Consider the following 137649-nt stretch of genomic DNA (forward strand, 5'->3'; position numbering starts at 1 on the left):
CAAGATACTCTGATCTAGAACCAGCATTACAACCTTCTTATGGTCTTAAAAATATTAATATTTCGAAAGTAGAGAATAAATTCTATTTCCACAATAAAATCATAAACAAAAATATCCAATCCAATGAAAGAAATCCTTATGTAATTATTGACATTTTATAAAAGTTTTTCATGACAAAAAATAAAATATGACAAATTTCACATCTTTAGTTCTTCTTCCTATTTCAATCATCAATTTCATTTTTTATTTCTCTATCACTGCGAGTCTCTTCATTTCCTTTTAGTTTAATACATAATCTACTGTCTCTCTATTAATTTTGTAATTTCAATTTGCTAATATCCACAAAACTGAAGATAATAAAAAAAAAGGGTATAGCAGTATATTAACTATAAAAGAAAGGAGCGAAAGTAGACAAGATACAAAAAAATAATTTTTTTGGGTTTTGTAAATCTATTGCCTTAAATTTAGAATTGTCTACCAAGTGGAGGGTATTATAGGTATTTTATTATGCCAAGTGAGGTAAGTGTAATTTCTTAAACTTGAGGGGAGCCGAGTGAAATTGTAAGAAACCTCAAGGGAGGTTTTTAAAAGTATCCCTTAGTGTTATGTAAAATCATAAAAGGGAAAAAAATTTTATGACAAGGAAAAAAACAAGAAAAAAAAAGAGTACGTTAAACAAACAAAATTTACATCTAGCTATTTTATTTTTATATTTGAGGTGCCATGGCATAAATCATAATTGGTTTTTTAAAAGATGAATTATATCACATATTTTAACAGAGATTTGGGCTGTTTAACATTGTCATTTAATTTTTAATACATGAAAAAGAGAAAAAATTTCTCATTTAATTTTCTAGCACGGTGATATTTTCGTAATCTCTTTACTAGGAGTGTTTTTCATTCAATTTGTTTCATTAGGTATCTAGTTTTTTTTATATTTTAATTATCCCTTTTCTTCAACAGCAAATGATGAAAGTTTTTCAATACGTCTTTATGTTAGATGGGCAAAAAAAATGTATATAAAAGCTCTTTTTGCGCGTAATTCTTGCATAATTGGGCCAGCAATACTCATATATTCATGTGTTGCAAATTCTGACGACTATTACAAATAGGATTATTAAGTAATCACTATCCTAACTCATTTGCTAGGCCATGATTAGTCATGTTACGCCAATCTATCGGAAAGGTACTTGAAAAGGAGAAGCTTATAGCAAAGAAGATAGACGGATGGACTAAAGTTTATATTGCAATGAAGTCCAAAATTTGTTCAAATTAATATATGGAGATTTCAAGCATTATTTTTACCATCATATTCAATTTTGACAAGAAAACCAAGAAAAGATAAGTTTTTGGCTTATATTTGTGTATCTTCGTGGTCTTGAATCTTATTCCTGCCCTCAGTATCTATCAAATCATGAAGATGGAAGGGTAAAGCAATACATTGGAGAAACGGGAGACATAGTTATTTTTGTTTCTTTTTTCTTTTATGGTTATGTTTCTATCACTAGTTCTAATATCTTTTTTCTGTTAATTGTTTTCTAGCAAAAGACAGGTGAAATTTAAGAAATGCGGAGGAAACAGAGGAGCTAGGATTCAAAACTTCTAATTTTTGGAGTTTCAATATTAGCCACTAGACCAAAGCTTCTTCGGCGCTAGTTCTAATATCCTGACACTTGAATTAAGCGACACAAAGACAAGGACAATAATTAATTTCCTTTTATTTGTTGCCTTCACAAATGTTTTTGGCATTTGTGATAGACATTCTTTCTAACTTTTTTCAGTTGCCCTTCATGTATTATCATTAATTCTGCAATAAATTTCTTTTGTTAAGTTATCTTGTATGTATTACCAATACGACTTTACTAGATATTCATAGTTACAGGAAAAAAGATTAATCCTATAATTTGCTCAGACAATCTTCTTTTTTTTGTGGGGGTAAATCAAACTAGTCAACAACTAACCATTTGACTAAACAAATTTCTACCTTAGTACAGGATGCCATGTTCTATCGATCTGTTGCATACGAATTTTTTTTACTGTGATGAAAGCTTAAGCTTAATCTATTCAATGGAATAGGAAAAAATTTCTAATCCATTGAAACTAAACCATGGTCTAAAATTTGGAAATATTTTGCTCTTTAATCGATGTAATCACTGAAGAAAGGACAAAATGGTTAGATTCAATTCCTGATTAATGTTGTAGTTATACATCGTAATATAGCATAATATTATTTCTCTTCCATCGGGGCATGGATCGAAGAAAAGATGCTAAACTATGACTACACGTGCTCAGGTTATTAAACTCTTTCCTTCAAGTTCAATTTTACGAAAACCTTCACCGGCCAATCTATTTCTTCTAGGCAACCTTGCTTGCCAGTTTATTATGGAATCAATCACAAAAGATGATGGTATATTCCAATTTTTGTTTTTTGTGACAGTCCTATAACTATTAGGTGTTTAAAATAGAACACAAAATATTATAGGAAGTAATAAATCCTGAGACAGGCATACATTGGCTTCTTTTTTTTTTTTTTTTTTTTTTTGGCTATAGCACAATAATCTAGGTAGGGAAATAAGCTTCTAACCTCATACTCAGTATCCTACTTAGTTAAATCTATCCACACTTTATTAACTCATGTATCTTAGATTTTTTTTTCTTGATGTTAATTATATATGGGACTAATTATCACCCTATAGAGACCAAAACATGGCACATTGTTCAAGAATGATGAAACTAATTATAGCTGTTAATTATAAGATTCCCCAACGGATTAGAACATAATTAATTATACCTAGGAACAAAAATTCCAACTTATTAAATTACGCTCAGTAAAACGACACAAACAGTTGAAATGGTCCCCCAGAGAAAGTATCTATGTATAATTTTATTTTCTAAGTGACGTGCGCGAAATATACATATAGAATTTGCTCATCCATAATCGAATTTTACATTTATAGATCTTAAATACCCCACACGCAATTTATCGTAAGTATCCGAATCGTGAGCGAGTATAGGATATTAAGGATCGATCCCACAAGAAAGAGTGACAATTATTGGTGGTTTTCAAACTCCTTATTATCTAGACTACCATAAACATAAAAGTAATGAAAATTAGAACTAGAAAGCTCCTAGAGATATGGAATTCCTTGCTACTCTTGCAAATAAGATTACCGGTTAAGTGAATGCTGTTATCTTAGCTAGTTATGGCGTAATTTTCTAATGTATGTGAAACTTACTCTCGTAGTGAATTAACTATACTTGTAATTAAACCATACATACTCTCATGGTTATGAAATTAACTACAAGCTCATTTTTTCTATGAAATTACATGAAACAAGTCACTAAAGCTACAAAGGTGCTCCTCTACTCTCCTGAGTGAACTCCCTAGGTTTATCACTTCCTTGAACTAGTGTTAAATTTCAATTCTTATTGCAATCTTAACATCTTAAGATTATTACAATTAATGGCCGGTTAATTATGATTAGAAAAGCAAAAGTGATAAATAACTTGCTCAAAATAATATCATCAAATAATCAAGTAAACATCACAAACAAGATATAGAAAGTTCATCCATACTCTAGGGATAAACTTTAACAAAACATGAAAATAAGATCTAAACTTGTATTATAGTTAAACATGAATTCAAATACAAAAGAGAAAGTGATATGAGAGATGTCACCCTTGTCACATGAGCTCTAACTCTCTATCTTTGCTCTTCAAATTTTCATTCAAATCTAACTACAAATTAATACAAGAAGGAAAAACTACACTAACTATACTAATCTACCTTAACTAATGAACTAAGGAAATTCTAGTGAAAGCTATATTTTTTGTGAGTTTTTCTAGTCTTCCAAAGTTCTGAAAATGTCCTCCAAAGGCTGCTATTTATAGAGGAATTCAAGGTCAAGAAAAGTTGTTAAAGTTGTCATTTTTTGACACTTGAACTCCTATGAGTTGTCTCTCCAACTTTCCACCCTTTTCTTGGTCAGATACAGCCGGAATTGCTAGCTGGAATTGAGTTGAAAAAGTTGTGTGCAAGTAAGGCAAGTTGATGAGCAAGTTGCAAAAATCAGGTGAGAATACGCGACTTCTTCTCGCGTATTGAATAGTCGCGTATTGAGTTCTGCACACTTCAACTGCCATTTTTTCAATGATGGAGGTCGAAATAGCTTTTGTGCAAAACATGAAAGTTGTAGCCCTTTGGGTTAGCTTTCCAATGCCTCAAGAATCATCCAATTTGGATCTCGGGAGAGACGATCAGAATACCATGAACTGGTCAGAGCTCTATTTCAGCTTTTGACAACAGAGTTGCACTTCCATATTTTGACTTTTTAACAATGAAAAAAGCTGAACTGGACTTCGATGTCTTTATACCAAATGTAGATCCAACTCTTAGTTTCAACATGGTTTAAGAATCACTTCAATCCAATGCCTGTAACTCAAGATATAGCCGAAATATCACAAGGTGTCAAAGCAGGAAAACTTTTCTTCTTTTGTTCTTGATTGCATTTCCTCTCTTGCGCTTCATATTCTCTTTTTATCACTTCAAACCATCATCAATCATCCAATTATCGTCTCAATTCACTCCATTTGATGATTGAATCATTAAACCTACAAAAACATGAAGTTTTCACCATAAAAATCCATAGAAATGCAATTTTCACACTTTAAACCACAAAATGCATTTTTTCACTAAAATCCTAGTTCATTAGCTAAAAATATGACTAAAACACACTAAAACTAAATAATAAAACACACTTAAAACACGTAAAATATATACTTATCACTAGGAATAGGAATTTCAAAAGTTAATCACTTGAAATTAAGTAATTAACCAAATTCAAGTCAGGTATCAGGTGTAAAAAGTTCATTTTGGTCGGTGTCACCTGCTTAGTTTGGTAGTTGAAATGCTCAATTATTAACCATGTACAAGGGTGGTCACAATTTAGGATTGAACCGGAACTAGATCGGTAGTTTGTTGGATAGGAATTCGAATCGAATTTTAAAAATCAAAACCAAAATCATAATTGTGACAAAAGAATCAGGTTTATGTTCACCAAAAATTTGAATCAGAATTGGAACGGAACCGAAACCATCGGTATAGGACTGATTCAAACCGTCTAAAAAAATACTTACTATCTAAATCTATTTAGTCAGTTTAGAATTCAATACCAGTAGTCAGCACTCAACACCAGCAACTCCAATCCTAACCAACAACCCGTTGTCTCATTCTATTAGTGAACCTAGACCCCATAACTAATCTAAGTTCAAGACCAATCTAATGTAATCAACAATGAAGAATTTTTTTTTATAAAATTTGCATCATTTTCCTTGCACATGATAATACAATAGAGTTCTTATTTTCTTCTACATTTATTGTCATATTTTTTTAAAATCAATTTTATAACTAAAAGAACCAAAACTGTAACTGGAAGAAACTGAAACTATAATCAGAATAAAACTGAAATCGGAGATTCAACAACCGTAACCACAACCGTCTTTATAAAGGTCGATTCAATTTTCACCTTTTAGAAGAATCGGAACCGTAGATATTAAATAGGAAATGATAGTTTTGAAACCGTGGCCATGTACAAATGATAATGGTGTCCATACCCAAACTAGATTGTAATAGTGATACATTTACAAAGGAATGTTTATTTGAATTTACTAAATTTGTTTGCGTTCAGACCGCATTTATTTGGATATGGGATACCACAATTTACTCGTATAGTAAAGATGTACAAACAAGTTAATTTGGATTTTGAAGTTTTATGAGCTCTATTTGTTTCAGTTGCACGTACGCTATCAATTAATGTGACACATTTGGACTGGCATATTTTGTAGGAGTGAGTCACAAATTGCTAATTTCAATTGTAGAAAATAAGTTTTTGAAAATATTAGTAAAAAAGAAAGTTCTTTCATATGTTTATCTTTATCTTTGTATTTTTAATCTAAAATAGTTTGGGAGATGGGGAAAGTTACCAATTTCGATATCAAGATAGGTCATCAAAACATGTTTTCAACCGTTTATAGTGATTCTTATAAGTCACTTTTCAATAAGAGATTAATCGAAGTGAAACTTAAACCAAAATCTTCTTTATATATGGTGAACTGATTTTACCAACCATACCAACTAGACATATGTCATACGTTAATAGTTTATGATTATATCACCCCACAGCACCAAGCATATGCAAAGAAGATTATTGAGTATCTTTCTTGGAGTCTCAAAAGGACTAATTAATTATCATTGTAAGAGAAACAGCCAGCCCGTTGGATTTTGATGGAAGAAAATGAAGAGAAAAAAAATGGTTCCTCGTGACTTCGAGTTCAGTCCTCGCTGTCTATTGGATCAAAATCATGTGCTCCGAAAGGCACGCTGAGCATTCCTTTTTTTTTTTTTCCTGTCATCTATATTCTGCATAAATTGGATTAAAAAAAAGCTACGATTTTTCATTTATATTAGTCTTTTTTGTCGACACACACAGCCATGTAAGAAGACCAGATGAGAAGATGTTCATGACACATTAAAAATTCAACCTGCAACTTTAGGAAATCGGTTAATTTATAGGAGTAGGTTGATTGTAGTAATATTCCTGAACATGTTTCTGAGGTAAATGATGTTTCAAACTAGCACGGCATATTCATATAGGCATTGGGTCAGGGTAAAAAAAGAGCTTTACTTTTCTGGTTATTTGTTTTTTGAAATTTAGCTAGGAAACTAAAGTTAGGGGTGGAAGAAGCCGGAAAGTGCAATTAGAGGCATTTATCAATTGAACTTTAGTTCCAAGAAGAAAGACAGATTTTAGACCATAAACTTTATTATCATATGCAGAAACAATATTTTTTTTTTCCTCATATTCGTTTTTGGAGAAAAGTATTTTGCATTTTGGATAAATATAATTTAATTTAAATTTAAATTTGGATGAATATAATTTGCATTTTGACCAGAGGCGAAAATTCAGGTGTATAGTAATGGTTCTATAAATAAGAGCAACTATGCGAAATTCACTCATAGTACAATTTGAACTAGCATTTATTTTGCACATTAGAGCAAGTAGAAATAGGGAACAGTAACAATTGAACACCATAGATTCAGGATGAGATATGGACTTTTGATTCTTTTTTTTTCCGTAAAAAAAAAAAAGGGTTGAGAAGGAGGGGAAAGTTTGATCATTTTAAGGTAAGCCAATAGTGTTTTACGACAGTTTTTATAAATCATTTACTAATTAGAAACTGCTGACAAAGAGACTCGAATTTGAGTTTTTCTTTGGCAAGATAAACTAGTCTTACCAGCTAAACCAATCCATAGCATCATCTGACTATATTCGCTAAACTATTCCACTTACGAGCATAAAATCATTAAAACCTTTTAGGTTTTAATTCTGCATAAGAATTACTTATTATAATTTTTAAATGAAATTTCATGTTGAAGGCATCTCAAGCCTTTCGATCATTGGATGCCTCACAAGCACGTGTTCATGAGAAATCATGTCTTTCCAATCATCATGGCAGTTGTACATAGCAAGTATGAATCTGAAAAGTATCAGAGAAGTTGGGAGTCATGAAGAGCTTGAGAATATATATATATATATATATATATATATATATATATATATACACACACACCATGTTAATTTGCCAACTTAGACTTGATCAGTCTTTGTACGAGTCAGAATTAAAATAGAATGGAAACATTGTTGCATTCGTTAGATTACCAGGTGATGAGCAAGTCATAGGATTCCCTTTGTCTTGGTACTTATATTCTGAACTTAAATTAACAAGAGTTTGATAAACAGCTAGATGAAGCCCATGTATCTTGAATAAGCAACCTTTTTGCGTTTTTGGTTGGTTTTTTTTTTTTTTTTTTGGTTTGAAGAAAGGGGGTGGGGTGATAAAATACTCAGCATGCTTGGTAAAATTTTTCCTTTCTTTCTTATTTCTTTAAGAAAATAAGGATGGCTATCAAATTAAATTTTAAATCTTAGAAATAAAACTGATAGAATTGCCATTGTTTTGTAAATGCAGCGAGTGGCATTTCAATTTCTATTTGACATGATTTGTTGAAATTAACATCATCATATTTTACAAAGACCAAATAAGAAAAAAGAGTTATCATGCAAACCATGGTCAACGTCATCTAATAATTCTAATAATCAAGCCAAGGGAAAGGGGAAAAAATTAATAATCAATTTTTTGACCATTAAATCATAATTTCTTGTTTTAAACCACAAAAGAGAAAGATTGGCAAATGATCAAATCCACTTGCTGATCTTGTCGTATGGGAATTTAGAAGTAGCAATCCTATAATCTCCTTCAATTTTATCTCGTTGTACTTTTTTTAGTAATTTTTTTTAACCCTTTCCACCGCTCCCCAAACTCTTTGTATCTCCAACTGATTGGCATAAAATTCAAATCTTGAACTTGACAACGGAAAAGACATATTTGGCTGTACTCTTAAGTGAATTAGGCGAAAACTTTCATGTATATTTTTTGTTTGCTTTAAAAAGTAATTATTTATTGACTAAAGAATCCTTCATTAACCAACTTAATTTCTTTTCCGTGAAACAAACTCTCACAACTTTAATTTCTAATAATAATTACTAAAACTGATCTATCCTCGAAAATTTTATTTAAATGGCCAAGTAACCACTGGAGTTAATGCAACACAGTAGTGGACAAAATCAGCATTTAAAGTTAAAAAAATCTGTCAAAGAAGATGACCTATAGCTGTGTGGCTACAATCTACGACTGATGAAGATAAGGTATCGATATTGATATCTATAAGAATTTTCTGTTCCACCATAACCGCTGGAGAGTGACCTCAAATCCAGCAATAAAAAAACTATTCCTTTATGGTGAAAAAGGGGAAAAGATCTTCATGAGTTGCTCAAAAAGAGGCAGGCATTGTAACTCTTTGTCCTATGAGTTATGACTTGTGAGTTGTGGCCTTTACGTGTCAGTTCTATGTGCCTTTCCAATTTCTATTTGAGGAAACAACCAGGTTGTGGAAATTAATCATATGGAGATTAATTTGACTAGTCAACTTTCTTGAGATTCTTGATCATGATTTCATCTGATTCAGGGCTGAAAACAACTGGGGATTTGATATTTTTGAAGGGTTGATGGTGATTTTAATCTTAGTTAATGGTGTAATCAAAGGGTTCTGTTTTATAATGTAGAAAATGGAGATTGTTGTAATAAAATAGCATGATATTCCGTGTATAGTTCTGACATGCACAGCTTTACTTGCTGGCTTAACAACAAGAAGCTACTAGCTCTCCTTTGTTTGTCTGTGGTATGTGTGTGTGAGAGAATGTTTGTGGTGTGTGAGAGTGTGTGCGTGACCGTTCATTTTGACACCGTCCAAACCCTAGTGGTGAGAACACAGAGAAGGACAAAAATTTAAGCATGCCCCTCAAGAAACTTGAATATTTTTCTCCAACTCCCCTATAGGGAAAGGAAAAAAGTTCTTGATAACAAACCAATTAATCTAACGGATATTTCAATAGTAGTGTTTGGATTGTAAGTTATTACACTTTATGTACACACACTGATTTGCTTGTATCATCAACATATTTTTCAATCACCTTTTTATCTCACATACATCATATCAAAAAATTTCTACAGTACTTTTTTCACAAAATTAACTCAAATAATTTACAATCCAAACATTTGGTATAGGTTTGTGCGTTATTGTTGAATCAAATGTGTGCAAAGTTTTAGTGTGAATTGACTAAATTTAGGTCGACAGTAATTAATATATTTGATTGATTACATGTAAAAATATCAAGCTACTCTGCATTTAAGGTGGCTCGACTTGAAAACTACTTGAAAATTACACAAGTGAAGCTTGAATTGGTTCGGAACCTATATCAAACTCATATAGTACACTAAACAAGTGAAACTACTTGAATTCGTTGAGAATCCAAATCAAGCTTGAACATTTTACTATTTGACACTACTCGAATTTTTTTACACATTTAACCACCGTCTTCCTCAGGAAAACGGCCCTATTTAAAGACAAGTTCAGCCCACAGTTTTCTTCCATTCACCATCACTCTACTTAGCTCTAGCTGTGTGTTCTTGTAAAGCACTAGCACACTCCCTCTCCATCCCTCCCTCTTGTACTTGTATATTGGAATACTCCACCTTTGAGCTTATCCTTAACACTATAATTCTGTCTTTTTCAATCCAGATTGCTACAATACTATATAGCATCCCAAATTCTTCGAGCATCATTACCATAAAAGATGTCAAGCCGAAGGTCGAGGTCAAGGCATTCAGCAGCTTCAAGGATCACTGATGATCAAATCATTGATCTTGTATCTAAGTTGCAGCAGCTTCTTCCTGAGCTTCGCAATAGATGCCCAGATAAGGTAACTGTTCTTGCCCCATTTCTTTTCTGAGCCTATCTCCATAATTTTCCATTTTTGTTTGGCTTGGATGCTAGTAACGCAAAAGATAACAAATTGATGAAGAATAATATTTCTTTAAAGCACACTTGAGCTTAGTATAGACAAGCTTATGATGTTATTCGAAAGATTTCTTCCCGAATTAAGAAATGATTCCATATGGAACATGATTATGGTGTCCATCCAATATTTCAAGGCTTTCTTTCTTTCTTTTTTTTTTTGATTATAAAAGTGAGGTCATATTTACTCTTTCTGGATCTCATGTTTGTAAAATGAGGTATCCGGCTAAAGAAACCGACCGATTCTTGCAGGTTTCAGCAGCCAGGGTCTTGCAGGAGACATGCAACTACATCAGAAGCTTGCACAGAGAAGTTGATGACTTGAGTGAGAGGCTGTCTGAATTGCTTGCAAATTCAGACACCAGCCAAGCAGCCCTAATTAGAAGCTTACTTAGTCAGCAGTCTTAATCAATCCAACTGCTGCTTCCTTAATTATGTTGTACTTTCAGCTTCTTTCCAGGTTTTTGTCACTAGCATTTGACTAGCTAGATGAGTTCATCTGGAATGATCAAACAACTCCTATGGAGAGCTAGTTTAGATGTATGTAATAAAGGAGTTTTAGCATTTAGAAATGCTCCCAATTTCCTTATGTATCAAGTTAAGCATTCAGTCGCACATCCTTTAAGTTGGTGATATATTGCTTCTGGGACTGAATTTTACTTTCTTATGCTTGAAATTATTAGCTTTAAAGTTGGACCTAATTCTTAGAAAATTGTAGTTGTATTGCAAAATCTGCACTAGGTTATTTCGTGCAAGAACACTGAAAGAAATTTTTTAGTGCTGGCATTCAGTCAAGCTGAAGCCAAATAATATTACGAATTTGATCAAGCCGAACAACTTATGAATAACTATAAAATGTAAGCTTAACTTATGTACAGAAACTTCAATGAAATCATTTACATTAGTTTTCCAGAATGATCCAGAAGGCTATTAAAAAAAATGTTGAAGGAATTAAGTTCTAACCAGACCAACAATGAAAAAAAAAAAAAGATATAAAGCCAGAGTAAGAGATTAAAGCTAGTAATTGTGGATATTCCTCATAAATTGACAAAATGCTTTAGGCCTATTTTTCATGCCTATTTTTGAGGCGTCATCCTTTTGCCAATCCATGCACTGATAGTTCTTTAGAACCCAAATGGTAAAATTCATATTTACTCGATATGTTCAAGAATCTCAGCTGAGTAGCTGTTACACAAACTACTGAGACTATATATTTTAAACACATGGAAGTAAAAAGGATAGCCAGCAGTATGAGTTGTGACATTGTAACCTTGACTTAGTAATTTCTTGAACGGATTATTTTTTTTTAATATACTTAGATATAAATATAATTTTCTGAATTGACATCTGTCAAAGCCTGACATATTCACATAGTTTTTTTTAAAGGACATATTCACATAGTTTACCTACCTAATCTTTTAGATTTTATTACCTGATTAAGTTATGAAAAGATGTGAGAAAATTAAGTCAAAACCGGCAGCATAAATCGGCACATGGAAGTAAAAAAGGATAGCCAGCAGTGTGAGTTGTGGTGTAGTCCCCCGACAATGTAACCTTGACTTATTATTTTTTTATATACTTCGATATAAATATTTTTTTTCTGAATTAACGTCTGTCAATGGATGATATATTCACATAGTTTACCTACCTAAACTTTTAGATTTTTTTTACCTGATTAAGTCATGAAAAGACGTGAGAAAATTAAGTCAACACAGGCAACATAAATCAGCTCAATTGACAAAAATGGGTGATTTCCTTATCTCTGAGCCATGATGGTGATCAGAGTTGAACCTATTCAGTTTTTTTTTTACCAAAAAAAAAGAAGTCAAGACCAAGAATAAAAGCAAGCGCCAACTTCCACTCCGGAGGAACCTACTATGTCGTCGATATTCTGGATTTTTATATGCTATGTCTCTAGAACGCTGTACAAATCAACTACTAAAATTTTTAATATGTAAATGATGAAAATCAAGGTCAATTATTATTTTGCACTAACATTATCTTTCCATGTAATGATGTGCACATAAAATTATGCATTTTATACACTGGTGCTAGCTTCATATGTGCGTAATTTTGGGGAAAATAACAATCATGAGCATCAACATCTGCTTTTCCCAAGAGAAATATACGGGGAACAATAATTACAAAACTACAAAGTAGAAAAAATAGCAAGAAGAAATCAACATGTCCCTCATTTTTTCGACCTACAACTGCATCATCTTCTTGTTGACTTGAAAATTTTATGCTTCATTTCATTATGTATACTTCATCCTTTGCAGGGTTTCTGGGTCTACTTGTCTAGGCCATGCAGCCACATTAATTATCATGTTTTTCTTGATTTGTTTTTCTAAAGTTCACTAAATACGAGATTGATGTGGCTACCGAACTGTTAGATTTGTGACGACCCTTTCTTACGCAGGTCTTATATTTTCGATAGTTAAGGCTCGATTCTATAACCTTCCACTAGCCGCAGTTGGTGATTGAATCATGTTCTGGAGCAACAGGTGAATTTACAAGTAAAAATAGTGGGAAAAACCCTTTATAAGAAAGAGTTATGTTGAACAGTTACCACATTTCTGCTTGATATTGTTATGGCCAATCGCAGTTATGTGCCCATTAGGTAATTTTTGGATGTCCCAATGAGTTCTTGAAGTATCATGAGTTAGGAGTAAAAAAGGCTTTGAATGATGGTTTCAAATTTGTAGGCAGTATATAACATACGGCTAAAAATACTATGTAAACCTAATTATATAGACTACGTGCTTCAAGTAATTGTGCGTTTTCCATTATTGTTGTATCTTCTTAAAAAGCACAAAAATTTAAAGCACGTTGGTCTACAAAGCTGTCTATTCATGTATTTTTGTAACAATTGTTGTGCATTGCCGCCCAGTATAATATTATTGGTCGTACCAAGTTTTTTTTCCTGTGTTTGAGTTTCACTCGACTTGAATGGTTGCACCAAATTATGCGTGCAATATATTGTTATTGGCTACTATAATTAAATAATAATAATAATAATAAGTAAGTGATTGATGAATGTGGGGAGAAATCATAAGAAATTGACCAGAGGAACCATTTTTTTTTTTTTCAACAAACGATACCAATTTTATATATATTAACACTTGAAATTACAAGAGTTAATTACAAAACGGGGTAACTATCCCCATATCTTTCCTAGCTAGTTCTGATAACCAAGATGGGAATGATCCCTCCCATTCAATTATCCTAACTGACTTAACTGCAAATTGAGCCAAAGCATGGCTACAAGTATTAGCAGTCCTGGGAATAAACAAAAACACAAAACAGTCAAAGTTCTTCTTCAAGTCTTCAATGTCATCCAGGATCGTTTGCAGCTTACAATCCTGTCTATTGCTTGAGTTGATTAGGCTTACCACACATTTGCAATCAGATTGGACCTCTATTGTAGTCCATCCTGCATTTGTGGCCATTTCCAACGCACTCCTTATTGTCATTGCTTCCTCGATTTCTGGTACTCCTCTCCTCCGTGTCACGATGCCTTTAGCTTTCACTATCCTTCCACGCCAATTCTGCGCAATGATCCCCAGGCCTGTCCGGACCATCTTAGCTGAGAGTGCCGCATCCGTGTTTATCCTTATCACCCCTTCTTTAGGTGGTTCCCATTTCTGTTGTGATTGCCCATTCTCCTCTGCTGGTGTAGCTGGTCTTCCATTGGTTTCATTGCAAGCTTCATACTCAAGCCATTCACTGTGAGCTTTGTCAACAATCAGTTTTGCATTCCCCCTCTCAGCTTGGAAAGTCATTTTGTTTCTAGCCTTCCACACTTGCCATAAAATGCTAACCGTAAGCTGGATTCTGTCCAGGCCAAGCGGCTCCTTTGCTGATTGCATCACAGCAACCCACCAGTTCCAAAAGTTGCCTTGTAGTTCAGCTATCCTGTCCCATTTCACTGGAGCAAGTTTCCATACCACTTTCGTTTGATCAATTACTCTCTACGATATATGATTCTAAAATGTGTCCAAGCTATTTAGGAGAGTGATTTCTAATATGAAACATAAATTTAAGCGCCAATCAGGATAAGTTGAAGAGGAATGAAATCAATTCTTACAAGCAAAAGTTTAGGATCGGAAGCAACGAAAAGTCTAATATCTTTCATTTTTTTGAGGTTTCAAAAGTCAATACTTTTAATAATTGAACAATAAGAATATAAAAATGTGAACTAAGTACTATGAAATTTACGTCCCTTACAAATTCACATTAGTCAAATTTGGTCTCTATCTAGGTTTCCGACTAGTTTTTTGTCGGAATCCACCACGTGCCTTGCACATGATCATTTTTTAAGGGCAAAATTATTAAATCAAAATTTACATAATCCGATCCATAGTCCCTCACATTTCACAAAATGAATTTTTTTGTCCCTCACATTTCACCAAAATAAATTGTTTCGTTCTTCACATTTCACAAAATAATTTTTTTGCATCTCTCATATTTTATAAAATAAATTTTTTCATCCCTCATTGATCATGTGTATGAATAACTTTTTTTAAACTCATGTATATATCTATTTGATCTTATCTAAACAATACGAATAGTATGTAATATATCTCTATTTGATTTTGCTTGAACGTACTATTCAAGTGAAATTAAAATAGATATATACAGTGATTTAAAAAAAATTTTAGTTTTTCACTCATGTTCATTTCCTTTTACTTGAAAATTGAAAACAAAAAGACATTTAATCCTAAAAATTATCAAGTATTTATATCGAATTAAATTTGGACAGAAAAAAGAAACAAAAGAAAAGTATGACAAAAAGAAATAAGTGATTGACACACATTCAAATTTTAAGATAATCACAAGACAAAAAATTCAACTGTTGGTCTTAAAGGTGGTGAGTAAAAATTTCAGATTTAAATTGCAATTTGTTAGCATGACTATAGAATTCGACTTAGAACCGATTAATTAGATGGCCTTTTTACCCAACTTAATAAATGAATTATTATCACAATAGAAAAGACTACAAATATTGAATAGATTCATATGGTGAAATCAAATATATATATATATATGAATTTAAAATAAAATTGTTAAATTTAAACCCATGTATTTATCTATTAAATAGCATATGTACAACTACAATTAGTCTATTTAGGTAAAATCAAATAGAAATATATTACATGTTATTCGTACTATTCAGGTGAGATCAAAAAGATATATACATGAATTTTAAAAAAAATATTTGTACACATGGTCAATGATGGAGGAAAAAATTCATTTTGTGAAATGTGAGGCATGAAAAATTTATTTTGTGAAATGTAAAGGATGAAACAAATCATTTTATGAAATGTAACGGATTATAGATGGATTATGTAAATTTTGATTTGACAATTTTGCCCCTAAAAATGATCACATGCAAGGCATGTGATGAATTCCGATAAAAAACTAGTCGAAAACATAGGTAAGAACCAACTTTGACGAATATGAATTTGTAAGGGACGTTTTGAACGATTTTCCCTTTTGTAAACTCATTTAAATTCATTTTTGCAAACCAAGTTATCAATTTATACCGCTCTTTGTACCCCTTATTAGTTTTAAATATTTATTTATAATACTCAATAAGCCTAATTACCAATTTTTTTCCATTTATACTCTATGTCGCAAAATTACATATTATTTAATAATTGAATAATAAGAATATCAAATTTTGAACTATGTACAATAAAAGTTAATATAAAAACTTAATCCAAAAATTTTGAACCCCTAACATTTTTTTCATATATGAATTTTAAATTTCATTTTAGAAAGATAAGAAAAGAGGCTAAAACTTATCATAAATTGGTAATGCTAAAAATTGAGTAAGTTAACAAACTAAGAGAAAATAAAATAGTAAGATAAAACCAACAAATAATAATAATAATAATAAAACAAAAGTAGTTAATATCATGACAAAATGAAAAATCTGAAAAGAGAATTCTAAATGGATTGGGTATTATTGGGTAACCCATTTATACCTATATACAAAAATTTAAGATATCCATACCCATCCATTCATAAGTGGGTATAGGTAAATTTAGTTAAGTGGGTTGGTTTGCCACTTATAGCTTAAGTGTATCAAAGTTATACTTTCAAGAAGATGCAATGCAGTTACTATGATGTACTGGTAGAGTAACAAGTCTAAACTCTAAACATATTTCCAAAATAGTAAAATGTGGAAAGAAAAGCAACCGTTTTCCGTTAGCGACATATACAGCTACATCTTTGACTAGGTTGTAAACCCTTTTTCCTTAATTCGATTTCTGCCAAGGAAATATTCTCATCCTATGTAAACACAAAGTGGGAAAACTTGATTTATCTATGCCGCAATGTTCGTTCAAGGTAGCTTCAATTCGTTGACTAGATTCAAGTATGCCTTTCTGGCAAAGCGATAATTTACTTGTCGAAGCAATTTTTATCCAAATACCAATATTACCGTCAATCGGCAATGTTTTTAAACTCGGACCGGTCAGTGAACCGGAGAGGTGGCCGGTTTGCGATTCGACCGGTCCGACCAGTCCAACCGGCCGGTTCAAAGGTTCACTGGTTTTTTTTTTTTTTTTTTTTTTAGTGTTAAGTACTAAGCAGGTTTCATTCTACACTTGAACTTTACCAACATAACTTAATTTAAGTTATGATAATAATAAATTTTCTAAAAGTTATACACAAAACATGGAATGATAAATATAATTAAAATATCATAATTCACCACAAGTTTTCATAAATTCATTATAAACATAAATAGATACAATCCAAATGTGCACCAATTATCACAAATAAAAACACAAAAAATAAATAAATTAAATATTGAAATTCTTTTACAACCCTTAAAAAAATCCATAAAAGAGTTCAAGTTAAGACAAACTATTTGAATAGCAAACTTTTATCAGTGGCATGATAAGCAACCACACCACCTTCACAATTTCATCAACTTAAGCTGAAAAAGTTAAAATTTTATTATAAAATATAAATCTAATTGCTCAAACTAAAAAAAACTAAAAATTTTTGAAAAACAAATATACAGTTAAACACATAAAAAATTAATTGCTACTAAACATTACTAATTAACATGTTATATTAAATTCAATGATCCTATACCATTAATTATTTTAAATTCAATTATCAATAGCTTCGATTATGTGCCAACTACCATATTTTTGACCAACCCAATGTTATTATTTGTAATTCCTACCCAATTCCTACACGGATGTGCACTACTTTTGCAAAAATTTCATCCTTAATTAATCGAATAAAAATAAAACAAAAATGAGGGAAACATATGAAAATTGAGGGGAAAAAGAAGAAAATGCAAAAAATCAACTAAAGATAATAATATAGAAAAAAACCTTGAAAAGAAAAAAATTAAACTTACTAAAATGTTGGAAAACAAGAAAAGTTGAAATTTTCAACTTGTTTACAATCTGCTAAAGATAATAACCAGATAATAATGGTGAAGACTTGAGAAAATCTTGTTGTGGATATTTGGGTTAAAAATGGTTAAGAAGAAAAAATTGAAAAAAAAAATAAGAGAAGAACTTGATGTTTTAATATATTTTTTAGTCAAGTAGAATTCTCAACAAACTTAAGTACAGTCTAGCGGTAAGATTGTCATATTTAAACTTGGAGACCCAGGTTCGAATCTTAGCTACACCATTCTTGATATTTTGTTCTTGATATTTTGTTCACGGTTCTTAACGGTTCGTCCGGTTCGTCCGGGTTTCAACGGTTCTCCATGAACTTCCGGCTTTAGCATTAGACCGGACCGGTGACATGGCCGGTTCGCGGTCCAACCGGTCGAACCGGCCGGTCCGGTCCGGTTCTAAAAACATTGTCAATTGGTCAATCTCATATATTCCAATTAATTTTGCTGGAACTTATTATCCACTAATTACCTTTTATCTTCCTCTATCTCATTAAACCAATGATATTTTTAGCTCTCTCTCTCTTACCCCTCCTAATACTCCTTCCCATCTCTTTGCATCTTTTTTATTTTACAATTTCTTATCATTTTTTCGAGAACTTTGCAGTATGTGATTCAATTTTTTTTTTTTTTGCAACCAGTACATTATTATAGATTTTCATCAATTTGTTTCCATCTCCTTCCAGGTTCTAAGTGCTTTTTATTCTAAGTGCTTTACCTGTTCTTGGGCGTTTTCATCATATTTAGTTGAACCTTAAACCTTCATGGTGCAATGGCTACTTTAGTGAACAAAATCATATTTGTTGGCAAGAGAAAAGGGGGTTATTAAGCCATATCAAATCCTCCATACCAAGATATATTTTTTTTTTTGCATATTATAAAATTAGAACCTCGATGTCTAATTTTTTTTAATTCTTATGTTTTATTAAAAACTCTGGGAAAACTGTGTGATTAATATTGTGATGTCATTGGAACTCAATCCTATGGTATACCTCACAGGGTTTATTTCTTTGAATTTTCTTGTTCATTGTGCCCATGTACAGTTAATCTCCTTACGCACTTTACAATCTTTTCCCCTTTTTACTGTATTATATAAATCTTGACTTCAACATATGTCCATATTTTCTAATAACTAGATTAAAGTAATTTAAATTTGCATTACTTTCTATATCCGAAGGAAAAGTGTGTCTACAATTTTTTGATTATTTTCACTTTAGATTGTTAGTTATTTGTGTTAAATCATGTTGTATTTGTGAAAAATAACTTTTAAGTACAACTTTGAAAAGAAAAAATAAGAGCACTTTAAAGAAAAAAAATTACAATATAAGAAAAAATTATGGTAAAAAACTCAAAACCAAATTAGTGAGTTATGGAAATAATAAGTAAACAAATTAAAGAAGAAGAAGAAGAAGGCAAACCAGTCAATTAATTAGAAAGAGAAGAAGAATCAATTAGTTAGAGAGAAGAATATCGTCAAATAGTGGTGAGGTCGAGCAGTGCTTCACACTTTCTAAGGGGAGTATACAATTCAAGCATTGTTACCGACAAGCCAATAAGGTGGCAGATATTCTGGCCAATGTCGGGTGTACCCTATCTGAGTCAATCTGTCTCTATGAACATCTAAGTAGCCTGCCAGGGATAGCCAGGGGCGAATATGGTTTGGATAAATTGGCTTACCCATCTATTCGAAGACGTCACATTAAGTAAGTTTCTTATATTGGGCTTGTATGGATGAGGTCAGGTTTATGCCCCCCTCAGGAACTGATTTAAAGTAATAAAATTGGGACTGGCATCCCAACCCCAGCTCTGGGGGTTGCAAAAAAAAAAAAAAAGAGAGAAGAAAGAGAATACTTAGTGGATAATGAGCCCCAACGAAATTAATGAGAATATATGAAGTTGACCAATTAAGGGTAATATTTTGATATTTGGATAAAAATTACTCTGATAAGAAGATTATTGCTTTGGCAGTATGGCCAGCTATGCCTTTCTAATAAAGAGGTTCCTTGCACACATAAAAATTGTTGAAATCTATATGTAAGGTTCTTCAAGCAATGCATTTAAAAGGAATTGATACCAAATATATTGTGAAATTCATTTCCAAATATAGGACATTCAATTAATCTGAATTTGTCAATGTGAGAAACGGATCCTTATCGCTAGTTACTTCCATTTGGAATCGTTGGTCAAACAAAGTGTAATAATTGTTAATATGTATATATATATATATATATATATAGTAGATTAAGTGAAATTTAATCCAAACGTGTTAATGGATATTCATTTGAAAGTCCCTTCTACTAAAACCGAGTGTCTTGCGCCCATAACAGTTGTTGAAATCTTTATATAAGATTCTTCAAGCAATGCATTTAAGAGGAATTGATTTCAAATATATATTTGTGAAATTCATTTCCAAGTATAGGATATTCAATTAATGTGGATTTGTTAATGTGAACCCATTTGGTATCATTGGTCAAACGTTTTATCCCTACTTATTTGTAGGGTGTTCAGTTGAACTCCTTTCTTGAATTCATCTTAATCAGGAGATGCCAAACCTTACTTGATACTTCACTTTACTCCAAGAATTACTTTGAACCTTGATTAAGTCTTTCGATGTAATTAACATTCCGAGGAACAAACTTGGAATAGCAAAGGAAACTGCTATCAATAATCAATTTTTTTTTTCACATAGGAAAGTAGGAAAAAAGAAAGTGACTTTTTAAGAGGGAGCTAACAACACGAAGTCAACATATCTTTAGCAAAGCCATGAATAGCAACCTATAAAAGTACGATGTGTCTGACGGGTGCCCGTAAGACACTCATTGAAATATATTTTAAGCGTTATATTTTTGAAAATATAAGATTAATTAGAGAAAGTAAATAAATATAAGAGAGGGTGTGCAAGATTAAATAGAAAAAATATATAAATGAAAAAGATGATAATAATTGCTTGTTTATATATATATATATATATGGTAAGTTAAGTAATTATTAGGCTAGAACACCGGTTAGAAAAACCCAGAAAATTATACCGCAAAAAAAATGTGGACTTGGAACAAATGTTTTAGATATTGAAATGAAGATTATTTTTAAGATAACGTTGATATATTTTAAGCTTGTATAATTAGAATACCTGGTGATGTCTTAGAATCACGTTTAACGGCATTGTATGAAATTAATTTTTTGAAGTGATGTAAAATTATATTAAAAAAATTTCACAGGGTTGTCTTACATAGATAATATTTTACCATAATTAAAAATAAACTTCTATAAATGGATTTGTAGTGCTATATTTAAATAAAACTCATAAAAATGTGGCACCAAATTAATTACATTTCTTTAGGATACCACATCACAATATGATGATACCGACGCGTCTTTAGTTGGACCAGTGGTAAAAAGTTCGACTAATCTGTATTATGAGGTAAACTGGTCAATTACTCTTGCGTCCTTTTGATATAAAAAAAAAATATTTTTCAAAAATTGTAGATAATTCAGTTGCAAAAAAAAAAAAAAAGTACTCAGCCCATTTTTGAAATTGATTTTCTCTATGTGAATTACATTAAAAATTTGCACATTAACAATATTGATGAAGATGTACATTACTTTCCTCCAAAAAAAAAAAAAAATTTCGTAGAATATGGAGCAAAGTCTTGGAGCTTAAATATACTCGAGCCCACATAGCAAAAAGAGTGGAACCAAACCAATGATTATGTGCCTATTAGCTAATTATAATGAGAATTAGCCAATTATTAGTACAAGGAAAATACGAAGATGATAAACACCGAACTCTCGACTACTAATTTTTTAAATTTATAATTATTCTATAATAATTATCCCATATTCTATAATAATTATCCCATCTTTTTATCGCTATCTATTTTTTCAGTATTTCCACCTCTGAAGATACATTTCCTGATTTTTAAAAATTTCAAAGGATATAAATAACGTTGAAAGGAGTTTTGTATACAGCTCTAAATTCAACAACAAATTCAGCTATAATCTAAAAATGTCTTTGGACAAATATACCCTCCAATTCGCAAGCTCCATGGCTCACATCTCCCCTTCGGAAAAAGGGTATAACAGTCCAAGAATTCCAAAAGATACCCAAAATTCGCCAAGTATTTCCAGCATACATCCACCTCATGGAGGGGCAAAATGGTAATCACAACCTGACGGCATCGACAGAACACGTCTCACGACAGTTATGGCTATGTTGTTATATTCTTCTTAACGTAGCCTATAAATTCTCTGCCACCATTTCTCAGATTTTTCCTAGTCTCTTCTTCATCATCTTCTTCATCTTCTATATTCTTATCCTATAATTTTACACTGAAAAGATGAAGAAAAGCAGCAATGGCCAAAATCAAGAAATTGATGCATTTTTATCTGTATCAATTTTGTAAGAGTATTTGACAACATGGGCAACTGCTTTGTTAGGCCAAAACTTAAGAAAGTTGAACATGTTATGAATCCTTACGCTTCTAATTCCAAACTTATGCAACCTCCTAACAACGTTGTCCTTCCCCCTAGAGGATTCTCTGCCCCAGGTAACTTATTTTATTTGAATTCATTTTTTGTTTCTAAATTTTTCCTAATGATTGCATGCATGCAATTACTGGCGTTATTTTGTATCAATTCCTTCCTGAGAATTTGGGTTCTTAATTATGGATTGAAAGTTGAAAATAGGTGTATTTTCATCGATCAACCCTTAAAATTTTCATTGTATGGCTAGTGTTTACATCGTTTTCCCCGTATGGAAATTCATCTGAATTCTAAAGTTGGAGCTGTTCATTGGGAGAAAGTGGTAAATGAAGCAATTTCTTGGGTTTTTGGTAGTATTTCTTTGGTTGGGCCATGTTGAAGAAGGCTTTACTCAGTATGCTTTTGCACGCCACAAACAATGTAGCATTGGTTTTTATGTCTCTGTGTACCATGATTGATGATCAAGTTGTTAAAGCTTACTTTTGGAATTTTCTTGCTATTGATCTATATTCGTAAATTGATTCCTTTCTTTCAAGCTTTTTTTTTTTTTTTTTGTGTGAGATGTTTATTTCAAGGAATCAATTCAACTTCTATTGAATGACTTTAAATAGGACTGTTTTTTCAAAACACTTCTAAGCAAGAGTTGTTTAGAATTCTCAATGCAGAGTGAAGGAGTTTGATTTCTTCTATAAAGAGTATGATTAGGCAATTATATGCCTCGAATAGTACACATAAGATTGATACATTCTGGTAAAAATGGAGTTTTCTGCAGTTGTTTGAGATGACTTCTTGTTAGATTGTGATATAAATTTGGAGTATGTTTCAAAATTAACGCAAACGTCCTTAATTAGCAGCATTAATTTGAAAGGATTACCAGGAAGACCACCTCTTTGGTGTGCCAATATGGTTTTGCTAGGACGATCTAAGGTTTATGAAGAGGTTAAGGCATCATCATAAAACACCTTTAGGGACCAGTATCATGATGAAAAACTTTGAGATTTTTGCAATTTACCCTTCTTAAAGACACCATCGGTTTGAACCTTGATGAACGCTGTCTTCATTTTCTTCGTTTCATAGTCAAGGAGTACAAGTGAATTCCTAGCAGTTATCAACTCTTCAATGAAATTGGTAAACTTAAACTATCAGATTCTAATTAGTCAAACAAGATCTTGAGGCAAAGAGTTACTAAATAGATTCAAAGTGAATTCTAAAAGATACTTTCATCTCGATGCCAGTTTAGCTGAGCGGCTTGGATGAAAATTGTTGTCTTATAAGTGCCATTTCATAGATTTCAGTTCTTACTTATGTAGCCACAAGCAAGGAGAAATAAACCATAACAGAAAACTAGGTAAATAACTTTAGCTAGCTAGTACACCTCCCACCAATGTACGAAGAAGTGGTGGAAAGATTGGTATTGGGGGAAAAATAGTTTATTCATGGAACTACTACATTGCCCTTGACGACAACTAAAGTTATGCATTTCTTCCTTTTCCTCTTTTTCCTCAAAAACTTGTTGTAATGTGTATGCAATTGTATTTTGCGAAGTTCAAGAAGAATTATGAGTAAATGTTTCACACTTTGAGTAGCATTTTATGGACTGAATCTTCAAATTGCTTATGCTTCCTTCCCTCTTTTGGCATATGCTACAGCTTAATTTTTAAGAACTTTGTCCTGATACGGATCTTATAGATCGTATACCATATAATAATGAAGAATCAAGCCAAAGAATTGCTCAGTTAGAAATTTTGGGATCAACCATTGGACCATGGAGTCGATCTTTACCATGTTTACATAGTAATCTTATCTCTTCTGCTTAATTATCATCTTTACCCTTTTTTTTTGTCTTTTCTTGCTTCAGGTATTGCATTTCCTGACCAACGTAGTCATCCTTTACCTATGCCAACTCCAGCAGCGCAAACTTCAACAGATAAGAAGAGAAGTGGAGTTTTACCAAATCCGCCAACTCTAGCACCTCAAACTTCAACAGAGAAGAAGAGAAGTGTAGTTTTACCAAATCTGCCAACTGAGAGTCAAATTTTGGCATCTCCCGGTCTAAAATCATTTTTGTATACTGAACTTTGTAAGGCCACTCAAGACTTCTGTCCCGAAAATCTCGTGGGTGAAGGTGGCTTCGGTTGTGTTTACAAAGGATGGCTCGCAGAAGATACCCTTAATGCTGCAACACCTGGTTTAGGCATGGCTGTTGCAGTAAAGAAGCTTACACCCCAGGGGTTTCAAGGCCACAAGGAGTGGTTGGTACGTATCTTGTACAAATTTCTCCTTTTGAGTTTTTGACTGATAACACATAGTTCCCTCCTTCGGCTATGAAGTTTCTTTTCTGTTTCTGTTTCTCACGCTGATGTCTGGTTGAGCAGTCTGAAGTAAATCATCTTGGCCGACTTCATCACGCTAATCTAGTCAAGCTTATTGGGTTCTGCTTGAAAGGCGAAAACAGGCTACTAGTGTATGAGTACATGCCCAAACATAGCCTGGAAAATCATTTATTCAAAAGTAAGGAATTTTAGTTTCAAGAAAATTTGCTTGGCTACTATCATATTGTATGCAACACTAAGCACATGTAGAACTATATTTATCTTTCCAGGGTTTGCTATGGTACATTCATTTCAGTCCAGCTAAAAAATCATCTTGATTTGCAGGGTGCAGACAACCTCTCTCGTGGGAAACAAGGGTGAAGATTGCTGTAGGTGCTGCTCGGGGCCTCTATTTTTTGCATAATTCTGAACCGCCAATCATATATCGTGATTTCAAAGCTTCTAATATTCTATTAGATTCGGTATGCTAGGTTTTACTTTCCTTCTTTTGGGTGCATATATGTTTCATTTCAGGAAATCAGCCAGAGATTTTGATTAAACATGAGCTGTATTTACTAGAGCAAAGTCTTTTCAGTATTTTTTACAATTTCCTGTTGCATCTGTCCACTTACCTGGATAACAATGTCTTACCCCTCAATAATAACGCTAAAAGAACAGGCTGGTCAAAATATGCCTAAGATGAGATAGACAGAAACAGGACTATCTGGATGACCTCAAATGGTTGGGACTGATATAGTTCAGACTTAAATCAAGACCCTCTAACAGCTTTACATTTGTAGGACCTTAAATCTTCGATCATGTATATTTTTTATTCACCGGCAGTTAAGCTGATAGTGTTTGACAAACTAGTCACAGCTCCTATCCATCTATACAGGAATTTAATGCAAAGCTTTCAGATTTTGGCTTGGCGAAACATGGTCCAACAGGAGATCAGACGCATGTTACTACGAGAGTCATGGGAACTGAAGGTTATGCTGCTCCAGAATATCTTAGAACAGGTTAATCTTCTACCCTTCTGATTATATATATATTTTTTGTGTCCTGCTTCACAAGGAACGCCTGTAAATTTACCCAAGATGTGACAAAAGAATTTTGAGCTTGAAACTCGAAAAGTTGCTGTCTTTGTGCTCAGCTGATTGATTTTTGTGTATCAAGCGAGCAGGCCTCTAAGCGAACATTAACTTCTTGTGATATTGAATTTTTGGTTTCACCACTTTGATGATGTATCATTTTCATAGAGCTATAATACTTTTGGTCCATTTTTTGTGACTGTTGCCTTATCTCAAGTTTGGCTTTGCTGATACATGTTGCCCATAAAAATCATACTGCGCAGGATTATTTTATGTTTCTTTTGATTTGATTATATCACTTGGACCGTTTGGCCCCAATGAACTTCTACTTTCCAGTTTTAAATGTATTGACAGAGTTTGCTAAAATTCTGTGCACATATGGGTTTAGGATATAACAGAAGCAAGTAATACACTATGGTCGTTTATTGCATCAGATTGCTCCATCCTGTCAATTGAATTCCACTTTATAGTACCAGTTACTCCTGTCTAGATGCAACTTTTGCTGAGAAAATAAGGTTCTGATCCTTCAGTTGGTTCACCTTGTTAGGAATTCTCATGTTGTTACTTTCTTTTTGTTACCTTAACAGGCCGATTGAATGTCAAATGCGATGTTTACAGCTTTGGAGTGGTACTTTTTGAGCTGCTGACGGGTCGAATTGCTGTTGATTATAGAAGAGCTAAAGAGGAGCAGAATTTGGTTAAATGGGTAAGGCCTCACCTGCGTGACAAACGTACAATAGCCAGGATCATGGACAGCAGGTTAGAGGGTCAGTATCCCAGGAAAGGAGCTTATGTTGCTGCTACTATTGCATTATATTGTGTGAATCCGGAGCACAAATATCGGCCGCCTATGGCAGAAGTCTTAGAGTATTTGGAACACCTCCAATCACCAAAGTTTCAGAAGTTACCCACTTCGTCAGATTCAATGCAACAAATGCAGTCAAGTTCAATATCCAGAACTCCGCCGCCTGCACTTCACCTTTCACCTCCAAATTGGTCACCTGTTAATCGATCACCACGTGGATCTTGTAGACCACTTCCTCTAAAATCCCCACACCACTCTCGATTTTCAACTTACCTGGAATCATGACGAACAATTGAATGGAAGCAAATTTTGCTTATGATGTTAATTGTGATCCAAAGTCCAACTGTGAATAAAGCTCCATGTGGGAAAAATATTTGTTTCATCTTTACAATTTTGATACAGGTAATAGCCTTCTTTGGAAATACAAAGCATAGAAAAGCAAAAAAGATGGAGTTAGAACCTTTTTCCTTAGTTCCTTTGTTTCTTTTCTATAGTTATTAAAATCAGTATCAGCATCATTTTCCATCCCGTCTCATAGTCTGCAATGGACACAATCTCCTCAATCTTTACCTAGAAATGCATGTCGTCAAGCTTTAAGTGCGTGGACTGGACTGTTTGATTCTATCCACTTGTGGAGATGGTTTTGTACAGTGGTTTAGGCGGAATTTGGCTCTTGTTTCTCTTTAGACATGGTACTGATCACCAGCATATTCGAAGTCATTATTTTGTATGCTACCTTGTATTCAGGGAAAGTAGGAAATGCTAATGATCTCTACTTCTATACATCTTTAGTGCTGGGAGAGGATTACGAGGACCAGGTCTTCACAGTTTGCAGGTGAATATGTTGATGTAATTGAGGTGACAAACACTTCGCGTTATGAAACAGCCTATCGATCATTGCAGGGTAAACAACTTCTCGATGATTGCTGAAGTAATGTTCACGACCTGGATTTGACTTATATTTGACCTGGATCTCAGTATGATTGGGAATTGTGCTCTTACCTTGGAAGGGAAGACAAATAAGTTGAACGAAGGAAAAAGTTGAGTTATTTGCCCGTGTATTGTCTGCTTGATTGCTCTTTGCAGCAGCAAGCTAGATCAAAGCACTGCTATGGTGCTGTGTAAAGTTCAGACCATTGAGAGCCCTTCTCTGTATCCATGAGGAGATGTAACATGCTTTCCCACAGTTTTGTAATGGCTATACGAGGAAGTTACATCTCAATGTTTTGAAAATCGAACAGGATTGGCCAGTTCAACCAGTTAGACCGTGAACTGACCATGCCTCCAACCCGATTCAATAAAAAATCAAAAAATTAATTGAACGGATCAATCTCGGTCAAGAACTAGTTGAATCAGTAAAAGATGATAAAACCTAGGTGGTTCAACCTGTTTTTATTAAGTTTTTATTTTTTAAAATAAATATTTTAATTTTATTCAAAATTTTTAATACTAAAATAAATAAAAAATTATTAAACCTTTTGAACCAGTCGAATCGATCAAACTGCAAATCAAAAAAATTTTCGGTTCACTCTCCGGTCCGAATTTAAAAACATTGAGTTAGAAATGGTAAAAATTGTAGATATGTAAAGTAGCTTCTCAAAGAAAGGAAGATTGAGATATTACTCAATCATTCATTAGACCATGGAGATAGGGAACCACATAAGCTTCAGCGGAACTTCCATCTGTCAACAACTTCGTAAGTTAACATTTATTCCACTAGCAACAAGTGGAGCTTAAAAGAAAAATAAACTTTTGATTTGACAATATTCAGCTGATGTGACAAATGACTATTGAAAGTAGACTAAAGCACAGCAGTAAGGATTAGGGGCGGGAACGGTCATCAGATGGACCGTCCTCGAGTGGTCTCCTCACAAGTGGCAACGAAATGTGAGAAATGATCCACGTTAGGAAGCCTTCAACAGGGACAAAAAATGATGCTGTTTGATTTAGTGAAAAGGTAAACAAAAAAATAGAAGAAGTGCTGACCGTAACAGACTCGTTACGAAACGTCAGCATCGGGAATTAGCAAAATCCTGCTCAAAATGAATCGTTGAAAATGAAAAGACCCAATTACACTCCCTCGAAAACGAAGCAGTTGCCGAAATCCACATCTGCCAAAAAATAGGGCAAGATACAAGAGGAGAAAATAACAGAGAAAAATAGAAGATTGGCAACATACGTGCGACATTGCGAAAAGATGTGAAACTGCGGCATTATTGAAGAAAAATCACAGCAAGGGTAAGCAAGAAGTGGTGGCAGAAGAACAAATTTTTTGTGATTAAGGTTTATTTAAAGAAGAAGAAAGGTGAACCCAAATTACAAAGTGGAAGATCGTGGGATCCGGAGTAGTGATCGAGCACAAAGCAGTCAGGTAAAATATGAGAAAGTCTTAGGTGATATAGTAATGTGCATAGTTTGACAAAAAAGTGGAAGGACTTTACTTGTGGATGTTTTTTGTGTACACTATGATGATTGCATAGAGGGATGCTACGTGAACACGATTTTGTGTATAGTAATTGATAAGTGCAGCGTCAAAGGAGTATTATGTGTTAGTCTTTGAGCGTCGAAATAGGAGAGTGGAAAATCTTGCGGCATAACTGCTTGAGAAAATGTGTGCATGGTAGGTGGAAAAAATGGGTGTAGGTTGTAATTACTATGTGCTAAGTAGATCGTACGACGTGTTGAGGGTATCATACATTGCGAAACCAAATAGTCAGAAGATCATTCAGTGAAGGACGGCTCACACAGCACGTTGGATGAGTATTATCTTATGTGAATAAAAAGTGACATGGAAAAAAAATGTTACAGTGTGTTAAGGTGTAAAACATTAACATAACAAAGTCAAAACATGGTATATGTAATACATAGTATAAGAAAAAAGACTAGAAAATAACAAAAGTTAGGGGCGAAGGACATATTATATTGTATTGTGAAAGTGCTACCTCCTGTATGTGACCTGAGTCCCATTTGAAAAATAGGACCATAAAAGATGAAATGGATTGCATGGAATTTGAAGATAGGAGAGTTGGCAATAATATAAATACGTTAGGCAGAATAACAGACTGTTGTGCGTGTCATTCTCAGCGTGCAAAAAATGTTACAAGTTTCGTTAGTTTATGGGCAACAAAACAATGTTGGATAGGTCTTACATGTAGTGGATGACTAGGTACATAACAGAAATAGAATAGAAATGTTAGTGTGAAATTGGTATGTTGTATTTGGAATTTCATTGGTGTATGTGTGTTGTATTAGTTCATGTGCATGAACACAATGTTGGATAAGTCTTACATGTTGTGGATTAACAGGTAGAGAGAAGAAACAGAGTAGAAATGTTAGTGTGAAATTGGTGTGTCGTATTTGAGACTTCATTGATGTATGTTTATTATATTAGTTCGTGCACATGAATATAATGTTGGATAAGTATTACATGTTGTGGATTAATACGTACAGAGAAGAAACAGAATAGCAATATTAGTGTGAAATTGGTATGTCGTATTTGGGATTTCGTTGGTGTATGTTTATTGTATTCGTTCGTATGCATAAACACAATGTTGGATAACTCTTACATACTATGGATTAACAGGTACATGACAGAAACAGAATAGAAATGTAAGTTTAAAATTGGTATGTCGTATTTGGGATTTCATTGGTGTATGTTTATTGTATTAGTTCGTGTGCATGAACATAGTTTTGGATAAGTCTTACATGTTGTGGATTAACATGTACAGAGAAGAAATAGAGTAGAAATGTTATTGTACTCAAATTAGTAGGTCATATTTACTACTACATTAGCGTATGTTTATTGTATTAGTTGCATAAAGATGTCGTTTATTTTATCAAAACTAAGAGGTAGGAGAGCAGAATGCAATTGAAAAATGTTAGTTAGAATAAAAAGTTGTCCATCTGCTTGTTGAAAGATAGAACGAAATATCAGTCCCTTCTCTTAGTTAGTCGTTGTATAGAATGTGTTACTTAGATTTAGAAGTAGTATATCATGCGTAACTGTACTTTGTACTGTATTATGGAGGTAAAATCTTAAAAATTGGGAAGCAGAAAATTTGTAATAAATTTTTGTAACTAATGATTGTAGATGGCACAAAAGAGATCAAGAAAATCACCTAAGAAAATGAGCAGAGAAGAAGAAGGGGGAATACGCTGTGAAAGGGAAAGCTAGACACCATCAAAGGCATTGAACAAGTAAGTGGGTAGTATCTTTGCCTAAGCATGGCCAATAGGAAGTGACATACATAAATTTGATTACAATGTTAATGAGCAGACGCAGGATGGCACGGATAAGAATCGGAAGACGGAACAAGAGTTTAGGTGAAAATGAAGAAATAGAGGTAGCGGGAACTAATGAAATCAGACAACCAGTTCCACCGTTGAATCCGTGGATGAAGTTCAGATAATGTTGATGTTAATTAAAAATAATAATCATGACTAAAACGCACAGTTAATGGGTTTATGTTTAACATGTGTAGAAAGGAGTATCAAAGCACTGTTCTAGTGAAAGGCATTAAGATAACAGAGGTATGCATGAAAAGCTAAATAAAGCATTAATCAACAAAATTGTAACCTGATAAAAATAAAAAACACAATTAGAAAATGTTGAGTTGCATATAACATGATTCACGATTATATGCATTCAATACAGTATAATAAAATGACCAAAGTAGCATATGATAAGCTAAGCGAGAAAGATGTACAGAAACGAAAAGAGAACTATCGGAAAGAGAAAGAGGAGTACAAGAGAGAAATGGCGCGGTTTGAAAAGGTTATATTGCCAAAAAAGCGGATGAAGGTAAACACGAAACATGGCTGGTGAAATGAGTTGTTTTGTGATATTCTGTGTATGGCTAACTAGTTTTTTTTGTTGAACTTGATTATAGAATCAGAAGTACACCATTCATTGTTCACCAAATCAGATGTTTTAGTTAACATCAAACATCAATGAAACAAAAAAACAGCAAATTAGAGATATAGGTTTTGAAGGGCTGCTGGAAATAAAGTGTCGCTCTATTCTGAATGGCATAGAAACCTGGCTGGTTGACAATTTTAATCCGACACTAAGTAGCTTTCAGTTACATAGAGATGGTGTGCTACCCTTAATAGCAAAAGACATCAGTTTAATCCTTGAAATCCTGAATGACGGCCTCTTACCAGTTGAAGATGCTCATAGCAATGAGGGTAGAGATTCTGGGTCAAGTCGCCGAACATACAAATGGAAAGAGCTGCCAAAGGAGTTAGTATCCATGAGCGGTGGGATACTAACTCCGTTGGCAGCTCTTTCCATTTGTATGTTCAGTGACTTAGTTCAGAATCTCCACCTTTACTACTATCAGCATCTTCAACTGATAAAGGCTATCATTCCGGATTCCAAGAATTAAACTGATGTCTTTCGCTGTTAAAGGTAGCACACCATCTCTATGTAGCTGAAAGCTATTTAGTGTCGAATCAAAATTGTCGACTAGCTAGGTTCCTATGCCATTCGGAATGGAGCGACACTTTATTTTCAGCAGCCCTCCAAACCTCATATTTCTGATCTGCTGTTTTTTTGTTTCATCGATGTTCGATGCTAACCAAAACATCTAATTTGGTGAACATCGAATGGTGTACTTCTGATTTTATAATCAAATTCAAAAAAAAAAGAAAACTAGTTAACCATACACAGAATATCACAAAACAACCCATTTCAACAGTCATGCTTTGTGTTTACCTTCATCCACTTTTTTGGCAGTATAGCCTTTCCAAATCGTGTCATTTCTCTCTTGTACTCCTCTTTCTCTTTTCGATAGTTCTCTTTTCGCTTCTGTTTATCTTTCTCGCTTAACTTATCATATGCTGCTTTGGCCATTTTATTATACTGTATTGGATGCATATAATCGTGATTCACGTTATATGCAACTAAGCATTTTCTAATTATGTTTTTATTTTTATCGGGCCACAACTTTGTTGATTAATACTTTATTTAGCTTTTCATGCATATCTCTGTTATCTTAACGCCTTTTGGTGGAACGGTGCTTTGATACTCCTTCCTACACATGTTAAACATAAACCCATTAACTGTGCGTTTTAGTCATGATTATTATTTTTAATTAACATCAACATTACCTGAACTTCATCCACGGATTCAACGGTGGAACTGGTTGTCTGATTTCATTTGTTCCCGCTGCCTCTTTTTCTTCATTTTCACCTAAACTCTTGTTCCGTCTTCCGATTCTTATCCGTGCTATCCTGCCTCTGCTCATTGACATTGTAATCAAATTTATGTATGTCACCTCCTACTGGCCATATTTAGACAAAGATACTGCCCACTTACTTGTTCAATATCTTTGATGGTGTCTAGCCTTCCCTTTCACAGCGTATTCCCCCTTCTTCTCTGCTCGTTTTTTTAAGTAATTTTCTTGATCTCTTTCGTGCCATCTACAATCATTAGTTACAAAAATTTATTACAAATTTTCTGCTTCTCAATTTCTAAAATTTTACCTCTATAATACAGTATAAAGTACAGCTACGCATGATATACTACTTCCAAATCTAAGTAACACATTCTCTACAACGACTAAATAAGAAAAAGTACCGATATTTTGTTCTATTTTTCAACAAGCAAATGGACAACTTTTTATTCTAATTAACATGTTTCAATTGCATTCTGCTCTCCTACCTCTTACCTTTGATATAATAAACGACATCTTTATGCAGCTAATACAATAAACATACACTACTGTAGTTGTAAATATGACCTATCAATCTGGGTACAATAACATTTCTACTCTGTTTCTTCTCTGTACCTGTTAATCCACAATATGTAAGACTTATCCAACATTGTGTTCATGCGCACGAACTAATACAATAAACATATACCAATAAAGTCTCAAATACGACATACCAATTTCAACCTAACATTTCTATTCTGTTTCTGTCCTGCATATGTTAATCTACAATATGTAAGAGTTATCCAACATTATGTTTATGTACACGAACGAATACAATAAACATACACCAACGAAATCTCAAATACGACATACCAATTTCACACTAACATTTCTATTCTGTTTCTTCTCTGTACGTATTAATCGACAACATGTAATACTTATCCAATATTATGTTCATGAGCACGAACTAATACAATAAACATACACCAATGAAGTCCCAAATACGACACACCAATTTCACACTAACATTTCTATTCTGTTTCTTCTCTGTACCTGTTAATCCACAACATGTAAGACTTATCCAATATTGTGTTCATGCACATGAACTAATACAACACACATATATCAATGAAGTTCCAAATACAACATACCAATTTCACACTAACATTTCTATTCTATTTTTGTAATGTACCTATTCATCCACTACATGTAAGACCTATCCAACATTGTTTTGTTGCCCATAAACTAATGAAACTTGTAACATTTTTTGCACGCTGAGTATGACACATACAACAGTCTGTTATTCTGCCTAACATATTTATATTACTGCCAACTCTCCTATCATCAAATTTCATGCAATCCATTTCATCTTTTATGGTCCTATTTTTCAAATGGGACTCAGGTCACATACAGGAGGTAGCACTTTCACAATACAATATAATATGTCCTTCGCCCCTAGCTTTTGTTATTTTCTAGTCTTTTTTCTTATACTATGTATTACATATACCATGTTTTGACTTTGTTATGTTAATGTTTTACACCTTAACACAATGTAACATTTTTTCTCCATGTCACTTTTTATTCACATAAGATAATACTCATCCAACGTGCTGTGTGTGCCGTCCTTCGTTGAATGATCTTCTGATTATTTGGTTTCGTAGTGTATGATACCCTCAACATGTCGTACGATCTATTTAGCACATAGTAATTACAATCTACACCCATTTTTTTCACCTACGAACTTTCAAACCCATGCACACATTTTCTCAAGCAGTTGTGTCGCAAGATTTCCCACTCCAGTTTCGACGCTCAAAGACTAGCACGTAATACTCCTTTGACGCTGCACTTATCAATTACTATACACAAAATCATATTCACGTAACATCCCTCTATGCAATCATCATAGTGTACACCAAAAACATCCACAAGTAAAGTCCTTCTACTTTTTTGTCAAACTACGCATATTACTATATCACTCTAGGCTTACTCATGTTTTACCTGACTGCTTTGTGCTCGATCATTACTCCGGATCCCACGATCTTCCACTTTGTAACTTGGGTTCACCTTTCTTCTTCTTTTAGTAAACCCTAATCACAAAAAATTTTTCTTCTGCCACCACTTCTTGCTTCTCCTTGCTGTGATTTTCCTTCAACAATACCACAGTTCCACAGCTTTTCGCAATGTCACACGTATGTTGCCAATCTCCTATTTTTCTTTGTTATTTTCTCCTCTCGTATCTTGCGCTATTTTTTGGCAGATGTGGATTTCAGCAACTGCTTCATTTTGGAGGGAGTGTAATTGGGTCTTTTCATTTTCAACTATTCATTTTGTGCGGGACTTTGCTAATTCTCGGTGCTGACGTTCCGTAATGGGTCCATTACGATCAGCACTTCTTCTATTTTTTTTACCTTCTCACTAAATCAAATGGCGTCGTTTTTTGCCCCTGCTGAAGGCTTCCTGACGTAGATCATTTCTCACCTTTCGTTGCCGCTTGTGAGGAGACAGCTTGAGAACGGTCCATCTGATAACCGTTCCCGCTCCTAATCCCAGCACTAAGGAACCTACAACTTTAAACGTCCAATTCAATGAAAAAATATATAAAATTGAAACTGCGCACTTTCAATTTGAATAAGGATAAGGGTAAATGTGCATCACATTTTCAAGATCTTCATTTGCTTCTACAAGGTAAACTTATAAAATTTGAGTTTTTTGGTGAGTATCATGCTAACAAAAATGCTTTTAGTTGCTTTTATGAAGTTTTGCTTAGGGTTAAATGCCGAAAACCTCCATGAATTATAGTATGAGTTGCACTTTGTACCCTGAACTATTTTAATGAGCGCTTTACACCATTGGTCAACTAAACAATGATGAAAAAAATAAGTCTAGCCAAGTAATTGATTAAGTGACCAATTTATCCTCCATTAAAAGTTTAAGTGACAAAAATACTCTTTTAGCAAGAAAAATTTTCACTTTAGAAAGACTAATTTTAGCTTCATATTAAAAGTTTAATTGAAAATATTTACATAAAGGGGACAAAATATGAAAAAAATTTGAAGAACTACTGTTACAATTTCTAAAATCTCATCATCTTGGTTAGCACATCATAATGCCATATCTTCACGTAACAGCAAAAATTACTTGAAATCTTACAAGAATTTAAATGAAGTATACCCAAAAAAGATTATATGAATTTAGCACAATTATATCAGCAAAGGTTCAATACTACACCTAGATTAGAACTGGGAAACAAAATAATGCACCTAGAAATTAAAAAAATTAAATTAGTTTTATGCATATGAAAAGAAATTAAAGGTACAGTTCAAAGTTAGAGAAATAATTGTCATTCAAAATGACCTCCTCCCCTTCTCCCTCGATATATTGATTTTTATATGTTTCGGTAGTCGAATGTTGAGAAATTAAGAATTGAAAAGTTTCCCTTCTTTTGCTTGTATCATAAATACATTTTCCAATTTACCCTTTTATATTTCCAACCATCTTTTTATCTCACATATATCACATCACAAAAAGTGTTAAAGTAATTATTCCAAATAATTACTTAGAATAATGCTCTATCCAAACAAAGCCTTTGTTTTCCTTCATTTCTTTCTTGAGCCGGTCCGTTTGTTTGTTTATAAATATTCAGCTGTCAAACTATTTATCCTGTGAGTCATTTTCCTAAATTGCCAGTTAAACTTTTAATGGAGGATAAGTTGGTTATTTCACTAATTAAATAAATGGAGTTAATCAATTTTTCTGTCAATTTTTAGATGACTAATAGGGTAAAATGACTATTAAAATAGATTATGGTGTGAAGCGCAATTCTTATAATAGTTAGTAGGGATTTTTTTGCATTTAACCCTTAATAAAATGTCAATTTCAATGTAAAACAACCAAATTGCCAACACCTCATTATTGCATTTTATCAATGTAATGAAGAACCGCAAATAATGAAAAATTTTGAATATATCTTTAATAATAGGTCTGAAATAGGAATTGGAGTACAACATGACATGTCATCTTTCTTATTTTTTATTTTTAAGAAATCATATTTCATATTTTTGGTAAATTAATACTTCAATTTCTATATTTTTTTTGATAAATATCTACTACTTTTTTTGGACATACTACTCCTTATTTCTTTTTGTTTTCTTCGATAAAAATATCTACTATGTTTCTTAAACCTATATGAACTATATTGAGGACATTTATTTTCTACACATACAAAAAGTTATTTTGTCATTAGAACATTTTATCAAGTCAAGTGACACCAAAACCTTACGAGAATTCCTAATTGTAGTATATGGTAATTTACTTTAGGCCCAACCCAAACCGTTATTATTCAAGTTCACTTTTTTTTTTCCTTTTCTTTTCTTTTTCCTCTGAAGAAAATTTAAATAATATATAAAAGATTAAATGCAGAAAATTTCTGTGAACTATTACGCTAGTTGTACCATACACCCTAAATTATTTTATTAGGCACTTTACACTCTTGGTCAACTAAAAAATAATAAGAAAATTAACTGCATCCAAATAAATTGATGAAATGACCAATTTATCCTCTATTAAAAGCTTACAAATATCAAAAATACCTTTTTTGGTGGAAAAATATTGCCACTTTAAATGCATTAATTTTCATTTTATAATAAAATTCTAATTGAAAATATATAACAATAAAATATATGATCACTTTGAATGAAAGTTAAAACAAAAGAAGTAGGAAAAGGGAAGAAAGGGAATAAATTGAATTCAAAAGTCTCAACAACCCTATTTTACTACATATTTCAAGTTAACCTATGTAAGAAAAGATTGCTATCAAGGAAAAGGCACCGTGAAGTCCTGTTTATTCCTCTAATTTTGTGCAATACTTTCATTTTATTTCTATATGCATGTAACAAATTAAATAATTTAGGTGTTTTATTGAAACATCTGAGTCCAATATTTTGTTTACTAAAGTATGGGTTTTATTTTACGTTTGGTATTTTAAATTTTTGTTATAATTATCGTGCTAAATTCATATGAAAATTTTCCGGTTTTACTTCAATTTTATTCTTGTGAAGATTTCAAGTGAAATTTTACTAATTATATGAAGCTCTGGTATTATGATGTGCTGAAGAAAATTATAATTTTAAAAATTATGATTTTTCCATATTTTCCTTTCATTTGACCACAATAGTCTTAATTCTTATTCAAAGCGAAGCAATAATACACACACACATACTTTTTGTTATAAAGTGAAAAGTTAGTCTAATTAAAGTAGTAATCTTTTCCACCAAAATCGTATTTTTGCCATTTATGTTTTTATTGGATAATAAATTACTTGAATGAAATTAATTTCGTGTTAAGTGCCTATTAAAATATTTTAGGGTGTAAAGTGCAAGTAGTACAACAATTTGTGGATTTTTTTTTTTTTTTTTTGCATTTAACCCAATAAATAAGCACGCTAATCGAGCAAATGCAGAAAATGCCAGGAGTCAACATTCAACAATAAAACTCAAGAAACATTGCAGAGGTTTCATCTCAATGGGCTCTCCTGTCTATTTCTCCACATAAACCTCAGGTTTCTTTAAATTTTATAACCCTTTTTTTCTTTTTCTTTCTAATTTTTTTAATCTTTTGGGTATAAACAGCATAAAGCTTTAAATTTTCATTCTGTCAAGTTAATAGTTTTTGTGAATTGTTGATTGAATTATGGTTCTATGGAATTTTTCAGATAGTGGGTTGTAATTAAAATTGGAGAAATTTGATTTAAATTACTTGGAAAGATTGAAAAAGATAAGAACAATAAAAGGAAGAGGGAGGAGGGATGGTGCTGGTTTTAGCATTGGGTGATCTTCACATCCCCCACAGGGCACCTGATCTGCCTACAAAGTTCAAGTCTATGCTAGTACCTGGAAAGATCCAGCATATAATCTGTACTGGCAATTTATGTATTAAAGTAAGTATCTTTTCTTTGCCCCTTTTACTCATTCATTTATTTGTTAATTGGTTCTTGAAAAGTTTCCAGAGGTAAGCTAGGCAAGGGTGAGAGACCAATGGAGTTTTTAGGACGGAGTTTTAGTTTGATTTTCAGTTTTTAGTTCCAATTTTGCAGACTGGTTTTTTTAAGTAAATTGTTGTTCGGGAGTGAATTTATCTTAGTTCCTTTGTTTTGTGGTTTAGTTAGGAAATGAAAATTTAACTTCCAAGAAAAAGCAGGAGCTCGTTTTTGGTTTTGAAGGAATATAATAAGCGAACTGTACTGTACTCGGTCAACAATAAAAGCTTCTCGTACTGGTGGAGTATTCATGAGAGGTGATGCAGAAAATATGTGACTTGGAAAAGTAATACTCAGTGAGGATTTAGTTCTGCTGACATGTAGTCTAGAGAGTTAAGATGTTGCCATAGAGCTAAGATATTGTGCATAATGTCATATTTCCACCAAAAAAGTTTTCTTTTGGCATCAATTGTATTTGAAAGTTAGAGATGAATACTTAATTTTTTACATGATTTGCCTTTCGGTTATCTTATATTTTTTGGTTAGTTTTTGTTTTATGTGATTTAACAATTTCTCAAATTTTTTGTCCGCATTGTAGTTCTTCTCAGGTACTACCATTTAATCGACTACTGATAGCAATGTCCTCAAATGCAAACTTCTGTAAATACTGTGGAACAATTCACTTGCATTAGTAGTACCCTAATTGTATAAATGCATTGCTGTCTAGATGCAGTTTAAAACCTATGTGTATTTATTCACTTTATGAACTTTGAATGCCAACTTTTTCTGTCAAACACTTCAACTTGAAATGCTGTTGGAGAGTCAAGGGAAGAGTAAATCCAAAAAAATTTTGAGATTTGTTTAAGCTGTTGTTTGAGCTTCTGGAAAAGTTTAAAGCAGTTTTAACTCTTCAATAGACTACTCAGCGTTCAGGTTCATTGTCTTTATGGTTATTGATTAGTGTAATTTTTGTAAATTCAAAAATTCATCCTGTCAAATACTTCTTACCAATTAAGGAACAGGTTAAGGAGTCTAGGAAAATTTAGATTTTGTATATTAGGCAATAAGCATGGTGTCTAATTGGGAGTCCTCACCACAGAAGGATAAGCATTAGCTTATGGAAATTTTTGGGATAAGTAATCATGCATCTTTTATTATCTGCATCTTGAAATACCATAATTGTGCTTTTGATAAAGTGTTGTTCATGAGCTTCCCTTGGTTATAAAGTCAATATTACCTCTGAAGGTCGTTTCAAAAACTATATGTAGGTTCCTAGAAGTTCTTCTTCTTCTTTTTCTCTTAATGAACTGTTTGTTGCTTCAAGATGGTCCTGAAATATGTTGATTTGGTTGTTTGATTTGCTGGAGCATTTCCAAAACTTGTTAAACACCACTTACATTTCCATGCAATAATGTTGGGGGGGGGGGGGGGGGGGGTTATGCAAGAGTGCATTGCTGCCACGTAAATCATGTGTATCTAGATCTGATTCATATAGGAAGATCTCAAATTTTTTGGTCAGAAATCTAACAAGTGAAGGCTTAATAAACATCAGTGGCATGGTATTATTATTCGTTTTTTGATGAGTATGGGCCTGAATTATTTTTGCAAGTCGAAGAAGGGAAATTAGAAGAACCATAGAGTTTAGTTTCATTAGAAAAAGAAAGCTTTTTTATCTCTGATACTCAAACAGCGTAATCAGATATGGTCAAATTGTGCAGAAATAAGTAATCAAGTAAAAAGTGTGGTGGGGAGGAACTGTCAAAAATCTCAAAAATTGGGAATTGGCCATAGAAAGGGTTCTGGGCATAAGATTTTTCAATACAGAGTGATTTTATCTTGTCATCAAAATCTTAGCCTAGAGAAATAATGAAAATTTAGTAAAGATCTGGTCTTATTAACATAGCTGAAAGGGTGAAATATTCAAATTTCTCAATCTTAATTTGGTACTTTAATGATATTGTCTAGTTATTTGAAGCTGGTTTCTTATAATGTAAGCAAATCTTGGATAAGATTTGATTTATAACATTGAATAGTTTGGTTTCCAATTGTTTACTTACTAAGTGCTTGAGCAGTGCTTAAGCGAGCTTAGCTATATTGGAAACAATTAAAAAGCTCAAAAGTGGCTGGATTTAGTTTATCAATCAAAATTTAAATACAGTTTTCCCCAGATGCAAGCTAAATTTCAAGTAGCTTTGAAATTGTAATCAGCAGTGTAGTAGTTATAAATCTATCGAAATGAAGTTCTTGTGGTTGATAGTTGGCATGTTGGATGAACCAAAGCAATACCAATGTCAATTTAGCTGCTACTTATAGCTCTGTGAGGAGGAAGGCAAGATATCCATAAAAACTTGTTAGGTCAGTACTGATATAATATTTTTGAGAATCAAACAGCTATATTGACAACTGAATGAAGAGTATGAAATGCAAGAGTAACATTTTGCTTTAGAGCCATTGGAGGTTCTTCTCGTACCTTAGAAGTCCCCTACTGCTAAGCCTTACTGTCAAAGGACAGGTGCACTTTAGCAGCGGAAGAACATATGGCTGCTACAGTCAATTGATAGAGATACAGGATGTTAAGCTCAAAGAGACAACCTTTTGGGTGTCTTTCAGTCTGAAAGAAGGTTCGTATTGATAGAGACTTGGAAAGGAGAGAAAGGAATATGAGTAGATAATGTGCAGGAGCTTTTCAAAGTTAGATCTCTATTTCGTATCCGCTATGATAAGTGTGACATGAAAGATTTCTTTGTAGTGGGGATGCATTTGTTTAGACTTCATATGATGCTCTGTTAATTTGCCTACTTTTGAAACTAAGGGTCTTAGTGGTAAGCAATTCTTTTCTTGAGTCTTCTTGTTGTCCATTTAGTTGGTTTTGCTTTATTTTGATGTACTGGAGTTAAAATTTCCCTGTAACTGTATACATGAGGAGTTGAAGGACATGAGGATCGCTTGCTTATGATTTGGGTGAGTAGGATGTAATTTTCAGCAAGCTGTTGCCTAGAGGATCATCCATGCATACTTATCTAATTCTGTACATGTTAGAAACTAAACCTTCTTTTTATTTCCTTTTTGTAGCATTTGGTAATTATTCAGCTGTGAACCCTGCTTGTTTAAAGAACATGCCAAATCAGAGGGGAGAAAGATTTAAAGGAAAGAAAATTAAATTATATATAGATGGAAAATAACTCAATTGTAGGTGTCTATCAGATTATTCAAGAGATTAACTCCTGACATGCTTTTACTTGGGCTTTGTCACAAAAATCTTCAGCAATTTGGTGGCATAGGCTTCATGGTTGCAAGGCATTTTTTTTTTCTGTCGAACTGATGAAGTTAAATCTTCAGTTCTCGAAAGCACTTGAGTAGAGATGTTTTACAAACTCTCCTTAGTTTTTTCCCCCCAATAACATGTGGATCATTGATCCCCTTCTAGTTATATCCCTAATGCTATGATTTTCGGAGTCATTCGTAGTGGTTCATTTGGAAAGTTCATTCAAATGTGTGATTTCCAATAGCAGGTTCCTTCCTGGTAGCTGGCTTTCTGACTTTTGTAGCATGTTTATTACTATTTGGACAATATCCAATGTAATCTTAGGACTTGGTATAATCTTTGTGTAAACATTTTTCTACACTTTCCCTGTGAAGTTTCGAAATACAAATGTATTTTGCCCTTTTTTCTTATTTTATTTTTATGTACTATCGGTATATGGCTTCTAGCAGAACTATCGTAATGTTTGGTATGCTGTTTACAGGAGGTTCATGACTACTTGAAGACCATCTGTCCTGACCTGCACATCACTAGAGGTGAATATGACGAGGAAACACGCTACCCAGAGACCAAAACTCTAACCATTGGTCAATTTAAACTTGGAATATGCCATGGCCACCAGGTCTGATTTCCTTTTCTTTCTTGTGATTCTTCTGCTTTAGTTGAACTTAACTTGGGGTCGTGCATTGACCTCCTGGGGTCAGGCTGACCTCTAATTGGTAGTAGATAGAACTTCATCTAACTAATTTAATATTGCAATAGCAGCTTTTGTGCGTCCTCTTCAGCATTTGCTATAGTGGTAGACTTGATAGCATCAAAACTGTCTCCTCCCTTGAGCCTAAGAACCACTGCCCCGCCCCCCCTTTCTCCATACCTCAGCACGCCATATGATATGCCAATGTATAGGTTTCTGGCTGCAAATAAAATGCTGGTTTTAATCTGATCTTATCATAATCTTTCTGGAATTTTGCCTTTCTGAAGGTTATTCCATGGGGGGACCTGGACTCACTGGCCATGCTTCAGAGACAGCTGGATGTTGATATTCTTGTGACTGGTCATACACATCAGTTCACAGCATATAAACATGAGGCTGGGGTGGTAATAAACCCAGGATCTGCCACTGGTGCCTACAGTAGCATCACCTATGATGTCAATCCTAGCTTTGTGCTGATGGACATCGATGGCCTTCGTGTTGTTGTCTATGTTTATGAACTAATTGATGGAGAGGTAAAAGTTGATAAGATCGATTTCAAGAAAACAACAGCATCTGCAAACTCGGCTCACTGATGACATGATGCTGCTGTTTTGGACTACATAAATTTGTTCAAGCTTAGCGGTCCATTTGCTTGTGTGTATGTTTGAGCTTTAGCTTTACTTCAATGTGGATTTTCGTGCGTGCCCTCTTCCTTTTTCTTACTTTTCATTATACCTTAGTTCGTCCGATGATATTTTGAGAGGCTGTAATTAGATGATAAAAGGAATGAGGCTTTATTGGATGGTTTATTCATTCATTTATGATCCTTTATGACGCTAACTCCCCATTCTATCTTCAAGCTTTCTTTACTTTGTACCAAGTATATCTCAGTGTAACCAGCTACTGCTGCTTCCCTCACCGTCTTAGCCTTGCGCCGCAAAATGCCATCATCCTCCTATGTTTCCAGGGATCCTTTTTAACTCAGGCACTGTATGACAATCTCCTGCATTTGCTAATGCTGCTCGAATGAAAGGTCGTAATATAAAAGGATATGGCACTTCTTTCTCTGGTTCTTTGGAGGGGCCAAAGGTCCTGATCTACGATTATATCCCGGGAAAGCTACCCTGATGTCTGCTCCCTGCAGTTATCTAGCTTCGTTAGGTGAATCTCTCAGAATCATTGCCCCACAAGGATCATTGTACAGGCTGGTTTTTACCAGGACATCTTTACAACTGTTCCCTTCCCCCCCCACCCCCCCCCCCCCAGCAGTTTTCTAACTCCGTTAGGTGATTCTCTCAGAATCATCACCCCAGGATCATTGTCAAGGCTAGTTATCAGCAGGACATCTGCACAACTGTTGCCTTCCCTCCAAATGAGCTCCAAATATGGCGCTCATTTGCCACCACAGAATCAGTTTCCTGTTTCCGGTATCACCTTCCTAACTCTCAAATTCCATGCCAGCCACAGCCCGTACGTTATAGCCCATAACTGAGTAGCTATATTACTAACAAGTAGCAATTCTAAAGATTATGGCAATTCGCAGAAGTCAATTGCCTAGGCTGTGAATTTGTTCATATTTGCATGGTGCAAGCTTAGCAAATAAACTTATCACTGCTTTCTTCGTTAAAATTATGTGGCTAGATATTAACGTTTAAGTCATGTGCTACTATGGATTAAACACTAGGCACAAAATTATCTAGGGAAAATTATTTAAAATGTCGCTCACAGTTCGCCAACTAAATTTTTTCAACCTTCGCTTTTCAAAAATTAATTTTACGTCCCTTGTAAATTCAAGTTAGCAAAATTTAATCCTAACCTAAGTTTCTAACTGTTTTTTAGCCTGAAATTACCGTATGACTTACATGCAATCATTTTTTATAGTATACAGAAAGATCACTTTTTATTTTTTTATTTTTTTAGTGGCAAAAATGAATATGGGTTGGTCAGATCCCACTTTTTTAGAGAAAAAAAATTATTAGAGTTCGTGTTAGATCCTACTTTTTAAAGGACAAAAATAAATATGGATGGAGTCATTTGTTTAGCTACAAATGCAATCTAACCTTTTTGTCCCTTAAAGAAAAAAAAACTATATATGGGTCATATGATGAATTTAGAATAAAACATCAAATTTTACCGACTTGATATTATAAGAGACATAAAGTTACCATTATTTCTCCTGCTTGGAGACAGATGTCGTTCCCATGATTACAAGCTATTTTCTTCTAAACGATACTTTTAATCCTGAGCTCTAGATATTTTGAAATCAACCAGCAGAAATAGAGACCATGAATCATCTTTTAATTATCATATCATTGCTTAGATATAAACAAGCCATGCAAGGGCATGATTATGCAAAAATAAAATATGCACGGAGAAAAATTTGTTAATTATGAGTATATACACACCAACTAATAAAAAACGATTTGTCTAACGGTACCCATAGGACACTCGTCAAGATACATTTCAGGTGTTATATTTTTGAAAATATAAAATTAATTAGAAAAAGTAAATAAATACAAGGGAGGGTAAGCAAGATTAAATAGGAAAAGTGTATAAATACAAGAGCGAATAATAATTATTAGTATATATATACATATATATATACTAGTAATAGTTCACGTGCTTTGCACGTGATTGTAATATCTTAAAATATATTATTTTTCAGATACGTAGTACTAAAAATTTTTTATGAAAATTTGATCATCAACATCATAGTATAGTTTTTTTAAGCTAGTTACTTTTAAAATTTTATTAAATGAAAAGAGACAGAAAACATTCCAATGTAGTTGACATATCCCTTAGAATTGAATTTGAAATCACGAACGAAACACTTTTTGATTTATAGCTTGAACTCTAACATATCAAATATTGATAATATCATGTTTTACCAAAATTATTGTATATTCATGACTCTATTGCATATAAACCACAATCATCACAATTTTTTATAAGCGAAGAATATAATTAAGTTACAAAAATAAATATAAATGTAATTTGAATTCTTTGTATTATATTAATTCTATTTTTATCAATAATGGAGTATAAATGATCCATCACGTAAAGTTGTTTTGGCTTGTATATTCTAACAATTGAAATTTTATAGATAGAGATAGTTGAGTTTTTCTATTTTCCTTTTCTTTTATTCATGTTTTTAGCACAATCCAATGCGAAGCAAGAGCAACAAGTCTATTTTTTCATATGAGGACAATATTTTTGGCTTTAATATTAGTTTTTTTAATGATCATGAAATTGGAATGAGAATTGTGGCTAATTAATAATTTCAATATAAATTTTTTGTCTATTGCAGTGTTTTAGTGTTTAATTGCCAACTTTTAATCCATAACTGCTATCATTATTATCGATTATTGGAATGCATTAAATCTGTCTAATTACAATTGTCACCATAAATGAAATTTTACTTAATTTTAAAGCTTTTCATTTCATAATCGCTTCCATTATTCACTAATATTGCAATGCAATAAATGTATGTAATCATTAGAAAAATAAGGGTATTTTGGATATCACCAAAAATAATTTGGATATCATTTTCATTTTATATTTACTCTTATTATAATCCTTATTTTATCATTAGAGATGGTTTCTGACTTGATGGATGGAATTGGTTTGTTCAAATCAATACAAATGAAGCATTACTATATTATTGTCAATAACAATGTTTGTTTTCCCCTGGATATTAGTGATTTGGATATTGTCTTTGGTATTATTTGAATTGTATTCTAACTTTTTAATTCATTCGCTATTTACTTTATGTCATTTTATAAATAGTTTTCAATTTTATTTCGATTTTTCTTGTTTTGATCAGTTGCTATTAATGATAATAGTGGTTTGTATGGTGCTATTTTAGATTCCTTTTTTCTAGTTTAATACTGCTATTTCAGTTATAAAGGTGTCATCACTTTTTGTATATTGAAATTTCATTGGATGCAACATGAAAAATTCTTCATATTGGTAAAAGTGCATAATTGTAAAATTTATTTGTGATATTTGTGTGAAGATATACATATGAATAAGGATTTCCTTGTCATTGTATGTTTCTCCATTTCTAGAGAGTATCTATTTTTTGAAATTGATTTTTTTTAATAATCTCAACTAATGACTAATGAGAAATTTTTCATGCTTCAATTAAGAAATTTTGATACGTATAATAATAGGAGATGGAGTTCAAGGGTAGGTAAATAGTTTTTAATGAGGAATTTTTAATTATAATTACCAATACCATTAAAATGTAATCAATTGGAGTGTTTTATTTCTTTGAATTAGTGCCACATTAAAAGGTAATAATTCTAATTAAAAGACATGAGGGTAATTTAGGAATAACAAAAACTAAGATAAAAAAGTGCTTACACTTGCACTACCCAATACCAACATTCATACTTTTTATATAGTAATGATAATGATATATATAGTAGGTTAGGTGAATACTATGTATGTTAATGAGTGCCCTAAGGGCATCCGTTAGAAAAATCCGATAAAAAATAATAATAATAAAAATTTGTTATTAATAAGACCAGGGACAAAACTATCTACGAGGAAATGAACCTAGTGCAAAAATAAGCTTTGCATGGAGAAAAATTGGTTAATTATGAGTACATATAGAGCAACTAGTAATAAAAATTTGTTACCTTACTAGAGGTTCTTCATCAAATAAAAATCCATTGGTCTCCTATGACATGATTAATTTTTTTTCTGTAAGAAGAATCTAATTTTCCAAAATAACCCTTTTCCAAAAGGCAAACAAACACAAATATGAGATGCATGCATTTTCGATGCCCTTTACCGGGAATAAGTCAAGATTAAAATTCTGTGAATATATCTCCAAATATTTCTAGGCAAATACAAGGTGGTACAAACACCATGTGCTTAAGAAGAAAACCTTGATCATTTGATGGTAACAAATCTCTGTATGTATATTTTCTTGATGTTCCCACAAAATTTTATAGAGAGTAATTCTTAATTGCAGCATTGTTTAGTTGGCAAGCTCATCAATGAGACATATATGTACCCAAATAGTTCCAGCTGATAATAAGTATCTGAGGTCGGTTTTAGTTGCCACATTGCTCATTTCTTTTCAAAATTCTCACAATCCCAACTTTCCTAAAAACTGCCATTTAATTACTCAATTAATACACAAAATCTTGATAATAATTAATCAAATCTCTGGACTTGCCTAGGATGTTTATATATATGAAGAACTGAATTGGGCATTCTTCAGAAACCATTCTCGAAATTCTTGTGTACCAAAAAAAAAAAAAAAAGGTCATTATTTTCTTGGATTTTTTTCTTTCAAACTTTAGAGAATGGAGCATGAAGCTGATACACCATCTGATGATTTTTGTGATGCCTGGCAGGCTGATCATCTTGAAATACCCAAAACTGATCAACCTGCACCATCCGATGATGGTGATGATGATACTCAACAATTCTTCATCAAATTTAAGGTGGAGCTCATCTATCCACCAGACATCACATTAGAAGATGATGAAGATTATGTGCTAGTTGAATTTGGTTTGGAAAGCAGCACCTCAATTCACCAATTTTGGGCTCCTTGCAAAAGATCAGGCAGTGAAAACTTGTCATGGGATGAAATCTCTACCATGCTAACAAGAATCAATGTTCCATTGCATAAGCAGCCATCCATTTTACACCGAATTTCAACCTGTGCTAATCATATAGCCAATGCAGATCATAACAGGTCTAAAAAAGTATTGCCTATGATGGTTTCGATAAGTATTCTTGTCGATTACTCCTGCTACAAGCAAGAAGATGCTAGCACTTATGTGCTGAGGAACAACGCAGATGTTGCCAAATTGATGCCTGTTCCTGCTAGTAATGAATCAGTTGAAGGACTGAAGAAGGAGATTCTTGAAGATCAGGGCAATGTTTCCGTTAAACAATGCATGATTTGCCTGGAAAACCTTCAAGCTGGATCCGAAATCATGGGCATGCCTTGCTCTCATCTCTATCATCAAATATGCATTTTGCATTGGCTTAAGATTAGCAACTTTTGTCCCATTTGTCGCTTCCAGTTGTCTGCTTGAGTTTCTTGGAATTTCATGATGTTTAGGGAGTTGGGATCAGGTTCTACTAAGGCCCTTTTCTGGCCTTTAGCCTCTATTTTCTATAGTTAATAATCTGATGGAAGTTGGGTCCTTTAAAAATGGTGAAGTTTATTTGCTTTGTGACATCAGTTTATTTAATTCCTTGGGGGCAAGGATAGAATTAATTGTTGAATACAAGTACAACTAGACACATGAATATGAATATTACTAAATAAAAATACTTTTTTTAATTTAATTTTTTTTTAGCCGGGGATCCTTCCTCATTTTTTCAATCCCACTCCTCTCTCCTGTCAAAAAATAAAAAATAAAGTACTTTAATTCTCCTCATTACGCTATTTTTTTTCCTCAATCTTGAACCCTCACCCTAGATAAAAACTTGCACGAGTAACGCATCAAAAGATATATCAATTGTACCCTTTGGTTATACTTCTTGCATTCGAACTGCAATTCAAGAACATTATGGCTTAGAAACCCTAACGATGAATAACAAAATTATATTCAAATTCCGAAGTTATTGTTCTTGGTGTGAACGATATGGATCCATGCAGCATAGAGTAAGTGAGACATAGATTTATTTCAAAGCCATATACATAAGAGGGAAGAAAAGCAAAAGAAGAAAGGAGAATGTGTTAATGACCGATTATGATTTTATACATGAAATGCTAAAATAAGTTGATTGACGATTAACTCTTAAATCATTCATATAAAATCTAAAGTGTGGAAGGAACTAATTAAAAAGGTAGGAAGAAAGCCAGAGCTAAAGATTGTTGTTTTTAAGAACCTTAGTAGAATCTTCAATTTCGGTATTAAAGGGGAAATTGACACAGCTAGTATATATGGTGCAAAAAAGTAGAGACAACTTTTCAAAAAGATTTTATGACACAATATAATAGTTTTTTAGAATGGTTCAAAAATAAGAAACTGTTTTCTCAGAGGGTTCTGTGTCACAATATAGGTTTTTTCTCCCCTCTATCCTACAGAAAACCTATATTCTATGTATATAGGATAGGTTTGAGCGTCTGTATTCAGATTTCAAAGATTTTATTTTGAGCGTCTGTATTCACAAGCCAATCTTGCTCAATTTGAAAATGTATTAAAAAAATTTTATGGTGAAAAATTAGTGCTCTTTGTGTTTAACCTAAAGTACTAGAAAATAGGAACACCTAAAAAATATAAAATCTAGTACATGAATAACTCCAAGATAGCTCTTCACATATAGAATACTGCATTTATGAGTCACTAATAATAACAGTTAACAAAGCAAACATCAAATTAAGGAGGACAAAGGCTAAGTGCTTGTATAAATAGGCACTCTTGTGTCTAGCAATGCAAAGGAAAGAAAAATACAACCCCTAATGATGAGCTGTGAACCTATAAACCATAACATGGAGGTAATTTTCTCCAGGGTTAACAATCTGAGAAGGGAAATTTGGATGATTAACTGAATCAGGAAAACCTTGCGTCTCCAAGGCAAGTCCCCCATATCTATGGTAGGTAGCACCATCTTTCCCTAGTGTATCATTCAACATATTACTTGTGTAAAACTGTACACCTGGTTTATTGCTCCACAGCTCCATCTTCCTACCTGATATAGGTTCTTGCACAACTGCAACTTTGTGTACGTGCCCATTGGGTACATAATCGACCACATAGTTTATATCATATCCAGAAGGAAGCTCATTGAACTTGCCACCAATACTTCTGGATTGAAGGAAATCATAGGGGGTTCCTTGTACAGGAACGATTTGCCCGGTTGGGATCAGCTTGTCATCAACTGGGGTGATCTTCGACGCGAAAAGCTGTATGTCATGTGAAAAAATATCACCACTGCCATGGCCAGCAAGATTCCAGTAGCTGTGGGATGCCAGATTAATCGGTGTGGCTTTGTCAAGTGGGGTGGCTTCCATCTTCAGGCCTAGCCTGTTTCCTCCAATAATCATGTACGTGACATACACATCGACTGCACCAGGGAATCCTGCCATCATGCTAAAAATTGTCATTCTCTAGCAATAACATGCCGGAACAAAAAAAAAAGCGAAACAGGGAATGGGACAGAATATCTGTTGAATGCCGGTAAATACTGAAGGGTTTTTATAAGAAACAACGACTCAATATATAAGTTACAAATGCGATGCAATAATAGGAAACAATTATGATTTATACCTTGTTCACCATCATAGCTGTGATAGTGGAGGGAGACATGGGAGTTCTTTTCGTAGCCTGTCACCTCCCATATAACATCACTAAATCCTCTGGTACCACCTGAAGTGGAAGTAGTCATGTCAAGAATGACTAGAATTCCAGGGTAGACTTAACATGTGTTTTGATAAGAATGCAGAATTGAGAATACCATGAAGTGTGTTTCCATGATCATTTGCAGGTAAAGTATACCCTACACCATTCAGAGTAAATTTTGCCCCTCCAATTCTGTTTGCTACGCGGCCAATAAGACCACCAAAATAGGTTGAATCATTCTGCAAGATGGGAACAATAAGTGCTTATAAGTACAGCTAACCCCATTCCTAGAATACGAAATTCAGTCGCCCAAAATTTCAAGAACACATGAAGAAGAATGGAAAAAGACTTGATCTTCTTATCCAACCATTGGATGGGATTAATTCCATTCTCTGGTAACTAAAAAAAATCAACTGCAAAAAGAGTGAGGCCTGGAAAACCAAAAGAGAATAAAAAAATCTATATAATGTAATTGAAGTCTAGTTCAAGTTCTTTGTCCCTTATATATTGAGAATTGATTACTTCCACTCTCTTAATTCTTTTACAAAATTGATTCGTTATCTTTTTTGAGTAGTAAGGCATTTATTTAAACCCCAGCATAAAATTCATCTGTCTAGCCCAAAACATAAATTCAAGGGGTGTCATTATGGTAAATTGCAGATGGCAAGACCATTATACCATTAGTTTGCCTTTAGTCATCTCTGCTTATAATGTCAGAAATGCTTCTTCCCTCTTATTCACGTAGTTAAAAACCATTAATCAGGTTACACTCGTCTATTGTATTAAAAAGTGTTAATTGAACTACACTTCATATATAGTAGTGGGTGAGAATACCAATTTGGAAAAAAATTGAAAAACCCCTATCATGAAATTATATCATAAAGTGAATTTGTCAACAAAAAAGATGAGAAGGGAGGCAAAATTATATCATAAAAGACCAAAATGAACATTTTTATCGTCCAAGAAAGTTAGGCATGAAACTCATTCAACTGATATTGATACAACAAAAAGACAGACTTGTTTACTGTGGTGTTGATGCTAACCTTGTATCCATCAATGGTTGGATAGCCAAGAACAACATCGTCCAATTTTCCTGAATCAGAAAAACCCACAAAAAAAAAATCAATAGTTAGAATAAGAAACAACATAAATAAGTATCAAATCAGCAAATTCTCACCATGAATTACACGAAAAGAAAAAATGAAGAAGAGGAAGGCTATAGTGAACAAACCATTTCTATCAGGAACGATGACAGAAAGGAGGGTAGCACCATAGTTAGTGACCTTGATAGAGATCTTTCCATTTGTCAACTCATACACATTGATGTAATTATCGTAATCAGTTGCATAAACGTTGTTGCTAAACAACAAAGTTAAACCAATCAGAACAAAGAAATACACCATAGATGGTGCCTTGGACGCCATACTAGACTAGAATAGAACGCAGAGAATATACTAGACGACAGCAACAAATGTTTTTTTGTCTGCTTGCCTAGCATAGATTACTATTATGTTATATACTTGGTAGCAATCGAAAGGATATTGATGGATGAGGGGTGGAGAGAAGAAACGGGATTTGTCTCAATCCAGATAATAACCCATCTGTAAAATCCATAACAGCAGTATATTGGATAAGGATGATTGATGATTGATGATTGAGCAGGTGTGAACGTTGGAGGGAAATCAGGGAAGAGATTATATTGTCTTTCCATCTAGAGTTGGCTGGCGAAATCATTGACTCTTCCCAAAAATGCATGCACAAAATTCGCGCTAAACGTCGTTTTCCATACCTGGAATGTGTTCCTGATCATTGTCATATTAAATATTGAATGCTTTTATGCCTTAAAGATATCTGAATTTGAATGCCACTCGTCAGAAAAATCCATACTAGTACATAGTCAAATCTCTATTAAGATGTTGCTCAGATATTTAATGTCTGAATAAGTAAAATTAATTAAAAGAAGTGTATAATACATGGAACATAAAACTTCGATGTGAAAATAGTTCAATGAACTCTATTTCTTGAAAATCTTGTTTTCTTAAATGATTATATATATTATGAGAGAATATTAATTTGTATATCATTAAAAGATAACTGATTAATTGATGTGACAAGGATTGAATATTCTTACGCAATGGTCCATCCATCCGCTAAGCTGTCGAATTCAAACAATTAACTATCTATTAGAGTCGTACTATTACTTAAGCAGTGGGAAAGAAGAATATTCCTCAAAGAAAATATGAGAAAGAAGGGAAAATGGGAACAATTAGTTTGAAAAATTTGTCTGATTGCTTTGTCTTTTCTATTGCCCGCCCTGGCAAACTTCTTGAAATGGATATTTTTGGATGCAAGTGACGACTCAAGACTAAAGAGAAACCCCTCATCAAATTTTGTCCACCCAGAAAAATCAAGCCACGACTTCAGTATGATTTAGACCCCGTATGAGTTGCGGTGTTTTTAATAAAAATGCACTTTAAATGTTAAAAGTACTTTTAAAATATCTAGTGAACATCATCTTATAAAATTAGGAATAGAGTTTTTGATATAAAAATTACTTTTAGCAAAAGTTGAAATTTGATGCTTTTACGGTAGCTTTTATCAAGTTAACTTTTTTTTTTTTAATGTTCTTGCATTTGGCAGCATACCGATTACCTGCGTGATGACGATGTTTTTTTCATTTTGGGAGTAAGTTGAAAATCTAGACTGCAATTTATACTAGAATTTTGGTGAAATCAAAAATAAAGAATTTATTACTTTCAGTTTCAACAGCTATTGTCAGCTTAGCTACTATGTCTACAAATCTGGAGCAGTCATAACAGATTTCTGATGCTATGAACAACAATCAATCATACAGGATGCTGATCGCCAAAATGAAGTGTGATCGGTTAATGAATAAATGTAGCAGATATCAGAAATGATTTCATGAGAGAACGTTGAATGCTTGAGCTCCACGAGCAACCTTGATAAACACATCTTCCAAAGTGGTATCTGCAAGACCCCAAGCGTGAACTGTGAATCTGCTTTTGGCATTCTCAACTGCTTGGAAAACATCAGAAATCTTGATTTCATGCTTTGGCAACTCAAACTTTTGAGTGCCGGATAAATGGTATGTCCTGTTGGCATTTGGGGACAGATGTCTCACCAAGTTCTCCACTTCAACCTCATGAACAGCCGATGTTGTCATCGTAAACACGTAAAAGCCCCCATATCTAGCCTTCAACTGAAACGCAATATATCCAAATGAGACCGATAATGCTCCTCTTTCAGATTTCAGATTTCACATTTAAGCCGGTCAATAAAAAGCTCGATTCTTAAAAAAGAAATGCAGCTTGTGAATCCCGTTGCGCGGTCCATTTAGAGGTGGCAGGGAACTTAATTAGGAGAAGTCTAAAAGCAACACAGTTATCAATCAATCTTATAGCACAGACACTGATAATGCATTTTCCCAGTGAAAAAAGGTTCCAAAGTCATTACCTCTTTGGGGTTACCTATACACTGCAAACTCCCATCAACAAAAATTCCCAATCTATCACACAAATGCTCTGCCTCTTCCATCGAATGTGCTGAAATAATTCCACAAGACAAGCGAGTATAAGTCACTCAAATATGTCACCAATAACAAGATTCAAGCCACTGTAACCAACAGAATGATTTTAGGTGATAAATGTCTGAGAATTTGTTAGGTTTGTGCCCTCAGGAGGCTGCTTGCACTTATGGGAGAAAGAGTGCGGTCTTAGGAGCAGATTTCATTGTGTATTTGATTTTCCCAGTCTAAAACTAGCAGAGATCCCCACTGATTATGCTTCAAATGTCCTATACTCGGTAAACATAAGCAAAGGGTTTCAGCCACCAGTATAGGTATGGAGTCTGAATTATAACAACAGGTAAGCACAATTGTCTCATTTTGGTACAGACCACTGCAAGGAAAACAATATTGCAATATAGGAAACAAGGTTCTTTTCTAATTTTCATGAGAGAGAGAGAGAGACAGAAAGAGAGATGGAGAGAGAGAGACAGAAAGAGAGATGGAGAGAGAGAGGTAGATATTACTAGTGAGTATTATTGCTCTGTCTTGCTTTGCCCTCTTCACAACATTCCATAAGTTATTTCTCGAAGCTGGATCCAGTCCTGTACTGGGCTCATCCATATACACAACCTAACAAATTATCCTAAGAAGCTATGTTAAAAGGTGAGCTGCTTTAATTATCTTAGTAATAAATGGAAGAGGATGTAGGCCTACTTTGGGATCTCCAATCAGTGAAATTGCAACGCTAAGCCTCCTCTTCATACCTCCACTATATTTCCCAGCTTGCTTGTCAGCAATGCCTCCATGAAATAGGTTTACACTCTTAAGAGATTCTTCCACTGCCTGCAACGGCTCATTACCAAATTCAGAAATCGTCCAACGTGACAAAAATCCCAAGACAATTTTCATTTCATACATGTGTTACTCTCCCACTCTCTGTAGCATCTTTAATGTCATTTGAATCAGTATGCAGCAAGCCATGACAAAGAAAGTACGAGTAAAATGCAGAATAAACACTTGCTATCCATCTAGATAGTGTTCTCCTTTGTTTGGACTCTAATGTCGTTGCTAACCATTATGAAGCTGCAAATTCTTGATATAACAACTGTGATTAGATTCTGCTGATTTAAAGTCTATGACTTCATGCAATAGTTTTAAGATTTACTAATACAACTCTCCCAGCACTCTTCTCACGAATTAGGGCAAAAATGATTGCCACAGGATATCAACTTAGTCATTTAAACATCCACCAATTACTGTCATCAGATTTAACAGCAAAATATTCCCACAGTCATTCCTTTTAGAAGCACCAATCCCAAATTGCTAAGGTACATTATGTTGCCAGATCAAAAACAACATTGCTTACCTGTGTTAAAGCAGCACCTTTTAGGTTCTTAAGTCTTCCATAAAAGAGCAGGTGCTCTCTCCCAGTTAGTGTTTCCCACAGAAGACTGTATACATTTAACATAGTAAATGGAAGACATGTAGGGGATAAACTGATAAACAGAAATAGACGAAATTGTTTATAGTAAATTAAAATAATAAATAACATCAATGCATACTCATGTTGTGGGCAGACACCCATGCTGGTATAAATGCTATCCATCTGGCTCCAAATATCAAGCCCTTGAACATATGCAGTACCAGAGCTTGGTTTTATAAGTCCGATCATCTGTTAACAAAAATACAAGGATAGAAACAAATCTTTCAGTGTCTGGCCAAGATAGGAAACTAAACCCAGAAGCTGATCTCAATAAAAGTTCATGGAGAATATTGAAAGTTATATTCAAATACGTTAAACAAGAAACATATGCAAAAGCCAACAAAATAAAATGTTTGCTTTTTGTTACAGCTTGGATGGTTACTACTTCAGTAATATATAAATGAAGCAAGAACATTGAACTGACCATATTTATAAAGGAAGTTTTGCCTGCACCATTAGGCCCAAGCATACCAAAGCATTCCCCACGGGGCAAAGCCAGTGACAGTCCTCTCACTGCAAATTTCTCTGGGTTTCCATCCCTTCCTGGATACACCTTTTTAAGATTGTCACAGATGATGGCATGACCTGTGCTGGGCTCGAGCATCAGTTGTTCAACCTTCTCTCTCTGAGGATGAAAGATGGAATAACAATTAAAAATGCAGACATACAGAGGAGTTAATCATGCAGTAGCCTATCTTTTCACAGCAATATTGATTACATAACTGATGGGGTCATTCCGAATAAAAGAAAAAGATGCTTGTTAAACAAACTAAAATTTTATATGCAACAGTCCCATTTGTGAGGCAAAGGTGAATTTTAGTGCATATTCAAAAAGTGAAGATAACTATAGTTACTTAACAAATACAGTTCATAATCACGGAACTTCAAGTGCTGAAACACTGGTCAGCACTCTCAATTCAAATGCAGGGCAACATTTTTTCTTTTTTAAAATTTTTTTTTCCTGACCCCGAGCTTATGATCAACTAAAAAGGAATTAATGAAATTACCTCTTGGAGAACATCAGGTTTCTCCATGCCAACAAAAACTTTAGATCCCTGCCTTTGCAAACTAGGCTTTCGGAAGGATGATAAGGGCTTCTTTCGGAAGTTTTGCAAGAAAAAAGTAGGACTTTTTCCTGATGATTTAACTTGATCAACATAAAACGCAATGAGAAGAAGCACCCACCATTCAATAAACATAATGACTAAGACTTCTTTCATCCCATTCTTGCTATCATTTAGATCTTTCCATCGCATCCCATCTGTCCCCATATAGTTTCCCGCAAATGCATATTGTGCAAACTCATACAAGCCCCGATAAAGGGAAAATCCTGGATATAATTCCATGACTATGATCCAGCCTCCTGAACAATTTTCAGATCATTCTTAGTATGATGAAACAAGACAACAATGAACACCAAAAAAATTGTAGAAACAAAACCATACAAATTGAAAATAGGCAGATAAGAAGGTCATGAATTGCAAAACGCAAAGGAAGTTAAAAAAAATGATCTGGAGTCCATGTTTTAAAGTTAACAGTATTTGAAATCCATTCAAACAATCCTGATAATAACATCAATGAATTTCATATGAGAAACTGTCTAATGTTGTGAGTTGACCTCCAACCTCGAACTACAGAGAACCAACATGACAGCGGAATGATTATTGATGTTCTATCATCTTTGGGGTTACAATTATGCTTGGAAATCACTTTTGCAGATGTCATTTTCCCTAAGTAAGGTACATGTTACATTACTTAATTTCTATAAAGTGTAGACAATATCCCAGCTTTTGTTTTATCCTTTCCAATGCAGGCGGGATTCCAACAATGACCACATGCTAAAAATGGGATTTGTCACCATGAAACAAATGATCTCAAAGTGTCTTCAAATTTATATTACTATCAACAACAAATTGAACATAGTTCAGGACACACACAATTCTTGACTCGCACTGACACAATCAAAAGCTTATACTATGCTACTTGGGGCCTATGGATAATAGAACTCCAACAGACAATAGTGTTGGTTGCTATTTTATCCATGAGCCTTCTGAAAAGACTTCTCCTTTAGTGTAACGGAATAATAATCTGGCATATAACACGAGACAATGGCACAGTTAAGGCTTTTCACTTACTCGGGAATGACGAATCTTCAAGAAAGAACTGGAAAAGAAAGCCACCCAAGAGACCACTTCCAAAGACCATTATGTACCCTAGAACTGTGACAATTATATAAAAACATGAATTTGTGAGCATTATAGTACGTTTGCCCTGTTAAAGAAATGATATCTACTAGCTGAAACTACACCTGTAGCAGTCTTGACATTTGAGAATAATGCAGCAACAAGAAAAGCCAATGATACTTGCAAGTTTATGTAGAAAAAGTAAAATATCAGCTGGATAGTGTAATCATTAAGTGTGAAGAACTTCAATCCTGCAAGAACAAAAATACTATATAATTTTAGTTAATCAAATAAAAGATCAAAATAAAAGAAGTGATCTGTTGCTTGTGGTGTTACCTATCACTGATCCAAAAATGACAAAAACTAGCATGTATACAGAAGACAATACAACAAAATAAGCGTAGGAAATCATCCAATAGGGACCATCGCCAACCCCATGCATTTTCATCATGATTCTTAGCCTTTGTTGCTTCTCATAAACCAGAGAGCCTAGTACAACCTATCCAAAGAGGAGAATTGATCAAAGAGCAGAATAATTAACTTAATGCATGTATCATGAGGCAGGACAATAATAAATTCAAGCATTATAACGAGCATAACAACATTCTTGAACAATTTCAACCATGACATTGCTTATACTAAGGCTACACAATGTAAGCTTTTTTTTTTTTTTTTGAAGATGCAACTTATGTTAAACAAATCAATAACTAGAGAAACTTAATGATGGAATCTGAGAAAATTAGCACAAACTTCTCTCATGTTTCAGTTTTCCAAGCTAAGATGAGACTTGTGTTGGAAAAAATTTTACCAAAGTGATGTTTCATCTACCCAATTCTAAATCTTACTAGTGTTGGAAGCAAAGTAGTTAAATAACTAATTGCATTCAACTACTTAAATACAAAACACTTGAAAGCTCCACTGAGCTACTATATCTGATCAATATCTTTCAACAGTCACTAAAATTAGGAGAGAAGATCATGATTTCATCAAGAAGAAAAACATCTTAACTGGATATACTCAGATTATGTTTTCCATTTACAGCTACAATATATCAAGATGGAAGCTTGAGTAGTAGAGTGAAACAATTCCATATGAGATGATACACTTAATTTACTCACAGGGAATAGTTTTATAATAACCCACGTAAAGAATAGTGGTCCAAGCAGAGAAGAGAAATCCAGCCTGAGCTTTGTTTCTGGCTTTGGCATTTCTTTGACAAATTCAAACAGCATTTTAGTACCAGGTCCAAGTAAAAACTGGAGATAAGCATTTGATGCCTGCAAATGTAGCGGCCAAATGTTAACCCAACATATATGACCTCTTTGGGTTTATGTAATACAGATTTCAGTTTGACAAAGTCAGATGTGCATTCAAGCACATTTCAGTAGCTACAACTGTGAACAATGACAAAGCCTCACTAATCAATAATGATGAGATGCCAGTGATTGAGACATATTAAGGAATGTTGATAATAAAAACAAAGTTTCAGCGGCTACTCAAAGAGTTCTTAAGATAGACACTACAAATTCTGCAAATATTGGTATGCTTAGCATGAGAACAAACTCCTAGATGGTCCTACCAAAGATTTATTAGGACAGGCAACAAATGGAGCAAAAATTAAGGAACACATAGAAGAACCTCTGACACCTTACAGCAGTTAATTGTCCATGAAAGGTTACCTGGTTACATCAACATCAAATATGCTTCAGAGGCATATTAGATAACTCCAATCACACATTGAAAGGTCCTATAAATCTATGTATCATCCAAAAAATACATTTTTTATTAAACAAGAATGTAACTCTTCAGAGGACAAACTGAAGATGGTGCCCTGACTTTTGCAATATCTTTGCAGAGAATGAACAATTATTTCACCTTCTTTATTGTCAAATAAACAGAAGTACAACTCTTAGCGGAGGAAACTCAGGTGAATTGACCTTCCCATTAACATTTAAAAAATCACAGTCCATTATCAAAAAAGAAAGCCTTGATATTTGACTCAAACTTTTTCTTGCAAGGAATTGTATAGAGAAAAGCAGAATTGAATGAGGAAGCAACTAAAAAGCTTTAACAGAAACAAAGGACCAAAAATCACATAATCATGCTTGAAAAGTAAATTTCCACAGGTTGTTTTCGTCGCCAGCAATGTTATTTGTGACAATGGTAAAAAGAAAAGGCTCTGATAAGCTGCATGAGCTCAATCATGAAAGGGGTCATATTTTTTGGCATTTTCTTCGTTACAGGGTCAACCTATAGAAAAATTACGAAAAGAGTTCTATTTCCTAATTATAGAAAAAGGATGCTGTGACTTAATTGAGAACGTTGGAACAATTATAATGTAATTCAGTTTACCTTTCATGTTTGGAAAATTAAGTTGATAATGAGATGGAAAAAATTTGCTGCTCTTTGACTCAGGAATCTCAGTTCTCACGTTGAAATTTACGGCATTGTTGGGGATGGAAACAACTATAATCTATTGCTTTAATTAGCTTGAATCGTATCCCAAAATCTAGTTTTGCTTCCCACTTATAATTCAGAAGACATATGCATGGATGTAACAGTTGTAAGTTATTAATCCACAGAAAATGAGGTAAACAGATGGTGCTAACTATAACGCAATCTGAAGCCAAATGTGCGCAACTTATAAATCAAAGTAATTATCAGGATAGCATGCAATTGCTCATACAACTACAGATATATCTTCATTTCTTCACCTCATCATTCCAGTGGCTGGAGAGATACTATTATTTGAAGCAGCACAACAGATAGAAGATAGAAGTACCTAACAAAGATTTGTTGCATCTGTGCAATTTACCTCATTTTCTTACTTTTTTGCAATCTTTTTACCAGTACATAACTAAAGTATGAATTTCCAAAAGCACATTAAACTAATAAAGAAAAGAAAAAGAAAAAAATGAAGATGAAACCTCCATAATTTGATTGCCACAAATTTGTATAAACACTAATAAGGTGAGGCAGTCCTATTCAACTTTGTTGTGTATTTTAATTTTAATGATTCTCACAAAAGCATAAACACCTATTCTCAGGCAGAGTATCATATTTAAAGTAAAGTTCATTATTGAAGTTTGCAAACAGGTTTCAGGTTCATTCTCTTTGCATAGCCTTGTCCTTTCATGTAACGTAAAATACGCAATGGATGCCTTGTGTTCTCAATCAAATACATGAAATTGCAAATGTCAAAAATGTCAAACAGGTATTAAACATAACCTAGTTCAGAAAATGTTGGCCTAAATAGTACAGATAAAAAACAACCAGATAGCGCATACCAAGTTGATTGAACGAGGCACCCGTGTTAATGCAAGAGGACTGTTGCCTGAGTCATTCTTATAGGTAGAGTTGTACCATATACTCACATTAAAATTTGTCAGGTCTGTATTTAAGAAATCATAGCCTGTGAAAGAGAATGAAACCAGAAGTTAAATAAACAAAGTAATATAAATTACTGCAGGTTAGAGATTCATGAAACATGGCTAACAAACCTGCTGTTATCTCATTTATCTTCCTTTGTTGATTGCCCTTCCTGTAACCTTTATACAGCTCATCATTGATCTCAGAAGAACTGTTTCGCCACAAATGGAAACCTTGAACACAACTTATCTCTGCATTTGAAACAGAACATATTGATAGTCCAGAAAATGGATTTCTGTCTAGTAAATGTGAGAGAGTATTCATACCAATGAAGGAATAACTAAGAGACATGCAGAATTCCTTCTTTTGAATGCATAGAACAGATTCGCCTTCCTCTAAAGGACAAAAGTAAATAGAAAGCCATCTCTGTTTAAGTTTCTATAATGGTTGACATAAGAATAGTACCTTGTTTACTTGAGGCAGAACCTACTGGGAAGGAAACTGAAAACGTGACGTTTGAACTACATTGAGGTTGGAGATAATAGACAGGCAGATTAGAAAAGAAAGCTGGCTCGAGGAAGTTGGACAATTGAGGCTTTGATGCAGAACCCTGAATTCCAGAATATTGCACAAGCAACAACATAACACCAGAAGCATTAAGCAGTAACAACAGTACAAAGTAACTACTCTTGAATTAACTACCAATAGGAAATGGCAAAACTTAAACAAAATAAACAAAGACTCACCAAGACATCATTAGCTAAGCTGTATAACACCTCTGAAGCATTTAAAGTTAATGAACTTGGGAACATGCTTGCACCCAGACCTACAGAGTTGTAGATGAAGCACAAATGCATCAATTTAGATAATCCCATGTTCAGCAGGGCAAAAAATCAATTACAAAGAAGTATATCATGACCAAGAACAAGAGCTGCATACTCTGTCCAAGGGTACGATTACTTCCAGTCAGAAGTATAGCCACGGGACAAGAACCAGTCCTCTTGCATGACTCATTCGGCAAGTCAGCATGTGAAATAAAATCTGTTAGCACTGCACGATACTCAGGGGCTGGTATTTGTAACAATGGAGGCCACTCTGGTGGGCTAGGAATTGCACAAGTTGCCACTTGATCCAGTGTAGAATATTCAATTCCACACACTCTCTCGCATTTTCCATCCCCATTTGTGTCAACACAAGTGCAGCCACATTTATTTTTGGGTTTATCCAATTCTGAGTTGACTAAAATTTGGATAAGAACCAGCAACAAGCACAAAAAAAATGGGAATATGACAAGCCGAACATTTGATCTGATATTCCTTTTCTGAAAAACCAAAAAAGGGGCAAAAGAAAAGAAACAACCATCAACCATTTACCTTGAAATACAAAATCCGCAAACAAAATGTTTAACTTTATCAGTTTAGATGCATGAAACAAAACCAAGAAATCTGAGGATCGAAATAGTAAGGATTAATGTTTGTAAACTGACAGTGCATACATACACTAGTAGTTCTAGATTGCTTAATGTCACAAATAAGGTGGAGTTAAGATTAATGAAAGATAAGTCTTGACAATGAGAAGGAGTCAGCTGTTTTGAGACAAGAAGGAAGCAATTAGACACTTGTCCTTTTATAAATGCTAAACCAAGTCAAGTTTTGTTACCAGTTATGCAGCACAAAACTTTTATACCTGGAGAAAAGCTTGAGGATCTATTTTATGGTAAAATAAAAAGTTCTAGAATACTATAATCTTAGTAGAAAATACTTCTTATACCTTGGAATAATTATCTCTGCAAATTCAGTTCTTTACCGACACCACATGACTAATAGCATGCCCAACTTTTGTAAATGGCAATGTTCAATTAACAAGGTTCCAAATGTGAATGAAAATTACTGTACAAAACCCAAAAAAAAAAAAAGAAATTCATGTCAAGCTCAACAATTTGAAAACAATTTGAAGGCTGCAACCAATCTTACCTCTTTTTTTTATTTCGTTTTTAATCCCTTTCCAGTAAAATCCATCAAGAAGCCATCAGTAAAGTAACATACCTTAGAAAGCAAAGAATTCTAAATCTTTTATCAACAATATATAACTTTCTTCACCTAAAGTACACTAATATCCTGCCTTATCATTTCCAGCATAGAACATAGGGATCATGAAGATAACTTATTATTGATCAAGAAAACAATTAGTCCACCAACAAACAGCTAAACACACCTAAAAGCAAAAACCCAAGATATACAGCATTAACATAACAAGATTAAAAAAAAGGGTCAGAAAATCCATGACCAATAAGCTAAAAGGATACACAGAACAGAGACAAATTCGATAAACTGTGACAACTGATAACCTGAAAAGTCAAATTCTTCCTAAGCAAAGCATTGGCCTGAGTCCAGAAACTTGCAGGGCCATGTGAAGAAGAAGAAGGAGTTGTATCTGGCATTTTCTGTTGTCTGAACTAGTTTCTGACCGTTAAAATTGAAGTTTGCGCCCAGGAGGTGGTGTTTGAGATCCTCCGTCCCTTGCTTCCTGTTCCAGTTCTTAAATTGGGAAGTTATTTATACATGTTTCTTTAATTTCTTTTTACGAAATTGCCCTTTTTACTTCCCTCGAGCTGCTAGACAGAATTATTTTGAAATGACCACAGTGACCCTCTTACGTATATAGAATTATATTTGTAGATATATTTTCCTATTTGTTGGTTGGACCACAAAGAAAAAACTAACAATGACGCTGTATCTATCTACGCGCGATAGACAAGACTCCCTCGATCCCTCTCATTTCGTGTATGCTACTTTTTTGTTTTTCAGTTCATATCAATGTATATAAAATTAGTTTTTTTTTATAAGTAAAATTGTTCGAATTTAAAATTTTCTACTTATAACCCTTCTCAACTTATCACCTAATCCTTCCGTTTCATGTATGCTACTTACAAATTATATGACTATATGAGAACATATATTCAATGGTATGACCATATATACAAATTATATGACCAATGAAGAAGATTGACTGATATTTGTAACATTTATTGGATGTGAAACGGTGTCAAAATCTTTTTGTTTTCACTTTACCAAACAAATTCGTATTAATCTAGGCTATATACTAGTTAGGCTATGATCTCACTAGGTAGTTCTGGTTTTTGTTAAAGGTGACTAAAGAAATTAATGTTAAAACGTTCAAAGAATTGAAGTCCTAATTTCTAGTCTAAATTTTTTTTTTAAAAAAAAAAGAAAAAGTAATTCTTAGAATGATAGCTTGAATATATTCCAAAAACACAAAAGCTTTTTCCACCTCAAAATAAGTAATTAACAGAGATAAAAAAAAAAAGTTAAAATCACGCCTTGCAGATAAAATAGGAGATTAATTTTTCAACTCATTTGCATGTTTTGGGAGAGGGTTGGGTTGGATGATACGAAAGTAGGGAGTGTAAATAAGAGATTTTAAATTCTTCTAAAATCTCGCGCTTACACTGAAAAAAAAAGTTATGAAACAAGGAAAGAATAAAGAAGTGTACGCGACATCTTAAGAAACAAAAACCAAGAATTTGAGGGACATCCAGTGAAGTATTAATTAAGATCCATTAGGTCATGCTAAGGTGTTTAAAAAACTCAAGATTGACTAATCAGTTTATCTCCTAGAGTTTCTATCTGCCCTTTGTTTACTTCTTCTTGGTCGTATGCATAAAAGCTTTCCTCAATTTTATCACAAGTTCGCAAACACGGATTCTTAGTAGAGAAGAAGGATTTATAAAATAATATCTCTAAACTTTAACTACTCGTTTATGAATAGTACAGTTTTGACCATCTTCCCTCCCGTCATCAATACGCGAAGTTTCATATTATATTTTTTAATGTCTAGATATGAAGATTTTCGTAGATTACACTCATTTTATGCAGTAATTGGCTAAATAGACATTAGATAAGTATGTATACTTACTCCTAGCAATTTTTGTTTATAGTCGTGGCCGTATGACGTGAAATTTTTGTACAAAAATGTACAGTACCAATTTAATGTATATAAGATAAAAATATAATTAAAAAATATATTTATAAAAAATATAAAAAATTTTCTGTAAAAAATCAGAATTCAAACAAGGTAATGGCTCAGTCTAGTTGACAAAACTAGACGGGTTCATTTCAAATTACCAAGAAAATTCTAGGTGGAACCTTAAAGTGTCATGAATCATGACGAATACCTAGAAAAAAAAAATAAAGAAAATAGGTTAGTTGATGGGGTTGGTAATTTGCTCAATGGGGGGATTTGTGCTCAGAAAAAAATTAATCAAAAAAGGCAAAAAAAAAAAAACTAATTAAGAAGACTCTCAATTTAAGTAAGTTGTAAAGTTTTATTGGCAATGAGTCGCTTTGTTTAATTCTTCTTGGTCGTACAAATAACTGCTTGACTCAAATTTCAGCACAAACTTCGCAATCATGGATTCTTAGCAGAGAAGAAAGATTATGAAACAAAACATCTTCAAACTTCAAATAATTTTAACTCTCTTCACAATCTATGTGTACGTTGTTGGTTATGAACAATTTGACAGACAACAATTATCTTATGCATATATAAATTGGTCAATGCTCACAAGATAAGGTTGCATTTGACTCGTCCCAATTTGCCTTTCAGCTTTCTGAAAAAGTCTAGGGATGACATGATAATCCCCTAGTTAAATCTCTTTCTCAGTTTCTAATTACAAAGAGCATCTCTGGATTAAAGCCTTTAAAATCATGACGAATAAGTTAGTCAATTGGCCTTATGTAAACCCTTGGCTATTCCGCTGATAACTACACTGTCAGTGCATAAAAAAAATAATCTTATACATATATATCAAAAGAAAAAAAATCAGCAAAAAGAGGGGCAAAAAGTATAATGAATGTATAGTCTCATTGTCAGTAAGTGTTGAATTTTGTTTGGTGGTGAATATTCTTTATTAAGGTGATTAGTTAGAGCCTAGAGGTGTTCAAAAAAGTTGACTAGCCTGACATTTAATTGTCTCTACATTGGATGTTTAGCCTATATCATACAAATTAACATCATAGTCTTATTAGCAGTGATAAGGACTTGTATGTTTTATATTGCCTGATCTCATTCTAAAAATAAAAAATAAAATAAAATTTGGGTGTGCTCAATGAGTTAGCAAACTGGATTAGGTCAAGGTAACATGTAAAATAACCAAAATCACACAAGTAATAAATGAAAAAATTATTTTCATTGGCACAATTTGGATTTTGGAATTGTGGATGATGGTATCAGATGCTACCCTTACACATAAACAATTGTTTTTTTGAGGGTAAAAACCTAGCTCCTAAATAATTATTTCAACAAAAAAAAAGGGCGCTGTTTAGGAAATTTTTGGGACCTGTTGAGGAGCTACAACTTACTGTGTGCTGTTGGATAGTACTCTTAATGTATAATATGTGGTTTTTGAGCTGTCTTTTGCTTAATTATATTAGGGCATTTTGGTCATTTCGTCCATTTCCGTTAAATTTAACGGATTCCGTCATCTTTACAATTTAGTTCAAAGCATGAGGCGTCGTATTGTATATTTTGAAACCATAGGGGAGGCATTTCTGTGTATTAGCCTTGTCACAGGAAACTTTTTTGTTTTTTACCCTTGTTATAAAAACAAGCGAAGATGCGTACACAGCTCCACAGATAAACAAAGGGAATTAATATCTGCAATCCCTAATTAGCCTCTAGTACTTGTTGGATAATATATTTTTGGTGAATGAATTGAAATGCAAAGAAACTAAAAAAGGGGTTTTCTATAAAAAAAAAAAAAAAAAATCTCTACGTTTTCCGTGAACATATTTCCCAATCACCTTCCTACCTCACATATATCAAATCGTTACAGTACGTTTTATAAAAAAAAAATTCCAAAAAATTGCAATTCAAATGCAACCTAAACGAGGAGTACTGCAAATATCAATTCCCTCAGCAAAATACGAAGATTTTGTGGGACATCTGGGGAAGTACTACTAAATATCCATTCTTAATTTATTCCCTTATTAGTGTAGAAACAGTCAACAGACTCCAGATTTACTCATTTCTTTTATAGAGAAATGTTGACCATAAAGGTGTTCATAGATGAGTTTCTTTAATTCCCTAGACCTTGTAGAGAAATTTCTCCACAAGTTCGCGCCGCGGTCATGGTTTCTTTCTTAGTAGGGAAGGTACATCAAAAACGCGGCTAGCCAAGTTGCTTAGGTGAACTGAATTAATTAAGACTATGAAAAACAAATGTTTAAACATAATTATTTACTTGCTCATGAAATAGTACTATAATTAATGATGATTCTAGCTAGGAAATTACTGAACTCAGCTTCTAAACTGTCGGCAGTAAATATTATTGATTTAAGTAAAAAAAAATGCAGCCTTCTAGCATTTATTGACTTCTTGGATTTGAAAAGCTATTGTTGTATACAAAAAATTAGTATGGTAAATTAACTTCATTTAGAATTACTAATAAAAAAGTAGGAAGAAAGGCAGAAATTGCTTTGAATCGATGTGAGATTTGGTCCGAATTGCTACGCGTTTATTACAGAGTTTTGATTAATCTTTTTTATTATTTACGTAAACTTTTGACATTTGAAGTCTATACAGAATAATGAAAAGACTATTATTTGCATTTTCTTTTACCATCTTAATATAAATACATATCTTCCGGAAATTTACTATTCAAAGAGCCCAATTTCTCCTTCCTAAAAATTGATTAATTTCATCATTCAAGAACAACAACTCACACTCAACCAAAATTGATATAGTTAACTTAGCACGTGTAAACTCGATTAAGTTAGTTATTACTAAGGTCAATCATGTCATGATAAGGTGTGTGTTAAAAAAATTATTTAGATAATTATGCAACGCGTTATTATGACATTTCAAGGGGATGAGCGTTAAATAATTCAGGAAAATGGCCGCAATTCCAAAATTTACGGTCCAAAGGGTCAGTCAATTGCTTGCTAATATTTATAATCCCTATTCAAATAAAAAAAATGCCCAAAGAAATCGATGTAGGTGGATTTATATACATCACACAAGATTTGACCTTAAAACCATGATTTGATGTGTTTGGATTGCAAGCTACGTTTTCCGTGGATACATTTTTCAATTACCTTTTTATCTCATATATATCAAATCGTTACAATAATTTTTCTACAAAAAGGCCAGAAAAATGCAATCCAATCAAAGCCGAAGTAATTTTCGTTTATGAAATGCCTCCTAGAAATATTGTTAACGGGTGTGAAGACAGACGTTTGGATCGATGATGGTTTAGTTCTCTTCGAGTTATCTTTGGATCTGTTCATATTCTCATCTCCCCTTAGTATAGAATAGTGTAGGTCTATTATATTGGAGAAAAAAAATGCTATATATAGTTTGATTCTTTTGTTCTTGATTTTGGTTTTTGATTCTCAAAGGCCGCAGGAGTTTCGTTCTCAGATTGTTATGATAAATATTTCCAAAGTTATCAAATTTTTATTCTATTTTGGCAACAGAGCAATTAGTGAAGAGCACCAATTATATAGTCAAGACTTCAGAACCCAATAAACCTAATGAAGGGAACAAAAAACAGACTGGGAAGCATCCAAAATTTTCTGAACTCATAACTATTATTTGAGTGCATATCACATTAAGTACTTAATACATGAATAGTTTATCACTTATTTCTAGAAGTAAAATCTATTTAGTGAATTCAGTACCACTTAATTAATTTAAAATTTATACTATTTTTTTGTTATTAAATATATCTGAACATATTAAATTTGAATTCATTAACTTTTAACTGATGAATTGAATTATTAAATAGGGCATTAGTCGTATATAAATTCCTTACGTCTCAATGAATATGTGAAACAAAAAAAAAAATTGTTGAGCTATACGGCCAACGCGTTATTGTGACATTAGAAGGCGACTGAGCGCTATTATGACTTAGGAAAATGGTCACCACCTTCGTTCCAAAATCTACGGTCCAAGGGGGTCATGGTGCTGGAGCTACTCAAAAGATTTACTTGTAGTATTTGCTTTTCTTTGAAATTTCCACATGTAGGAACTTTCCTACCATCTTATTATTGTTGACCTTACCATTATAGAAAACGAATCAAGTGTAAGGAATTCAGGTCTCAGATTGGTGATTAATATTTCGAAAGTCTTCAAATTTTTTTATTCTATTTGGTCAGCAGAAAAAATGATTGTTTGGATAGCACTATTTTATCTCAAATAATATTTCGTTTGCATCATAAACACATTTTCCAACCCACCTTTTTATATTTCCAACCATCTTTTTATCTCACATATATCACATCACAAAAAGTGCTACAGTAATTATTCTAAATAATATTTTAAATAATACCCTATTCTAAACCAAGGCTTTCTCGAAGGACTAAATATAGATAAAAATGTCCATTATACACAGATCAAAGAAAGATAAATTGATGAGGAGAGAAGACGAGTAATTCAGGCAACCTAATTGGGTAAAGAAAGACTGAGAAGCATAAAAGGTTTCAGAAGTAAAATCCTTTTCAAACAAATGTAAGCCACGCCTTGTGTATTTACTTGAATGTGTAAATAAACAACTTATTTCTTGAGCCAGCCAAAGTTCAGTGGCTACCAAAAAGGGATAAAATCTCTTTTTGAACTATAGATCAAGGGTTCAAATCTCACCTGTTTTGAAAAAAATTCAAAAAAAGTGCTAAAGCACCCCTTCAGACCTGCTCGTCCCTTAGACATTATACAGTCTCTTTAGGCTCTTATTTTTCTGTAAAATATAATATATTAGATTATAGAAATTTTATTATTGCAGCAAAATTTTTAAAAAAGTGTAGATAAACAACTTAATGTCTAACTCATATATTTTCTAAACTATTTACTTGATTGTCTAAGCAACCTCGTTTGATTATTTTTCTTGGGGGGGGGGGGTGGGGCGGTGGGATACACTACTATTTTTCAAAACCTGCAAGCTTATCTTACTTGAGAACAAGTCCTATCTTACTTGACACACTTTCCTCGTACATGCTGGCCATTTGCGCTTACATGCACATACATCCATTGGCCATAAGCATTAACCTGCCAGGCTTTGAAAAAAAAAAAATTGATAGACAAGTATAAAAACCTCCTACTCAACCAAAGAAGAATGCTAAAAACCTAAGCCAAGATAAAAAATGGTCAAAGGTGAAAGAAACCCTATTTAGACTTTTAGTAACCGAAAAAGTCCGTAAAGGACCCTATTTATTTGTGGCCATAAATAATCCAAGAATTGCTGGAATTTCTTATCTAACGTCCAAAGCGGCTCACATTGTTTGGATTGTGTTTTTGGTGGAAATTTTTTTGAGTTTTCCGTGAGAATATTTCTAAACATATTTTTCAACTAACTTTTTTACCGTAAACCGACCATATTTTAAACAAGTGCTGTACAGTATATCTTAAACAAACGCTTTTATACAATAACAATCCAAAATGGGTTAACATATTTGTGTGTGTATGCCGCACCCTCGCATACATGACAAGCAAAGCGTTGGTGTTCTATATATATTGCTATGTATTTTTTTCCTATACATATATATATATATGTATATTTCTTTCTCATCTCTTCTCACATCATTCTCATCCCTAACTATCAGACACGAAATCAGAACCTCAAAAATATCAAGGAAGACTCTTAGGGAATAGTCTTCCCTAACCACTAGGCGCTCATAGACAAATTGAGGTGCATTATCATAAAAACAAAAGAAGAGATTGAAGTGGGCATGTGCTTATTGCACCACCTCACTCCCGAATCCGGTAAATTGGTGGTTGACTTTTTTAGTATCATTTTTTTTTTCCTTTTTCAATTGAATGGCTAGGGACTTCATATACTTTCCTCTTTCCAATCTGGACCAAACTACCAATGTTGTGTTGTAGCATTAAACAAAACAAGGACCACCATCATCATTTTCCTACAAGTTTCCTCGAAATTCCTCAAGTTGGAAAGTAGAACCATTTTCATTTCTAAAGGAGTTTATTCACACCAGGGTCCACGTTAATTTCGGTCCAAATTGCATCTCACAAATTTGAATTCAAAAGATTTCTTGACTTACTAAAAAGATTTCTTTTTTCAAAGAGTTTATATTTTTCTTTTCTTTTTTTTTATTGATATGATAGATTATCCTATCTTAGAGGGAGGGGAGGACCTGAAAAGATCCAAGGGTAATTCGAAGGGGATTGAACCATCATCGGATCAAACGAATATACTATGCACCCGCCTGAATTTTTTAAGTAGAGCCACTTAATATGACAAATCGGTGAGAGGCAAGGATTCAAGTTTTAATGCATTGGTGGTGGTCATTAGTCCAATGGCTCATGTGTATTATATTTTTTTTTTTTTGCAGTGGGTGTGAAAAAATTGCAGGGGGCATATCCGGTAATTCAAACCAAAACCAGGGGCATTTCTACTCTATCAAATGTCAACTTCCTATCCCAAGCTCAACCCGCGCTTATTCTTTAGTTTACGTTATCCCACATTCCTTTCTTCCTTCATGAATTTCAACGCTTGCTTCTTCTTCATCATCATCATCTTCTTCTTCTTCTTCTTCTCATATATAAATACCTCCGCTTTTGAACTCCAAAAAACACAGAAAAAAACACAGAGTAAATAAACACCCAGAACACACTACTGATTTCACTGAAAAGAAATGGAACTTCAAAGTGGTTTTCCATTACAGATTCAACAGTTCAAAGCCCGCTTCAAGAAAAACTTCCTACTTTCTTGGAGGAGCAAGAGGTCCACATTTGTTTCCTTATTTTCATCCCTCTTCTTCATTTTCCTTCTCTTCTGCATCCAAAAGGCCATTGATGCTCGGTATTCGGGCAACACGAGTTTCAAGAACGTTTTCGATCCCAAGCCTTTAGCAGGGCTTGCAATTCCACCCTGTGAGGACAAGTTTTATGCCAAACTACACTGTTATGATTTTCTCTGGAGTGGAAATGATAGTCAAAGGATCGCTGGCATTGTTCAGAAGATTATGGATAACAATCCTGGACGACCAATCCCTTCAACCAAGGTATGCATTTGTTTGAAATTTACTTTGCCTTGATTTGTATCTTCTTCTTCTTCTTCTTCTTCTTTTTTGGTGGAAAAATTCACTGATTTAGTCATTCAACTGTTTACTAAAGCAGGTTTAGTCCCTAAACTTATATTTAGTTCGTAAACTTTTGATTTTCTAAGCTAGTTAGTCGTTTTTTGACCATAGTCCAGCATCATGGAAAAATTTTTTATTTTTATTACGGACAGTAGCAAAGGGGCAATTTCGTAAAAAAGCCTTGGCTATGTCAAACCATTATGGCCATTCATTCAACAATTGGATCATTTCCAATGACTAACTAATACAAAGGGATTAAGGATACACCAGTAATTATTGGTCTAATCTCTAAAGACTTCACTTCTTAAATTAAAGCTAGTATATCCTAGTATATCAATGCTGGAGAAAAACTGCATATGCAAACAAAAATAAAATAAATAAATAAAAATGTATAGCTTTTTCTTTGAGCTTGTGCACTTTAAATGAGCACGTACGCACATAAAAACACTCGATTTTGACATTTGATGTTTGTGTGGTTGGGACACTTGTTGATTAGATATTAAAGTTGCCAAATTATATACTGTTAACGCACAATCCCCAGATTAATTAAGTGAGCTTTTAGAATCTGGATGATAGGATGATTAGCTCTAGGATTTGATTCATGAAAGCATGCATGGGAGTTCAAGAAAGTCTAGTGCGACTGCTGAATAATATTATATGTCCACAGGTAGAATTAATGCAGATTACATGAAGGGATTTTAACAGACAAAGTTCCTGCATCCCAAACGAACACTACAATCTTGCATGTTTAAATGCCAGAAATATTCTCTCTAATGCTCACCTTCTCATACTAGACATGTTAAAATTTGATCTAATCCACTGAAAACTAGAGGCCATTCGTTTGTAATGCTTCTGATAGATGACAAAGGGAAAGTAACTGCAACATCTCATGCACATACGCCTTTTTGTTTCTGTGATCATTTACTGCATCAAGTGCAATTATCAAAAGTTGGCATCCGGGGGAACAATCTTGCTCTCAGCTTTTTGTAACTTTGTGAAGGTTCAATCATTTAAGACAAGAAGTGAAGTTGATGAATGGCTACTCAATCACCCCATGCATTGTTCTGGAGCTCTGCATTTTATGGAAATAAATTCTAGCGTTATCAGTTATGGCATACAAACAAACTCCACTCCATTAGCTATGCGAGGAAATTACGAGGATCCTACTTTCAAGTTCCAAATTCCATTTCAAATTGCTGTGGAGCGTGAAATAGCTCGTTCTCTAGTTGGAGGTATAGCACTTCAAATAGCAGTTCTTCTTGAAATTTCAATCCTGTCTTGTTACAGATGATGAATTTTTTTTACTTATTTCTTATCTCGCCTAAATGCATCTTCTAATTACATCCTTTGAATGTGTTCAGATAAAAAATTCAGTTGGCAGGTCAGTTTGAAGGAATATGCACACCCTGCAATTACAATTTTCTCCGCATTAGGTACAGCAGGGCCAACTTTTTTCTTTGCTATTGCCATGTTTGGCTTTGTGTTTCAAGTCAATGCATTGGTGACAGAGAAAGAACTCAAGCTTCGCCAGGTGTGAGCTTGTTTGAGCTTTAATATTAAAAAGAGTATCTGCCATTTCACGATATTGTTCTCATTTGTTACCTTGTCACATTTGAATGGCAGGCCATGACAATGATGGGACTCTATGACACTGCCTACTGGTTGTCTTGGGTTGCTTGGGAGGGTATTATCACTCTGCTTTCATCACTACTGACAGTTCTTTTTGGAATGATGTTTCAATTTGACTTTTTCCTCAACAACAGCTTTGGGGTTGTGTTCCTTCTCTTTTTCCTCTTCCAATTCAATATGGTAAGATCTTCCTCTTATTCCTGGCCAAGAATTTTGCCATTTTCTGTGATTATATAAACGTCTTGTAATAAAGAACCAAGTGAGTTTATTTATTTATCTCAAACTGAGATGTGTTTGGTATCTTGTATTGCCAGATTGGTTTTGCCTTTCTATTGTCTGCGTTCATTAGCAAGACATCTTCATCCACAAGTTCCGGATACTATATTTTCGTTGTTGGTACAATAACTCAGGCAGGTTTTCTATCTTCAAAAGTTAGTGAATGGAGCAGCAAATGAATTAAACATAACTCATATCTGTTCATTGTTTCAGGTAGTTACAGTGTTTGGATTTCCATACAGTCATAACTTCCAGAATTTTTTTCGAATCATTTGGTCTTTCTTTCCACCAAATCTTCTATCTGAGGGCCTTCAACTGCTCTCTGATGCTACTGCAACTCCACAAGACCCTGGAATTAGCTGGAGTGGAAGGTCAAAATGTGCACCAAATGACACAGAATGCGTGATATCAATTGTAAGTTAAAAATTTGCTGCCTGAGACCGAGTATTTGACCATTAGTGATGCAGAGAGTGTATGCTGTTGTTGTAAGTTTCGAATGCTTTAAGGTTGCACAAAGCGGTTAGTTGATTTGCTTATACCTTTTCTTCTGACAGAATGATATTTACATATGGCTTATAGCAACATTCTTCCTGTGGCTCATAGCTGCAATCTACTTTGACAACATTATGCCCAATGCAAATGGGGTGAGAAAAGCATCGTTTTACTTCTTGAGTCCTCGGTACTGGACGGGAAAAGGTGGAAACAGAGTGGAAGGTACTGATATTTAAAACTAAATCTGTCTCCTTTTATTGGACCTTGGTTTCTTGTGTTGATGACTCATAATTTTAGCCAAAATTGCACCCATGATATAGAGGGTGGCGTTTGTAGCTGCACGAGGTCAAATCTTCCCGCAGAGAATATAATACCAGATGACCAAGATGTCCTGGAAGAGGAAAACCTTGTTAAACAGCAGGCAGCAGAAGGTTTGCTTGATTCAAATGTTGCAGTTCAGCTACGTGGTCTCGCGAAGACATTTCCTGGTGTGAGAAGAAACATCTGTTGTTGTAATTGCAAGAGCTCTTCAGCTTTCCATGCTCTCAAGGTAAGAATACCACTTGGTCATACATAACAAACCATCTTCTTTGGTTGTCAAGGAGATTTTTACAGTCAAACGAGTTTCTTAGCTTTTATAAAGACACAAATATGGTGTTCTTACATCAGAAGTACTCGGCCACATTACAATCTTAGCTATGGCGATGTGTGTACTACACAGATCATGTAAGGCATTGTTATGGTAAAACATATATAACCACATGGTTCTTCTCCATTTTATGAAGCAGAAGGAACTATACTTTAACAAAACACTGACACACTATAACAATCAGAGTGAATTTTTGTGCCTTAGCAGTCTCATTTGCTATGATCAATCACTTCTTTGCATATGTGCTTGCAACTTTCTTCCTCTTTTTTGCCAAGTCTCCAAAATACATGCGGTACCTAAAAGGTGAAGCTTTTTGTCAGGGTTTGTGGCTGAACTTTCCAAAAGATCAGTTATTTTGTCTACTTGGACCGAATGGAGCAGGAAAAACTACTGCTATCAATTGCTTGACTGGTATTACCCCAGTTACCAGTGGAGATGGTAATGTTTCTTACACTTTCCTTGCCTAGTGTTGGAATGTACATGACAAAAGCAATCGCTTCAAGTAGATAAAAAACCTCTTTTTCAGCATTGGTGTACGAAAATTCCATCCGAAGTTCCACAGGCATGTCAAACATTCGAAAGATGATAGGAGTTTGTCCTCAGGTGACTCTTCCTTGAAACTTTTTTTTTTCTAAATTATTGGCTAATGTTTGACTTTAGCTCAATTTGAAATTTAAAGTTTCTGTTACCCAGTTAGAGAGATGAGATTCATTCACTTACCTCTCTGCAGTTTGACATTCTTTGGGATGCATTGTCCGGCAAAGAGCATCTCCACCTTTTTGCAACTATCAAAGGCCTGACCCCTGCCTCAATCAAATCTGTGAGTGCTAAACAAACTTAACTCAAGTTCTCGCTTCCAGTTCTTTTTCTTTTACCTGTAGAAGTGCTATGTTGTTTTATGCAAAGTTCAATTTAGACGAGATGAAGTCACAGGGTTCATTGTTTTTAGCCTGAATGTTGATTCTAAAAACAGGTTGTGGAAAGATCATTAGCAGAAGTTAAACTTACTGAGGCAGCCAGAATGAGAGCTAGCAGCTATAGTGGCGGAATGAAACGGCGTCTTAGCGTTGCCATAGCCCTGATTGGTGAACCAAAATTGGTTGTATTAGATGAACCGGTTAGTAGATCAGAAACATTTACTCTTACCTAATTGTCTCCTTGATATGAAACATAATAGATGTGCATGTTGTTTCACTTCTAGACAACTGGTATGGATCCTGTAACTCGAAGATATGTCTGGGACATAATTGAAGATGCAAAAAGAGGTCGTGCAATCATTCTGACTACTCATTCAATGGAAGAAGCTGATATCTTGAGCGATCGAATAGGAATTATGGCAAAAGGAAGGCTTCGCTGCATCGGGACTTCAATAAGGTTAAAATCAAAGTTTGGAACTGGCTTTGTTGCTAGCATAAGTTTTTCAGGGGCCACTTATGGAACTCCAAACAACAGAGAAGATAATGTTACTGCGACACAAGTTGAAGCAGTGAAACAGTTCTTTAAAGACGTAAGTCTGACAACCTTCTTGTTTTAGTCTTGAAGAAATTAGGGTACTGCATATCTGACAGAACCTTGTTCACTTTTCCATCAGCATTTAGATGTGGTACCTAAAGAGGAGAGCAGGTCTTTCCTGACCTTTGTAATTCAGCATGACAAGGAAAAGCTCCTGAAGGTAATCACTCTTACTTCATATGTTTTGTTTGATGAGATATGATTTGGGGTTTCAAGAAAGGTTTTTTCTGAGGTGAAAAGATAGACTCAGGAAATAAGCACATTTGCATATGGACCATAGTTACTCAGGATATAATCTCATTCAATCTGGTCCTTCTGAGATGTTGGTTTTTGAAGCTTCTGTAACATGCAGAGGTTCTTGTTCTTTAAAGTTCCTAAATTCGTTATTCTTCGGAGGAAACATTCCACTCTTTACCATTTAGTGCATTTGCAAGCATATACGCCTTTGTTCTCATACACTTTCTCTTGAGTTCTAAGATGTTGAGATTTACATATATCCACATAGGATCAGATTCGAACCTAGTCTCTTTTAGCTCCTTAAAATTGCGAAACATTTTTCAGAATTTCTTTGCTGAGCTCCAAGAAAGAGAGAGAGAATTTGGTATAGCAGACATCCAACTTGGTCTTACAACTCTTGAAGAAGTATTTCTGAACATCGCCAAGCAAGCAGAGCTGGAAACTGCTATAGCTGAAGAAAGATACGAAACTCTGACTTTAAACTCCGGCACATCTATCCAAGTATGTGTTTCCCTTGTATTCTTTTCTGATCATAGAAAACTAGATCAATTCTCAATTTACTAATGTCCACATTTCTTTCTGTCTTTGTCAACGTTATAGGTACCTGTAGGAGCTAGATTTGTTGGAATTCCTGGAACAGAAACTGCAGAAAATCCTAGAGGTACCATGGTTGAAGTATATTGGGACCAAGATGACACCGGAGGCCTCTGCATTTCTGGTCACTCTGCAGAAAGTCCAATACCACCTCATGTTGAAGCAAGACCATCAGCAGTCACATCTCGTAGAAGAATTTTAGGCCGATCAGGACAAGTTTATGGATTTCTAATTGATCCTGATCAAATCAATCATGTAAACTCTTAGTAATTCTTTGTCAAATGCAAAACATTATACATGCTACATGCTTGTATGTGTCTTGATGTGTTTCATTTGAGTTAGGATTTTGTTTCAATAACTTATTACAGCTTATAAGATTCTTTCGCAGAAATCTTGTTTGCTGCCCTTCTCAGGAATGGATACAAAACACTTTTAGAAGAATGAGATAATCTTAATACAATTCAATTCAAATCTTAATCGATAATCTGTTTTTAGAAGAATGAGAAAGAGGCACAAATTAATCACCAAATTCCCAAATATTAAACGTGTGTCAGTATCATGTGCTACTCTAATAATTCGTTGAACTTGAAATAGAATTTTGGATACTCTGCAGTGACTAATTTGCCCTTCAAAATTTTTTGTTCAAATTACCTAGCTCGCTGCCCTTCACAAATTTTTTGGTTCGGTTTGGTTCGAAAAATATTAGCCTCAAACTCAAAATCGATTCAGTTCTATCATGATATTTCATCCACTCGAGCAATTGTTGTCTATATCTTTACCATCTACACTATGTAATGATAAAATACATTTGTCATCTTTACACTTTCTTTACCAACTCCCTCTAGAGGAGTTGGCCACCACATTAATTGTGGGGTGGGAGGTTAAGGGTTCAAACCTTGCCTTCCATCAATGTGCCTCTATATGAGAATTGCTTTAAATTCATATTGGTGCGTAGTGCACCCGTTTGATTTAATAGTGGTTTAGTCTCCGTTAGGTTCTCTTGACTTAGTAGGAGTAGGCTCCCCTCCAGTAGAAATAAACTAGACTAGGTTAGATGTGTCGTTAAAACTAAAAAAAAAAAAAAAAACTTTCTTTTATACTCTTACTATTACACAGTCCCAGCATATTTAAAAAATAAAAAAAATAAAAAAAAACCACCCTCACTTACCAAAAACCCCATCCAAGCATACACCAAACATACTACAACTTTTCAACCCCATCCAAAAACCCCCCAAAACAAAAGTCCAAATATTTGTTAAGGATTCAACTGATTTACAGCCTACCCCACACCCAAAAAAATAAAATCTCTAATGACAGCTTGCATAACTTGTACATGCATATCAATGGTTGTACATTTTTCCCCATTATAACCCCACAGCCCCCGCGCCCTTTCTTCTTTTTAACGACCCAACCGTTTTCACATTTCACTAACCAGAAAACCAGAGACGAAAGCCATGGAGTTGCAGAGCGGAATGGCTCTGCTATCTCAGCAGTTCAAAGCTTTATTCCTCAAAAACCTCTTGGTTTCATGGCGGAGCAAGGGAGCCACCTTTGTACAGCTCTTCTCTTCACTCTTCTTCATGTTCCTGATTTTCGTCATCCAGAAGGCAATTGAATCTCGCTATTCTTCCTCCACCAGTTTCACCGACGTTTTCGACCCCACGCCTCTGGTTTTCCCCCCGATTCCGCCCTGTGAGGAGAAGTATTTCGTGAAGCTCCCGTGCTTCGATTTTGTCTGGAGCGGAAATGATAGCAGGAGAATTGGGGAGATCGTTGATCGAATTTTGGTTAATAATCCTGGTAGACCCATCCCTTCAACCAAGGTAATTACTGTTAATATGTCGATTTTTCTTTAATTTTGTTGGAATTATGTTTAAATTTCGATGTTCAAATTTTGAATTACTTAAATAGACTCGTTCTACCAGCATCGTTGGTATCATTGTTGAATTTAGCAACGGTTGGTAAAAGGTAAACCAGGTCTACCTAAATATCGTTGTCGAATTTGCGGGAGAAGGAAGATAAAAAAAAAAAGAAGAAAAATTCAATACTGGAGCTAAAATTATTGAGTTTTGAATGTTATTTTACATGGAATGGCAATGCTGGCTGTAGTGATTGCAACTGTTACGCTGCAAGACATGTCAATATAATGATTTTGCTATGGATAACGAGTGCTGGTCTGCCTTCTTTTTTGTCTTATGTTTTGAGTTTTTTGCTTAATATTTAACTTTTCTTTTTTGAACCAATCTTACATAGTATGCTTGTTTTACATGAATAGTAATAGATAAAAAAGGGCTGGAAAGATGTCTGATTTCCATCCTATATTTATGATCCTAAGCCAACAGTTTGTGTTATCTAATCTATGCTTATGTAGTAAACACCTAAATCACTCACGTAAAGAATTTTTCAATTTGAAAGTGCAAAACTATTGGTCAATCATATTACTAACAGAAATCTCGCTGGCCCAATTTTAGATCTCAGTGACTTGTCAAATATCTGATTACTTGTTTTTCTTTTTTCTTTTTTTTTTGGGGTGAATATTTGTTCCCTTGATTTCAACTGAGCCCAATTTAAGTAGCAAGTATTCAAGAAGGCATTTTAGAGTCTAAGGGACTATCTGTTATGCTAACACTCTAATTTTTCTTTGGTACACTGTGTTCATCTTTGCAAAATAGCACTAATAGTTAATGTAGTATATTAGATAGCATTTCCATAGTGGCTTTTTCCTCTGCAATCTAATGTATATACGTCCTTTGAACCCTCAGTCCAAAAGTACCTACAAAAGTTTAGCACCTAATTTCATTTTCTGCATGCTCAGATTACAAGCAAATCTAATTGTAGTATTATCTAGTATTTTGCTAGTTACAGAATGAGTACCAAACTTTCTAGAACAATATTTTAGTCCCTAAAGTTCCATTGGCACCCAGAAATCAGGCCAATTTTGGTTAATGGTTATGCATGTCTCATGCAACATGGCTGTCATATTAATGAGTGTTCTGGCCATTCATTTAGCCATGCATAGCTAAATATGTTTAGCTGTTCTCTTTCTTAGTGGCACACCATCATTTCTCACATAAAATTGTTCTTTCTTTGAACTTTGGTTTCTACTTTTAATTGCATTTCTGTTGCCTATGTGTTGTTATTGTTTAGTGTATACATTTATGTGATGGTAAATGTCAAACTTTATGTGAATTTTCAATTTTACATTTTAACTTCATCTGATGCAATTATTTGAAATTGATCTTGCAATTTGTTTCTTTCCAAAACCATTTGTTGAAATTTAGTTCTACTTTTGTTTTTGCTTTATTACAGATCCAATCTTTTAGAACACAAAGTGAAGTGGACAATTGGCTCTTGAACAATCCCATGCAGTGCTCTGGAGCTCTGCATTTTTGGGAAAGAAATTCTTCCATGATTAGTTATGGTATACAGACTAATTCTACTTTCATTGCTAAGCGAGGAAGTTTTGAAGACCCTACATTTAAGTTCCAGATTCCACTTCAACTTGCTGCAGAACGGGAAATTGGTAGATCTTTAATTAGAGGTAAACAAACAAAGCATGTCCTATTAATTGTGGATATCCTTTGTATTGATAAAACTGCTACTTATCAATCTCCACAGTTCACTATGGGCTTTCATTAATAACACCTCTCACTATTGCATATGCCTTAAATGATAAAATTTTTACTTCTTGATTGTTGATCCATCATCTGTTTCTGTTGCTACACATAAAATTTCAGATCCAAAGTTCAGTTGGACTGTCAGTCTTAAGGAATTCGCACACCCAGGAAATAAAATTTTCAGCGCTGTTAGTACTGCTGGACCAATCTTCTTCCTTGCAATTTCCATGTTTGGTTTTGTCTTTCAAATAAGTGCTCTAATTGCAGAAAAAGAACTAAAACTCCGCCAGGTATAAACTAGATTGCATCTGATTTTGTGAGAGAATTAAATCCTTCCACTTTTTCAAACCATATTCTCATTTCTCATGTCATGTTTTATTGACAGGCCATGACCATGATGGGTCTTTATGATAGTGCCTATTGGTTATCCTGGTTCACGTGGGAGGGAATTCTCACACTTCTTTCAGCACTCTTCACAGTTCTTTTTGGAATGATGTTTCAGTTTGACTTTTTCTTACTCAACAGCTTTGCAGTGTTGTTTGTTCTTTTCTACCTTTTTCAACTTAACATGGTAGGGTTCCCCTTTTTGAAGTTCAACTATGAACCATTGTTAGTGATATAGTTTCTACACTTCTCACTATCCGTTTTTTCATCAAGCACTCGTTTAGATGAATTCCTGTTGTTTTTATCAACTTTCAGATTGGTTTTGCCTTCATGCTCTCTGCCTTCATTAGCAAGGCATCTTCATCCACAACTGTTGGTTTCTCTGTCTTTACCATTGGTTTTCTGACTCAGGCAAGCAATTCTTTTTTAATCCTTCACATTTCATTTTCATAGTCATTTCATGGATATCTTTCACTTTTCCTCAGATTGTTACGGTATTTGGATTTCCTTACACTAAGAAGTTCTCTAATACCTTCCGAATCATCTGGTCCATTTTCCCACCAAATGTATTTGCTCAAGGTCTTCAGTTGCTTTCTGATGCAACTTCAACACCACAGGATCATGGTGTCAGCTGGAATAGGAGAGCTAAATGCACACCAAATGATACGGAGTGCTTGATAACAATTGTATGTCTACCGCTCCTGCTGTTTATCCCTCCTTTCCTCTTGGCATCTATGTTTTTTGGATCTTGGTGCATAGTGGAGTTGGTCTGAACCATTGATATTAGATTCCAGTCAGGTACAAAGGCACCAAGGATAAAAGAAAAAGAAAAAAAAAAAAAAAGAAGAGAGGATGTGAAACTTGCAAATTGCAAACATTGCTTCTGTGAGTTTGTGTCCCTGTGTCTGTTTGGAGATATATTTCTGTGTAGCTATGCTTTTCTCAAACCCTAGCATTCTTCTATATTGATTGTTGCACTTGCTGACAATAGAAGGATGTATTTATCTGCTTAATCAAGCAATGTAGTTGCACTTGTGCTTCTGATATGCTTATATATTATCTTTTCTCTGTCTGACAGAACGACATATATGTATGGCTTGTATCCACATTCTTTGTTTGGCTCATACTTGCAATCTACTTTGACAACATTCTTCCAAATGTATCTGGTGTTAGAAAATCAGTGTTGTATTTTCTGATGCCTGGATATTGGATGGGAAGAGGTGGAAACAAAGCTGAAGGTAATTGTCACTGGTATGTAGTAATATCTCTTTCTTACTTGTTTCTTTTGTTCGGCCGGTAGAATAAATTTTTCTTTGGCCTTTGTGAATATTGTGTTCAGAGGGAGGCATTTGTAGCTGCAGAGGTTCAATTCCACCCTTGGAAAGTTTCACTTTAGACGATGAGGATGTCCTTGAGGAGGAAAACATTGTGAAACAGAAAATGGACGAAAGTGTGCTTGATGCAAGTGTCGTGGTTCAAATAAGAGGTCTGGTCAAGATATTTCCTGGAAGAACAAAGATCAGCTGCTGTAAGTGCGAGAGGTCATCACCTTACCATGCTCTCAAGGTAAACATTCTAGCTTATATGCCTATGAGAATTAGGTCACGTTGGTGGACCAAAATAGTTTAGGTATCGAAAACAACAATTGGATTCACTAGGTACCATCTCAGGATTGTCTTTCTGTTTTCAGGAAATGCATATGTCAATGTCACGTGACAGGCATGTTTGCACGTGCTTAGGTGTATATAAACAAAAACAAATAAAAACATTTCTGTTACCCTTAGTTTGGTGTATAAATTAAAGCTAAGAATATTTTGGTGGCACTACTATGTAGCTACTTAAGAAAAAACCAGAACAAAACTTCTAATAGAAGCTCCATTCACCATTAAAGCTCCATTCACCATTAATTTGATGGGGACTAAGAGGCTGAGGGAGAAGGAGTTCAACTTGGATTAAAATTTTCTCTGTCTGGGGTTATTACAAATCTCCAAACTTTCTTTGTTCTTCTGGCACTTGTTATGATCATACAAACTCATTCACTTGATCACAAAATATTTGATCATTCTAGCAGGGTATGTGGGTGAACATTGCAAAAGATCAGTTATTTTGTCTTCTTGGACCAAATGGAGCTGGGAAAACTACTGCTATTAATTGCTTGACTGGAATTACCCCAGTGACCAGTGGTGATGGTAATGTCCTTCTCTACAATTTTATGAAGTTTAGGGGATTTGAAAGGATCATTTATGTCTTTCTAGCTATGTCCTAGAATTCCTAAATCTTGTGGAATTTGAACGCATTAAGGATCAATCTGAGTACAATAATTGTCTTTTATCAGCACTAATCTATGGATTCTCCATCCGGAGCTCAACTGGCATGTCAAACATCCGGAGGATGATAGGAGTTTGTCCCCAGGTATCTATTCTTCCTATATTTATTGTATATTTATTTTCTTGTTAGAAATACTTCATTCTGGAAGCATAGCTGAAGACCCTTTTTTCTTTCTTGGTTATAGTTTGATATTCTCTGGGATGCATTGTCTGGCCAAGAGCACCTTCATCTTTTTGCCAGTATTAAGGGTCTACCCCCTGCTTCAATCAAATTGGTGCGCACCGTGTAAGCTTAAGTTATGTCTTTAAGTGTTTTTTTTTTTGGTCAAGTTGTAGCTATTTCCTTGTGTTATTGTGTAAGTTACTAAAGATGCTGTAATTAAATGACTGGTCGTTTAAATGAGTTCAAATTTCTGCTATTTTCTGAGATGTATCAATTCACAGGTTACACAAAAGTCATTAGCAGAAGTTAAACTTACAGAGGCGGCAAGAATCAGGGCAAGTAGCTACAGTGGTGGCATGAAACGGCGTCTTAGTGTTGCTATTGCCCTAATTGGTGAACCTAAATTGGTTATTTTGGATGAACCGGTCTGTAGTATGTGCAGTTTTATCCTTTTTGTTTTATTGCTTCTGCTGATCCAGATGTTCATTCTCATTATTCATTTTGACTTGTAGACTACTGGCATGGATCCAATAAGTAGAAGACACGTTTGGCACATAATTGAAAATGCTAAAAGAGGGCGTGCCATTGTTTTAACTACACATTCAATGGAAGAAGCTGATATATTAAGCGACCGCATAGGGATCATGGCAAAGGGTAGGCTTCGCTGCATTGGAACTTCTATAAGGTTGAAGTCAAAGTTTGGAACTGGTTTTATTGCGACTATAAGCTTGCTTGGGAGTACTGATGAGACTTCTGCAGCCAAAGATAATTCTACAATAGCTCAATATGAAGTAGTGAAACAGTTCTTCAAACATGTAGGTGGATTTAAAGTTGGTTAATAGTTTTTTACACAAGCTGCAAGGTTCTTGCCTTCACTTGAAAGCTATTTTGACAGCACTTGGATGTGCTACCCAAAGATGAGAATAAGTCCTTCCTGACGTTTGTTATTCCTCATGACAAGGAGAGGCTATTGATGGTAAAGCACCTTACTCTATTATCTAGTGTAATTCTTCTAATTTTAGACCAGGTTAAGGTTTTCTAGTTGCTCAAGTTGAAAATGACTTTCATACATAAAAAAATGTGCACAGCTGATACTCAGCTCATATGGAGTGCCTAAATGTCTGAAAAAACTGAATTATGAAGATGAATCCTTTTCTTTCCTTTTTCTTTTTCCTTCTGCTTTCTGCAACATAAACACCTCGGCAGGTTTTTGGGAGTAGGTTTTTGGGAGTGGGGAAAGGGTTGAGATGTAGAGAAAGTAATGATGTAATTGACATTGGCTACTTGATCTGACATTCTTCTAGAACATCTAGTCATTAATAGGATATCTTGGTAATATAAAGTTAATCCGTTATACATCCTTCACATTGTTAGGTCCTTGCATTAGAAGGAAAAGTTTATTGGATTAATATTACAGAAACGAAAAACTTATGATGTAGTAAAAGATTTGGGTGGGGGTTGTTGGGGGGGGGGGGGGGGGGCCGCAGGGAAGAAGCACATATCTATGTAAAACTCTATAGCTGGATGATAATTATGTCTTGTTTGGAAAATGTCTATTTAACGGAGATCAATGTTCCAAAAATGTTGCGTCCCAAAGTTAACGCTTCTTCTGCAATTCTATATTTTCTGGTTTGGTATGAACATTAACTTATGTTCTCTAATTACGTACTTCTACTGAAGTTTCATCTATAAGGAGCTGGAACCCATTTTGTTTCGTTATATGTTTTACTTTTTGCTTCTTTAGATTGATTGATGTTCATGTTCTTGTGAATTAGTCTTCCCTAGAATAATATACTTTAAGTCCAAGCATCATGACCACTATTAGACAAGTCTAACTACTAAATGGAGGAATATGCTTGTGTATTTAACGAATAAACAGTTGCTGGCAAACTTTGTTTCATTTTTTGTGACTGTATTTGGTCTTCACCAGAATTTCTTTGCGGGACTTGAAGACAGAAAAGAAGAATTTGGAATTGCAGACATTCAGCTTGGACTTGCTACCCTTGAAGAAGTTTTTCTCAACATTGCGAAAAAGGCAGAGCTAGAAAGTGCTGCTGCTGAGGGAAGCTTTCAAACCGTGACCTTAAATTCGGGACTGTCTGTTCAAGTAAGTCTAAATGTCAAATACTTCTCAACTTTTCCAAACATTTCTCTTGTATAAACCTAGGTAGAAAACACTCAAATTCCGCTAAGAAAATATTAAATGTAATCTTAATTCTGCAGATACCTATGGGAGCAAGATTCATTGGCATTCCAGGAACAGAATCCACAGAATATCCAAATGGCATAATGGTAGAAATATTCTGGGAACAAGATGATTGTGGTGCACTCTGTATTTCTCATCATTCACAAGAGATGCCTATACCATCTCATGTTCAGCTAAGAGCTTCTTCAACAGCTCTTCGTAGAAACTTTTCTGGTCGACGAAAACAGGTAGATGGATTCGTAATAGATCCCATCCAAATATTTGACACAGATACATAGAAAGATCAGTTAGTTAAGCTATAAGGGGGAAGGTAAGTCCTCTAAAGCTCCAAAAGTATTGTAGATTTATATAGTTGTTTATTGCTCTAGCTTTTTCCCAAGCAAGTCAATGTATATAATTTAGGAACATAGTTTTATATTTTGACAGGCTTTTGAAGGCAGCTTTGAAATTATACATTCCGATTGCATTTCATTCTTGAACCCTTTTTTTTTTTTGGTGGTAATGGCAACTAACCAAATGAAGGAGCAAGTATCATGTGAATAGATATACTATCTGTGCTATTACTGCATATTACTCTGGGAACTCGGAGGACAGCCAACACCATGTCATATTGAACCAAGAGCTTCTTCAAAATCTCCTATTCCTAAGAGCTTGGAATTACTGCATGTCCAATTCTGCTATTGAAGATCAATGTATGACTTGAGGATTAATTGATTGATGTTAATTATTGTATTTTAAACATGTCTATTTTGAAATGGTTAGAACATTTTGAACTAATTTATTTCTTTGCTTTTTAAGTGTTTTTCCTCGTAAGAGACGGAGATTTGAATACAGGATATCTATTTCTTGGGATCTCAATCTAATTAACTATTAGACCCAAGGATATGAACAAAAAGTTGCAAATATTGTTTGACACATAAATGTCGATGGAAGATGCTTAATTTGAATTCGAAGTTAAACCTGGTAAATATGAACTCCATGGTAGATAAAGGCTGAAGAAACATTCATCTAAGTGACAAAAACATGTTGCAACTTATCCAGCTGCAAATGCCAAAGACTCTAGCAATGGACTTGACAGAAGGAAGACAACTACCTACCTTCAACTTTCATGGTTCAGGTCCACCATTTGAAACTTTCAACAAAATATTCTTATGGAATTCTAATTTTTTTCTCTCTTTTTTAAGGAAGTCAAGTTAAAGTAAATCAGTAGAACTGGCGCACAGTTATGCAAAGCCTGGGGAATTATCCCTCCAAAACTGTTCTAACATCAATATTGCAAATTGAGCAAGCATCAAGTACTGATTTGAGAAAGTCAGTCAAGGTAAAGTTGGACAAAAGTGTAGTATAACTTCACTATTCATTGTCGAATTAGGGTTGTTTCATAAATAGCTTTAGGATGTACAGCATCAATATGATATCATATACTACCATAAACTATAGTGAAGATGCTATGACATTTGCAAAGGAGAAGCCATAAAGTTAATCCACATTTCATGCAGATTTTCATTTTCATTAATAGCTGCTAATTATGCAGTAACTGGAACACTCCCCTCCAAACACCCCTCTACCAACATAAAACTGTTCTAATACAATGAACAAGAGAATCAAGTTCTTGAGTGATCCTCCTGTCTTAGTAGTATCAGCAATCACCCACCAGGCCTTGACTCCAAACCTATCCTATGCACATTTTACTGCCAAAAAGCACATCAGAGAACCTAACATCTTGCTTTGGAAACTCGAACTTTTGGGTTCCAGAGATATGGAATGTTTGCTTGGCATTTGGAGAGAGACTGTGTATACTTATAATGGCTTTTGAGTTGGGAACTTCAGAAGTCAGAATGAGAAAGGAAGACTAGCAGCCTAGGTGCTTGAGTTAGCAGGGACATTATTTTCCTTCTAGATGTAAAACTAAGGGATTGAGAATATCATTATGCACTCATAATTGAAACTATTGCAGCAAGACTTCCAATAATATCACAAGCAACAAAAACAATAACAACAGTCAAGAAGAGAGGTTCTATACTACAACTATAGGAAGCTGTATGTTATGATCAGTGGATGATATGCTGGAGCTAGTTTTAGTCACTTCATCACTGCACAAGACATGACAATTAATTAACTGATGAGGTACATGAATTTAAGCACACCTCTTCTAATTCTTCTGGTATCTATTAGTAATTCATTTGCTATATGCATGATAATTCTGTCAAAACGCTATATCAGAACAATATCTACAATATCTCAAAGCACAACTTTTCTATGCGGATACTAACATGGTAACCACTTTGCAAGGGGACAGACAACATAAGTACTACCTCATCAGGGCTCCCTAAGCACTGAAAACTTCCATCGAACAAAATTCCTATGGGGTCGCAAAGGTGCTCTGCTTCCTCCATGGAATGAGCTGAAATGAATGCAAAAACGTACGTTGTCACATGCTTATGAGAAACGCATAATTGATAACTAATAATGTTCAGTTATTAGAGGTAACTGGGTAAAGATGAAATGAGGAGCCATGAAGTAATGAGATCTCAAGAAAACTTTAATCTCAACCCGATTCTGTTGTTTGCTCAAAAGTGAGGGGAAAAAGGAAAAAAAAAAAAAAAAAGATATGGGCAGTGTAAAACAACAAACAGACTTACAGAGAGACAAAAGTAGTATTCTACTTTTGCACCGGAAAGATCGAAATAGTCTGTTTTTATTTGGACCAAAATTTGTACTAATGATGATAAAAGAAGTTAATATAGGATCGGTCCATAAATGGTCAAATACTTCCATATGTAAAGTTAGATGGTTATAATCTTTGGCAAAAGTATTACATCAACTTACTTGTGATAAGTTAGCACCTCTGAGGTTTTTAAGTCTCTCATAAAAATTGAGGTGTTTTTCCCGTCCTGTTAATGTATCCAAAGGAGGCTGTGATCCATCCACAAATAAGAAAATGAAACAAAAAAGTTTGTAACATAAATGTTTCTGTTTCTGTTTCTAAGATCAGACCAAAAAACAGTAATAGAAACCTTTTTTTGCTTCAAGACGATGGTTATTCAACTTACTCATCTTGTGGGCACACACCCATGGTAGAATGGATTGCATTCACTTGTGTCCTCAAATCGAGACCCCAATACATGCTGTGCCAGAGCTTGGCTTTGTTAGTCCTGTCATCTGACAATCGAGACAAATCTTATGAAGTTTATTAATAAGGAAAAGAGCAAAAGATCACATGCTAAAAGCCACTGATTCCTTTCACATCTACATTGGTAATAATACATATATAGGAAACATTATTAGCATATATTACGTTGCTACTATGCTAATGAAGGAAGTTTTACCAGCACCATTTGGTAGCAAACCAAAACACTTCCCTCCTGCTACCGCAAGAGACAACCCTTTGACGGCATGCTACTTAGGGTTCCCATCCTGTGCTGGATATGTCTTTTGGAGTTTACAAGAAATCGGATAGCTTGTATCAGGTTTATTGAGCAGGTGAGAACTTTGCCATCAGGGGCCAAACTACAGGTGAGAACTTTTAGTTTGAACTTTGCACTTCTAATGACCCTGAGAGGATCAAAATATGGTAGAAGTGATAGAAGAGTATTATTTAAATCATCTTGCAGGTGCCTCTAGGAGCCGAGTATGCTAAGATTCCAGGAACAAAATCCCCTCAGAATCGGAATCCCGGGGGCCTTATGGTGGAAGTATTCTGGGCGCAGGATGATACAGGCAATCTCTGCATTTCTGGCCACTCAGCTGAAAATCCAGTGCCACAAGATAACCAACCAGCTGCTGCTTCAGCATGGAATGCCTGACGTTAAAGAGAAATAAAAATACTCTAAAACATAAAAAAAATACCTTAAAACAGAAAGAAGAGAAGAAGAAATACAACGAGTAGTGGTGACATTACTACATTTTGGATGGATTTTTGGTTATCGGTCACTATGATATCTAATTGCAACTGGAAGTAGAAAGTTCTTAATTAAATTTTTATTTGTTGTCATTAGATTATTTTATAGGAACAACAGTAAACTTATGAGGGCATGAAACATAATAGCTAGGCAGCTTTGGTTCTAATTGACTTCCATATATAGTCTTCTCTCAATTTTATCCATGATCCTATTTCATCCTTCAGCTTTCAAAAGGGTCTAGCAGCCTCAACTTAAATTTTGGTTCAAAATGAAAATGATCCCTCCAAGCTAAATCAAAGTAAATATTTCTCACTTTGCCCCTTGAGGTTTGATTTGATATTTACTGTTCTCCACTAAGTTTGAAAATAAGGCAGGTTAGCCCCATTTTATAGTTTTGGTTAACTATTTAGTAGTTGACTAATTTGACTAACAAAAAATGACAATGCTATTTTTTTATCAATTTATATAAAAAATGTAAAACTACTAATTAAAGAGGATCAAGCATAATATTACCTCTTGTTTACAAAATTTTGCTAAATTTATTTTTCATTAATACTGTCATTATTTGAATTAAAGTCTAAAAAATGAAAAATAGTGTATAGAAAAATAAACCATAATCCAACACGAGTAAGACGAAATAGTAAGGAAAAAAAAAAGAGACTAAAAAGATGTAGTTTAAGTGGTAAACCTTGGCAATAAAAAGATGATTGTAAGACAAAAATAAAGAGGTATTCCCATATTTTGTAATGTAAAAAGACAAAAAAAACAATAAATGGGAATGCATTTTCTATATATTTTTCATCTTTCTATTAGTGAAATCATCTTCTTTATAGTATTGACTGTCCAAGTATATCTAATTGGTAAAGTAAAAAAATCTCTTTTCAGTTTGTTAGACTTTAAATCAGTTAATAATAATGAGATGTCAATAATTTCAATAAATAAAGTTAATAAAATTATGTAATAGAAGGTAATATTAAGCCTGTTATTGGTTGAAGAGTAATTTATCATTTTTGTTTAGTTTATGTAAAATTTTAGGAGGATGGTGTTGTCAATATTTGTTAGTCAAATTAGTTAACTATTAAATACTAACCCAAAACTATCAAAAGGGACTAATTAATGTGCCTTGTTTTTTAAACTTAGAGGTGGAAAATGGATATTAAATCAAACCTTAAAGGTAAAGTGAAAATTATTATACTTAGTTTTGACTTGGAGGGACCACTTAGAATCAATTATATAAGTTGAAGAACTAAATAGCTCCCTTAATAATAATTGAGAAAGTTTTGGAGTCATTTACTCTAGTACCTACAAAATAGAAATCTTTACGTTGATCTAAGATGGATGAAGTATACTAGTTTTGATTATCATCCTTAAATTGAAGAATCAGTGTATTATATCATGGGAGATCAGCAAAACTACTTAAGGTACAAGACAACATAAGTATGTAAAATTAAGATATAAAATAACATAGTAACTATTTGATCATTCAGTCTTGTACAAAATGAAGATACAAACTATAAACATAGCAACTATCTAAAGTACATAAACTATTTGGCATATACTTACATAACCTATTAGTACAAGACAACATGAGTCTTTGGTCCAATCATTTCACTTCTGACAATATTTAGCATATACTTACATAAACTATTGTGCTTTCTATATAAAGTGTTTAAGATTTTCAAACAGGTTGATGGGATATTTGTGCTAGATCCCACCCAAATATTTGACACAGGTACACAGAAAGATCAGTCACTGATCAAGCCATTAAGGAGAAAGACAAGTCCTTTAAGTTCCACAAGTGCTGAAGATTTATATGGTTGTTTATTACTCTGGTTTTTCTTCCCAAGTAATTCAATGTTTACAGTTCACGAACAAAGTTTTATTTTTTGACTGACTATTAAAAGCAACTTTGAAAGTGTACATTTCGAATTCATTTCATTCTTAATCCCTTTTGTTTTTAAATTTTTTTTTTCCTTTTTTGGGAAGCAATGAGAGGCTAATCAAATGAAGGAGCACATATCATCTGAACAGGCATACTATCTGTGATATTACTATGTCACTGTGGGAGCTTGAACCAAGAGCTTCTTCAAAACTATAATACCATATTTGCATACATATGTCCAACTTCATTAAGAGCATTGAGTAAAACATTTCAAATCTTTTTGGTCCTCCCCCAACCTAATAACTGTTCTAATGTAAAGAACGAGATAATCAACATCTTAAGTGATTCTGCAGTCTAAGATGCAGATGCCTCAGATTCTGTTGCCACCTTCACGAAGACATCCTCCAGAGTAGTATCAGCAATGTCCCAAGCTTCAACTCCAAATCTCTCCTTTGCAAATTTTACTGCCAAAAACACATCAGACAGACTAACATCTCTCTTTGGAACCTCGAACTTTTGGGTTCCAGAGATGTAGTATGTCTTCTGGGCATTTGGAGAGAGACGCTTAACCAAATCCTCCACTTCCTTCTCATTCTCAGGTGCAGTTGCCATGGTGAATACATAAGTCCCACCATACCTGTCCTTCAGCTGTTAAACATGCAACAAAAACCTTTGCATGTTAGGTCATCCAATGAGCAAGAGTACATGGAGCTAACCATTATATGGGGCAAAAAGCTACCTAGCTTGCTCTCATTGTTAGTTTCTGTTTCCTAATGTTTTTCTTCTAAGCCCAATTGTTACCAATCAACATTTCATGTTTATTAAGTCTTCTTTTTGTATTTTCTTTGATTTCTAAAAGCATTTCCTCCAAAAGTTCTAAAATCTCTTCCAAACAGTTGCCTTCCAATTCAAGATTTTGTTCTTCAAGATGATTAAGAAGAGTACAACTCAATGTTGGAATTACATAAATATCATCAACAATCATATCAATGTATTTAAGTTTGGAGGTATAACATGTTAATGTATGATGGTACAGTATAGATGGAAAGATATAAATTTCCCTCCTTCCTACAAAAACCGTGTAGGCTCAATGCTTTTCTTCGGTGCTATAGTAATTTCTTCTAATCCTTCCAGTATGTAACTAGGTAAAGATTACAATAAGATATATCAGTGAACTAATATGTCTGTTATGTTTTTAATAATCACTTATAATTGGCTATTGGTCCATAGCCTAATTAGTAATTCACTTGCTATAGCCTATATGCATGATAATTCTGTCAAAACACTAGGTCAAGAAGAACATCTATGGAATTGCAAAGCACAGCTGTTCTACGCAGATGCTGATATGATAACCCACTTTGCAAAGTTTAGAATGTAGGGGACAAACAACATAAGGACTACCTCATCAGGGCTCCCTAAGCACTGAAAAGTTCCATCCACAAAAATTCCTATACGGTCACAAAGGTGCTCTGCCTCCTCCATAGAATGAGCTGAATCGAATGCAAAAAAGTAGTTGTCATGTTCTTATTATAAATCAATAATTCATAGTTAATGACGTTCAGTTATTAGAGGTAACAGGACAAAGATGGATCACTCAGCATGAGGAGCCAAGCAATGATCTGATTTCAAGAAAACTGCAACTTCAACCAAACCCTGTCGTCTCTAGTTATCATTTAATTCTCTCAATTTTCAGCTTTTCTGTCTTAAGTAAAAAATAGATACAGGCAATGTAAAACAAAATACAGGCTTATCGACATACACAAGGACAAGCTATCACCAAAAGAAGAGGGCATGAGAATAGGGAGGGAGGGGGATGAACGTACTTGTCAAAATAATTGCTTTATCTTCTTTTGCTTTGTTCACAGCATCCCACAGCATCTTCCGTGAAGCAGGGTCGAGCCCTGTGCTAGGTTCGTCCAGGTAGACCACCTGAAAACGTTCAAAAGGGCACCTAGGATAAAATAAAGAATCTCAGAAGGTTAAAGAAGCAAGATATAGTAGATGGACTGGGATATACTTTTGGGTCCCCTATCAAGGAAATTGCGATGCTTAATCTTCTTTTCATTCCACCGCTATAGCATCCCACACGTTTATCAGCATCTCCTCCTTGAAGCAGGTTCACATTTCTGAGAGCATCGTCAACTGCCTGTTGCATTTATGACAAAGAAAAATTGAAAATTCTACTCCTTTTTCTTCTTTTGTTCTTTTTAGTTTCCTTTATTTTCTCCTCTGCCAGTATTCCATATTCTTACTCATCTAAAAAAGCAACAGGAATGCAATTTTTATGACATCCATCTCAAATTTCTCTTCCCTGGTGGCTTGACTTTAGATTGAGGTTGTAAATGTACTCTACAGGAGTGGTTAGGTGGGCAGTTTGGAAATGTCACTGGAGCAAATGGTGACGCCTTAATTCATGCGATTTTTGTTTTTGCTATTTTAGCATAACAGGGTAATTCAACTTCATGTGCATAGTTCCTAATGACTGGAACAAAGAAAGTCAGGCAGTTATTGAAAAGATTCAAACTAATAGGAAGTATGTGCACCCTGTGAATTGAAGTCTCCCAATACAGTTTGAGCTTGTCAATGTTCAGAAGGCATATCAATTATCAACCACAATGCCTCAGAATGTCATTGCAGCCAATACTAGAAGAATACGTTTGTCTGCAGTTCCTCTTCAAGAGTGCAACGCTACTTTTGTGAAGTATTATTCCAGATATGTCTACTTTTGCATCAGAAAGATCAAAATGCTCCGTGTTTTTTTGGACCAATTATCGAATAAAGGATTGATGTAGGATCAGTAGACAGGCAGAAAAATGATCAAGTACTTGATGCATAGAGTTAGATTGTTATGATATCAGGGAAAGGATCACATCAACTTACTCGTGATAGATTAGCACCTTTGAGGTTTTTAAGTCTGCCATAAAAATTCAGGTGTTCCCTTCCAGTTAATGTATCCCAAAGGAGGCTGTATGATTAATCACAAAGTATAAAAGTTGTTAGAATAAACATTTCATGATTCTAAGATCAGAAAAAAAAGGTCATATAAACCCTTTTTTATTCAACATGATGGTTATTCAACTTACTTCTCTTGTGGGCACACACCCATGCTGGAATGGATTTCACTCATTTGTGTTTTCAAATTGAGACCTCCAACATATGCTGTGCCAGAGCTTGGCTTTGTAAGTCCAGTCATCTACCAATCATGACAAATCATAGTTAAGTTATTAATAAGGAAGAGAGCACAAGGATCACACACTAATCACCACTGGTTCCTTCCATGTCTACAAGAATATAGATACATAGGAAATATTATTAGCATAATACGTACTTACCATACTAATGAAGGAAGTTTTCCCAGCACCATTAGGGCCTAGCAGGCCAAAACACTCCCCTCGAGCTACTGCAAGAGACAACCCTTTGACAGCTTGCTTCTCAGGGTTCCCATCTCTTGCTGGATATGTCTTTTGAAGTTTATGGGAGATAATCGGGTAGCTTGTACCAGGTTCATTGAGCAGGTGTTCAACTTTTAAAATCTAACAAAGACACCAAACAACAACAGTTAAAATTTGCATCATAATGATTTAGTGATATTCAAGCAAGATATTATCCAAATAGCAAGTAGGTGCTAGTGTGCAACTATTAACATTCTGTCAGTTTTGCTTTGTACAGTTTCCTGTATAATGAGGGAGAAACCAAACAAGAAAGCACATAGAAATGCTTAAGCTGTAAATATTACACGATCAGATTGCTTTACCCAGCTACATTAATACTTTTGATGCTTTAGATACTCCAACCAGGTATACCTTCTATTGGACAGAATGCAGAAACACAAATTCCTATTTGGAAATTCTGAAATAGTGGATATGTTTTTCAAGTTTTATACTCACCCACAGCCATTGGTACACATTTATGAATATAATGTACCTCTTGATTAATATCCTGATTATCAACTTGAACAAGAACCCCAGACTCTTGAACTTGCAGTCTAGGACTCTGGAAAGATGGAGGCCTCTCTTGAGAGCTTCGGAAGATAGATAGAGGACTTCTACAAAAGCAACCTCCTAATGTGCAATATGACATGAAAAGAAACACCAACCATTCAATTGACATGATTACTAGAACTTCCCTCATTCCACTATTTTCATCCCTCAGGCTTTGCCACCGCATTCCGTATGCCCCCATCTCAAATGCAGCCTCTGAAAAGTTGAAGAGTTCATCTAATCCACGATAGAGTGATAATGCAGGAAAGAGCTCCAAGACAATGAGCCACACTCCTAAAGACAAGCATTATGTGATTATGAGCTAGTTAGAGCTTGCATGAATATATGAAGGTTACAGAAATGGATGGCAAGGCCCAAAAGTTAAACCATAATTTACATCATAGGTGTCAATGGTACTAGAGATCCTTGTAGGAACCAAAATAGCGGGCCAAAGAAGGCCATAAATCATACTCAGAGGCAAAATTTATATACTACAGTTGACTTTGAGTGTTCCATTAGTGTATGCTAATATGCGTCAACCTTATGAACTTAAAACCTTGTGATTTTTATTTCACTACAGAGTACCAAGAAGTCTCAGTGCTCTAGGAAGAGTAGAACTTAAACCATAGAACTGCATCTCTGATTGTATACAGTTTTAGGATTAATGAAATATAGACATATAAATAAGAGCAAAACAAACTTTAGATCGCATTCTAGAACCTCAAAGATCTAGTAGTACCATTAACGTTGCATGTTCATATTTCTTAACAAGGACATCAGATGGTCCTTCAATGAAACACAAAATTTTGCACATCCACTCTCATCACAAACTCACAATGAACACAATTTGTACAAGTTGACCATAATCAGAGGTTAATGGCAAGTTCTTAGTGGACTTGCTTACTGAAAAAATAATTGATTATCGATAAAGTGTTAGTCATTTTGTAGAAAGGAGAATGAACAGATAAATTAATGCTCTTTTTCCCCACTGAAACTAGCACCTTCCTTGGGTAGCAACTGATATGTAATCCCAAAATCCGAATATGAAAAGGTGGATAGGTATGCAACATGAGTCATAGCAAAAGGTGCCACCTGGAGTTCAAGCAAGATCGTAAAAGTTGATACCCTAATAAAAGTGGAATGTAAAACTTCAAAACGAGTAGCTTTAGACTTTGCTAATTTACATATCCAACAGTCTATGAAGGAAATAAAACTGGTAAAATATCTGAATGTCAATGTTTGGGTTGGAAAACAATAAAATCTAAAACATTTTCTGGAAACATAACAGGTAATGGATAGAGCAATGATTTCAACATACTTGGAAATGAAACATCTGCAATCAAGCGCTTAAAGAAAAATCCCCCCACTAACCAACTGCCAAAGACCAGCACGAATCCAAAAACTGCAATACCCAGGACGTTAGACATGTTAATCAGAAAAATACATTTAATTCAAACCGAGTTATGCTGTACTTTCCTGAAGCACTCTTTGCACTTGAAAAGACCGTTGAGAGCAGAAAGGCTGCAGAAATTAGTAAGTTTATGTGGATGAAATAAAACACACTTTGGATGCTATACGAGTTCAACGTGAAGATGGTTAACCCTGCACAATAACCAGATATGTGAAGCAATGTGAACAGATTGTTTAGTAACTTGAAAGCCTTAAGTTCATGTTTTACCTGCCAGTGTGCCAAATACTACAAAACAAACCATGTAGAGTGAAAAGATGACGAGAAAATAGAGGTATGTAATCAACCAATAAGGTGCATTGCCAAGACCATGCATTTTCATCATCGTTGCTAGCTTCTGCTGCTTCTCATAAACCAGGGATGTTAAAATGACCTAATTCAGAATCAGAAAATGAAAATTGAAACGGTCAGAAAATTGATAATGTTTCACAAGGAAAAATAGTAATGTTAATTTACTCTGATCCTTTATGTAAAATGAAGCTTCCCCACGAAACATGTAAAGAACCTGTGAAATGTCAAATAAATGAGCTTAAGTTCAGTTAGCTGGTGTTTTCTTCATAGAAATCATTTGTGTAGTTCCAGGATCCTACCATCCACGTAATTCAAAAAAATTGCCATGATGACCAAATATATATGGATGAGCACATTATGAGCTGAATAGTCCAGGTTCAATATCATTAGTCCAACTGAGATGATTATGTCAAAAAATAATAGAGACTGGAAAGTCCTTCAGTTGTTAAAGTAATTGCGGCAAAAAGACATTAGACAAATTAATTGGATTACGGAAGGTGAAACCAAATGCATGGATTTTGGTATCGTCATCCACTTGTCAGTTACTTTCATTCAGCGAGACACACATTCATGCACTTACCAGGAATAATTGCAGTATTACCCATGTAAAAAACACAAGCCCAATTGAAGATGCAAAATCATATGTGACATTAGTACTTGCTCTGGGCATCTCTCCAATAAACTCAAAGATCATTCTTACAGAAGGCCCAAGCAAAGATTGGAGATAGGCATTCCAAACCTGTGTACATATGAAAATAGGGATATATATAAAAAAATTGTGGCGAATGTATACTGGTGGTCATCAAGAAATGCCTTAAAGTAACACCAATATGGAGGAGAAGCTTAAGGATTGCAAAGATATTTCACTTAGGAATCATCAACTTAAACTTTATGCAACCAAAATTGTCCTCCTAATTAACAATAAATGAGGCTTAATGAACATCATTTTCAATCTTGGAAATGCATAATTAGAATCTTAAACAAGAAGCAGAAAATTTTGAAAAAGTTAAGGGATGGTACCATGTTCAAAGTACTTCCAACAGGCACCTCATTTGGTGGTTTCTCTGAGCTTGTAGGGGTAGTATTATACCACAGATGTACATCAAAATGCTTCATGTCTGAATCTCGAAAGTCATATGCTGTTAAAATAAAAAAACAGTGCTTACTAACACAGAAGAAACAACAGGAGTGCACATAGTTCCAGCAAACAGAAGCATGGATAGGGGAAAAAAGTAATGACCGACCAGCCAGTATTTCATTTATCTCCCCGTTCTTGTACTGGCCATCATACAGTTCATCATTAATTTCCATGTAGTTCTTGCGCCACGCAAGTAAGCCTTGAAGACATTCAGTCACTGAATAGAATCAGAGGAAGAGAATTTGAGTATTTGATCACCAGAATAAACAAGCACTGCAAGTATGAATATGTGCATGACTATAGACACGCATACACACACACACGCACACATATATATGTATGTATGTATGTATATATTAGAGGAGGCCAAAGTTGACGGTTATTAAGATAAAAGATGAATTAGTTGAGTGTTCAAAATTCGAATGACAAAGTTGCCCTGTCTATCACGTCACAGGTGAAAAACATAGACAATTTCATCATCGATTCATTTCACTTGATAGGTCTGTAGTAGTAAGTCATACCTTCTGTTCCATCCTGAGTACGGACTGGAATTGTGAAATTTGCTTTGCATTGAGATTGAAGATGGTAATATTTCTTCTCAGAAGTCTTATCAGTCTTCCCCTGAAATGCACAAAAAAAATTCACACTGCTGATACAAAATAAGATGAATGCAAAGAATAGATTGTGATACTTTGGGCTCATAGTTGGGGAAAAGTCTGATACAGGTAAGAACAAGTAACCAAAAGAGCAAAAAAGAGAAAATATTACAAAAACACAATCTGCTGTATTATTGAGACCGCAGGAGGAATTTGAGAACATATTTCCAGCCACGCCTGTCAATAGTCACCAATGAAGGTGAGGCGAAGTTTCAAAATTTTAGAGACTGTATTTCATCATATGTAAACTAAGCCACACACCCTTTACCAACAAACCCCTCCCACCACCAACACCCCCCCCGCCCCCCCCAAAAAAAAAGTATTAAGTAGAAAAATCCTTAGAAAAGGTGTAATACTTTCTCCAAATTCTCTGTTGTTCCCAGTTATTAGTATAGTTGCGGGACAAGAGCCGTTTATTCTGCAAGACTTGTCTGGCAAATCATTTGACTGCGGAATTTGGTTAGTTTTCGCTGCTCGGAACTCAGCAGCTGGGATTAGAAGCAAAGGAGTCCCTTCTGTTGCCATTTTTGCGTTGTAATGCTCCCCAAACACATTCTTCTTCGCCAGATAGCGTCGGAGCCAACCAACCGACAGAAAAAGGATAACAGGGAACAGAATCAACCTTAAATTCGACCTCAGATGCCGTCTCTGAAATATTAAAAACATGAAACATAGTAGTTGTAAACTTTTAATCAAAAATTAAAATAGACAGAATTTTATGCTGATTTCTTGTTTACAGCTTCCTGATAGTACTAGGTGTTTAACGAGATGACAACTATACAAAACCAAATGCATGCATGAATTACATGAATATATTCACAAAGCTACAACTTCTCAATACATAACTACAAGAACAAAATTGACAGTGTTCATAGAAGCAGAAATTTTCAGATGATCGATCCAAGAGAAATGAAATGAATTAAACGAAGTGGGTTCTACAACATACATGGTATATGAGGTTCTTTCTAGTCAAAGCGACTGTTTGATTCCAGAATCCTGCCATTGTTAGATTGGATGCTTCTTTTGCTGTGCTCTCTAGCAAGAAGAAACTTGTCTCAGACAACTGATCAGGCCTAAAACATCAAATGATGATTCAACCCCCTCCCTCTCTTTTTCTGTTGGGATTCACCTAATAATCTCTCATTATTCACCTTCTTAATTGGAAGTTTCCCTATTTCTCAAGGAGGACTCAAGTTCCAGTGCCTCCCAACTGTTCAAACAAACTTCCTCTTCGGTAGTAGTATCACTTCCTTCTTGAAAATTGAACTCGACAAAAAGCCAAGATAGAAGAGGAAACAGTCACACAAAAATCTTACGTTTCAAATTCAAATTACGATTGACGAGGACAATGCTTATCTGGACTAGTGACAAAGGTTTAAGATACATCGGCTTCATTAATGCAACTAATTCCTAGATTTAAGCTTTTAAAAAAAATTATTTATTTTTTCATTGGAATTGAAGTTTTTTAACACGACAAGAGGCATCATGCTTTATAATTTATATACGGGTTTTTCCAGCATTGAATATTAGTTAACACATCCAAAATTCACATAATCTACCATATATATATATACACGCATATTACAATTATTACTCCTCCTCTACATTTGCATATTTTTGCATATTATACACTCTCTTATATTTATTTGCTTTTCTTAATTAATTTTATATTTTTAAAAAAAAATATCTTTTAACTGAGTGTCTAATAACCATCCCGTAACAAACTTGAAAGTATACATCTATGACACATTCAATGAACCTTTCAAGAAGGTACAAACACTTTCAAGAGGCTCAAATTCAATGCTTCAAGGATATATTATCCATTACTCTCTTCACATTAATACTGTTACTAGCAGTTTTTCCTTTTTAACTACTGTGAAACAAGAAATCTTCTTGAGTTGGTGATCTTCTGCTTGGGCAATTTGAAGAAAATCGGAACAAATTTGCCGGGATGAATTAAAGTCTCACGATTCCCAAGGGCACCGCAAACCAGAAAGAGTCTTGTCAGCATTTTAACCTTAAACTTCACAAAATGACAGAGATATAGGGAAGACTGAAGAGTTCCAGAGAAAGGGATCAAAAGGAAAACTTTGAAGGCAAAGAAGCATTTGAGACTACTGAATCAATGGAATTGCTAAGTGGGTTTTCACTCTTGCTGCAGCAAATCAATGCTTTGCTTAGGAAGAACTTCATTCTTGCATGGAGAAACAGAAGATCAACATTTCTTCAACTCTTCTCTTCATTCTTCTTCATTGCTTTTATGTTTGCATTAAGGAAGACCAATAACTACACAGAAAGCAGACCTAATTTCTCTGCAAAAGTTCGTGATCCCAAGCCCATCACTAATCCTCCAATTCCTGCATGTGAGGACAAGTTGATCATCAATGTTCCATGTTTTGACTTTGTTTGGAGTGGCAGTGGAAACCAAAGACTTGAGTCCATTGTCAATGGCATCATGACTAACAACCCTGGTCGCACAATTCCTCAGAGTAAGGTAAATTTTCTTGTCTCCCCCTTTGCTTTCCCCCATTTTGGAATTCGGTAAAGATTCTACTGATTGATGAATTCCTCTTTGTCTCCCTCTATAATCATTTGCATGCATGGATATGGAATAAGTTTTTTTTTCTTTTTCACTTCGTTTAGTGAAATCTGTTAGGACCGGCCAGGAAATAGACAAACTCAAGTTTAGCACAAAGTAGGCGGTATAACCGACCATATAATAGATAGCCGTAGATACCAGCCATATAATAATTAGGCGGTAAAACCGACCATATAAAGACGGATAACAAAGCAAATAAAAGACACAGAAGATTTACGTGGTTCGGTCAAATTGACCTACGTCCACGGGCGAGGGAGGAGCAATATTTCTACTATGAAGAAGAAATACAAAAGACCGTAGGAAAGTGGTTCCTAGGCCAATAGGCACTTACAAAAGAGTTTAGAAAATATTCCTAAACTCAAATCAAGAGAGCCTAAAATATTTGACTGAATGGGCTAGATGACTCAAGAAGCTAATAGCCCATATAACTCTCTTGAGTGGTGCAAGTTAAATCCTTCAATGGACCCTTCTATTTATAGGCCTCGAGTAGCCGGCTTCTCTTCAGCAGGCTCCGATGTGGGATGAGAAGGAAATGAAAAATTATGCCACAAGTCAAAGCTTGCGGCTCTGACAAAACAACAAATCTCCACCTTGGCATAATTTTGGATTCCACCCAAAAACTGCTCCACCTTCTTCACATAAGCCCCAATGGGCTTAAATCACCAATAATGAACACCAACCAAATCCAAGCACTGCTTGAACTTGTAAACTGGAAGAGGTTTCGTAAACATATCGGCTGGATTGTCCTTAGTATTGATTTTCTGAATAAGGACTTTTCCCTCAGCAATGATATCCCGAATGAAGTGATACTTCACATCAATATGTTTCGTCCTCTCATGATACATCTGATCTTTAGTCAAGTGTATGGCACTTTGACTATCACAGTGAATATCAGTAACACCTTGATATAGACTTAGTTCGCTAAATAAACTCTTCAACCACAAGGCTTCTTTGATTGCCTCGGTCACAGCCATATATTCTACTTCAGTAGTAGACAAAGCTACGACAGGTTGTAGAGTAGCTTTCCAACTAACAGCACAACCGCCAATGCAAAATACATAGCCTGAAAGTGATCTTCTCCTGTCAAGATCCCCAGCGTAGTCTGAGTCTACAAAACCAACCAAAGTGTTATTATTTCTTCCAAACTCCAAACATGCATTTGAAGTACCTCGCAAGTATCTGAGAATCCACTTCACAGCTTGCCAATGTGTTTTACCAGGGCAAGACATATATCTGCTAACAACACTGACTGCTTGTGAGATATCTGGACGAGTACAAACCATTGCATACATAATACTGCCGACTGCACTGGAATAAGGAACCCGTGCCATATAATCTTCCTCTTCATCTGATTTTGGTGATTGAGCAGCAGATAGCCGAAAATGGCTAGCAAGAGGAGTAGATACTGGTTTAGCATCTTTCATGCCAAAACGCTCCAAAACTTTCTCAAGGTAATTTTTCTGGGTCAAGAATAACTTCCCTACTCCTCGATCTCTCTTGATATCCATGCCAAGAATTTTCTTAGCTGCTCCCAAATCTTTCATTTCAAATTCACTATTTAACTGCAGTTTCAAAGTGTGAATTTCTGACAAATTCTTGGCAGCAATGAGCATGTCATCAACATAAAGCAGCAAATAAATGAAAGAACCATCATTTAACTTCCGGAAGTAAACACAACTATCATACATGCTCCTCAAATAACCATGACCCAACATAAAGGAATCAAACCTTTTATACCATTGTCTTGGAGACTGCTTCAATCCATATAAGGATTTCTTCAATAAGCAAACATGGTCTTCCTTACCTTCAATTTCAAAACCCTGGGGTTGCTTCATATAAATTTGTTCTTCAAGTTCGCCATGTAAGAAAGCTGTCTTAACATCAAGCTGCTCTAACTCCAAATCATACATAGCAACTAAAGCAAGCAAAACACGAATAGAGCTATGTTTAACAACAGGTGAAAACACATCATTAAAATCAACACCTTGTACCTGACTATAGCCCTTTGCAACTAATCGTGCTTTATACCTTGCATCTTCAACCCCTGGAATACCTTCCTTCTTCTTGAAGACCCACTTGCAACCGACAATTTTCTTAGCTGACGGCGGCTTTACAAGAACCCAAGTTTCATTACGATGAAAAGATTCAATTTCTTCATTCATCGCAATCAACCACTTTGCAGAATCATCACAAGAAACTGCTTCTGAATAGGTGGAAGGCTCACCAACTGCATCAGTTTCTTCTGCAACAGACAAAGCATATGCAACTAAATTTGCATATCTTTGTGGTGGTCGAATGTCTCTCCTTTGTCTATCTCTGGCTATGGAATATTCCTCTTCTTCTGAACTATCTTCCACAGTAGACTCAGGTGCATCTACTGGCATTTGTTGAATAGAAGATTTGGTCTGAGAAGGACCAGAACTGCCAATATCAAGCTCCACCTGCTTCTGTGTACTATCAGTAGTACAAGGACTGAAAGACTCCTTCTTGGAAGATAACATAGACAATTCATCAAAAGTAACATCTCTACTGATCACAAATTTTGGAGATTTGGGATCAGGACACCATAATTTGTATCCTTTCACCCCAGAAGCATACCCAAGAAAAATGCACTTTTTAGCCCTAGGCTCCAATTTTCCATCATTCACGTGCATGTATGCTGGACACCCAAAAACTTTTAAATTGGAGTAATCAGCAGGAGTACCTGACCAAACTTCCTCAGGAGTTTTGAAATCAAGAGATGCAGAAGGAGAACGGTTGACAATATAACAGGCCATATTGATCGCCTCTGCCCAAAAGTCGTTTGTCAACCCTGCATTAGAGATCATACACCTTGCTCTCTCCAAAAGAGTTCTGTTCATACGTTCGGCCACACCATTTTGTTGAGGCGTCATCCTGACGGTGTGATGCCGAACAATTCCTTCATTCTTGCAGAATTCATTAAATTCACCTCCACAAAATTCCATGCCATTATCTGTTCTCAACCGCTTAATGTGTTTTCCTGTTTGCTTCTCAATCAAAACTTTCCATTGCTTGAAAGTTAGGAAAACATCATTTTTATGCTTAAGAAAATATACCCAAACTTTCCTTGAATAATCATCAATGAAAGTCAACATGTACCTGGCACCACCTTTAGAAGGAGCACGAGAAGGACCCCATAGATCTGAATGAATGTAATCAAGAGTACCTTTTGTCTTGTGAATTGCTGGTGAACTGAAACTGACTCTTTTCTGCTTCCCAAAAATACAATGTTCACAGAATTCCAATGGCCCGGTACTTTGACCACAAAGAAGTCCCTTTTTGCTTAGTATGCCTAAGCCTTTTTCGCTCATGTGCCCCAAACGCATATGCCATAATTTGGTGATGTCTATATCTGACAAAGATGATGTTGAAACAGCAGCAGCACCTGTAACAGTAGATCCCTGCAAAATATATAAAGTACCAGATCTGTGTGCCTTCATAACAACAAGAGCTCCTCGAGTAATTTTGAGAACTCCGTCTCCACCTGAATACCTGCACCCGATAGACTCAAGAGTGCCCAAAGAGATGAGATTTTTCTTCAAATCTGGAACATGTCTAACATCTGTGAGCGTCCTCACAATACCATCGTACATTTTAATCCGAATTGTGCCTTTGCCAACAACTTTACAAACAGCGTTGTTGCCCATTAAGACAACTCCACCTTCAGCTGATTCATATGTTGAAAACCAGTCCCTGTTGGGACACATATGATACGAACAACCCGAATCTAAAATCCACTCATTGTTAGACCTAAAATTATTTTCCGTTGCACAGAAAATGGTTCCATCATTCTCATCAGCTGCTATACTAGCTTCAGCGGATTCAGTATTTTTCTCAACAAATTTCCCCTTTTGCTTTTCTTTATTTTTCAATTTAAAGCAATCAGAAATAACATGACCCTTCTTTTTACAATAATTGCACACCACATTTTTATGTCTGGACTTGGATCTACTTCTATTTTCTGTGTTTCTCTTTTCAGATCTACCCCGAACAAACAAGCCATCGGCTTGACTCCCACTAGTTTCCCCAGTAATGTCCCTATCTATCTGCTCTTTAGATTTTAATGCAGATTTAATTTCCCGATACGAAATTGTTTCCTTTCCATAAATCATAGTATCGCGGAAATGCTTAAAAGACTGGGGAAGGGAACACAAAAGTAATAGGGCTTGATCTTCATCATCAATTTTCGAATCTATATTCCCCAAATCCATAATAATGGAATCAAATTTATCAAGATGGGATAGTATAGATGTACCTTCAGACATCCGAAGCATGTACAAACTCTGCTTCAAATATAGCCGATTCTCGACTGTCTTCTTCATATACAAGGCTTTCAATTTATCCCACATAGCCTTGGCCGAAGTCTCCGTTGCTACCTCACGCAATACCTCATCGGAGAGATTTAAGATTATGCTGGATCTGGCCTTCTTATCCATATCGGCGAAATCCGCATCCTTTACATCTTCTGGTTTGTTCTCGATTCCGTGAATCGCTAGATCAACTCCGTCTTGAACAAGAATGGCCTCCATCTTGAGCTGCCACATTCCGAAGTTGACATTCCTGTCGAATTTCTCGACAACCGTCTTTGTTATCGTCATTGTTGCCACAAAATCTGTAACGTGAAGTTTGTCTCAAAAAACTGGCCAAACAAATATGCAAGTCTCGTGAGCGGGCCCCACAGGGTGAGCGGACCCCACGAGATAAGCGGGCCCCACGGGATGAACGGACCCCACAAGGTGAGCGGACCCCACGGATGAACGGACCCCACAGGATGAGTGGGCCCCACAGGATGGACGGACCCCACCAGATGAACGGGCCCCACCAGATGAACCTGTCTTGCAAAATATAACAACCAGCTCTGATACCAGTTTGTTAGGACCGGGCCAGGAAATAGACAAACTCAAGTTAGCACAAAGTAGGCGGTATAACCGACCATATAATAGATAGGCGGTAGATACCAGCCATATAATAATTAGGCGGTAAAACCGACCATATAAAGACGGATAACAAAGCAAATAAAAGACACAGAAGATTTACGTGGTTCGGTCAAATTGACCTACGTCCACGGGCGAGGGAGGAGCAATATTTCTACTATGAAGAAGAAATACAAAAGACCGTAGGAAAGTGGTTCCTAGGCCAATAGGCACTTACAAAAGAGTTTAGAAAATATTCCTAAACTCAAATCAAGAGAGCCTAAAATATTTGACTGAATGGGCTAGATGACTCAAGAAGCTAATAGCCCATATAACTCTCTTGAGTGGTGCAAGTTAAATCCTTCAATGGACCCTTCTATTTATAGGCCTCGAGTAGCCGGCTTCTCTTCAGCAGGCTCCGATGTGGGATGAGAAGGAAATGAAAAATTATGCCACAAGTCAAAGCTTGCGGCTCTGACAAAACAACAAAATCCTTTAGATTTTCCATGGTGTGTGAAGTTTTGCTAGTTTTTTTGCCATGTTGATTAGAGCCCTCCTTGGTATACAATAAAGCTATCAATCAAACCACTGTATTCTTCTTCTTTTTTTTTTTTTCCTTTTTTGGCGGATATGATACATATATGATGTTTCACGACTATATGTAGCAGTTGAATAAGAAACAGTTTAATTGAGTTAATGGAACCAAGAACGGAGAATTCTGAGTTTCTTTATTTACTGACATTAAATGGTTATGCGTTTAAGGTTTGCTGGCACGATTAGGGGATTTATGTTTCTGTGCAGGTCAAATCATTTAGAACAAAAGATGAATTGGATAAATGGCTTTTGGATAATCCAATGCGTTGCCCTGGAGCTCTACACCTTTTTGAAAGAAATGCCGAGGAAATAAGATATGGTATAGAAATCAATTCATCTTCTTCTTTTGAATTTGGAAGGCAAATTGAGGATCCTGTTTTCAAGTTTCAAGTGCCCCTTCAGTATGCTGTATCGCGTGAAATTTCTAGATCCTTAATCGGAGGTAGTTATTGTAATTTGCTTTGCAACAAATAGCTCAAGTTCTCTGATTTATTAGATTTTTGTTGATTACCTGAATGAACTGGTGGTTTGATACCTAATTCTCAGATCCCAATTTCAGCTTTAATGTTGGTCTAAAAGAATTTGCGCACCCTCCCAGAAGAATTGACTCTTCAGACAGCTACGATGGTAATCCATTTGCAGAAAGTTTTCCGGCACTATTCTCTTTTGCAGTTTCTCTGTTTGTTTTCATAGCTCAGATTCATTACATGTTTTTTCACATTTCCGAAAACTTTAAGTTCTCTGCTTTTTTAGGTTCTTGAACTTTTTAAGTTCTCTGATTTTTTAAAATTTTCATCAAGCACCTGAATAAACTGGTGATGTGATATTCCAGCATCAGATCTCAGTTTCAGCATTGATGCTGGTTCTGCAGACCCTCACAGAAACATTGACTCTGCGGATAGCGATGCGAATAATTTATTTGCAGCCAGCTTTCCAGCAATTTTCTATCTTTTAGTTGCTATGTTTGGTTTCACATTTCGAATTCATTCTCTGGTTCTGGAGAAAGAGCTGAAACTTCGACAGGTAGTTGACCATGTACTTTGATTTTAGATCAGCAACATCAAGTTGGTACTTTTTTTCCCCTCATACTACAATTTGTGTTGCAGACAATGAGTATAATGGGCCTCTACGACAGTGCCTACTGGACTTCATGGTTCATATGGGAAGGGTTCATGGCTTTTCTGATGTCTTTGCTTATTGTTGCTTTTGGGACAATGTTTCGAGATGATGTTTTCATGAAAAACAATATTTTCCTAGTATTCCTTCTATTTTTCCTTTTCATGATTAGCATGGTGAGCTTCATCACTGGATTTGTGCCTTTCCCTGATTGCTTTTGCAATCAATGTCAGCATCGCTGTTGGAATTATGGCTAAATCTTCTGCCTCAAAATCTTAGGTTAGCTTTGCATTCATGATTTCAACCCTACTCAGCAAGTCGTCTTCAGCCACAACTGTGGGCTTCTTCATCCTTGCTTTTGGACTTGTGACAGTGGCAAGTGTCTCTTCTCCAGAACAATCATTCATTGTAATAATTCTATGATTATTGACCCTTTTTGCTTTTGGTTATTAGATTTTTTCTTCGCTATTCTACGACGGAACAGTGAAAAATAGTTATTATCGCATCTTGTGGTCATTTTTTCCACCTAATCCTTTTGCTGGAGGTTTTACCGTGCTTGAAGAGGCAGCAGGGGAAGGTGGCATTAGGTGGAGTCAACGAGCGGAGTGCAAATTACTGGGAAATCCTTGTGTTTCAATGGTACGAAAGCTTCAAATCCTCTTCGTTTACAAGTATGCTCCATCAATACTTGTTTTGACGAGCATCCTTGGTTCAGAGTTCTCTTCCACTATTTATTGTTCCTTATTTTGATCTCACGTATTCATGCTTTCAGTGACCAAATCACTTTATTCATTATTCAAGTTGAACAGCTGATATCTATTATCGACACTTTAACAAATCAATTTTTATCATTGGCAGGTCTACTTTTATTTATGGCTTGTCTCTTTGTTCTTTTTCTGGTCTCTTGTGGCTATTTATTTTGATAATATAGTCCCCAACTCTGCTGGTTTGAGAAAATCACGTCTATACTTCTTGAAACCAAGCTATTGGACAGGGAGAGGAGATAGTAACTTGACAGGTAAAACTGCAACCCATGTTGTAATTATGATTTCTGGCATCCATGATCGGTGCTATAATTGATAGTACATTTCTCACCTCATAATGCAGAGGACATCAGACATCTTGCATCTAGGTCCCCTACACAGCCGGATCATTTCACTCCGGATGATGAGGATGTTCATGAAGAGGAAGCATCTGTCAAAAAAGCAACAATCGAAGGGACCATTGATCCAGATGTTGCTGTTCAGTTGCGTGGCCTTACTAAGTCATATTCTATGGCATTAAAGATAAGCTGCCACCGGTTCTGCTTTTGCTATTTTTGCTGTACATGCAAGATTACAAAACCTTTTGTGGCCGTGAAGGTAAAAATCTTCATATTGACGTAACTGGAATTAGTAATGAGAGATCTGGATTTCCAAACTGAACAGTGAACTTCAAAGAAGTCATATCTTCACATATAAATGCTTCAGTTGTTTCTTGCAATCTCAAAGGCTTTCACTAATGTTTTCTGTAAATTTTTTTTTTTTTTTGAAATTTTTGTCTAGGAACAAAAGGAACATGGATTATGCTTATGGTAGTTTCCAGAGCACAATTGAGATCTAAGCAACAGCATTTGGTTATTTTTATTTAGTACTCTCCTCAGCAGAAAAACAGCTTGTGTCCTCAGTAATATAGTAACGAAATGTGTTCTCTTTTTTTTTCCCCCCCTGTCATTATCGCACGAAATTTCGAGGTCTCAATGAAGATAATGCATTCATTACAACGTGATATGAACTTTCTTCTCAGGATCTCTGGATGAATTTCCCAAAGAATCAGTTGTTCTGTCTCCTCGGACCAAATGGAGCTGGCAAGTCTACCTTAATAAGCTGTTTGACGGGAATCACTCCTGTGACACATGGAGATGGTAAAGATTTTGCTTGTCTTTTATATTTTGAAATGGACACAGGCATGCCCACTTGAGTTTTGTCTGAATCTGTCGTTGGCTGGTGTAATTCTTACGACATTTTGTGCAATCATCAACTTTCCTTATATGTAAAAACTCAATGAGAAATATACCAAATCTTGCAAGAATTACATCAACTCGGATTGAACGACAGAAAACTTAAATGGAGCTGCCCCATTACCTTTTCAAACAAGGATTGTAGATTGATTGATAGAAAAAGTACAGATATAATCAAGTTTGCTTCCTTTTGGCAGCACTCATCTACGGCAATTCTATTCGAAGCTCAAAAGGAATGTCAACAATCAGAAGACTGGTAGGAGTCTGTGCGCAGGTAACTTTTCATCCTTCCCAAAGTTTCAACAAAGTTCAAAACAAAGAAGCCAAAGCAATTTTTACCTTGTGTAGTTCGACTCTCTTTGGAATGCACTATCAGCTAAAGAACATCTCCATCTGTTCGCTAGTATAAAAGGCTTGCCCACGGCTACGCAGAAATCAGTGAGTTTTGCAAAAAACTATATTGAATGGTCCTACCTCTCTACTCTGCATTTAGCATTTGCAGTTTACAGAACTAGTTTTTCTTATTAGCATTAACTTTCTCAATTTACACAACTACAGGAAGTGAAACGTTTGCTGGCTGATGTCGACATTGACAAGATTGCTAATGTAAGAGCAGGAAGCTACAGTGGGGGTACAAGGCGCCGACTAAGTTTAGCAATTGCCCTTATTGGAGACCCGAAACTTCTTATCTTGGATGAACCAGTATATAGCATTTGAACTACTTTCCTCCTGAATACGTTTAATCCATTTATTATTTGAAATCAAATCCATTAACAAATTTGTAGACAACTGGAATGGATCCTGTTACTCGGAGACGCATCTGGAATGTAATTGAGAATGCAAAGCAAGGGCGTTCTATCATCCTCACAACACATTCTATGGTTGAAGCTGATGTTTTATCAGATCGCATCGGAATAATGGCAAAGGGTATGCTTCGCTGTATTGGCACCTCTATTGTGCTCAAGTCAAGATTTGGTTCAGGTTACGCTGCAAAGGTAACATTCCCCAAAAGCCTTTACAATATTTTGGCCCAAGAGAATGACATCAATGCAAAGCATCGAGAAGCTGTGAAACTCTTTTTCAAACAGGTGTGATTCCTTGATAATAAGATTGTCAATGTTTCTCCTCGCATCAATAAATTCCTGTTTAATATTTTCCTTGTATATCTTACAGCGGCTCAATGTTGAACCAAAAGTGGAAAACGAATACATGTTGACATTTACTCTACCAAGTGCTGAGGAAGAGATATTAGCAGTAAGTTCCTCTGAGTTCGTCTTTGTAATTACTGATGCCAAAGTTACAATTGTCCTTCTTGACTGCATGATTTTCCATTCCTTCATCAGCGATTCTTTTCTGAGCTGGAAAAGAGAGAAAGCGAATTTGGCATCAAAAGCATCCAATTAGGTCTCGGGACGCTTGAAGAAGTTTTCCTAAATATAGCAAAGAAAGCAGCGCTACAGACATTTAATCCTAAGGAGAGCATGAAAACTTTGACCTTGCCATCAGGGGCCACACTGCAGGCAAGAACTTTTAGTTTAGCTTTTGCATTTCGAATGATTTTGATAGGGTAAGAATATGGTAAAAATCACAAAAGAATGCTGTTCAACAATCATCTTGCAGGTGCCTCTTGGAGCGGAGTATGTTAAAATTCCAGGAGCGGAGTCCCGCCAGAATCCCAGAGGCCTTATGGTGGATATCTTCTGGGCACAGGATGATACAGGCAATCTCTGCATTTCTGGCCATTCAGCTGAAAAGCCAGTGCCACCAGACCTCCAACTAACTGCTGCCTCCTCAGTTACTTCAACAAGGAAAAGCTGCAGTTGCTGTTAGCGAGAGAAGGAAATGTTGTGCAGGCATCAATCATCTGGCAGGATAATTGTTTGTCAAAGAACTAAAGAAACGTTGTCCTGCACATTTTCTTTCAGCCAATGCAGTTGCAGATTTTGCCTTTGCCAATGGATTCACGTTGCAAGGTGGGCGGACATAACAAAAAGCTTACCTCTGGCGCAAATGATTTGAAACATAAATTTATGCAAGCCAAGCAACTCAAAGACATTAGTTTTAAGAAGACAGATGCTACAAAGAAACCAAAAGGCTCAAATGACATCCAAAACTCCATCTGCATTTGTCTTTTTTTTCCCCTTGTCAGTTGGATGAAAGTGCTGTTTCTTGTTTCCTTTGCTCTGGATTAAGAGATTGATCCTGCATAATCAGAGAAATGAAAACATGATTAAAGCAATCTCAAATATCGCAGTCCAACCATCGAGAAGCACAATTTTTTGTTCAAGCTACAACAGCCAATTAAGCAAATGCATTGAGGTGCAAAAATTTAAGGTTCTGGGCACGTGCCCAGAAAATTGTAAGGCAATAACAGATCATGCAGAAGTAAACTAAGTCCTAGACTACTGGTAATCGCAGTCCTTGTATTCCCTTCTTTGCTTATATTGTACCAGTCAAGAATTGCAGAATATACCGGTAATCGCAGTTTTTCCTTTACAATTGAGATGTACATTCTTGCACCAGAAAACTACTTAAGAGCCATCAAAAAAAGGGGCTAAAAAAATAAATAAATCCCACCAGTTGAAGTGTAAAATTCGGCTAGAGATACGGTAATAATACTCGAGCAACATTACAGACTTAATATGACAGAATATTAAATCCCACCAGTTGGGCCTTATACTGCACACAGACATTACATAAGTTCTACAACTTCAACTTTTTCTTTTTCTTTTTCTTTTTCTTTTTTTGAGGGTAACGACTTCAACTTCAAGGTCCCAGTTCTGAGATAGCGAATACCATATTAAGAGCAATAAGAAACAATGAAACAAAATAAAAATAAACAAGACAAGACAAGATTAAATCCGCAGCAAGAAAGTACAAGAATCTATCAAAGCGATCCAATTTTTTCCTCTTCCATTTTGGTAATTTTAAAAAGCAAATGATAATTTGCATACTTATAATACAAGCAAATAATAATGGGTCACGTGCTATGCACGTGCTTGTAGTATCACTAAAAATTCTGTTGCTAATATCATAATTTAATATCTTTTTTGACCAATTATCTTTGAAACATTATTTTAAATTAACTGGAGGTATCCCTCTTTTGTTATGTTTTCTCTAGGGAATTTCTTTTAATTTATTGTGAACTTTTTTTTAGCTTGCTTAGTAAAATATAATTGTTTGCATAAATAATATGTTTGTTTGCTCTTTCATTATTATTTTTTATGGTCCAATTAAATGATTAAATAAATATTATTATTTAATCATTTGATGACTTTAGTGATTGCCATTTACCTAAATAAATAAATACCTAAATAAATATTATCACAAAATATTTCCGTGACTTTTATTAATACCATATTCTAGTAGAGGGTACTTTGAGATTTTTGTACAGATTTGTTCTAGCACGAAAATTTCTGTTCTAGTAGTATTGCCAACCTTGCAGTATGAGAAGAAAGTTTCTACAATTATGTTAATTTAGGTAAGTAATATGTTTAAATTAAAGGCTTCGTTAATGGATGGTCAATCTGTACTTGTTAAGAGGAGTCTTAGACTCTTACGTGTTAGTTTTTAAGAGGATAATTAATTTAGAAAAGTGTCTAATATCAAGGTGTAATAGTTGTGATTATGTGTATGTAAATAATAAGCTAGATATGATTTAAATGTACTAATAAGTGTCCAATACAATAGAATACTTCTTAAATTAATATACGATATCTTTATGATGTCAATTTTCAAGTCAAAGGGATTATTTTGTTGAATCATAAAGTCTTGACGAAGTCAATTTTCGAGTCAATTATCAATTTTATCAAAAATCTTGCTAAAGACATTGTAGGGGCCTAAAGTCTATTTCACTTCTAAAAGTTCTTCCTTTTTCTTGTTTTATCAAGGCCCTCACTCATTCCTTTTACCCTTATAATCACTTCACTTCTTTAATTAAAAGTTATAGTCCAAGTCAGGGGTAACCGTCGCCATTGTCATTGGTGCCATCTGTAAAGTTGTCATTTTTATCACCGCCGCCATTATAATCATTCTCATCCTCACCGTTGTCATCAATCAACAATCATCATTACAAGTCATTTATTACATGATTTTCCTCGTTCGATAAATAGTCACTTTTTCAATTTTATAAGCTATGGAATTAAAAACCTAAACTTATCTTGGATTTCTGACTAATCTATTTAGGATTTCTTAATTTGTTTTTATCCTAGGCATTTCGGTAATTTTAAAAAGCAAATGATAATTTGCATACGTATAATAAAAGCAAATAATAATGGGCCACGCGCTGTGCACGTGCTTATAGTATGATAATAAATGATATTTCTGATACACTAAAAATTCTGTTGTTAATATCATAATTTAATATATGCATACTTTCCATCTTTTTTGACCAATTGTCATTAAAACTTTATTTTAAATTAACTGGAGGTATCCCTCTTTTGTTATGTTTTCTCTAGGGAATTTCTTTGAATTTATTGTGAACTTTTTTTAGCTTGCTTAGTAAAAGATCATTGTTTTCATAAATAATGTTTGTTTGCTCTACCATTATTATTTTTTACGGTCCAATTAAATGATTAAATAAATAGTATTATTGAATTATTTGATGACTTGAGTGATTACCATTTACCCAAATAAATAAATACCATGCATTACCTAATAATATTATCATAAAATATTTCCACGACTTTTACTATTACCGTATTCTAGTAGGGTATTTTCGGATTTTTGTGCAGATTTGTTCTAGCACGAAACTTTCTGCTCTAGCAGTTTTGCTAGCCTTGCATTATGAGAAGGAAGATTCAACAATTATTTTAATTTAGGTAAGTAATATGTTTAAATTAAAGGCTCCGTTGATGGGTGGCCAATCTGTACTTGTCAAGAGGAGTCTTAGATTCTTAGGTGTCGGTTTTTTTAAGTATAATTAATTTAGAAAAGTGTCTAAATATAGAGGTGCAATTATTGTGATTACATATATGTAAATAATAAGTTAGATTTGATTTTAGTGTACTAATAAGTGTCCAATACAATAGAGTACTTCTTAAATTAATATACCATATCTTTATGATGTCAATTTTCAAGTCAAGGGGATCATTTTATTGAATCAGTGAGTCTTGACTGAGTCAATTTTCGAGTCAATCAACAATTTTTATCAAAAATCTTGCTAAAGACACAATAGGGGCCTAAAGGGTATTTCACTTCTAAAAGTTCTTCCTTTTTCTTGTTTTATCAAAGCCCTCACTCATTCCTTTTACTCTTATAATCACTTCACTTCTTTAATTAAAAGTTATATCTCAAGTCAGGAGTAATCGAGTCAGGAGTAATCGTGGCCATTGTCATCAGTGCCGTTTGTAAAGTTGTCGTTTTTATCACCCGCCATTATAATTGTTCTCATTCTCACCGTTGTCATCAATCAACAATCATCATTATAAGTCATTAATTAGACGATTTTCGTCATTCGTTAAGTAGTCACTTTTTCAATTTTATAAGTTATGGAATTAAAAAACTTAAACTTATCTTGGATTTCTGACTAACCTATCTACGATTTCTTAATTTGATTTTATCCTAGGTATTTTGGTAATTTTAAATAGCAAATGATAATTTGCATACTTATAATAAAAGCAAATAATAATGGGTCACATGCTTTGCACGTGCTTATCGTAACATGATACATGATATTTTTGATACACTAAAAATTTTGTTGTTAATATCATAATTTAATATTTGCATAGTACTTTCCATCATTTTTTATTAATTATCTTTAAAACTTTATTTTAAATTAACTGGAGCTGTTCCTCTTTTGTTATGTTTTCTCTAGGGAATTTCTTTGAATTTATTGTGAACTTTTTTTTGGCTCTCTTAGCAGAAGATAATTGTTTGCATAAATAATGTTTGTTTGCTCTACCATTATTATTTTTATGGTTAAATAAATGATTAAATAAATATTATTATTTAATTATTTGATGACTTTAGTGATTACCATTTACTCAAATAAATAAATAAATACCATTCATGACCTAATTATATTACCATAAAATGTTTCCATGACTTTTCCTAATACCATATTCTGGCATAGCATATTTTGGAATTTTTGTGCAGATTTGTTCTAGCACGAAAATTTTTGCTCTAGTAGTATTGCTAGGCTTGCAGCATGAGAAGGAAGTTTCTACAATTATTTTAATTTAGGTAAGTAATATGTTAAAGTTTAAGGCTCCGTTAATGGGTGGCCAATCTGTAGTTGTTAAGAGGAGTCTTAGACTCTTAGGTGTCGGTTTTTTTAAGTATAATTAATTCAGAAAAGTGTCTAAATATAGAGGCGTAATAATTGTGATTACGTATATGTAAATAATAAGTTAGATTTGATTTAACTATACTATAAGTGTTCAATACAATAAATTACTTCTTAAATTAATATACGATATGTTTATGATGTCAATTTTCGAGTCAAAGGATTTATTTTATTGAATCAGTGAGTCTTGACTTAGGTTCCATTTGATAAACTTAAATCTGAATTCTGAAATATGAAATTTGAATACTGAAACAATTAATTTGCTGAATTTTAAGCACTAAAAAAAATATATGAATGTCTGAATTTCAATGCTGAACCTATTTATACTGTCTAATAAACATTTATAACCGAATGTTTAATAAGTTAAATTTTATAATTTTGCCCTTATTCTTTTCACCCAAAAAAAAAATAGAACCTATGATTTAATTAGCTAAAAATTGTTAGGTATTAAAGTGACCATATTTATTTTTAAATCAAATTAATATAAAGGATGAAATATATTATAAGAGGAGTATGGAGAAAATGTGAAAATCATTAAAAAGGGAGAAAAGACAAGTAGAAAACCGTCGATAGAAAATATCAGGTTATTTAATTAGATAAAGATTTTGAATAGAGAATATCAGATTGTTTAATTAGATAAGAATTTTGAACATAATTATCAAATACGAATAGATTTGATAGATAAGATAAGGTATTTGAAATAATTCTGTTGATTCTTATCAGAATTAAGCATTCGGTTACAATTCCTGTGCTGAAAAAATACACACAAGTTTAGTACCGTTTAACAAATTCAGTAGATGGATTTTTATTTATCAAACACCCATCACATCTGAATGTCTAAAAAAGTTAAGTTTCATCACTTTTTTATGTTATCAAACATGCCCTTAGTCAATTTTTGAGTCAATCAACAATTTTTATCAAAAATCTGGCTAAAGACACAATAGGGGCCTAAAGTCTACTTCACTTCTAAAAGTTCTTCCTTTTTCTTGTTTTATCAAAACCCTCACTCATTTCTTTTATCCTTATAATCACTTCACTTCTTTAATTAAATGCTATATTCCAAGTCAGGGTAAACGTTGCCATTGTCATCAATGCCATCTCATTTTTATCACCGCAATTATAATCGTTCTCATCCTCAATGTTGTCATCAATCAACAATCATCATTATAAGTCATTAATTAGACGATTTTCCTCATTTGATAAGTAGTCACTTTTTCAATTTTATAAGCTATGGAATTAAAAAACTTAAATTTATCTTGGATTTGTGACTAATCTATCTAGTATTTCTTCACTTGTTTTTATCCTAGGCATTTCGATAATTTAAAATAGGAGATGATACTTTGCATACTTATATTAAAAGCAAATAATAATGGATCATGTGCTTCGCACGTGCTTAGAGTATCATGATGCTTGATATTTCTGATGCACTAAAAATTCTGTTGTTTGACCAATTATCTTTAAAATTTTATTTAAATTAACTTGAGATATCCCTTTTTTGTTATGTTTTCTCTAGTGAATTTCTTTGAATTTATTGTGAATTTTTTTAGCTTGCTTAGAAAAAGATAATTGTTTGCATAAATAATGTTTGTTTGCTCTACTATTATTACTTTTTACGGTCCAATTAAATGATTAAATAAATATTATTATTTAATTATTTGATGACTCTGGTGATTACCATTTACCTAAATAAATAAATACCATTCATTACCTAATACTATTTCCATAAAATATTTCAATGACTTCTACCAATACCATATTTCTGCACTAGTAGTATTGGCAGCGAGACTCGAACCAGGGACAGCATCCCATCTTCAGCAGCCCCATGCCACCAGACCAAGCCCTGGGGGGCTGTGGTTATGTACATGTAAATAACAAGTTTGATTTTATTTAAGTGCACCAATAAGTGTCCAATACAATAGAGTACTTCTTAAATTAATATATGATATGTTTATGATGTCAATTTTCAAGTCAAAGAGATTATTTTATTGAATCAGTGAGTCTTGACTGAGTCAATTTTCGAGTCAATCAACATTTTTTTATCAAAAATCTTGCTAAAGACATAATACGTGCCTAAAATCTATTTCACTTCTAAAAGTTCTTCGTTTTTCTTGTTTTATCAAAACCCCTCACTCATTCCTTTTACCCTTATAATCACTTCACTTCTTTAATTAAATGCTATATCCCAAATCAGGGGTAACCATTGCCATTGTCATCAGTACCGTCTCGTTTTTATCACCGCCATTATAATCATTCTCATCGTCAATGTTGTCATCAATCAACAATCATCATTACAAGTCAATAATTAGATGATTTTCCTCACTTGGTAAGTAGTCACTTTTTCAATTTTACAAGCTATGGAATTAAAAAAAAACTTAAATTTATCTTGGATTTGTGACTAATCTATCTAGGATTTCTTCATTTGTTTTTATCCTAGGCGTTTTAGTAATTTTAAAAAGCAAATGATAATTTGCTTACTTATAATTAAAGCAAATAATAATGGGTCACATGCTTTGCACGTGTTTATAGTATCATGATACATGATATTTTATATGCACTAAAAATTCTGTTGTTACTATCATAATTTAATATTTGCATACTTTCCATCATTTTTTACCAATTATCTTTAAAACTTTATTTTAAATTGATTGGAGGTGTCCCTCTTTTGTTTTCTTTTATATAGGGAATTTCTTTGAATTTACTGTGAACTTTGTTTTAGCATTCTTAGTAAAAGATAATTGTTTGCATAAAAAAAGTTTGTTTTCTCTACCATTATTATTTTTTATGGTCAAATTAAATAATTAAATAAATATTATTGTTTAATCATTTGATGACTTTAGTGATTACCTTTACCTAAATAAATAAATACCATTCATTACCTAATAATATTATCATAAAATATTTCCACGACTTTTACTAATACCGTATTCTAGTAGCGGGTATTTTCGGATTTTTTGTGCAGATTTGTTCTAGCACGAAAATTTCTTCTCTAGTAGTATGGCCTTGCAGCATGACAAGGAAGTTTCTACAATTCTTTTAATTTAGGTAAGTAATATGTTTAAATTAAAGGATCCATTAATGGGTTCCCAACCTATACTTATTAAGAGGAGTCCTAGACTCTTAGGTGTCTATTTTTTTAAGTTTAATTGATTTAAATAAGTGTCTAAATATAGCGGTGTAATAATTGTGATTATGTATATGTAAATAATAAGTTAGATATGATTTAGGGAAGTGTTATTTGTACTCCATATTTGTTATTTGCATTCCCACCATTTATTATATCATGTAGTTTAATAAATGAAAACTATATAATAAAAATGATAGTAGGAGTGCAAATAACATTTCCCATGATTTAAGCGTACAAATAAGTGTCCAATACAATAAAATACTTCTTAAATTAATATATGATATCTTTATGATGTCAATTTTCATGTGAAAGGGATTATTTTATTGAATCAGTAAGTCTTGACAGAGTTAATTTTCGAGTCAATCAACAACTTTATCAAAAATCTTGCTAAAGACACAATAGGGGCTTAAAGTCTATTTCACTTCTAAAAGTTCTTCCTTTTTCTTGTTTTATCAAAGCCCTTACTCATTCCTTTTACCTTATAATCACTTCAATTCTTTAATTAAAAGCTATATCCCAAGTCAGGGGTAACTGTCGCCATTGTCATCAGTGGCATCTGTAAAGTTGTCGTTTTTATCACCGCCATTATAATCATTCTCATCCTCACCCGTTGTCATCAATCAACAATCATCATTACAAGTCATTAATCAGACGATTTTCCTCATTCGGTAAGTAGTCAATTTTTCAATTTTATAAGCTATCGAATTAAAAAACTTAAATTTATCTTGGTTATGACTAATCTATCTAGGATTTCTTCATTTGTTTTTATCCTAGGTATTTTGGTAATTTTTAAAAGCAAAAGATAATTTGCATACTTATAATAAAAGCAAATAATAATGGGTCACGTTCTTTGCACATACTTATAGTGTCACGATACATGATATTTCTGATATACTAAAAATTCTGTTGTTAATATCATAATTTAATATTTGCATACTTTCCATCTATTTTGGCCAATTACCTTTAAAACTTTATTTTAAATTAACTGGAGGTATCCCTCTTTTGTTATGTTTTCTCTAGTGAATTTCTTTGAATTTATTGTGAACTTCTCTTTTAGCTTGCTCAGCAAAAGATAATTGTTTGCATAAATAATGTTTGTTTGTTGTACCATTATTATTTTTTTGTGGTCCAATTAAATGATTAAATAAATATTATTATTTAATTATTTGATGACTTTAGTGATTACCATTTGGTGAATCTACTTATGGAATCCCTCCATTAGATGATGTGAAGAAGTTCTCCAACTCAGCCTATTGACAGAGAATTATATAGTAGTCGCCTCAGGAATTTGGTTTGATGAAGTCAGTGATGATTATGAGACAGTTATCCTACTTTCTGCAATTACTGGTGGAAGGATAATTTTGCTTGCTAGTTTAAGAAGACAAGAACAGGCAGAAATCAATCATCCGCATTCGAAGTTTTCAGCTAAATCTGGCCCTATTGTTAATGGAAACATACATTGTGTAGTTAGAGAAGAGAAAGGTGATCAGGGCTTGAACTTTTACTTTGACAAAAGCACAAATAGTTTTTGTCAAGTTGCCAATGCCAGATGTTGGTGAATCTACTGGCATTTTTAGATTAGGTGTTTCAGATGGATGTTTGACTTTGTCGCAATTTGGGAATACTTTGGATCCTGAGTATATTACTGAAGTCCTAATCATGAAAGAGTATGGTGTGAAGGAATCGTGGACGGCTTTGTGTTGCATAACAATTAAAGGCCCGCGGATTTGGTCTCCACCATTGTTTTATATCAAGGGATCAAGAGATGAAGTTTTGATCATGAATGGTCTGAGTGTAGTGGCTTTCAGTTAGAAAGATCAGTCAATGAGGGAGTTTCCCCTTGCAATGATGTCCCTGAACAACTTCTTGATCAAAGCCGGGAGCGAAATGCCACTGAAAACATGGAGGAAATAGCTGTTGAAACTTGATGATCAGGTATGGACTTTTTCGGGCAAAAACTTTGGCGGCCATTAAACTAATCCTTATTTTTGACCATCAAATTATTTTTGGTCTCAATTCAACCATTTAATCAACTGATCAATACACTCATAGCCATTTCGTTAGATTTTGCTCTTCATCAACAAAATAAACCTAACACGTGCAAATCCCGTGTCAAAACCTAAGGGTAAATATGTCTACTAAACTTCTCGACTCGAAGACAAAAAATTTCAACAGCCAGTAAAATATTCTGATCATACATTTTTAACCATTCAATTATTTTTTAATTAAAAATGGCCACTCAACTCAAAAATGTGTGTATTAATGGCCATTCTGTCCACATTCGGTGTTAGTCCTAATGTGCACTGCACACGTCAAAGACCATATGTAAATTTGTCCAAATAGATGAGACAAAAATCTTAAGTAGCTATTGAACTATACAAACAACATATTCTTCCTTTGTTTATACGGTGTTTTATGGCTTCCTCTTTTGTTGACCCTATGCCTTTTTAGATAATCACTTCTTTTTTGTTGTTTTTTTTTTCATTGTTTCACGCTGGGTTGTATTTATTCTATTGCATGCTTTCACCGTGACTAGCAAAAGGTTGTGAATTTCTATTTTTTCCATCTAATTCGAGGAGAAACTTGAATTCATTGGGAGTGTTTCTCCACAGCTATGAAATATTTAGATGAATTTTCGTCATGCAAGGGTTGTTGTTTTTGCAATGAGATGAAATGTTCATTCACCAAAATAGATTGCCAAGAGGCAACTATAAGTAGTATTTAATACCTCAGCAACCATATATTGCTGCTAGTCTTTTTAGGACTATCCCTATTATGACACTAGAGATTATACTTTGCCTCTGATTTTTTGAATTTCTGTTATATATTTCTTGTGGCCATTTATAAATGGGATAATTTCGGAAACCTCTCTTGAGGTTTTTAACAATTTTACATAGCAAGCCTTCTGTTTTTGAATAGGGATAATTTCATAAAGCTCCCTTGAGGTTTCTAACAATTTCACTCTAGTGGCCTCGAGTTTTCAAAATTACACAAACCTCCCTTACTTTTATTATTTGTGTAACATTATAGACGCAATAGATTAGATTTATCCTTGAATATCCTAAACTACCCTTCTACTAGAATTATGTATTTAAAAAAATGAAAAAAAAAAAGATTTACCCATTTCCTTTGTCCACACACGCTGCAACATCAATTGTAAACCCAAAAACCTTATCAGAAAACTGATGAAGCAAACACTCAACTTAATCCCTAAATTCTATCAACTCCAACTGTCCTAAAATCCCCAATATTTGCTAGAATGCTTCCACCCAAATCAATGATAAACACCATCTCAAATATTTCCCAATGCTTCTTTACACCCTCATCAAAGCCTCAATTCTTCCTAAAACCAATGCTATCCGCCACCTTCTTGATACAAATCAACATAACCTACCACCAGTGACACTAACGCCAATAGCAATCCAAACTTCATCAGGGCCTATAACAGAGAGCAAATTAATCTCCACAGGCAAAACACTAATCCTTACTTAAGCAAATTAATCTAATGATTAATTACAAAATCAAATTAATCTCTACAGGCAAAACAATAATCCTTACTTCTTTTGTTTCTAATGATCACACTAATCCTCACTTAAGAATCAATTGACATGCGAGGACATCCAAGTCACCTTTTTTTTTCAAATCTTTTTGGTGCCTTATTATCTTAATCCTTATTGTAATTTGAGCTACTCTGCATCCCTTCGTAATTTTCTTTTCTGATTAATGTAAAAGTTACTTGCTTAAAAAAAAAACCTATGTCAATTCTTTAATTATTAAACATCATTTTCATTCCTTTTCTTTTTTGGCCTTTTGACTGGTAGTTTCTAATTATTGTGATGGTAACAAAGATGGCAATAGTGGTGTTATGGTGTTGGTGGTGGTAATACTTAAAAGAAGGGCATTATAGTTGTTTCTTTTCTTCTCCTTTTCTTGTTTAGCTGATAGGTTATAATTTGTTGCTAAATTTATAATTATTCTTCCCTTGATTTTAGCCAAATATTGTGTTAATTGATGGATTCTACTTATATTTGGTTAATGGTGCTAAATTATAGGAAAAAGAGCAAAACGTGACAAAAAGGGACAATCTTCCAATCAATTTGATGATGGCACGTTCAAGACCGATTTTCAAGTTCGATTCAAACTCTGGCCAGCTTTGGAGGAAGATTTGGAAGACTTGAATTCTAATTATTAGTCTTATAGTTGAATTAGGAAACTTGAAATACTTTCTTTTGTGGTTTATTTTTCTAGTTTTAGGAAACTAGTTTTATTTAGTAGTAGACTTCCATTAGGAAACAAAAAGAATAAGGAAAAGCCGGATTCCCGCGAAATCAAGAGTTTGGCTAGCAACAATCTCGCGAGAAGATTTGATTAGTTTCGGCCGGCTCCCGTTTGATTAGTACTTGGGGTAGGAAACAATAAGAGACGAGGGCGGCAGACTAGTAGTCATATATCTTTTTCCTTTTCCTTCTTTTCGGCCGCAAGAGACAAGGAGAAACATTCTCTTCCTCTCCATGGTAGAGAACTAATTTCATACTTCTAGTCTAGGGGATAACTGAAGATTTGAACGGCAATTACTGTAAGATCTAAATTATTTTAACTGCTTCCTTCATTTATTGGTATTTATATGTTTTATGCTTTTAACTGTTATAACTCTTGTGTATGATTGAATAGTGCACAATATTTAATTATTCACGTAGGTTATTTTGCTAATTAGGGATAATTGGATCCGTAATTGTTCAATTATCTCTATCCCGGTAGCAACTGGCATAATTGGATTTATGTCAGAAAAATATATGATCTAACTTAAGCAAACCCTCGCAGCGTATTTGTTAATTAGAATTGAGATTTTCTAAATTTTAATGCAATCTAAAAATTAAATCCTACGGTCGTATCTAGAATTGTTTCCGAATTAGAGAAATAGTTAATGGTCGTACCTTGACTATCGAATAAGTAAGGAAAAGATGGTTGTTTATCGCGTGTATGACAGTTATAACCAATCTATTAATAAATGTTGGAATCATCTGTGAATTAATGATCAGTGCATGAACCATTTCTGAAGTGTATTTTTGACTAGAGTTTTTTCCAATTATTTCTGTTAATTAATTAATTTTTCGCATTCGATTTATTTAGTTTATTAGTATTTAATCCTAAAACTCCCCATTTATCTTGACTCTAAAGGAAATAAATTTCTCCTCAATCCCTGAGGAGACGACCCTACTTGCCACTATCTACTAGTTAATGAATTTAGTCAAATAATTAATTCTGGTATATCAGATTAAACAAACTCTTTGGGAACAAGGTGAATCAAGTAACCCATTGCACACCTAGAGTCCATACTCCAGTACCTAGAATTGATTATTGATTATTTTTTGTGGTAATGAGATTTTATTTATTTATTATTGTACAGGTTCGACAACCTGTCAATTTTTGGCGCCGTTGCCGGGGGACTGGTGTTTGATTAATTTGTTTCTTTTTTGAGTTCATTTTGTTTCTTTTATTTTTTTATATATAGTTTATGGCTGCTAACATTCCGTATTTTGGTGATAGATTGGATTTTATTTCCAGAAGAGATTATGAAATTCATGCTTTTTCTAATGATCAATGGATTGTTGCAAATTGTGAAACTTATTTTGCCTCAAATCATTCAATCGACATATGCCCTGCATTTCAAAATGGTCTAAGTGCTCCAATCGATACTTTTGAAGATTTTCAATCTCAATATCAAACATGGTATGATCCTTATTCAAACGGGTATGATCAAGGATGGTGGGATGATTTCAATTTTAATTATGCGACCGGACCAATGGATTTTCAACAACAAGAGTCTCAAGAATCGTCATCTATATCAGGTATGTCTCTTAAAGAAATGATTGAATCACTAACTACTAACACATATCTATTTCATCAGGAGACACAAGCGAGCATGTGTAATCTGGCAGATCAAGTGAATCAATTGACATCTAGGATAACGCAATTGACTTCTTGAATGTGTGAAGAATTGCCCTCACAGACTATTATTAACCATGAGAAAGATGAGAGTGCAATTATCCTGAAATGACATAGAACTGCAAGAGTTTCAAGAAAATGGATTTAAAAATGCAGTTGAAAAGAAAGTTGAAGTGCAAGAAATGAGACCCCAACATCAAATGGTTGAAGTGAATGAATCCAGTGAACAATCTCCAAGTGTGGTGACATCTCTTCCATTCCTTAATCAATATTTTCATAACTCTTATTCTTTAATTCCTGTTAGTAAAATTGATTTTATTATACCAGAAGATTTTGAGTTTCATGACAGAAATAAGTTAAGAGTTGCGAGGGCAAAATATCTCGAACCAGTAAGTGTTCGTGATGGAGGAATGAGTGAAAAATTAAGATTTTTGTTGACTTGTTTGGCCCCATCTACTAATCCATGGAAGACTATACCTCGTGTGCTCAATGATTACTCTATTTACGAGGGTTATCAGGGATACATAGAAGATGAAACACTGAAACGAGTTACACGATTTTATCCTCCATGAATAAACAGGGCAATGTCTAGCCAAAGATATTAAAGAAAGGCGTTGCTTGGGAGGCAACCCAAGGTTTTTTGTTTTAGTTTTCTTATATTTTTTGAGTTTTTGTTAAGTTTTAGTGTCATTTAGTGATTTATTATTGTTGTGACAGGAAACTGGCAGTTAGACGTCCATACGCTAGGTGGTCAAGTCTAAGAAATAAAGTTTGAATTGATGGACAGAAAACTCTCCAGTAGTTAGACGTGCCCACGCCAAATAGTCACGCTCAAGGAAAGAAATTCACGTCCACGATTAGAAGACTCTATAGCAGTTAGGTGTGCCCACGCCAGGTGGTTACACTTAAATATCTTAATTTTGAATGGTTGGTCAGAAGACTCGAAGGCAATTAGGCGTGTCCACGCCTAACACAGGGGTTCCTTTATTCAAAAGAAAAAAAAATCCATGGTTTTTCTTCTTTCTTCTCTTTTTCTTTCTTTTTCTTTCTTCCTTTTTCTTCTTTCCCTTTTCCCCCCTTTCCCGCTGCTGCCTTCGTCGGATTTGCTGTCCGCCGCTGCTTCGTCGCCACCGCACCGAGCACCTCCCAGCTCACTCCAGCCGCCGTTTTCGTTCAGCCGTCGCTGCTAGCCATCGTTCACCACCGGCGTTCTTCCTCTCCTCAATCCCTCACTACCTATTCTCGTCTTTGCTCAAACAAAGGATAAAAGGAAGAACCGACCATTCCCACCTATGCCATAGCTACTTGAGACCCTCCATTACATGCTTAGGGAAGTTTCGTTATCCCTTTTGTTTCGTATTATATTCTTTATTTCTTACATTGGGGACAATGTAAGATTTAGGTGTGGGGGGAAATAGTATATTGATAATATATTGGCAAAGTGCAAGTGGGGGCATTTTTGTTGAAATTTTTTTTGTTTGACTTTATTGAATTTTATCCAATTTTTGCCTATCTTTGTCCATATTTGTGATTGTTCCTGATAAACGATGGTTAGATATTTCAAAATTTTCTATTGCTAAGATTTTACACTTTAAAGTGTTAAGTATGACATGGTTAAGTTTAAGGGTATTTTTTTGGTGAATATTTAAGATTTTGTGACTTTTACACTTTTTGGTTAACTTCTCTAAATATTGTAAATATTTGTCTAGTATTTTTTTTATGCAAATTGGTTCAACTATTAATCTTAGTTTTCCATGTTTAAGAAATGCAGCGGGTTTGTGTGATTTTAAATTTTAATTTAATGCTTATTTATTAATAGTATTTGGCTATATTTCGCTAGTATCGTTGCCTAGTAACCGGAGGTCTTCAGTACAAGTGTCGATTTTCGCGTCAAAAAACGACGATAGCTATGAATATGTGATTTTTAAGCGATGATGGCTGAGTAATCGGGCTCCTTCGTGTGGCCAATGTCAGAATTCGCGTCAAAACGCTTAAATGACTAAAAACTAAACATTCCCCCTGAAAAAAAAAAAAATCAATCAAGTGTGGGGATAGTTTTAAAAAAAAATGTGTTAATAGTAAAAAATGTGGAAGTGATTGAATGAATTGTTAACCCGCTGATCCATGAATTTTAATGTTGAGATTTTGCTTAATAGTCGAACCATTTGCTTATAGATGTTAGTTGAATATTTTATATTCTTAGATTAATTAGTCATAAATTGAAAGAGTTCTTGATCTTGAAAGCTAACTGGAGAGATATTTCTTGCAAATTACCACTAATACTTGACATGTGTTTTAATTGTATCTTGGCAATAGAAGATTTGAACAACAACCATTGTCTGAATTTGATTGCTTGATTTGTTGTTCTTATGCTTGAGGACAAGCATGGTTTAGGTGTGGGGGAAATTGATAAGTTGCAATTCTGTCATTAATTTTATAATTATTTCCCTCTTTTATCTTACCAAATATTGCATTAATTAGTGTATTCTATTTACGTTTGGTAATTTGTGTTGATTATAGGGATTTGGAGCAAAAAGGGATTAAAGACGCGATTTTCATTGAATTTTTGTACTAATCAACGTGGTCGCATCAAAATTTAATTCTGCAAGTTCGGAAACTCGAAAGTTGACTCGTGATTTCTAGTCTTGGATTGGAGCTGTGGAAGAGACTCTTATCAACTGACTAGTTTTCTATTCTTATTAGGAGATTAGTCTATCTGACTAGGAGGAGTTTTCTTTGGTTTAGGAAAGTAGTTTTTTTCGATATGAATAAAGAGACGGGAAGTCCGAAACAATAGCATCAGGACTTCTTTTTCTCCTTGGTTGCAAGGAACAAACACACGTTTTTTTCTTTTCTTCTTAATTCCGATACTTCATCACACTCTTGGGGAGAATGGCCGCGGCAATAAACTCTAATATTTCGCGCATGACTTTTTCCATGGAGATGAACTAAGCTTTTCTAGTCAAGGGTTAACTTGAAAGTGCGGTTCCAAATATATGTGAGATCGAATTAATTTTATTTATTTCTTTTATTCATTGGTATTTGTACGTTTCCTGATTTAATTGCTTATACTTGTTATGTTATTTGAATGTCAGTAATTGAATTATCTTTGCATCGATGATCAGTTGAATGGACCGTGTCTGAAAAGTTGCTCCTTTGGCTAGATTCGTATTGGTTATTGATTAATCCTGTTTATTTTTATTAGTTGTTTTATTAGTTGGTTAATTAGTTATTTTATATTTTCAAAAATTCCCCATCTCTGGACTCTAAAAGAAATAAGTTATCCCCAATCCCTGTGGATTCGACCTTGCTCACCGCTATATACAAAATTTATATTTTTCTCGAATAGGTATTTATTATTGTACAGGCTCGACTCCTATCATTAGCAAAAGGGTAGTTTGGGATTTTCATTTAAGGTTCGTATAATTTGTTAAGGTTTTGTTACCCAAACAACAAAAATAGGAAAGGTTACTGTAATTCTAAAATAAGAGTAGTGCTAGGTCAAATAGTCATAAATCTAGGTTTCTAGAATTATCCCTTTATAAAATTCTAACATTTTGGGTATACCTTATAAAAATTCACAAAATAAGGATACAAGTAAAATGTTAGACATTACCTAACACAAATTAAACAAGTTCAAGGAAGAAAAGTATCTTGAAGAATTATTCTTGCAAATTTTATTAGGGAGGGAGAGAGAGAGAATCAATGATTAAGGTTGAAAAAGATAGAATTGATATGTTTTTGAAGAATACCACTGATAAGATTATGTACATCATGTTAAGTTTTGTTTAACTTTTTTACAATTGATTGATGATTAAGGTCAAAATAGATAGAATTGATGCATTTGAAAGAGTTCCACTGATTAGGGGAGGGTTGAGTTGAGTGGTAAGATAGAAGGAGTTGTAAATAAGAGGTTTTAGATTCAAATCCTTTTACTTACAAAAAAAAAAAAAAAAAAAAAAAAAGAAGAATACCACCCATTAAGTCATCATACATCATTGGAATGTTCATCGGCCGTTAATCAGAAATTCAATAAAAACAATTGGATTTCGACTAGAGAAACAGTGCTTTGGTAATATTCGAAATCCAAAATGGCAATAGTAAGCTAAAATATTTCAATTTTCTCTAAAAATATTATTGTATCAAAATAATATTCCATATGTTTTTCCCAACAAAATTCAATTAAAAAAAAGGACACCAGCACATCAGTCATCAACTCATCATCACATTAAATAAACAAAAAATAACAAGCCAATATTGCATCTTGCCATTTCCATTGACCAAACTCCAACCAATTCCGTAATGCAGTAAATCAAAACTAAAATGTCAAATAGTTAGTAGTTAGTACTCAGTAGCCAAATAGTCAATAGTTAAACTAATCAGTACTAATATGTAGTCACCAGTTAGTAGTTAAATAATTAGTTACTATTTACTAATTAGTATTTAGTAATATGTATAGATATAACTAATATTAATACATATATATAGTGTATAAATATATTGTAAAAATTTCAAAAATTTGGGCAGCAATCAGTAATTTGGTAATTTTTTTTCCGAAACGGAATAATACACACACACCCAAACAATGAGACACGCAGCAAGCATCACAAACCGGTCTGAAAGCAATCTAAAGGGAACCCACAAGGAATACCCATCCAGCCAATTGGTGACAGGAGGGTACCCCCATGGACCTTAAATCTAGAGTAAATACCCCACAATCAGTAATTTGGTAATGTATATTTAGTATCTGTTTCTGAACTATTTTACCAAATATTAAAATTGGATATATTTTGATTTTACAGAATTCCATTTTATTGAAATCCGAAATCCAATCTAGATTGGATCGGTCGGTTTTCAATTTTTTTTTTAAATTTGAACATCCTTGAATCGTCAATAATTATTGACTATTATTAGAGCATAATAAATCTAATTAGTAGGCATAATTTAAAATTGAGACAAATCTTACTTACGCTCTATTCTTCCTAGACTTACTGTAACTATTATTAGAACATAACAAATCTAATTATTAGGCATAATCTAAAGCTAAGATAATCTTGCTTACACTCTATTCTTCCTAAACCTACTGTACTTTTATAAAGAGTATAGATATAGTTATATATATATGTATATGTATATATATATATATGTATATATATATATATATCTCTACAATAATAAAGCTTGTGTACGTAATTAGTTTGATGTTAACATATCTTGTCACTTGTTGTATTTTTAAATTTACCCTTACCACTATTATCCACTACATATACTCAACTAATGCACAAATCTTACTCAACCAAAATTACCTTACACCAATTCCCACGTTCTCCTTTACCTATCCCATTGAACTACTATTTCTCCCTTCAGTCTTGCATCATCTAATAAACGACATATTACCACACCATTTTTTTAACTTCCAAAACCATCTTTTAATAGTCTCGTAGCAGATTCTTCTCTACTCAATCAACCTTTTCTCCCAAATTTTTTAACTTTTCTCCTCAACCCGTAAATTTAATGCTACTTCAAATTGTCATTCTTCTACACTAAGTGATCATTGCTTCCGGTCAAATTCATTGGGTAAATGTTTCCAAATCTTTTTTTGTAATGAAATATTTTTTATAATGAAATCTTTTTTCGGGGTTTTCATTTCATTGCCAATTGCAAAATTGTAGTCTTGAGATGGATTAATTTCACACAATTGTGCGTTTGTTAGTTTGTGGTTCCTCCAAATATCTTCAAATGATACTTGCATCACACAAGTTTTCCTTTACAATGAAAGAATATGGAAATAAAGACAAACAACGGCAAATATACATTGGAACAGAACTTAATTTACTTCTCTTTACACCTACTAAATTTCCAACAAAAAATTGTATTCATTCATCAGTCTAAATTTCTCCCTTAGTTATCTATTTCGATGGGTCACTTTCATGTGCAGGTTTAACTTTCAAAGAATCACGCCAACCTAAAGCTTTCTACGCACCCTAAAGGTAACTGGCACCACTTGGTACCAATGTATATTTTATTATTCATCGACTCCAAACAATTTTTTTTAACTTTTGCAGGTCAGGACTTTGGAAACAGACCATTTTTTAACTCTTTGCAGGTTAGGACTTTTGAAGCAGAAGTTGTACCTGCATAAAAAATGCACACCATATAAGAATGATTAGACGCCAATAATTTGCTTCAAACCATGTTTTTACTTTTACAGGTTACAAGCTTGCAAGTAGAAGCTGTACCTGCGAAGGGCATTCGGACAAAGGCAATCATCTCTGCTACATATTATTGAGGCACAAATTATTTACCTTTTTCCACCCGTAATTTGCACAAAAATTTCTTACCTCAAACCATAAGGGTTTGATTTGATGGGTGTCTTGTTTCGTATTAAGGTTTTATCAATGGAATTTTGTGGGTACCTACATTAGTGCATCCATTTCATTATTTTGTTCTATGGTCTGCTTGGTTTTTGGTCGGCACAAAAACCACCAGAAAAAAAAAAGTAGAAATGAACTACTAATTGCACACAAATTGCTGGATTTTCTTTTACAATGATCTTTTATTTCTTAGTTCAAGTGAAGTACTCAGATCTTTGCTTTGCTATTTTATTTTCTTTATTACATGTTTTTTTTTTGGTTGCCTGCCACGGTATCCAGGGCTTTGCCCTGACTAATCCGTTGGTCGATCCGGGTCGCACACCTGGCTGTGATGGGTGAGTCTCCCAACAAGGGTAACTGCATACGCCAGGTTTCGAACCCGAGACCTGCTTAAGCGGAACTAAGCTGCTTACCACTTGGCCCAACCCCAGTTGGTCTTTATTACATGTTGATTGCTGCTAATTTTGGCGAACAAGCAAGGTACAACTGCTACAGCAGAAGGGCACTGCATTAAAACATTGTACCTTGCACTTTAAATTATATTTAAAATTTATCCTTTAATCTTCCTATAAATGTATTACTAGATTCACAACTACAGTCTCTAGCAATGCCTCATTTGATGAAGATGAAGATGTCATTCGACTCACATACAATAATTCTGCTGCCCAATGGCATTTTCATCGTAACATTACTTATATGTTGACTGGTGGGTACTAATAAACATTAGTCCATTGTACATATTTATCTACAATACACTTTTGATTACATATTACGCAAAATATTTATATTCACATGCACTATTTATCTGATTCTAATAATTAATTATATTTTTAGACTAGTTGTACATGCGTCGTGCATGTATCGATAACTAGTAGATATAAATAGATAGATAAAGAGAACGGAATTTTTTATGTAAACAAATTTTTGTCACTTTATATTTTTTCTAAACTATCCTTGATGATTTTCCATTACCCATATTTCCTCTTACCAAGTAAAATATATTTCTTATTATTCTCTTGTTTTTTCAACATATTTAGTAAATCCTAATTTTTATTAGTAACTACTAATTTTTGTTATGAATTACTACCAAATAACTATCTATACATATACTTAATTTTGGTGAATTTTCTACTATTTATATTGTCAAAAATATAAAATCAATTTTCCAAAAAATGATTTCAACAAATATACAAAAAAAATAATAACTTTTTTCTATTAGTTGCACACACTTTAGTGTATGTCTTGAACACTAATTATTATCACATTAAGGATGAATATATAGCTAGCAACCATGACTGCTTCAACCATGGAGCCCATAATGGGCACTCCAGTTTCTATATATCATCTACGCTTGCTTTCGTCTTCATGATTTGTGCAATCAATGCTTTGTCTTCAAGCTTATTTGGAACATATGCACCAAGATCGAAAGACTCTCTAGATTATTAGATGGGTACATACTATCATGTTGAAGAATGCATCCTTATAGGGTGCAAAGACACCTAAAACTGTTTATGGGTGTAGAGGAACATTCTTTAACTGAGATATCTAGTACAAGCTTTTGTGAAAAAGTTGATTGGTAATGAGCCTCATTCTTTCTTTTGGTATGATCTATGCATCATCTAGGACCTCTTTATCAACATTTTACTGGTAATCAGCTTTCCAGCCCTGATTTGTCTCATCAGACAAGGTGGAGAAGTGAATGGTATCTGGAAGTGGCCCTCTAGCAGAAAATTTAACATGTTGCAGCTACAAACTCCTATTTTCTTGTCCAACCCATGTGATATGGAACAAACTATATGGACTAACAGCTCTTCAGGTGAATTTACAGTCAGCTCTGCTTTTAAAAGTAATAAGATCCGCCTAACCTGTGATATCTTGGTGGATTTTCTTTTTCTTTTTTTTTTGGGCGTCTTGGTGGAAATTGGTTTGGAATAAGAAACACATTCCTAGATTTTCTTTTATCCTTTGGCTATTGTGTAAAAGAAGACTACTCACAAAGGGACAGATTTGAGAAATTGTGGATGGTTAAAAACTTAAAATAGGTCTGATCCGAATGAATGTGTGCTATGTCGCAGAGATGATGAGACTATCGATCACTTGTTCTTCATGTGTCCAATGTCTGCTGCAGTTAGGTCTATAAAATAAAAGCCTTATGCTCTATGTCCAGAGATTGTATCCCTTGCGTTTGGGGAGAGAGTGGCGGTATGCATTAGAGTACCAAGTCTTCTATTGATAAGTTTAGGAGACTACCACTGGCTATAACAGTTTTATTTTATATATATATATATATATATATATATATATATGGAAGGCTAGAAATATGGTGATGTTCTAGCAAGTTCCTACCTATCCCATTGGCATCACGAATGATATAATGGAAGAGGTGTGGCCAATGTTTTGAATACCAAACCGGACCAGCAGACTCGATCGGTTGAATCGCGAATCGGCCATGCCTCTAGTCTGGTTCAATTAAAAAATTAAAGAATTAATTAAATAGGTCAAAACCGGTCAAGAACCAGTTGAACCGGCAAAAACTGGGAGGTTCAACCAAATTTTATTAAGTATTTATTTTCTAAAATAAATATTTTAGTTTTATTCAAAATTTTTAATTCTAAAATGAATAAAAACTTATTAAACCTTTGAACCGAGATCGAATCAATTGAACCAGTCGAACAGTAAGCAGGAAGGTTTTCTGGTTCACTTTACGGTCCGGATTTAAAAACATTGGTTGTGGCATATTGGGTTTTCTCGACATGGAGTTCCTAGATCAAGAGAAAATAGGTGCCTAATTATGGCTTGGAGCATTACTCAAAGTGCTTTGATCATGAGTAGCTAGCTCTTCAAATTACTTTGGTCACATAGTTTGCCGGTTTTGATATTACACTTAAGCAACTCTATAAAAATTATTGCTCTATTTAATAAAGAAAAATCTTACTCTAATCATGTATAGCTAGTTTCTTTTAGTTACTTTGGTCATATAATTTATTAGTGTTGATATCACATGTAAGCAATTCCAGTCTACACTGTAACGTGTAAAAATTCTTGCTCTATTTAATAAAGAAAAATCTTAATCCTACTCTAAGCGATATATGACAGATACAAACGAAATGATTGGCCACATCCTTAATTTTAGGGAGTCTTATATTTGTATTTATCGTTTAGACATGCACGTGAACTCTTTAATAAAAGGTTCATATTTTGGAAAAAAAAAAAAAGACAATGAGTTTAGAATATACTCAAGTAATTACTTGTGTTAGGAAAAAATAAATCCTTTTTTTTTTTGCAGCTTGACTTATGCATATAAAATTTGACAAGGATCTATGAGCAATTCTTCTTTATCTACTACCCACCAAAAAAAAAGTACCCTTTTCTTCTTCTTCCTTTCTTTTTTTTCTGTACAAACTTCACATTAAGGGAAACTGGACAACCCCAAATATGATATATTACCCATAGACTGGACTTTCAATACTGTGCTGGTGAACATTATCTTTAGTGTTTCCCACAACCCAATTTATTTGGGCTTAAGAAAAATATAATCAACATCATCATTGGTCGAGGTCATTAACAAACAAAATCCGATGTTGTTTACCTAATGGCAAAGATAAATAAGAAGATGTGCCTATCCAATACATATAATAAATATAAAAAAAAAAAAAGAGAGAGAGAGAGAGAGAGAATAATCGTCTCATTATGGGCCTAAAGCACATTTTATCCTCTGTAACTGTGGGACAAAATGATAAAGAATCTGCACGCGTAGCATTAATTGGATAGCATAGCAACTTCGCGATTTGATGATAATGATGTTTGAGGATTGATTGATTGGCTCATGATGATATCAATGCATCTGTTTTCATGCATATACAAACCAACGGACTCGGGGCACGGCCCGGCCAATTTTGGTCATTATCAACTGCGCGTAACTTTCTTTGTATATCGTGTAACTTTTTTTCCACAGGATGTATTTTCACAACAGATAGTGGTGGACCCCACACTTAACGCGAAAATCGAGTTACATGGTGTAATCTCAGCCGCACAAAATTTTGAGGGCAAATCTTGGCCCTTAACCGTGCAGGACGGTCATACTGATGACCGTCCCTGCCCCAAATCCCAAACGAATAGCCAGATAATCATCTGTCAGTTTTAAATCCTCAAGGAATCATTTCAGACTTGCATGTCTGACAGAAAAAAAAAATTTTTTTTTTTTTTGGGGATGAGTTAGAATCTTACGGTCATGAATTCATTTGGTCCATTTCATTGGAATTTAAATATGGTGCTGATATGGTTTTCCTTGTTACCTTTTACTCTATATGAACTCTTGTATGAAACCACACGAATCATTTATTGAGTATTATTACTACACGAACGAATTAGTCTGCAGGATTCATGCATGCTCCCTATTTTACTCTTTTAACTTCTGAGCAAGAGAGTAAAATCTTGAATGTCATCACTCCCGTTTGAATTGACAGTTTCAAGAGTTTTTGTAGAAAAATGTACTGTAAATATTTGATGCATGTGAGGTAAAAATATAATTGAAAAATATATTCATGAAAAATATAAAAAATTTTCTGCGAAAAATCACAATCCAAACAAGTTTGGCCCTCCA

The 137649-nt window shown here is 34.2% G+C and overlaps 9 protein-coding genes and 1 long non-coding RNA gene across 13 annotated transcripts; 6 read left to right on the forward strand and 4 right to left on the reverse strand.

Annotated features, from left to right (window-relative positions):
* The first annotated feature begins 10253 nt into the window (after positions 1–10253).
* On the forward strand, positions 10254–10882 carry LOC113769407 (transcription factor PRE3-like). Its single transcript, XM_027313854.1, has 2 exons — positions 10254–10379; positions 10727–10882. Exons 1-2 carry the CDS (start codon positions 10254–10256, stop codon positions 10880–10882), a joined length of 282 nt encoding a protein of 93 aa, XP_027169655.1.
* A 27338-nt stretch (positions 10883–38220) lies between these two features.
* On the forward strand, positions 38221–43533 carry LOC113767792 (vacuolar protein sorting-associated protein 29). The gene is made up of 4 exons (XM_027311988.1): positions 38221–38308; positions 38462–38686; positions 42472–42609; positions 42969–43533. Exons 2-4 carry the CDS (start codon positions 38555–38557, stop codon positions 43272–43274), a joined length of 576 nt encoding a protein of 191 aa, XP_027167789.1. The 5' UTR covers positions 38221–38308; positions 38462–38554; the 3' UTR covers positions 43275–43533.
* Positions 43534–47999: 4466 nt separating this feature from the next.
* On the forward strand, positions 48000–48740 carry LOC113769408 (putative RING-H2 finger protein ATL35). The gene has a single exon (XM_027313856.1). The coding sequence runs from the start codon at positions 48000–48002 to the stop codon at positions 48738–48740; it is 741 nt and encodes a 246-aa protein (XP_027169657.1).
* Positions 48741–49975: 1235 nt separating this feature from the next.
* Positions 49976–52610, reverse strand: LOC113768446 (aldose 1-epimerase). The gene is made up of 5 exons (XM_027312800.1): positions 52228–52610; positions 52040–52089; positions 51112–51235; positions 50925–51023; positions 49976–50736 (listed from the first exon to the last, which is right to left on the reverse strand). The coding sequence occupies exons 1-5, from the start codon at positions 52418–52420 to the stop codon at positions 50114–50116; spliced, it is 1089 nt and encodes a 362-aa protein (XP_027168601.1). The 5' UTR covers positions 52421–52610; the 3' UTR covers positions 49976–50113.
* A 1148-nt stretch (positions 52611–53758) lies between these two features.
* Positions 53759–64053, reverse strand: LOC113768184 (ABC transporter A family member 7-like). The gene is made up of 18 exons (XM_027312444.1): positions 63905–64053; positions 62497–62878; positions 62304–62383; positions 62023–62167; positions 61689–61808; positions 61476–61600; positions 59307–59465; positions 58525–58687; positions 58314–58439; positions 58141–58224; positions 57013–57368; positions 56430–56630; positions 56085–56194; positions 55889–55973; positions 55237–55365; positions 55047–55152; positions 54471–54559; positions 53759–54216 (listed from the first exon to the last, which is right to left on the reverse strand). The coding sequence occupies exons 1-18, from the start codon at positions 63995–63997 to the stop codon at positions 53917–53919; spliced, it is 2853 nt and encodes a 950-aa protein (XP_027168245.1). The 5' UTR covers positions 63998–64053; the 3' UTR covers positions 53759–53916.
* An 8094-nt stretch (positions 64054–72147) lies between these two features.
* LOC113767474 (ABC transporter A family member 2-like) lies at positions 72148–78437 on the forward strand. The gene is made up of 16 exons (XM_027311581.1): positions 72148–72593; positions 73672–73903; positions 74033–74202; positions 74295–74480; positions 74615–74710; positions 74790–74990; positions 75131–75290; positions 75389–75618; positions 76038–76155; positions 76244–76320; positions 76448–76537; positions 76691–76834; positions 76919–77224; positions 77309–77389; positions 77791–77967; positions 78067–78437. The coding sequence occupies exons 1-16, from the start codon at positions 72225–72227 to the stop codon at positions 78325–78327; spliced, it is 2898 nt and encodes a 965-aa protein (XP_027167382.1). The 5' UTR covers positions 72148–72224; the 3' UTR covers positions 78328–78437.
* A 1068-nt stretch (positions 78438–79505) lies between these two features.
* On the forward strand, positions 79506–87223 carry LOC113767908 (ABC transporter A family member 2-like). Its single transcript, XM_027312113.1, has 16 exons — positions 79506–79883; positions 81370–81601; positions 81798–81967; positions 82063–82248; positions 82377–82472; positions 82547–82747; positions 83140–83299; positions 83401–83627; positions 84133–84250; positions 84397–84473; positions 84574–84663; positions 84833–84976; positions 85064–85366; positions 85447–85527; positions 86482–86658; positions 86775–87223. Exons 1-16 carry the CDS (start codon positions 79515–79517, stop codon positions 87033–87035), a joined length of 2892 nt encoding a protein of 963 aa, XP_027167914.1. The 5' UTR covers positions 79506–79514; the 3' UTR covers positions 87036–87223.
* A 1616-nt stretch (positions 87224–88839) lies between these two features.
* LOC113767909 lies at positions 88840–90118 on the reverse strand. Of its 2 annotated transcripts, XR_003468046.1 has the most exons (4): positions 90087–90118; positions 89811–89919; positions 89587–89651; positions 88840–89161 (listed from the first exon to the last, which is right to left on the reverse strand). It is a non-coding gene; the product is annotated as an uncharacterized LOC113767909 (long non-coding RNA). The 2 variants fall into 2 exon arrangements; XR_003468047.1 differs by lacking the exon at positions 89587–89651.
* Positions 90119–92764: 2646 nt separating this feature from the next.
* On the reverse strand, positions 92765–101288 carry LOC113767907 (ABC transporter A family member 12-like). 3 transcript variants are annotated; one of them, XM_027312111.1, is made up of 18 exons: positions 101021–101288; positions 100431–100722; positions 100187–100251; positions 99940–100039; positions 99525–99635; positions 99301–99419; positions 98861–99019; positions 98200–98362; positions 97998–98123; positions 97840–97923; positions 96466–96737; positions 95874–96074; positions 95625–95734; positions 95422–95506; positions 94559–94687; positions 94365–94470; positions 93943–94031; positions 92765–93189 (listed from the first exon to the last, which is right to left on the reverse strand). In XM_027312111.1, exons 1-18 carry the CDS (start codon positions 101075–101077, stop codon positions 92896–92898), a joined length of 2562 nt encoding a protein of 853 aa, XP_027167912.1. In that variant the 5' UTR covers positions 101078–101288; the 3' UTR covers positions 92765–92895. The 3 variants fall into 3 exon arrangements, with proteins under 3 accessions (XP_027167912.1, XP_027167911.1, XP_027167913.1); XM_027312110.1 differs by having other exon boundaries at positions 96466–96815; XM_027312112.1 differs by lacking the exon at positions 93943–94031 and having other exon boundaries at positions 93037–93189; positions 96466–96815.
* Positions 101289–101915: 627 nt separating this feature from the next.
* Positions 101916–113555, forward strand: LOC113768788 (ABC transporter A family member 9-like). Its single transcript, XM_027313274.1, has 17 exons — positions 101916–102568; positions 108409–108643; positions 108748–108828; positions 109034–109224; positions 109308–109493; positions 109597–109692; positions 109771–109956; positions 110176–110335; positions 110425–110678; positions 111103–111220; positions 111514–111590; positions 111665–111754; positions 111875–112018; positions 112102–112404; positions 112490–112570; positions 112660–112836; positions 112937–113555. The coding sequence occupies exons 1-17, from the start codon at positions 102200–102202 to the stop codon at positions 113144–113146; spliced, it is 2958 nt and encodes a 985-aa protein (XP_027169075.1). The 5' UTR covers positions 101916–102199; the 3' UTR covers positions 113147–113555.
* Positions 113556–137649: the final 24094 nt, after the last annotated feature.

Source organism: Coffea eugenioides, chromosome 4 (assembly GCF_003713205.1).
Source record: "Coffea eugenioides isolate CCC68of chromosome 4, Ceug_1.0, whole genome shotgun sequence".
Lineage (NCBI taxonomy): Eukaryota > Viridiplantae > Streptophyta > Magnoliopsida > Gentianales > Rubiaceae > Coffea > Coffea eugenioides.

Bases quoted from the DNA above. Each gene is read 5' to 3' on its own strand.
- LOC113769407 (XM_027313854.1), top strand. From the start codon at position 10,254: ATGTCAAGCCGAAGGTCGAGGTCAAGGCATTCAGCAGCTTCAAGGATC. The intron at 10,380-10,726 runs GTAACTGTTCTT...CGATTCTTGCAG, and splicing joins GCAATAGATGCCCAGATAAG to GTTTCAGCAGCCAGGGTCTT.
- LOC113767792 (XM_027311988.1), top strand. From the start codon at position 38,555: ATGGTGCTGGTTTTAGCATTGGGTGATCTTCACATCCCCCACAGGGCA. The intron at 38,687-42,471 runs GTAAGTATCTTT...TGCTGTTTACAG, and splicing joins CTGGCAATTTATGTATTAAA to GAGGTTCATGACTACTTGAA. The intron at 42,610-42,968 runs GTCTGATTTCCT...GCCTTTCTGAAG, and splicing joins GAATATGCCATGGCCACCAG to GTTATTCCATGGGGGGACCT.
- LOC113768184 (XM_027312444.1), bottom strand. From the start codon at position 63,997: ATGCCAGATACAACTCCTTCTTCTTCTTCACATGGCCCTGCAAGTTTC. The intron at 56,195-56,429 runs GTCAGTTCAATG...TTTTGTTAACAG, and splicing joins AAACTTCCTTTATAAATATG to ATGATCGGACTTATAAAACC. The intron at 55,153-55,236 runs GTAGGCCTACAT...ATAATTTGTTAG, and splicing joins CACTGATTGGAGATCCCAAA to GTTGTGTATATGGATGAGCC.
- LOC113768446 (XM_027312800.1), bottom strand. From the start codon at position 52,420: ATGGCGTCCAAGGCACCATCTATGGTGTATTTCTTTGTTCTGATTGGT. The intron at 52,090-52,227 runs GTTTGTTCACTA...TTTCTGATTCAG, and splicing joins CATCGTTCCTGATAGAAATG to GAAAATTGGACGATGTTGTT. The intron at 50,737-50,924 runs GTATAAATCATA...GCATGATGGCAG, and splicing joins CAGCTATGATGGTGAACAAG to GATTCCCTGGTGCAGTCGAT.
- LOC113769408 (XM_027313856.1), top strand. From the start codon at position 48,000: ATGGAGCATGAAGCTGATACACCATCTGATGATTTTTGTGATGCCTGG.
- LOC113767907 (XM_027312110.1), bottom strand. From the start codon at position 101,077: ATGGCAGGATTCTGGAATCAAACAGTCGCTTTGACTAGAAAGAACCTC. The intron at 96,816-97,839 runs GTATGTTGAAAT...GCTTGTCTTTAG, and splicing joins TGCAGATGTTTCATTTCCAA to GAGTGTGGCTCATTGTCTTG. The intron at 96,075-96,465 runs GTACATTATATT...TGTCTTTGTTAG, and splicing joins ATCAGGATATTAATCAAGAG to ATTTTAAAAGTTGAACACCT.
- LOC113768788 (XM_027313274.1), top strand. From the start codon at position 102,200: ATGGAATTGCTAAGTGGGTTTTCACTCTTGCTGCAGCAAATCAATGCT. The intron at 110,679-111,102 runs GTAAAAATCTTC...CTTTCTTCTCAG, and splicing joins AACCTTTTGTGGCCGTGAAG to GATCTCTGGATGAATTTCCC. The intron at 112,405-112,489 runs GTGTGATTCCTT...TATATCTTACAG, and splicing joins TGAAACTCTTTTTCAAACAG to CGGCTCAATGTTGAACCAAA.
- LOC113767474 (XM_027311581.1), top strand. From the start codon at position 72,225: ATGGAACTTCAAAGTGGTTTTCCATTACAGATTCAACAGTTCAAAGCC. The intron at 74,481-74,614 runs GTAAGATCTTCC...TTGTATTGCCAG, and splicing joins TCCTCTTCCAATTCAATATG to ATTGGTTTTGCCTTTCTATT. The intron at 74,711-74,789 runs GCAGGTTTTCTA...TCATTGTTTCAG, and splicing joins TTGTTGGTACAATAACTCAG to GTAGTTACAGTGTTTGGATT.
- LOC113767908 (XM_027312113.1), top strand. From the start codon at position 79,515: ATGGAGTTGCAGAGCGGAATGGCTCTGCTATCTCAGCAGTTCAAAGCT. The intron at 81,602-81,797 runs GTAAACAAACAA...ATAAAATTTCAG, and splicing joins TGGTAGATCTTTAATTAGAG to ATCCAAAGTTCAGTTGGACT. The intron at 81,968-82,062 runs GTATAAACTAGA...TTTTATTGACAG, and splicing joins AAGAACTAAAACTCCGCCAG to GCCATGACCATGATGGGTCT.